Consider the following 122,084-nt stretch of genomic DNA (forward strand, 5'->3'; position numbering starts at 1 on the left):
TGGTGTTCTTCTTTTAGCAACACCTTCCCCTTTCCTTTGAAGAACTGCTTCCTCTTGCCGTATGTGGCTATATGACTCTATAGGGCTTTGGTGGAGCTGTCCTATCACAATGTCTTGCCTTCTTTGCCACAGGAGTGGGGCATGTGACTCACACTGGACTGGCCAGAATCCTTGTCTAGAATATAAAAAGGATGGAGGAATAGCCTCTCTCTCCTTTTGGGCTGCAAGCTATAAAGTTGTGATTGCAGAGCTATTTGAGGATTATTTCCCTGTCCATGAGGTCAGAGAGGTAGTTCAAGAGTTCTGACAACATTCTTTCCCTGGGTATAAATGTGCTGAAAGCTGTTTGTATTCCTGTTCTTTCCAATTACGTGAGCTAGTAAATCCCCTTCTTTAGTTTGAGTGGTCTTCTATTTATTATTTGTCAGTGAAAGCTCTGCCCTCTAGGCACATCTTTCACCATGACTGTGAGAAATAAATTTGTGAGAGCTGTATCCTTGAAGAGCTCTGTGAAAGCTCTTTCTGTGGGAGTGCTGCCACTGAATTGGGAAACCTAGTACTCATCCTGTGGGTGAAGAGTACCCACGATATTGGAAGCAAGGAAAAACTGGATCACATTTGTATTTTTGACAGGTCCCGCTGGAGCCAAAGTGTGTGGGATGAATTACGGGAGGCTAAAGGGGTTCACTCAAAGGGTCTTTCTGAGGCCTTGATTGGTGCCTTTTGTTCTTGTCCTCATTTCTTTTCACAGGCCTCAGGGGCTCAACCTATTTCTTTTTCCTTTGATACTTGCTACCATCTTCTCTGTCCACTGGGGTACATTTCTCCACAAAGCTCCCTAAAAAGTAGGACATATGTGCCCCAGCTCCCCATATTCTTATGCAAAGGAATTTTTATTTTAATAATTTTATTGCTATTACTGGAATTCACATAAGGGTTAATAAAAATGACTACAGCTATTTCAAGTAAGGTTCTTCGTTGCATTAGTAATGGCAACTGGAAGCTCTGATGGCCTTCAGCCATCAGATCCAATGGGAATGAATCTATGAACAGGGAAATGGACTTACATAAAGAGATGGTAAATGACACCCCCTTGCCATCATTACTTTTTTTGTTGTCGTTCAGAATGTTTTGATCAGGAGAGAAAATCCATTCCCTCAGATGTTTGAATTAGACCCAGATGTCCCCTTCCCTTCATAGATCATTTATTTTCTTCTCCTTCAGGCCTTATTCCCAAAGGTCCAGTTAAGGCGGAGCTCTGTATAAAGGGAGGTCAGGCACCCAAAGTGTGTATCTTAACTGGCGCATGGTTACAAAGAGTTCTTTGTTGTGTTGGGTTAGTGAGGTTCTTCAAGGCTGAGTTGGGAAAATACTGTCCTTCAAAGTTTCTTCTCTTTTTTGTCAAATTATTTTTTTATTTACTTTTTTTTTAACTTTTTTTTTTTTTTCTGAGTTGGGGACTTTCCAGTCTTTACTGAAAACTTTTAAAAATTTGTATTTAGACAAATTCTAAAAGACCTGTAACACTAGTTTCTTCTCAACTGATTCATAAATATCTTCCAAAATAGTTTGTTGAGTGGAGAGGATAAGACAAATTGATAGTCATTGTGGTGGAGTAGCAGGCAGAAGAGGAAAGCAAAGGGTTAAATAGATTATTATAGTTGGAGCATGAGAACTCTGGTAGTACTGCTGACATTTTCTTTGTGGCATTGACAGGTTTGCTGCCAGTGCACAAAGATGTTGCTTAAGCATTGGAACCATACCTTGGCTTCTAGGTAATACAACGGAGTTCTAACCAGAGCCTTAGATGAGGGTTCTGAAGCTAGATGTATATCCACAGTCTTTTGTTTCTTGAATTAAGAAATGTATTATTACCAAAAAGCTCACTGTTTTTTTTTTTTTTTTAAAACTTTGCTCTGGGTGATCTAGGGACCTGTTTAAGGGATTGAAATATCAAAAGGGCTTTTAGGTGAGAAATACTCTGCTTAGTTAAATGTGACATTTTTCAGCTTCTCTGAGGCAAGTGAAAAAAGGCACTTTTCCCCGTAAGAAAAACTGAAAGCCTTATGCTCACTTAATCATATAACCAGCCATAGAAGGTTAATTCCGCTAAGGAAATAGGACTTTTTTTCACTCATTCCAAAATAAATTTGATCTTTTACTTTGTGCTGTGGTCTAAAAGTGTTGGGTATGTAAAATCTAGTTCTAGCTTCAAGAAACTTACAGCCCAGTGGGAAAATACAGAAAATCATAAAATATCAAAGAATATTTCTTTACAGTGAGTAGCTCAAAGAGTAAGAGGTTAATGCATGTCTCCAAGTCTGTCTGGGGGGGATAAAAAAGGCTTTCCTGAAGAGGTAGCATCTAAACAGAGACGTGGTGGGGATTCTATGCAGAGTAACCAAAGTGTGCAAAAGATTTGAGAATCTTGGCCCAGTTGAGGAACTACCTGTTGAGCCTGTTGGGAGTGTATAGGGCTGGAAGGACGGCTAAGACCAGACACATGAACAGCAGTCAGCAGGCTAAGACCAGACACATGAACAGCAGTCAGCACTCCAGGAATTCTGTGTGCCATGTACGTTTTTAATACTACTCTACTCTAGAGCCATTATAGAGTTCTGATTACTCCACATTTGACTAAAGATACCATTTAAGGCTGTTTAAAGCAAATGCCCAGGTAATAAATTCTCAGAAACATCATCCCTCTCTAATCAAGTCTCTCTTGTCAGACATGGCGCATTAATTCATAGAATGAATCGTTCGTAAGTCAAACGCGCGGCTGTTAAAGCTAGGGAATTCCTAGCCGTCTCAGGTGGGTCATGGGAGGAGGTGGGCCAGCAGTTTCTTACGTCCAGGCTCATAGTCGGATAGTTGAGCCTTACATTCCTCCTCTACCCCTCCACAATAAACTGAGGGTTATGGAGGCAACGGATGCGGAGGGCTTTTAGGGGCCAAGCATATTACACAAGGAATTGAATTGCTTATTACCAGAGAGGCTGACCTTTGGGGCTTTACAGTCAAGAATTTTGTTATCTCTCTCCTCCCACCTCAACCTAATTCTTTGCAATTTTTTTCAGCCTTATGTCCCCCAGGATTCCCTTTTCATACTTCCTGCTTTTTTCCTCCTTTCCCCGCTTCGTGCAGTGCTGGCGCCTGGGGCCTGGGGCTGCACGGGGCGCGCACCCGGGCTATTGCTTTGCTAACAATTCCATCCTTCTCTTTCCGTCATTCCCTGCCAGGTGCTGAGTTTCTCCCTCCCTCTCGGCTCGGTCCCTCCCGCGGCTCGCCCCGGGGCGGGCGTATCCAGGAACTCCAGGCGGACGCGGCCACGAGCCACTGCCACGTCGCCGCCGCCAGCAGTCCAGCGCCTGCGTGGGCTCGGGGGGCGGGGCAGCGCTGGGAGGCGGGACTTGCGCGTGAGCGGCGCGTGAGCGGTTCAATGGGGCCTACCGGCGGCGGCGCGCTGCGCGCCGAGGGGCGGGGCCCGGCGGCGGTTGCTGGCGGAGCCCGGGAGGCGGAGAAGGCTGTTGTTACCTTGGCCGTCGCATCCCCGAGGGAGTCGTGTCGGCGCCACCCCGGCCCCCGAGCCCGCAGATTGCCCACCGAAGCTCGTGTGTGCACCCCCGATCCCGCCAGCCACTCGCCCCTGGCCTCGCGGGCCGTGTCTCCGGCATCATGTGTGGTAAGGGGGGCCGGGAGCGGGGGGCGTGTTGCCGGGCGGCGCTGGGGTGCGGTGCGGGTGCCGCTAAGGCCCAAGGCGACGGGCGGAAGCGGGAGTGTGGAGGGTGCGAAGTCTGGGTGATGGGCAAGGGGCGCCCAGTGGTGGCTGCGGGGGCGGGGGCCGGCATCCACGGGCGGGAGAGGGGGTGGCGGCCGGGAGAAAGGCACCTGAGAGGAAGGCGGGCCCCCTTTGCCGGGGGCCAGCGGGCGCCTTGGCGCGGAGAAGGAACCGAGAGGGGAGAGAAACGCCTTTATTGAAAAAGGAGGAGAGAGCTGGGGGAATTGAGGTGTGGAGGGGGTTGCCTTCAAAAGGGCCCACCAGGTGAGTGAGGCAACCTGTGGAACCTCGGGCGAGGTCTCTTGAACTTACCTTGCATTTTTCTAAAAATCTTTCAAAAAATATTTTACTTGTTTCTGGGGAGGCCCGGTAGAAAACAGACCCTAGCTAGAGCCACGGTAGTGCCATTAAACGTGATACTTCCTGCCATCCCTTGTCTCAACAGAAACCATTGCTAATCAATAACTTGGTTAATGGGCTTAGACCTGATCCTCTGGTGGAAGAGGCCTTCAAATGTCTGTGGCGATAGGTTATACATAATTTATCATTTGCGTGTGCACCCATTAAAAATGCCAGCTCTGAAAAATATCAGTTATACCTTGGATGTATACCCCTTTAGAATACCAACTATGAAAAATATCATTTACCCCTTGCATGTGCATCCATTAAAAATACAAGCTATGGAAAGTTGAACAAATATCTTTCCTAGAGCCTTAAAAAATTAAGGTTAGGCTCTTTTATTCCATGTTTTGAGAGTCGTTTATTATGACCTAAGTGTTAGTGAAAGAGACTTTGAGAATCGTGTCTGACATGACTGATATCTTCTAAAATTGGTGTTAACTTGGCTATTGCCAGTAAAAATAATTGTATTCTTACCTTTCTTATTGAAATTTACAGCCGACTTTATCCCTGGAAGAAAGTACACTTTTTTTTTTTTTTTTTTTTAAAGGGAAGTACCATTGTAAGAGAATTGAAAACTCTCTGGGAGACTTCTTATTTGCAGCCTTTTACACGAAGGAACTGAACAGGAGGTGGATTGTACTCGTTAGTGTATATATTTCCTGTATTTAACTTTATGCTCATTTCAGCTTCTGAAAATGAGGAGCAGGTTTAAATTTAGAGTAGATTAAAAAAAAACCCACATAAAAACAGAAACACCTATAAATAGCTTACTGAAATTATTAGAGTAGAGCTGACTTCAGAATCAGACTTTTGCAGTGTCTACTTAGTAGAATGGTTTTGCATTTAGTTTGGAGCTGTGAAGTAGTGAATTTGCAAACTGGTCAATCTCCAGTGTGCTTCATTTGGTAGTTAACTGTTCCTGAATGATGAGGGGTGTGCCTCATCAAGTACTCAACATTCTGGTTGCAGGTCATTTCATCATGTTCCAAGAAAAAAACGTAGTCAAAGTACTTACTGAAAAATAAATAAATAAATAAATAAATCAGCGCTGGGCGTGGCGGCTCCCGCCTATAATCCCAGCACTTTGGGAGGCCGAGGCAGGTGGATCACCTGAGCTCAGGAGTTCAAGACTAGCCTGGCCAACATGGTGAAACTCCATCTCTACTAAAAATACAAAATTAGCTGGGCGTGGTGGTACGCGGCTGTAATCCCAGCTACTCGGGAGGCTGAGGCAGGAGAATTGCTTGAACCCAGGAGGTGGAGGTTGCAGTGAGCCGGGATCGCGCCATTGTAATCCAGCCTGGGCAAAAAAGAGCAAAACTCCATCTCAAAAATGATAAATAAATATAAATAAATAAATCAGATATGGAAATCAGGTTCAGATAAGGGAGATACATTTAGGGTGGAGACTAAATGTTGGGAGTTTTCACATAGTTTGTGTCTCCATTCCATAGAGTTTTACTGCTGAGGAAACAGGTATTGAAGAAATAAAAAGTGAATATTTGAGGCATTTCTGAGGTCCTGCTTTTAAGTCATACCACGGTTTTGCCTGATTCTAGGGATAGGGTTCAGAATTTATTTTCTCTCTAATGTAAATTCTGAAAGATAAGAAGATGAGTGTCATTATTTTCCTCCCACATCTTAGTCATTGAACTAAAATTCCTGAGCAGAGAAATGGAGTGAAAATTAGATGGGAAAATCTGGAAGCTTACTTTCTGATTACTTGCTATCTAGTTAAGTTTTTCCCTTTCTTTCCTTTCTTTTCTTTTCTTTTTTCTTCCTTTTCTTTCTTTCTTTCTTTCTTTCTCTCTCTCTCTCTCTTTCTTTCTTTCTCTCTCTCTTTCTTTTCTTTGTTTTTTTTTTTTTTTTTTTTTTTGAGACGGGGTGTCTCTCTGTCGCCCAGGCTGGAGTGCAGCGGCATGATCTTGGCTCACTGCAGCCTCTGTCTCCGGGGTTCAACCTCCCAAGTAGCTGGGATTACAGGGGTGTACCACCACACCTGGCTAATTTTTGCATTTTTGGTAGAGGTGGGGTTTCACCATGTTGACCAGGCTGGTCTCCTGACCTCAGGTAATCCACCTACCTCAGCCTCCCAAAGTGCTGGGATTACAGGAGTGAGCCACCTTACCCGGCCCTAGTTAAATTTGCCTAAAAGATTATTTTATTTCAACGTTGTACAATGTTGAAGCAGAAGAATGAGGATTGAAGATTCTGATATGCTTTTTTTCAATCAGATATACTGATAAAATTGATATGTTTACCAGCTTGTATTGGGATGTTAATAAGTGTTAGGAAAAAAGATCCTATGGTCCAGTAAATTTGGGAAGCAACATATTAAATCGCGTGGTAATGTTTTGTTTTGTTTTTTGATTGGAGGATTTCTTGGAATCTTTAATGTATTAATAATAAGCATTGAGAATCTCCCAGAGAAGAATAGTGTGTCTATTTTCCAAATTTATTTTATCTTCCTTTTTCTTGGTAGTTTGGAATATACTTTTTCCTTTTTATTTGTATTATTTTTGGTTTTGCTGAGTGTCAAGTCACTTAAGCTATCCCTAGCTTTTAACAGATTTTGCTATTGTTTTTATAAATGTGAAGTTATACCCTTCTGATTCGACGGTGTATATAAAATGGAATTTTGGGGATGGGCGCGGTGGCTCACGCCTGCAATCCCAGCACTTTGGGAGGCTGAGGCGGGTGGATCACCTGAGGTCAGGAGTTTGAGACCAGCCTGACCAACATGGTGAAACCCCGTCTCTACTAAAAATCCAAAAAAATTAGCCGGGCGTAGTGGCACACGCCTGTAATCCTAGTTACTCGGGAGCCCGAGGCAGGAGAATCTCTTGAACCCAGGAGGTGGAGGTTGCAGTGAGCTGAGATAGTGCCATTCTACTCCAGCCTGGGCGACAAGAGTGAGAGACTGTCTCAAAATAAATAAATAAATAAGTAAATAAATAAATAAATAAATAAATGTAATGTTTGCAAATGAGATCCTTTTTAAAAGCAGTAAAGGAACTTGCAATTTTAAAGTATCCTAAAATGAATTTTTCAAAAGTTTTTTGTAATTATACTGTCTAATGGCTTTGGGGATAATTGAGGGATGCTGAGATTGGCTGCTAGGATTGGTTATAAAACCAGTACTATTAACATATCCTTACATATACTGGATATGAAGAAGTTGTGAGAGAAAATAATTGCTTAATAAGCATTTCTTCAATTGTCCCCTGGAAATGGAGATTAATAGGTTCTGGTAATGAGCAGTAGAAGGCGGGAAAGGGTTTTGTAACACAAGTTTGGGAAATTCTGCTCTTGGAGATTCACAATTAGCAAGATTAAAGGTTCCAGAAAGTTCTAAATATATACCTAACTTTAACCAGGTAGTTCTTAAACCTTTAATTATGAAATCTTTCTTTACTTCATTCCTTTTTAGCATCCAGTGAAATAGTGTTCTGTTTCTGTGGTTTGAGAATTTTTTGACCGTATATTTCAGGTGCCTAGAAAGTGTTAGAAGATACTTGCAGATATTTGAAATGATGGCTTTATACTTGGCACTCTGCCCTTTGCAGAGATGACTAAAATAAGAGAGTTGCCTTCAAGGAATTGCTGCCTGATCAGAGGAAAGAAAATGAATGCACGTGCAACAGCTTCAGGTGAAAATACACAGTCCTTGTTCATTGCCATGTCATAGACCACAAGTAGAATGAGTAGAAATTTAGAGACTGGAGAGCTCTGGGGTTTGGGTATCTGTGTTAGGTTCAGGAATGTTCTGGGTGTTGGGGCAGGACTTTTACTCAACTTGTAGAGAATTAGTATACTGTGAGAGGTAATCATTAATGGCATATGTTAACCGTCAGTGAATGGAGGCGGAAATAGTTTGAGAACTACTACCAGAGGGGTTGAAGGAGGAAATAGAAGTGCCAGGAAAACAGACCAAGGAACAGTGGTTAAAGGCAGAAGAGTTCCAAAGTAGTATATTGCCTTGAACAGAGTCTATAAAAGTAGAAAAAGGTCATTCATATGTAATACTGCAGAGGAGTTAATTGGATATGGTTATGAACAAATTATTAGAGAAATTGCATATGTCAAGGCAGAAGGGTCTCAGTTTGTGTTTAGGAGGAGGGCTGCAAGTAATATGAAAAAGAAGAGGATTTTGGGATTGAAGTCCCCTGGGAGTGTTGAGAAGTTGAATTCTAGAGCTGTGGTTCCTGACCTACAAGCCCTGAAGTTGTTACAGGGTGTTCATTGCTTATTCATATGCTTATAACTTTGTCTGTAAGTTGAATAAAGATTGTTCTAGATCATTGAATAATAAAAATTTAACCCATTGTTGTGAAGGAGCCTCAGAATATTTTGATGTTAACAAAAGGGTTCTGTATTTACAAAGTTGGAGAAACACTCATCAAGAGTTAGGAGTAAGGCCCAGCGCGGGGTTCCCTCTGGTAATACCAGCATTTTGGGAGGCTGAGGTGGGCGAATCACTTGAGGTCAGGAGTTTGAGACCAGCCTGGCCAACATAGCGAAGCCCCATCTCTACTAAAAATACAAAAATTAGCCAGTTGTCGTGGTACGCACCTGTAATCCCAGCTACTTGGGAGGCTAAGGGAGGAGAAGTGCTTGAACCTGGGAGGTGAAGGTTGCAGTGAGCTGAGAACACGCCACTGCACCCCAGCCTGGGTGACTGAGTGACACTCTGTCTCAATTAAAAAAAAAAAAAAAAAAGAGTTATAAGTAGCCAGTGTTTTGGCTTACACCTGTAATCCCAGCCACTCAGGAAGCTGAGGCAGGAGGATTGCTTGAGGCTAGGAGTTCAAGATCAGCCCAGGCAACATAGTGAGATCCCATCTCTATTAAAAAAAAAAAAAAATTAGCCAGGCGTGGTGGTGCGTACCTGTAGTCCAGTCTACTTAGAAGACTGAGGTGGGAGGATTGAGCCCAGGAGTTTGAGGCTGCAGTGAGCTATGATTGTGCTGCTGCACTCCAGCCTGGGTACTGGGTGACAGAGCAGGACTGTTAAAAAAAAAAAAAAAAGTTACAAGTAGGGGAGAGGCTAGCTTCAGAGAGTAGTATGTGTAATATGTCTCTCTTGAGATTACAAGGAAGGATGAGAAGTATTTATATGTTGTTAAACTGTTGAAAAGAAGATGGGTGAGGGGCAGTGACTCATGCTTGTAAACTCAGCATTTTGGGAGGCTGAGGCGGGAGGATCACTTGAGGCTTAGAGTTTGATACCAGCCCGGACAGCATATTGAGACCTTGTCTCTATATTTTAAAAACAAAAAAAGAAAATGAAAACTTTAATTCTGGCCAGGCGCAGTGGCTCACGCCTATAATCCCAGCACTTTGGGAGGCCGTGGTGGGCAGATCACCTGAGGTCAGGAGTTTGAGACCAGCCTGGCCAACATGGTGAAACCCCATCTCTGCTAAAAATACAAAAATTAGCCAGGTGTGGTAACACACGCCTGTAATCCCAGCTGCTGCTCAAGAGGCTGAGGCGGGAGAATCGCTTGAACTCAGGAGGTGGAGGTTGCAGTGAGCTGAGATAGCGCCACTGCCCTCCAGCCTGGGTGACAGAACGAGACTCTGTCTAAAAAAAAAAAAAAAGACTTTAATTCTATAAAGTAAGAATCTACCAAAAATGAAAAAGCTGGGAAGAGAAAATGAGGATTTGAGAGTAGTGTGTAGCTTAGACTCTAAAATAATATCTGGGAGAAGTTTGAAAGTTAAGCAAGTGATGAATTAATAGGATTGGTCAGCAGTTTGGAGGGCCCATCCGAAAGTGGACTGAAATGGATAGGATAGATGAGTTCTCCTTGGCTGTCATAGTTCAATGTAGAGATGCTCAGAGACTAGGAGTCAGAGCACAGTGGACCCAGAGGGTTTGACTTGGCAGAATGATGAAAAATTGTAGTCTGATGTGAATGGTCAGAAGAGAGAGAGATGGAATATTTGAAGATTGTGAGCAGGAAGTACATGCTTTTTTTTCTCAAGAAAGATGATGACATAGGTAGACTGTGAGGGAGTGTATAGAGATGTCATGACTTAACTAGTGATTTGAGCTCCAGAATGTTAAATGTGCAAGAGACGTGTCATGGAGCCCCTTCTAGTGGCAATAGTTACAGTAAAGTAGGGGAGACATGAACCAATTAAACACACAAATAATTGAAAGTCTTAATTGTTTCACTCCATATGTTATTTTTGTATGTGTGATTTATTTTATTTTACTTTTACATTTTTTATTTTTTTGAGACAGAGTCTCACTGTGTCGCCCAGCCTGGAGTGCAGTGGCGCAATCTTGGCCCACTTCACCCTCTGCCCCACCTTCTGGGCTCAAGTGATTCTCCTGCCTCAGCCTCCTGAGTAGCTGGGACAGGCACGCGTCACCATGCCTGGCTAGGAATTTTGTATTTTTAATGGAGATGGGGTTTCACCATGTTGGCCAGGCTGATCTCGAACTCCTGACCTCAAGCGATCCACCTTCCTCGGCCTCCCAAATTGCTGGGATTACAGGCGTGAGCCATGGCACCTGGCCTTTATATGTGCTTTTAGAATTGTAGAAGATGTATCTTGGCTGGATGCATTGGCTCATGCCTGTAATCCCAGCACTTTGGGAGGCCGAAACAAGAGGATCGCTTGAGTCCAGGAGTTCGAGACCAGCCTGGGCAATGTAGTGAGACCTCATTTCTACAAGAAATAAAAAAATAACTGGGCGTGGTAGCTTACGCCTGTAATCCCAGCTACTCCAGAGGCTGAGGCAGGAGAATTGCTTGAACCTGGGAGACAGGTTGCAGTGAGCCGAGATCGCATCACTGTACTCCAGCCTTGGCGACAAGAGCAAAACTCCATCTCAAAAATTAAAAATAAATAAGTAAATAAATAAATAAATTACAGGCACATTAGCATGTGCCTGTGGTCCCAGCTACTTGGGAGGCTGAGATGAGAGGATCACTTGAGTCCAGGAGGTGGTGGTTTTAATGAGCTGGGATTGTGCCACTGTACTCCAGCCTGGGCGACAGAGCAGACCCCTGGTGAAAAGAAAAAAGAAAATGTATCTCAAATAATACTAAATTTTAAAGAAATCTTAAATGTAGAATGTGATTCCATAATTATAATATTGACTAGTTCACTGCAACCTTCAACCCCTGGGCTCAAGTGATTCTCCCACCTCAGCCTTCCAAGTAGCTGGGACTACGGGCATGCACCACCATGCCTAATTTTTTATTTTTTGTAGAGGCAGGGTCTCCCTGTATTGCCCAGGCTGATCTCAAACTCCTGCCCTCAAGTGATCCTCCCGCCTTGGCCTATGAAAGTGCTGGGATTACAGGCATCTGCTACTGTGCCTGGCCTGTAGAAAAATTTATAGCTGAAGGACTGGGACTGTGTGTATGGGAATAACAGTAGTTATCTCTGAGAAAGGGGTTGGAACCTGTGTGGAGACAGAAAGGAGAGATTTTCACAATTCTGTAGCATCTGTATAGTTTTAATCTTTATCTATTTATTTCAAATTTTAATAGAGACAGGGTCTTGCTATGTTGCCCTGGCTGGTTTCGAACTCCTGAGCTCAAGTAATCCTCTGCCTCTCTTCCCACAGTGCTGGGATTACAGATGTGAGCCACTGCTCCTGGCCTACTTTGAATTTTTAATGATGATGATGAATTAATTTGTGACTAGCATTATAAGAAAAATAAAATTTAGAGTTTAAGTGACATTGTAGGTGGATTTTGATTCAGAAGTTTTAAGTTTAGAGAATGAATTTGAACACTTATCACTGATAAGTTACAATGTTTAGGGTCCCAAAATATTGTAGCTGTCAAATGATAAAATATATAAAAATAAAATTTAGTATTCATAAGGACATAAATGCAACCAGGCATAGGAATTTTAATAATTTGACTAGTCAGTTTTCTTTTCAGTAAGGTTTAACAGTCTGTATTTGCAGCTACATTGCTTTCAACCAGGTGTGTCTAGTCTGTGATCCAGATTGCTTCTGAAATTTTATTAGCAAGGTGCTCATAATTGCTTGTCATTGAATTTAAGTTGCCATTTTCTGAGAATGATGCCTGTAGGTTCAAGCATCTGCTTCAGTTAGGGAGTTATTTTATTCCAAGTATATTCCATTAGTAAGAAAGCTTACACTTGTGAAGTGCATGCTGATTTAGGGGTAGAGAATCTATGCTTATACAGCTACTGTGTGTGCTCTTATAGCAATTACTGAAGAGTGGCGGAAAGTTGATATTAGGCTTTTGTCATTACCTTACTTAAGAACTGTTTATTGGGAGTTTAGGCCGGGTGCAGTGGCTTATGCCTGTAATCCTAGCACTTTGGGAGGCTGAGGCGAGTGGATCACCTGAGGTCAGGAGTTCGAGACCAGCCTAGCCAACATGGCGAAACCCCATCTCTACTAAAAATACGAAAAATTAGCCGGGCATGGCGGCGGCCCCTGTAATCCCAGCTACTTGGGAGGCTGAGGCAGGAGAATTGCTGGAACCTGGGAGGTGGAGGTTGCAGTGAGCTGAGATGGCGCCAGCCTTGGCGACAAAGCGAGACTCTGTTTCAAAAAAAAAAAACAAAAAACTGTTTATTGGGAGTTTTGATAAGACAAGTCAAAGACCTGAAAATAGAGGTCAGACTAACGATTTCTGCTCTAACAAGCATCATTGTGAGTTGTGAATGCCTCCCTTGTGAACATGCCCTGTGTACCTGATGAATTGCTGCCAGTATTGGCTTGGGCACCCCAAGATTACAGTTAACCCGGTATCCCCGCAGGTGGAATGTCTTGGGCTAGTAGTGCTATCAAGGGACAGGGCTATGAAACTGACAGGTTCAACTTCTTAGCTCCCATTTTCCTCATCAGGTATGTCTGAGGCTAATCCCCTTAATTCTTCTAGCTCTGTTACTTTTTTATTTGTTTGTTTGTTTGTTTTTTTGAGACAGAGTCTTGCTCTGTTGCCCAGGCTGGAGTTCAGTGGTGCAGTCTAGGTTCACTGCAACCTCTGCCTCCCAGGTTCAAGCTATTCTCATGCCTCAGCCTCCCGAGTAGCTGAGACTACAGGCACGTGCCACCACACCTGGCTATTTTTTTTTTTTTTTGTATTTTTAGTAGAGACGGGGTTTCACCATGTTGGTTAGGCTGGTCTTGAACTCCTGACCTCGTGATCCGCCCGCCTCGGCCTCCCAAAGTGTCGGGATTACAGGTGTGAGCCACTGTGCCCAGCCAAAATGTTCTTAAGCTCTCAAGATTCATATAGTGAGCCATTATAAACCAAGGAGATTGGAGTTAGAAGTATTATTAAAGTTGAATGCTGTTGTTGAGTTACATTATTAAAAACAGTGAATTTAATATTGCATTACTTAATCTTTTTTTTTTTTTTTTTTTGAGACAGAGTCTTGCTCTGTTGCCCAGGCTAGAGTGCAGTGGCGCGATCTCAGCTCACTGCAACCTCTGCCTCCCAGGTTCAAGCAATTCTCCTGCCTCAGCCTCCTGAGTAGCTGCGATTACAGGCACCTGCCATCATGCCTGGCTAATTTTGGTATTTTTGTGGAGACGGAGTTTCAGCATGTTGCCCAGGCTGGTCTTGAACTCCTTACCTCATGTGATCCACTCGCCTTGGCCTCCAAGTTGCTGGGATTACAGGCGTGAGCCACCCAGCCCTGCCGCATTAATCTTTAAAAAAAAGTAGAGTCTATAAATTGTCTTAAAAACAATTTTATATCATTAGCATTTAAATAGTTTTAACAAATTCATATACATCTTTAATCTTTAAATCATTTACCATCCGGCTTACATTTTTACATTTTTACCAACTTTCATTTTTATCATCTGGCTTACATTTTTACTTTTACTATCAGACTTAGATTTCTTAAAAAAGAGAGAGTTTAGGAGTGAGTTTTTCTGGATGTGCTTAGAATTTGGCAGCTCTGGACAGACTGCAAACAATCCTCGACAGGCTTCTGTTTTCAAATAAGCTAGATTGTATCCTCCTTTAGTGGACTCTAGCTGATGCAGTCACAGTGGTGGGAACTAGTTCAGATTCAGTTTTTTTCACACTTTTTTTTTCTTTTGAGATGGAGTCTCGCTCTGTCTCCCAGGCTGGAGTGCAGCGGTGCGATCTCGGCTCACTGCAACCTCTGCCTCCTGGGTTCAAGTGATTCTCCCCGTCTCAGCCTACCAAGTAGCTGGAGTACAGGTGCACGCCACCATGCCCGGCCAATTTTTGTATTTTTAATAGTAACTATGGGTTTCGCCATGTTGGCCAGGCTGGTCTTGATTTCCTGGCTTCAGGTGATGCGCCTGCCTTAGCTTCCCAAAGTTGGGATTACAGGCGTGAGCCACTGCACCTGGCCCGCATTTGTATTAAAGTATTGTTTTAGAAAAGATTTGTGTGCTGTGTATTGTCTTTTAATGACCTGGTTAAAATACTTAACTGATAGTTATCTGTAGGTGTTTAATCTTTCTCAAAGGTCAGTGACCCATAGGTGAAGAGTGCAAAGTTTGATTTACACTTGGGTTATTGGTTTATTCATATTACAGATACTTTATGAAGGAACAGCAGTAACAACAAAAACCCCGGACTCATTCTTCTGAATTAAATGGGTGCAGATTGGTCTGGAGACTCTTCTACTGCCCTCTAGTGTTTATATCTTGAGTAGCCATTGAAAGTTGGAAGCTGCACATTGCTGTGCCGCTACCACTCTTACCTTAGCAATATCCTTAAGCAGCATGTTGTTTATCCTTATCTTAATTGCTGTGCTTTGAGGTTGGCAATGCTATTTGTGGGTATCTCTGGGATATCAGTTAACTCAATTTCTATTTTTGAATTATGTAAGATAGATGTTCTACCCTCCCTTACAGGGTGGTGGTGCTGTGAAAGTAAAATGACTGTACATTACAGGAAAGCTTAAAAAAATAAAAATGTAAGGTGTGTGTGTGTCTTTTTTTAATCTGAATGAAATATGGGATTTCTGTAAGTCTTTGGCCTGGAACTACTTCTTTGGGGAGAGTTGAAACCGTTGTTTCAGGTTATTTTGGATTTTAATGTGTGAGTTTCTCTTTTTTAGGGCATAATAATTTATTTGAGAAAATTGCAATGTATTGATCATGGTGATCAGCATATATGTTATGGCTTTCCTGTTGGGTATCAACAATGCGCCATTTTTGTATACTGAAATATTTCAGTAGGATCACACTCTATAGAAGTAAATGTCTCTTTTCAGATAGAAATGAAGACTAGTTTTTTGGGAGTTCTATCTCACAGAATTAATTTAAACTTCTTATGAATCAGAATTACAGTGAAATGTAGTTAAGAAAAAGGGAAGTTTTAAAATAAGCAGCTTGAACTTGTATTTTTGTATATTTTATATATTTTAGTCTTCAGTTTTGATACATTAAAGCTGTGTCCACTCTGGCCAAAGCACAGCCATGCAAAACCTCAGATAATGCCCATGCTGCCATTCCTAAAAGTGTGGATTTCCTTTACCTGTGTTTTGTTACTTCTTTGCTTATCCGGTTCAGTTCACATTGTATTACTGCTTTGATTTCTAGTTTTGTTTTTCCAAATGATTGCTCTTTTTCTGTGAATTTTCAAGGGTTGTTATGTGGTTGTCATTTGCTAATGTGATGAACAAGTAATTCAAGCAATTATCTTTTAAGATAGTTATATATTTGGTCAGTTTTTACTATTTTACGTAATTATTTAAGGGGTGAGTATTTTTCATATCATTTATTCCTAAATGTCACTGATAGCATGGTTATTGGAAGTAAGCAAAATTAATCTCATTGGTACAGATTTTAGGGCCTATATATGTTGCTTAAATTACTTTAGAAATTTTTTTCTTGAAACGAAATGCTCTGTATATAGGACATAAACCATGAATTTGTTAATTGGTTTTTAAAAAAATTAAATTTCACTTGACAAAAATGGCAGTCATGGAAAATAAGTAGCCATGGAAAAAAAGAAGCTTTGTAAGCTTCTTTGCCGGGTGCAGTGGCTCACACCTGTAATCCTAGCACTTTGGGAGGCCGAGGCGGGCAGATCACGAGGTCAGGAGATTGAGACCATCCTGGCTAACATAGTAAAACCCCGTTTCTACTAAATATACAAAAAATTAGCCGGGCGTGGTGGCAGGCGCCTGTAGTCCCAGCTACTCGGGAGGCTGAGGCAGGAGAATGGTGTGAACCCGGGAGGCGGAGCTTGCAGTTAGCCGAGATAGCGCTGCTGGACTCCATCCTGTGTGACAGGGCGAGACTCTGTCTCAAAAAAAAAAAAAGAAAAAATTGTAAACATGTATTTTGACATGTTTACTTTAGTTTTTTATACTTATGAGAAACTCCCCCTTGAAAAAGTTCCATTGCCTTTAAACGGTTTGAAATGTTTGAAAGACAGAATCTAACTTCACATTTTTTCACGTACTTGACATAATTATGCTAATTTTGATTTTTTAAATCAGAATTTTTCATTAAATATTTGTTTATTTGCAGGTATATTTGCTTACTTAAACTACCATGTTCCTCGAACGAGACGAGAAATCCTGGAGACCCTAATCAAAGGCCTTCAGAGACTGGAGTACAGAGGATATGATTCTGCTGGTACTTTAAAAAAAATACTATGGATTTTGCATGATTCTTTAAATACTATTTTTATTGTTATTAGGAGACTAGACTATTAAAGTCTGTTTTGTTTTGAGTAAGTGTAAATTGGAAGAATTTTTGTCTTTTATCATATTTGAAGGATTTATTTATGTAATCTCAACAGTGTTACCATTTATGTGGAGTATTGCTTATGATGATCTCTTAAGAATATTATTGTAGAAACATCATATGGGGGATTATTGTGGTAAAACAAAATTCGTGAAGGTCTTACTCTGTAAATTCTTTTTTCTTTCCTATAACTTTAATTTTTATCCATTGATTTCATGCTTTGGCACATAAACTTGCCTCAGATTCTTTTTTCTTATTTTTATTATTTATTTTTGAGATAGGGTCTCACTCTGTCACCCCAGCTGGAGTGTAGTGGTGCGGTCATAGCTCACTGCAGTCTCGAACTCTGGGCTCAGGCAATCCTCCCTCCGTAGCCTCCTGAGTAGCTAGGACTCTAGCTGTGTGCCACCATGCCCAGCTAATTTTTAAAAAGTTTTTGTAGACATGAGAGTCTCACTATGTTGCCTGGGCTGGTCTCAAACTCCTGGCCTCAAGTGATCCTCCTGCCTTGGCCTTTCAAAGTGCTGGGATTACAGGCAAGCACTGATTCCAGCCTCTTCTATCTTAAATAAATTACACATAAACATAACCTTCTGGCAACTTTATGTTCTACCCTAGCTCCTTCCCTCAACTATGTCAGAGGTTCCTAAGACCATCCTCAGATTTGACGATTCCCTAGGAGGACTCACAGAACTCAGCATTTGGTTGTACTCATGGCTACGTTTCATTATAACAAAAGAATACAAAGCACAATCAGCAAAGGGAGAAGGTGCAGAAATTGAAGTCTTGAGAAAGCTAGGCACAAGCTGCTCACCAGTGGATCAGTGCCTAAGGTTTTCATCGGGGGTTGGTCACGTAGGCACCCTCTGCCCAGCATGTACCAAAATTCTAGACTCCCAAAATAAGAGCAGATGTTCAGCATAAACCACTTTGTTTGCAGTTTGTGTAGTGAGACACTTTTGGTTAGGGTGGTAGGAATCCTTCCAAAAACCAAGTTTCTAGACACCAGTGAAGGGCCAACCTTGAAAACAGGCCTTTCTAAGGATAGCAGTTTCACACCTGCTGTGTTAACTCTTTTTTGTACACTTAACATTGCCACATGGAATGGGCATTTGTCTTCCTTGACTTTCCTTAGTAATGGAAAGTCAGTTCCTCAACTCCTTTGTTTTTAAAATTCTCTCCTTCCTTAGCTTCTTTGACAGCACATCTTATTCTCTTCCTAAGATGCTAAGATTACTTCTTTTCTGTTTGCTTTGGAGGCTCCTTTCTTCTACTTACAGCTCAAATATTAATGTTCTTCAAGATTCTTTTTTTTTTTGAGGTGACTCTTGCTCTGTCATCCAGGCTGGAGTGCAATGGTGCGATCTTGGCTGACTGTTGCAACCTCTGCCTTCCGGATTCAGCTGATTCTTCTGCCTTAGCCTCTCCAGTAGCTGGGATAACAGGTGTGCACCACCACGCCTGGCTAATTTTTGTATTTTTAGTAGAGATGGGGTTTCACCATGTTGCCTAGGCTGGTCTTGAACTCCTGACCTCAGGAGATCCACCCGCCCTGGCCTCCCAAAGTGCTGGGATTATAGGCGTGAGCCACTGCACCCAGCCAATATTCTTTTCTAGATCCACTTCTCTTATTTGGTGTCTTCATGGGTGAGCTCTGACTCATCAATCTTCTTTTTTTTTTTGAGACGGAGTCTCACTCTGTCACAAGGCTGGAGTGCAGTGGCGTGATCTTGGCTCACTGCAACCTCCGCCTCCCGAGTTCAAGCAATTCTCCTGCCTCACCCTCCTGAGTAGCTGGGATTACAGGTGCCTGCCACCACACCCAGCTAATTTTTGTATTTTTAGTAGAGACGGGGTTTCACCATGTTGGCCAGGATGGTCTCGATCTCCTGACCTCGTGATCTGCCCGCCGCGGCCTCCCAAAGTGCTGGGATTACAGGCGTGAGCTGCCGTGCCCGGCCCATCAGCCTTCTGTTAATATATGTTGGTAACTTCTTTGTTTTATTCTTTTTATTTTTTATTTATTTTTAATTTTTATTTTTTTGAGATGGAGTCTTGCTCTGTCGCCCAGCCTGGAGTGCAGTGGCATGATCTCAGCTCACTGCAAGCTCCACCTCCCGGGTTCACGCCATTCTCCTGCCTCAGCCTCCCTAGTAGCTGGGACAACAGGCACCTGCCACCACGCCCGGCTAATTTTTTGTATTTTTAGTAGAGACGGGGTTTCACCGTGTTAGCCAGGATGGTCTCGATCTCCTGACCTCGTGATCTGCCCGCCTCACCCTCCCAAAATGCTGGGATTACAGGCATGAGCCACTGCGCCCGGCCAATATTTTTTATTTTTAATTTTAATTTTTTTGTGTGAGAGTATGTTGGTGACTTCTAATCCAGATGTATTTCTTTTAATCCAGATTTATCTCCCAAGCTGTATTCTAGGCCTCCTACAAGTTTCTTCCTAGATAGACCATGATATTTTAAACTTTGCATGTTCAAAAATTGAATTGAGGCCGGGCGTGGTGACTCACGCCTGTAATCCCAGCACTTTGGGAGGCTGAGGTGGATGGATCACTTGAGGTAAGGAGTTCAAGACCAGCCTAACCAACATGGTGAAACCCCATCTCTACTTAAAAAAAAAAAAAAAATTAGCCATGCATTGTGGTGTGCACCTGTGATCCCAGCTGCTTGGGAGGCTGAGGCAGGAGAATTGCTGAACCTGGGAGGCAGAGGTTGCAGGGAGCTGAGATTGCGCCACTGCCCTCCATCCTGGGCGACAGAGCAAGAACCTGTCTCAAAAAAAAAAAAGAAAAGCTGAATACATTGCAGTCCTCACCCCACTCCCCACCCTGTTTTTTGTTTGTTTTTGAGATGAATCTCACTCTGTCGCCCAGGCTGGAATGCAGTGGCGTGATCTCAGCTCACTGCAACCTCCACCTCTCAGGTTCAAGCCATTCTCCTGCCTCAGCCTCCCAAGTAGCTGGGATTACAGGCATGCCCACTCTGTTTTTCTATGTCCCTTTTATTGAGAATCATTCAACAAGTCCTTCAAGCCATTCAACAAGTCCTTTGAGGTATTCCACACTTCTCCTGCTTTCTCACTTACATTCAGTCAGTTCCACTTTTCAATATCATTTATTTCTGTCTGCATTACCACTGTTTAGTTCAGGTCCTCTTCATTTTTGCTTTGCTGTAGCTGTAGCTTTTGACAGCTGGTTTCTTCCTTCCGTTTCTCTCCCTCCAGTTCTTTCCCTACACTTGTTTCTAGAAGGGCTTTGCTAAACATTTTTGCCGAATCACTTCTCTGCTTAAAGGACAGTGTTTTCCCAGTATCTTCAGGGTAGCTTTTTCAAATTCCTTAGCAACTTAAGGAGACTCTTAAGAGATGTATTCTGTGACCTTCTTTCCTTAGCTACCTTCAGAGGGGGGTGCCCAACTTTTGCATTTCTCCATTGTATCCCAATTGTAACCTGTAGTATTTTTATTATAATTCATAATCATGCTGAATTATTTTTTCCTTGTCTGTCTTCTCGATAGACTTAGAAATTTGAGGACAGGAATGGAGTTATTTTTGTTTTTGTGTCTAGCAGCTATCCTGGTTCTTGACACACAATAGGTTTTCAGTAGGTAATTGAATTAATACATTAGTGAATTAATTAGATGAGAATATATTTTTAATTAAAAATTTTGCCTCACATTAATAATTTTATCAGTAGCCAGTTTCTAAATTTTGCTTTTTTACCTCATGATGGTTTAGGTGTGGGATTTGATGGAGGCAATGATAAAGATTGGGAAGCCAATGCCTGCAAAATCCAGCTTATTAAGAAGAAAGGAAAAGTTAAGGCACTGGATGAAGAAGTTCACAGTAACGTACTTAATTTGATTTTTGTCCCCTTTCCCCTTCTCTTCCTTTTCCCCTCCCCATTCTCCACTAAGTTACTCCCTCCCCCCGTATTTTGGGACCCATTTTAATGATAATGGTCTGTAACATTGAAGGGAGGAAAGAAAAGTAGTTTTGTTACTGTCTGGACTAGTTTTAAAATGTACCTGAGCCAGAAAAATAATCATTGCAACTAGGGAAGGAAATTAGTTAGGTATATTACCTTCAGTGCAAGCTCTGGATATTAAATGAAGTATCTTCAGAGCCACCATTCCTGAGGAAGAGCTTTTCATAAGACAAAAGGTATTTTTAGTGATGCCCTTTTACACATGTCTTCACTTGCTAATTGTCTTCACTTTGGATTAAATGCCTAGCTTGGATGTAGTCAATTTTGACGTTGCACCTTTGAATAGGTCTGATATAATCTGGTAAGTATCATGTTTTCCCTCACAGTTTTCTTCTCTGGCACAAGGAGTTGTCAGAGATGTATGCCCCATCAAAGAGGATTTACTTCTCAGTATTTAGATCATAACATTATTATTACACATTTTATTTTTTTCACAAGAAACTTGAAAACAAAGCAAACTTTGAAGTAGATTGATTGAAAAAATATTTTTAAAATTCTCCACAAAACCCAGGAAACCGCAAGTATTTTATGTACCTACTCATATGAATGCCATCATAATCATTGTAAAAGAGTACAGGTAGAGGAAAATGATGGATTTTGTCTTTTTTTTTTCCCACATAAGCCATACGTTTAGCTTTGTAGTACTTGTTTAACTAATTAAATCAATACTTATTTTGCCTGTATTGTAGTGTAAGATTAGCTAGGGGTAAAGCAGACACCCAAATAACTATACTTCAAAAACAGTAGTATAAATATCTACTATGTGTTCTGCATCCTGTATACCAGGCTGATTATAGCGGGTTCTGTAGGAGAGAACAGACATTGCTGTGAGTCTCAGGGGAGAGTTCCCACAGGTTGACGAGACTGGGAATACATAGGGAATGGGTGCTGATTATATTTGGTCAGTGAAGATGTGAAGGGAGGACCTTCTGAGTAAATAGCATAGCAAGATAAGAATAGTAATGGCAGGCGTGTTGATGGAATGATAGTAGTCCTTTTTATTTACAGTATTGGTAGACAAGGGAGGCTAGAAAGGCAGATTGTGAACAGAATCACCATTTTTCAATGTCAGCATATTGAAACATGCCTCTTCGTGGTAAACTTTTTTTTTTTTTTTTCCCTTCCCAGATGGAGTCTCGCTGTAACGACCAGGCTGGAGTGCAATGGCGCAATCTTGGTTCACTGCAACTTCTGCCTCCCAGATTGAAGCGATTCTCCTGTTTCAGACTCCCGAGTGGCTGGGATTACCAGGCGTGTGCCATCATGCCCGGCTAATTTTTGTGTTTTTGGTAGAGATGGCGTTTCACCATATTGGCCAGGCTGGTCTTGAACTCCTGACCTCAAGTGATTCGCCTGCCTCGGCCTCTCAAAGTAGTGGGATTACGCATTAGCCACTGGGCCTGGCCAAATGGTTTGTTTTTGAAGTGTAGTTATTTGAGTGTCTACTTTACTCATAGCTAATTTTTTTTTAAGATGGACTCTTGGTCTGTTGCACAGGCTGGAGTGTAGTGACACAATCTCGGTTCACTGCAACCTCTGCTTCCTGGTTCACGCCATTCTCCTGCCTCAGCCTCCTGAGTAGCTGGGACCACAGGCGCCCGCCACCACGCCTGGCTAATTATTTCATATTTTTAGTAGAGATGGGGTTTCACCATGTTAGCCAGGATAGTCTCGATCTCCTGACCTCATGATCCGCCCGCCTTGGCCTCCCAAGTGCTGGGATTACAGGCGTGAGCCACCACACCTGGCTAATTTTTGTACTTTTAGTAGAGACGGGGTTTTGCCATGTTGGCCAGGCTGGTCTTGAACTCCTGACCTCAGGCGATCCACCCTCTTTGACTTCCCAAAGTGCTAGAATTACAGGCTTGAACCACTGCACCTGGCCAACCCCTAGCTAATCTTACCCTACAATACATGCAAAATAAGTATTGATTGAATTTATTATCTACAAGTGGAAACTTGCAGATATTGCTGGTGAATTTGTAACTGGTAAATCACTTTAAAGAGCAATCTGGCCATATCTACATGGGAAATGCCTATAACCTGAGACTAAACACTTCCACTCTTGGATATATACTTGAAGGAAACACAGTGAACAAGGTGGCATGAAAACAAGATTCACTGTTGCAAAATTTAGAAACAGCCTAAATGTCTATAAGTAAGGGAATGGGATGATATAATAAGTTGTGTGTGCCGGGCGTGGTGGCTCACGCTTGTAATCCTAGCACTTTGGGAGGCCGAGGTGGGCAGATTGCCTGAGCTCTGGAGTTTGAGACCAGCCTGGGCAACATGGTGAAACCCCATCTCTACTAAAATACAAAAAATTAGCCGGGTGTGGCGGTGTGCACCTGTAGTTCCAGCTATTCAGGAGGCTGAGGCGGGAGAATCACTTGAATCCAGGAGGCGGAGGTTGCAGTGAGCTGAGATCGTGCCACTGCACTCCAGCCTGGGTGACAGAGTGAGACTCCGTCTCCACAAAACAACAACAACAACAACAACAACAAAAAATAAGTTGTATATGATAGTGAATGACCATATGTAGCTTTTGAAAGAAGTGTACTGAATCTGGTTCTGCATATGGGAACATGGATAATTCCTGGTATGTAAAGTATAGGACATTTAAAAACACAAAACGGTACTATCATTTATGGTCTCATGTTAACATAATCATAGTTTAAAAGGCATGAATAGTAAGACTGTGTCAACTTGAGAATCTTCTGAGGAGGAAGTGAATGGGATGGGGATATAAAGGAGGTATCAACTGCATTTTTTACATTTATTTATTTCAAGTTTCCATATACCACACTAATTTTTTACATTTTAGATCTTAAAAAATACGTAAAGCACAGATGACTAGATGTTTTGTTAACTCTGAGTATGGGTAGTTGGGTGTTCATTATTCCCAGCAAATTTAAATATGTTTGAAGTATTTTTTTTAAAAAGGGAAGATGACATCTGAGAAAAGGCAGGCAGAGAGCAAGGAGCCATGGGAGTAGAGGTAGGGTAAGATAGAAGATGCAAATGAGGAAATTATTGAAGCACTATGGCCCAAGAAGATCAAGGCACAGGCAAGGAGTTAGCCTTAAAGGAAAAAGTGTACTTTAGGAATCAAAGATGAAAGACAAACTTAAAGCGGATAATTACCAGGTGAGAGGACAAAAGCTGAGTAAAGTGGAAATTGAGGGATTGCAGGTGGGATTGAGCTTTATGGAGAATAGAAAAGATATGATGAACTGTCAGGGAACTGGATTGAGCTATCACTTTAATGAATAAGGAACTTGGATACATGTTTCTTGAGTAGCAACAGTGAAATAGATATGTGAATTTGAAAGGGTCTTAATTTACAGAATTTTCTGACTTTCTTCAGTATTGCTTGGCAGTAGATGGGAGAAGAGAAACCGAGTGTGGGGGTTAGTCTAGACTTAAGATTCAACAAAGGGCTTTAAAACGGGTAACAGACAATAAGGAAGAGTCAAGGATTCAAAGTCATGATTAATTTATATGACAGGAAATATTTATTATGAGAAATGTGCTTATTGTCATAGCAATAATTTTTTCTTACTAGACATTCGGTAATGTTCCTGCGGCAACAGTGAGAGAAAGGTGTGGTAATTATCATGAATTTGAAATGGATTCAATATGTAGAATCTTGTGACTTTCTCCAGTATTGCCTGCCAGCATGTGCAAGGAGATACTGCTTTAATTATAGTTAGCTTAAAAAAGTAGTCAAAGAGGCCAGGCGTGGTGGCTCACGCCTGTAATCCCAGCACTTTGGGAGGTTGAGGTGGGCGGATCACCTGAGGTCAGGAGTTCGAGACCAGCCTGGCCAACATGGTGAAACGCTGTCTGTACTAAAAATACAAAAAATTAGCCAGGCGTGGTGGTGTGTGCCTGCAATCCCAGCTACTCAGGAGGCTGAGGCAGGAGAATCGCTTGAACCCGGGAGGGAGAGGTTGCAGTGAGCCAAGATTGCGCCATTGTACTTATTCCAGCTTGGGCACAAGAGCAAAACTCCGTTTCAAAAAAAAAATAAAAAAAGTAGTCAAAGATGTTTTCATTTCTTGCATTAGCCTGTTGAATAATGGTAAATGGTACTTTTCTTGAGGTCATTTATCAGGTTGCCTTAATTATTTAGAACACAGTTAAGCCAGGAAAGAATAGATGCCTGATTTTATTCATTGATAGATTGAGCCATCCAACAAAAAGGTATCTGCCATGTATACCTTTTAGTGCTTAGGATTCAAAAATAATAAGGTAGGCTGCTGTTTTTGTAGAACTCAAATTCTGGTGGAAGCTAGGTTGACAACATATCATAAATGTAATAGTACAATAGAATATACCATTGTGGTTTTATTTATTTATTTATTTATTTATTTTTGAGACGGAGTCTTGCTCTTTCGCCCAGGCTGGAGGGCAGTGGCCTGATCTCGGCTCACTGCAGCTTCCCCTTCTTGGGTTCAATTGATTCTCCTACCTCAGCCTCCTGAGTAGCTGGGATTACAGGCGTGTGCTACCACGCCCAGCTAATTTTTTCAGTAGAGACAGGGTTTCACCATGTTGGCCAGGCTGGTCTTGAACTCCTGACCTCTGGTGATCCACCTGCCTCAGCCTCCCAAAGTGCTGGGATTACAGGCATGAGCCGTGGTGCCCGGCCAGTTTGCTCTTAATTTAGACCTAACTCTGATAAACTTTGTTATCTGGGTTCTTAGCCAAATTAATTTTATATTTAGGAAATTAAGAGCATTACTAGTTAATAACTGGAGCTGTCCATTTTTTTTTTTTTTTTTTTTTGAGACGGAGTCTCGCTCTGTCGCCCAGGCTGGAGTGCAGTGGCGTGATCTCGGCTCACTGCAAGCTCCGCCTCCCGGGTTCACGCCATTCTCCTGCCTCAGCCTCCCGAGTAGCTGGGACTACAGGCGCCCGCTACCACGCCCGGCTAATTTTTTGTATTTTTAGTAGAGACGGGGTTTCACCGTGTTAGCCAGGATGGTCTCGATCTCCTGACCTCGTGATCCGCCCGCCTCGGCCTCCCAAAGTGCTGGGATTACAGGCGTGAGCCACCGCGCCCGGCCTGGAGCTGTCCATTTTTTTTAAGAAGCCCCAAGAAAAGATAGCTTATATGAAAAATAAGAATCAGCTACTTCTTTTTTTTTTTTTTTTTTTTTGAGAGGGAGTCTCACTCTGTCACCCAGGCTGGAGTGCAGTGATGTGATCTCAGCTCACTGTAACCTCTACCTCCTGGGTTCAAGCGATTCTCCTGCCTCAACCTCCCGAGTAGCTGGGATTACAGGCGCGCACCACCACACCCGGCTAATTTTTGTAGTTTTAGTAGAGACAGGGTTTCACCATGTTGGTAAGGCTGGTCTTGGACTCCTGACCTTGTGTCCCACCTGCCTCTGCCTCCCAAAGTGCTGGGATTAGGGGCATGAGCCACCACACCCGGACAAATCAGCTACTTTTCAAGATAAAGGAACATTGGCCTATGCCGATTTCCCAGTAGCCCCATACTTTCATAGCATTGCTCAGTTCTCAAATACCTATTTGATTTTGGAGGCACCCCATAGTTGCAGTTTATATTGTGAGACGTGTGTACACTCACCAGAGACCAAAGAAATTGCAGTCATAAGGTTGTGTGTCATTGGGAAAATGAATTTATTTTTACATGTTTAATTAAATTGATAATGACTTTTTAAGGCAAGAATTAAATATAGATTCAAAAGATTACATTAATTGTTTTTGTCCTTAACTCTTGAGTATTTGTATCTCCAGGAAACTTGAAAGAATAGTACATTATTACCTATATATACTTCACCTAACTTTATCTGTTATTAAAATTTTGTCATGTTTGCTTTAACTCTGTATTAGTTTTTTGGTTGTTATTGAAACCATTTGCCTTCAATATTTCAGTTGCATAAACTCCTAAATCTTTATTTTTAATTTTTGTGGGTATATAGTAGGTGTGTAAATTTACTGGGTACATGAGATGTCTTGATACAGACCTACAATGTGTTCCTAAGTCTTTTTTTTTTTTTTTTTTTTTGAGATGGAGTCTCGCTCTGTTGCCCAGGCTGGAGTGCAGTGGCATGATCTCAGCTCACTGCAACCTCTGCCTCCTGGGTTCAAGCGATTATCCTGCCTCTGCCTCTGGAGTAGCCAGGACTACAGGCGCATGCCACCATGCCTGGCCAATTTTTGTATTTTTAGTAGAGATGGGGTTTCCCCATGTTGGCCAGACTGGTCTTGAACTCCTGACCTCAGGTGATCCATCTGCCTCGGCCTCCCACAGTGCTGGGATTACGGGCGTGAGCCACTGCACCCTGCCTCCTAAGTCTTTTAATCACTATTTTGAATATGCCTGATCTTTAGTTTCAGTGATTGTATATTCCAAGACAGCAGCATTGTAATAATTGTATTTAAATATAGCTTATAGCATTATCTCTGCAGCATGATTTAATATTGAAATTTTTCTTTTCATATTCTTCAGAGCAACAAGATATGGATTTGGATATAGAATTTGATGTACACCTTGGAATAGCTCATACCCGTTGGGCAACACATGGAGAACCCAGTCCTGTCAATAGCCACCCCCAGCGCTCTGATAAAAATAATGGTATGGAAAGATTTTTTGTGCTTTGGAATGATTGTGGAAACCTAATAATGGGGGCAGAATGAAGGCTCTTAGATTTTCATTATTTTAATTATTTTTCATCTGGAAAATTTCAAACATTCAGAAGTAGTAGAGAGCATATGGAGCTGAGAGTGCTGGCTCATGCCTGTAATCCCAGCATTTTGGGAGCCTGAGTTGGGAGGATTGCTTGAGTCCAGGAGTTCACGATCAGCCGTGGCAACATAGTGAGACCCTGTCTCTGCAAAAAATAAAAAAATAAGTTAGGCATTGTGGTGCATGCTTGTAGTCTCAGCTACTCGGGATACTGAGGTGGGAGGATCGTTTAAGCCCAGGGGCAGAGGCTGCAGTGAGCCGTGGTCACACCTCATGCCATTGCCCTCCAACCTGGACAACAGAATGAGACCCTGTCTGTCCACCATGCCTGGCTAATTTTTGTATTTTTAGTAGAGACGGGGTTTCACTGTGTTGACCAGGCTGGTCTTGAACTCCTGACCTCAAGTGATCCTCCCGTCTTGGCCTCCCAAAGTGCTGGGATTATAGGCATGAACACTGCTCCTGGCTGAGAACTTTTGTTATCGGTTTTGTCCTTAGGGCATATCTCTCTAGAAATGTATAATCAAATTACTGTGTTTTAGAGTTACTTGGAATAGTCTTTCTCCATGCAGTTGTGCTACGTGTTACTTTAATATTAGTTTTAGAAAAATTTTTTTTATTTTTATTATTATTTTTTGAGACGAAGTCTCGCTGTGTCGCCCAGGCTGGAGTGCAGTGGTGCGATATTGGCTCACTGCAACCTCCACCTTCCAGGTTCAAGCAATTCTCCTGCCTCAGCCTCCCAAGTAGCTGGGACTACAGGTGTGTGCCACTACACCCGGGTAATTTTTTGTATTTTTAGTAGAGACGGCATTTCACTGTATTAGCCAGGATGGTCTTGATCTCCTGACCTTGTGATCTGCCCACCTCAGCCTCCTAAAGTGCTGGGATTACAGGAGTGAGCCACTGTACCTGGCCTATTTTTTATTTTTAAGGATTGATATTCTTTAAAAATAAATGTTATTTATAATTATTTAAAATATTTACATAATTCCGAAGTCACATCTTTAAAATAAGACACACTAAAAGAAGTCTACCCAGCACTTTGAAAGGCTGAGATGGAGGGATTGCCTGAGCCCAGGAGTTTGAGACCAGCATGAGCAACATGGCAAAACCCTGTGCCTACAGAAAATACAAAAATTAGCTTGATGGTGGCATGCGCCCATAGTCCCAGCTACTCAGGAGGCTGAGGCAGGAGGATCACCTGAACCTGGGGGTTGAGGCTGCAGTGAGCCATGATTGCCCCATTGCACTTCAGCCTGGGTGACAGAGTGAGACTGTCTCAACAAAACAAGTCTAGACTCTTGTTTCCTCTTATTCCCCTTGTAGGTAACATTCACCAATTATTGAGTCTGTTCTTTCATTTAAAAAAAATAAGCAAATACATACAAAAGTGTGTATGTGTGTATTTATCCCTCCCCATTTTTTTTCCTTTTATTTTAGAGACAGGGTCTCACTCCTCCACCCAGGCTGGGTACAGTGGTGGGATCATAGCTCACTGTAACCTCAAATTCTTGGGCACAAGTGATCTTCCTGCCTCAGCCTCCTGAGTAGCTAGGATCACAGGCTTGCACCACCACACCCAGCTAATTTATTTTATTTTTGTAGAGATAGGGGTCTTGCTTTGTTGCCCAGGCTGGTTACAAATTTCTGGACTTAAGTAATCTTCCCACCTCAGCCTCCCAAAGTGCTGAGATTACAGGCATGAACCACTGCACCCAGCCCTTGCTGATTTTTAGTTTAATTCAGAAGCTGCCTATTTAGGCTTCTTGTGCTTCAATACTTACTATTGAATTTGATCATAATGCTAGCAATAATTTAGACTTTTGACACTGACAAGGCCTTTATGAAAGATTCCCGAAAACTTACATCTAGATTATGTTTTGAGAATTTGGCTTTAAGTTAAGACCTTTAAATTAGCTATTTATTCATCTCTTTGTTCTAGCATGAAGTTTTTTTTTTTTTTTTTTTTTTTTTTTGAGAAGGAATCTCGCTCTTTCACCAAGGCTGGAGTGCAATGGCATGCTTTCCGCTCACTGCAACCTCTGCCTCCTGGATTCAACGATTCTTCTGCCTCAAGCCTCCCAATTAGCTGGGATTACAGGCGCCTGACACTACGCCTGGCAATTTTTTGTATTTTTAGTAGAGACAAGGTTTCACCATGTTGGCTAGGCTGGTCTCTGAGCTCAGGTGATCCGTCTATCTCAGCCCCCCAGAATGCTGGGATCACAGGCATGAGCCACCGCACCCGGCAAGTTTTTTTATAAATTTATTTTTGTGGTTGCTATCATCTCTAAAAAATCTAGTGAAAATGTTTATTATTTGGTTTCTAATTACTGTCAGCCAAAATATCAGATCTTTGTATATTAAGAACATTGTTGGGGGCTGGGTGTGGTGACTCATGCCTGTAATCCTAGCACTTTGGGAGGCCAGGGCAGGTGGATCACCTGAAATTAGGAGTTGGAGACCAGCCTGACCAATATGGCAAAACCCCGTCTCTATTAAAAATACAAAAATTAGCTGGGTATGGTGGCATGCACCTGTAATCCCAGCTACTTGAGAGGCTGAGCCAGGAGAATCGCTGGAACCCAAGAGGTGGAGGTTGCAGTGAGCCGAGATCGTGCCACTTCACTCCAGTCTGGGTGACAGAGCAAGACTTTGTCTCAGAAAAGAAAAAAGAACATTTTGGCCTGGCATAGTGGCTCATGTCTGTAATCTCAAGACACTGGAAGGATGAAGTGGGAGGATTGCTTCAGCTCAGGAGACTAGCCTGGGCAACATAGCGAGACTCTCTCTACAGAAAAATAAAAAAATTAGTTGAGTGTGGTGTAAGCAGCTGTAATCCCAGCTGCTTGGAAGGCTGATGTGGAAGAATCACCTGAGCCCAGGAGTTTAAGGCTGCAGTGAGTCATGATTGAGCCACTGTACTCCAGCTTGGTGACAGAGCAACATTGTGTCTCCAAATCATATAAAATTTAATTTAGCAGTAATTTTTCTCCTAACTGAAATGAACTCTGAATAATAAAACCAGGGTTGGTAGGATTTTTTTTTTTTTTTTTTTTTTGGAGACGGAATCTCACTCTGTTGCCCAGGCTGGAATGCAGTGGTGGGATCTCGGCTCACTGCAACCTCTGCCTCCCAGATTCAAGCGATTCTCCTGCCTCAGCCTCCCGAGTAGCTGGGTTTACAGGCACGTGCCACCACGCCTGGCTAATGTTTTGTATTTTTAGTAGAGACAGGGTTTCGCCATGTTGAACAGGATGGTCTCAAACTCCTGACCTCAGGTGGTCCGCCCATCTCGACCTCTTAAAGTGCTGGGATTACAGGCATGAGCCACCGTGCTCAGCCGGATTGGTAGTTTTTATGTACCAGCAGTCGCTACAAATAATGATATTGTGAACTCTTGATTATCTGTTCTTACAGTTTTCAAAGTTAGTTAAAAAAGATGAAAATTATCCCGAGATCATGTCTATCTTCTCTTGGAATGATATTTTAACATTTATTTTTCTGACATTCTATGACTTATTTGGACCTCAAACAAGTAAATTTAACTATAGAACTGATTGGTTTTTCTTAGCAAATTCCTTAGTTCTAGTTCTTAAATTCATTTAGTGTAAATCAGATTATTGTTTTAGTTTGAAAGGACTTCTCTTTAAACTTTTACTCAAGAATGAATGAACAGAGAAATAAGAAGAATATTTAGTTCAGCTCTCTCATTTTGCAAATGAGGCAACAGACCCAATAAACTTGCTCCTTTCACATGGTAACATATGATTACTAGTTTAGCCACAACTGAAATTGTTATCTCTAGACTTCTTGTTTATTTCCCCACTGTACCCACCTCCCCTGCACTGTTTGCTTCAGCTATGCCACATAAACAATGCTGCTGATCTACCTGATGATAATCTGGTAATGAGAAGTAGATGTAATTATGTTATAAATAACATAAATAGTATATAGCATGTTAAAAATTTTTGACTTGAGAAAAATCCAGTTAGAGTCATAGCTATTTTAGATTTATCAGACTTCTAACTTTTTTGTCTTCAACACTTTTACCTCTTTTAGAATTTATCGTTATTCACAATGGAATCATCACCAACTACAAAGACTTGAAAAAGTTTTTGGTAAGTAAGGTGACCTCAAAAGACCCCAGTCTTTGAGAATACTTCTAACGAGAGCATTGGGGTCGGTTGTTGGGATGTGCAACAAACACCATATGTGTGTCATCAAGTAATTTCTTGGACAATTCCAAGGGCATGGTGGTTTATTGGACTTTTCTTTGCTAACAGTGGAACAATTCTGTTTTTTAATATGAAAAGGAAATGATTAGCATTTGACTGTAATATACATGACAAAAGGCTCAAATAAAATTGGAATTTTGTGGAGACATTTTTTGCATTCTGCGAGATTGTCATGCTTTAAAGTTCCTAGGATATATTAATACGAGAAGAATCAGGACAAATTAAATGAAAGTTTTATGTCGTAAATAGCTATATACTGTATAGTAGTGGTCATAGTGCTGACCTGCATGAGTGCTTTCTTAGGGCTGTTCAATTGAACTTTCTCCAGTGTTGGAAGACAGTGTATCTGGGCTATTCAGTATAGTAGCCACTGTCCACATGTGGTTGTTGAGCTAGTATGACTGAGGAACTGAATTTTAAATTTTATTTAGTTTTAATTAAATTGAAATAGCCACATATAGCTAATGGCTATTTATTAGACAGTAAGTTAAGTGTGTGTTCAGTTAAACAGAGTACCACACTATTTTGGAGTCACTGATCAGCTGGTGACTTTAATTTTGAATAATGGGATATGGTGTTCAAAGAATATTAGAAATTAGTGGCATTTTGACAGAACAATTCTGTAGAAAAGGTTTTTTTTTATCATTAATATTTCTTTAATTGTATCTTTTTTTTCTTTCTACTTACAGGAAAGCAAAGGCTATGACTTCGAATCTGAAACAGACACAGAGACAATTGCCAAGCTCGTTAAGTATATGTATGACAATCGGGAAAGTCAAGATACCAGCTTTACTACCTTGGTGGAGAGAGTTATCCAACAATTGGTATTAAGCCATGCTTTTAAAGATAATTATGCCAACATTAATCCCGAGAAACTTTCTGGAAATTAAGTTTGATAAGCAGGAACTGTGCTATTTTTTTATTTTTGGCTTTTATTTCTCATACAACTATTCAAGTTGAATAATTTTGAGAAACTAATTGATTTATTGATTCCCCCCCACCCTCCACTTAAAATTCTACTTACTTCATTCTGGTTTAATGTCATGAAAATGAAAATTAATCCAAAATCAAAGTGTGTCTAAAAACTATGCGTATATGCACACATCCATACGCACCACACGTGGACATGTACACAGTACACACAATGGAGGATTAGTTATTCCCTTGCTTCTTGCTCATCCGAGTGTTCTTCTCAACCAATAACTTAGCACAATAGTAGCTTCACAGCTACCACAGTTTATTTTCTGGGATAATGCCTGCTTGTCTCTGAGCCAACAAAGTCAACTACTTATTTTTCCTTTTGGGGACTTTCCCTTGGCTCTGAACTTCTATAGAAAAGCATTTCCAAGCCCATGAGAAAATCAGTATTCTTTTTGATTCCATCCAACATTCCTAATTAAAGATTAAAGACATCAAAGATCTACAAATGTCCAAATCCATAGTGATACCTACATTTCCCTTCCCCACTCATAACTCTAGCTTTCCCACTTAAAAGTCCTTTACTTCCCAAATACGGTCCAGCCCTCACTTCTCTCCCACCTGCACCCAAATCTTACATCTGTAGCAAAAAGAGGAAGCAGGAAGATGGAGAATGTGGAGGCCTATTCCTTCCCTTTACCCAAGGCAGAGTGGAGTAGTGTGCCTTCCCAGCCTTTTCTCGTTTCTAATAGGCTTTGCCTTTTATTCATTGTATAATGCAGTTTGTGTTCCAAGGTGGTTCTTCCCTCTCCTACTTCATGTTCCTCTTTTATCTGTTCTTGATTCCTGTAAGCCCTGTCCCTGAGGATTTGGGTTGATGGAGTTGTATGGTGTGCATGTTAATAATTGTATATATTTATATCTCTAATATCAAGGTCAGAAAGAGTGGAAGTTAACGGTGGTGTACAATTACTAGGGCAGAGAATAGGTTTTGGATTTTGATCTTAGGATCTTTTCTAATTCTGTCGTTCCTCTGATAATTCATAGAATTATGATGATATAGATAGGTAGATGATGGAGATAGGATATATAGGTTCAGAAGTGTTCATAGCCTGTAGAAAGGATGACTTTTTAAATGATCTATTTTTGTAGTTGTTATCTATTGAGCATATTTTGGGTGTAGGCTTGGTTAAAAAAGTGGGTCTTGGCTGCGCGTGGTGGCTCACGCCTGTAATCCCAGCACTTTGGGAGGCCGAGGTGGGCAGATCACGAGGTCAAGAGATGGAGACCATCCTGGCCAACATGGTGAAACCCTGTCTCTATTAAAAATACAAAAATTAGCTGGGCGTGGGGGTGCGTGCCTGTAATCCCAGCTACTCGGGAGGCTGAGGCAGGAGAATCACTTGAACCAGGGAGTTGGGGGTTGCGGTGAGCTGAGATTGTGCCACTGCACCCCAGCCTGGTCACAGAGTGAGACTCCATCTCAAAAAAAAAAAAAAAATGTGGGTCTTGGATACACCAAAGCTTAGGAGTAAGTGTTTACTTAAACTTTAGACTTGTTTATAAACTGGTACAAAAGAGCATTTGTGTGAACAAAAAATTTCTGCGCTGAAGCCAGTATGTTCTAGGCATTTCTGACTTGATAATTGATTATAGTAAATAGTGCTAATGGATTTTTTTCCCTCCCTAGGAAGGTGCTTTTGCACTTGTGTTTAAAAGTGTTCATTTTCCTGGGCAAGCAGTTGGCACAAGGTACATATAACTCTAACAATGACTAATGTATTTCAACATATTTGAGTTACATGTTTATTCTTCGTAGACTATACATGACCCTTTATTATAAAGGCTCTGCCCTTTATTAGATATATTCATGTGAGCATATTTTCACATCTTCCTTCTTGTCTGTTGCTTACCACTCTTCCATTTAACAGAATCCCTGAAGAAAGCAAATACAGGCCGGGCGCTGTGGCTCACACCTGTAATCCTAGCATTTTGGGAGGTCGAGGCAGGCGGATCATCTGAGGTCAGGAGTTTGAGACCAGCCAGGCCAACATGGCGAAACCCCGTCTCTACTAAGTATACAAAAATTAGCCGGGTGTGGTAGCACATGCCTGTAATCCCAGCTACTCGGGAGGCTGAGGCAAGGAGAATCGCTTGAACCCAGGAGGCAAGAGGTTTCAGTGAGCCGAGATCGTGCCACTGCACTCCAGCCTGGCCTACAGAGTGAGACTCCGTCTGAAAAAAAAAAAAGAAAGCAAATATATTTTGGCATTTAATTGGCCTTTTGTCTTTGTTGGGCGCACCAAGGTTACTTTGTGAATTTGGATATTGAATATTATCTAATAAAGTTAAAATATTAGCTTTTTCTGTATTTTTTGAAACATATATTCTAGACAGATTCCTAGATAATTGTACCATCACTACTTCTTGCTAGGATATTTAGGCCTGATCATGAAGTCCTAAGTGAGGCGCCCTAAGATATTATGGTAAGAGAGATATTTTTAATCTGAAAACAGGGTGACTAAGGAGAAGGTGCTACACTTTCATATATTGGCATTCTGTGCACAATTGAATGGAAGGTTCCCTTTAACATTACAAAGGAAAAAAATTAAAATACATTGTTACAGAACAGGTGTTGGCAAGTTTTCTGGAGTGGGCCGGATAATAACTATTTTAGGCTTTCTGGACCATGTAGCCTCTGTAGCAACTACTCAACTTTGCAGTTGTAGTGTGAAAGCAGCTGCAGAAAATAAGTAAAAGAATGGGCATGAGTATGTTCCAAAATAACTGTATTTAATACAATTTTTATTTGTCAATTAAGAAAAGAAATAATTTAAAAAAAACCAAATACCTGTATTAGGCTGGGCATGGTGACTTATGCCTGTAATCCCAGCACTTTGGGAGGCTGAGGTGGGTGGATTGCTTGACCCCAGGAGTTCCAGATCAGCCTAGGCAACATGACAAAACCCCATCTCTATAAAAAATAAAAAATTTAGCTGGGTGTGGTGGTGCATGCCTGTAGTCCCAGCTACTCAGGAGGCTGAGGCAAGGGGATCACTTGAGGCCAGGAGGTCAAGGCTGCATGCAGTGAGCTGTGATTGCGCCACTGCACTCTAGCCTGGGAGACAGAGCAAGGCCGTTGTCAAAAAACAAACAAATAAACAAAAACCGTTTATTTATAAAAATAAACCCTGGGGCTGCAGGTCAGTTTGCTGACCCCTGATAGAGAATTTTTTGGATATAGGATCTTGTTCTGTCATCCAGGCTGGAGTGCAGTGGCGCGATCTTGGCTCACTGCAACCTTCACCTCCCAGGCTCAGGCAATCCTCCTAACTCAGCCTTCCGAGTAGCTGAGACTGTAGGCATGTGCCATCACACATGGCTAATTAGGAGACGGGGTTTTGCCATGTTTCCCAGAGTGGTCTTGAACTCCTGGGCTCAAGTGATCTGCCTGCCTAGGCCCCCTGAAGTGCTGGGATTACGGGTGTGAGCCATTGCACCTGGCCCAATACTGATTTTTTTAAAAAATTCTTTTTATCTAGTTCTTATATCTGAAGTTGAGCTTGGGGAGGATAATTTAAACATTTGAAGAGTATTGGCCCATTAAATTTTATGTCATTAGTCCATTATTTATAAAAATGGTTTAATTCTAACTGCTTTTGCAATTTACAGGCGAGGTAGCCCTCTGTTGATTGGTGTACGGAGTGAACATAAACTTTCTACTGATCACATTCCTATACTCTACAGAACAGGTAAAATTACCTCTACAAATGCAGTGCAGTAGATATGAAGAATTATTTTCCTTAAGTTGGAATAAATGGCTCTTTGGTCAGATGCACATGTATATATAGTTCTGTCTAGACATGAAAAAGATTTGTTTTTGTGAGTTCTCTGATGATTAGAATTTTTTTCTGTTGTGTATCCTTAGCTAGGACTCAGATTGGATCAAAATTCACACGGTGGGGATCACAGGGAGAAAGAGGTGGGAAATGCACTCTGCATGGATGGGGAGGATCTTATCCTCTTTTGTTTATTCTTTACTAATTCTTTTGTTCTTGGAGTGAATGAATGTGCTGGGCCTCTAAAAATGTGCTTATTTTGTGGGGAAGCATATTTTGACATTTTTCTAATTTGCAGAGTATATTTTGCGTGTCTGCTTTTGGCATTTAGAAAGTGCTTTTAATAATTTCATTAAAATTTCTGAAATTTGAGAAAATAGTTGAAATTGTAAATTATTTTTTCCTTTGTTTTAAAATCATGTAGGATATATGCTTAGATTAGGAAAAGAGCATTGTGTGCTAGGTTATTATAGATTGACTAAGTGGTAGTTATTTGAATCATTAGGCTAACTTTTAACTGAAATATGTTTAAGTGGTCTTTATTTTTTATACATGACATATTACTGTTGGATTTACATTTGCTATCTTGATTGGCTTTATTTGAATTTGTAGTGATTGTTCTTTTATATTGTTGATGTGTAAAGTTTATTTTTTGTTTTTCTTATTCATTTACTTTGATGTAACTTTCCATATTACTTTTTTTTATAGAGTGGCAGGGGGAGACAGGGTCTTGCTCTGTTGCCCAGGCTGGAGTGCAGTGCAGTGGTATTGTCATACCTCACTGCAATTTCGAACTCTTGGGCTCAGGTGGATCCTCTTGCCGCAGCCTCTCAAATAGCTAGTACTACAAGTGTGTGCCATCACGCCCAGCTAATTCTTATTTTTAGCCAGGGTTTTGCTCTCTCAGCCAGGCTGGAGTGCAGTGGCTTCGTCATGGCTCACTTCAGCCTTGGCTGCCTAGGCTCAAGTGATTCTCCCACCTCAGCCTCTTGAGTAGCTGGGACCACAGGCATGTGCCACCACCCCCAGCCAATTTTTTTATTTGTAAAAAGGAAGTCTTGCTGTGTTGGCCAGGCTGGTCTCAAACTCTTGGGCTCAAGGGATCCTCCCACCTCAACCTCCTAAATTACAGGGATTACAGGAATGAGCCACTGTGCCTGGCTCCCAGCTTACTTTAAATTTTTTGTACAAATGGAGTCTTGCTATATTGCCCAGGCTGTTCTTGAACTCCTGGAGTCAAGTGATCCACCTGCCTCAGCCTCCCAAAGTGCTGAGATCACAGGTGTGAGCCACTGTGCCCAGCCCAGAAGTGTTCTTTTCATTTAAACAGACTTGATATCTCAAATTTTTTTTACCTTATTTATTTATTTTTTGAAACAGTCTTGTTCTGTTGCCCAGGCTGGAGTGCAGTGACATGATCTTGGCTCACTGCAACCTCTGCCTCCCGGGTTCAAGCGAGTCTCATGCCTCAGCCTCCAGAGTAGCTGGGACTACCAGTGCACACCACCACACCTGGCTAACTTTTGTATTTTTAGTAGAGACGGGGTTTCGCCATTTTGGCCGGGCTAGTCTCGAACTCCTGACCTCAGGTGATCCGCCCACCTCGGCCTCCCAAAGTGCTGGGATTACAGGTGTGAGCCGCTGCACCCAGCCTCAAATTTTTTTTACATATTTTAACTAAATATACTTTGTTATTTGAAGAATGAAATTATCAATATTTGGAGAAAAAACACAGTGAAACTCAAGCCTATTAGGACATTTTATAAGCAAAGGTAGTTGGTTTTTTTTTTTTTTTTTTTTTTTGAGACGAAGTCTCGCTCTGTTGCTCAGGCTGTAGTGCAGTGGCGTGATCTCGGCTCACTGGAACCTCGGCCTCCCGGGTTCAAGCGAGTCTCTTGCCTCAGCCTCCTGAGTAGCTGGGATTACAGGCACGTGCCACCACGCCCAGCAAATTTTTCTATTTTTAGTAGAGACGGGGTTTCAGGCTGTTGCTCAGGCTGGTCTCAAACTCCTGACCTCATGATCCGCCCGCCTCGGCCTCCCAAAGTGCTGGGATTACAGGCCCGAGCCACCACACCTGGTCGCATTTATTTTTTTTAAATGCTGAGCTCTCTTTTTATGTGTTTTTAAATTCACTTTTTTGTTTTTGTTTTTGAGACAAAGTCGTGCTCTGTCACCCAGGCTGGAGTGCAATGGCACAATCTCACCTCACTGCAACCTCCACCTCCCAGGTTCAAGCGATTCTCCCACCTCAGCCTCCGGAATAGCTGAGACTACAGGCGTACTCTACCACTCTCAGCTAATTTTTTGTGTTTTTAAGTAGAGACGAGGTTTCACCATGTTGGCCAGCCTGGTCTTGAACTCCTGACTTCAAGTGATCTGCCCGCCTCGGCCTCCCAAAGTGCTGGGATTACAAGCATGAGCCACTGTGCCTGGTCTCTGTTTTTTAACATACAGTAATATTTACTCTTTTTCATGTAGTTTCACCAATTTTGTCAGATGCGAAATTGCATAACTACCACCACAATCAAGATACAGAACAATTTCATCACTCAGTAAGGTCCCTCAACCTGCCCTCTGTCATCAACCCTTGTCTCATTCCCAGCCCCTGGCAAACACTAATATGTTATTTTTCTATAATGTTACTTTTTCTTGGATGTCATCTTACATTTATTTTTCAGTTTGGCATCTTTGCTGTTAAATATGAATGGGAAAAGTTACTTTGTTTTCATCACTAAAACATCAAATAATCACAGATGGTGGAAAACTTTGAATATACTTTTTTTGGCTTTTATTTTTAATAGATATATAATTATATGTTTATGTGGTGTATATTTCAATACATGTGTACAATGTATAATGATCAGCTCAGGATAAATAGCACATTTGAATGTACATTTCTAATAATTATCAAGTCTGTCTTTATATGTGCATTTTAAGAGGATAGATAAAATAGCAGTTTTTATAAGTATACTTGTGATGTTCTCTGGCTATTGTGTCCATAGTTCTAAGTTCTATTATGTCCTGGCCTTGAAGAAAGGTGCATTTTTGTCTCTAGGACATTTATGTAGTCTTCAACTAATAGATTTTTTTCCTATATTAGGCCAATTTATAAAACCTTAGCATTCCAGTTTTGATGAAAAAGTTAATATTAATGTCTTGACAAATTAAGTAGAGGTGTCATAATTCTGAAATACAAGAATTAAAAGGATATTAGCTTTGCAAAAAGACCCTACTTTATCCTGACTTAAAGGAAGTGTAAGAAAACCCAAGTTGAAGAAAGGAGAGTTTCTTGGTTTATAAATTTTGTCTCTAACAGTGGGTGCCACATATGATATACCGTGATTAGAGAGTGATATGCATCTGTTTTGTTTTAAAATCAGAATTAGTGTAGACTACAACTTGATTTGTTATGCTGACTTGCTGCTAAAATCTAGTGAGGTTTTGTTATGATACAATAAAAATTAATTTGCCACTAGCCTTCATTTTCTTTTTCTTTTTTCTTTTTTTTTTTTTTTTTTTGAGACAGAGTTTTTGCTCTGTTGCCCAGGCTGGAGTACAATGGCGTGTGATTTCGGCTCACTGCAACCTCCACTTCCTGGGTTCAAGTGATTCTCCTGCCTAAGCCTCCCAAGTAGCTGGGATTATAGGCGTCTGCCACCACGTCTGGCCAATTTTTGTATTTTCAGTAGAGATGGGGTTTCACCATGTTGGCCAGGCTGGTCTTGAACTCCTGACCTCAAGTGATTCACCTGCCTCGGCCTTCCAAAGTGCTAGGATTACAGGCGTGAGCCACTGTGTTCATTTTAGTTTTCGTTGCACAATTTTGATATTTTAAATGTAATTTTGTTATAATTATAGGTACACAAACTTTTATGTGTTAAGATCATTGTTTTGTATAAAGTTAAAATTAATTTATACATACTTTTGATTAAAAAAACCGGTTAATATTAAGAAATTACTTGTCTTTTACCTGGAAAATAAATATTGTATTAAAAAAACATATAATGTAGCACTTTTACCTGCCACGCACTCTTTGATAGTTGCTACTTCACTGTACACTTTTTGTCTGTTCTTATTGGCTTATTGCATGGAAATAAGGTGATCTACTTGGCTTTTTAAATTTGCTAAAATTGTTTTGTGTTGCTATGATTTTTTCTTGATTTTGTAGAATATTATGCATATTTCTACATTGGACATGATTTTCTACGTGTTTGCCAATTCATGTTAACTATATGCTTTAGGCAAAGACAAGAAAGGAAGCTGCAATCTCTCTCGTGTGGACAGCACAACCTGCCTTTTCCCGGTGGAAGAAAAAGCAGTGGAGTATTACTTTGCTTCTGATGCAAGGTGAGCTTCCGTAGTTGATTCAAAGAGATTTTTAGTAAAACTTCTCATTCTGCAGGAAACCCAAGAAGTCATTGTGTATCAGTCTAGTTGTGCTCTGTGAGAGAACTTTTTTAATTAAAGAAATACAGGTGACCATTTTGGAGATGGGGCTATAAGGACACTTTTTCTGTCATTTCAAAGTATGTGGGTCAGTTTACTAAGAACACATATACTGCTTGAGACTTGTTCCATTGTATTTATTTTAGAGCTCTTACATTTTTTTCCTTCTTATTTCAGGAGCCTTATCCAGGTTTTGAAGGGAGGAGATTCTAGATTGAAGAGTAAAATGGCTTAGTTAGTATCCCAATAGTTATAGGATAGTTGCTAAACTATTGTAGTTTTAGTCTAATGTAGATACTCATCTTTTACATTTAGAATTAATTTGCAGCATAATCACTTTTATAAAGGGATAGTAGTAGACTAAGATATTTTGAGAGAAAATGCAGGGGGATGTTTACATGCATTTATAAATGAAATAGTAATGAGGATAAAATAAAATCACTGAAATTGCAAACAAGTATTTGAGTCATCCACTGTACCTGAAAATAAGAGAAAATAATAAAAATAAGAAAATAATGCCATTTAGGACATCAGGGAATATATTATCTCAGTGGGAAAACAAGCTTTACTCTTCAATGTTTTTACAGGTGTGTAAGGTGTGTAGTCAGGGCTAAGATGTGTAAGATTACACAGTTGACAGTTATGGCTTAAATACACTGGAATTACAGAAACATATCAGCCTTTTCTCATTCATTTATACATTCATATTGAACACTGGGTGAAGTCATATGCTAGTGTCAGGAGATAATGGTGAGTAAAAATAAAAATATTACTTTTCCTTAGGAGCTCTTCCATAGTGAGGAGGCAAATTTTAAACAATGATCACACAAGTGTAGAATTCCAACTGTGACAAGAGCTGCAGAATGCTAGTAACAGAGTGATTTACCCTTGGTGGGTAAATTTCTTTAAGGGAATGATGTTTGAACTGAGAGTTAAGGAGAGATTAGGAGTTAATTAGGTTAAGAGGCAGAGGGAGGAACATTCATTCTTTGCAAATGGCTCAGCCTGTGAGAGTTTAGGATGGCTATGAGTGTGGCCAGAATAGAGAGAGTGAGAGGAAGCTTGGGGGGAGATGAAGCTGGAGAAGGAGGTATAGGGATTACGGTAGGGCACTTTGTTGTCTCTCTAAGAGCCAAAGGGAAACTGTCAAATGGTTTGTTGAGTGAAGGAGAAATCTTTATTAGAGTTGTTGCCTTTTGATATCAATTTTGGCAGAAATGGAGGATGGACGGAGAGAGATCAGAGAGAAAGTGGGTGGACTAATTGGGAGATCGCTGCAGTAGTCCAGCCGAGGAGCTGATGGGAGCTTGAATTTGTCTGATGGTGGACATAGAAACTAAGAATATTTGGAAGTTAAAATTTCAGGACTTGGTAATGGATAGAATGAGGAGGAAACAACCATGCTTTCTGATCTAATCTGTTTGGTTTAGATTGCTATGCAGAGTTCCTTTTATTTTTTGTCCACAATGACCACCTTCCCCATACTTTCCTGTAGGGGTTGGCATTAGTAACCAGAAAATTCTCCGAGATACTGCAGAGTGATAGAGTTTATATTGAAATTTGGTTCTTGTATCCAAATGATAGTTTCATTTGTAATAATGATCCTTGGTTATCGATTGTAATATCTCCTTGAAAACTTTATAGTGCTGTCATAGAACACACCAATCGCGTCATCTTTCTGGAAGATGATGATGTTGCAGCGGTAGTGGATGGACGTCTTTCTATCCATCGAATTAAACGAACTGCAGGAGATCACCCCGGACGAGCTGTGCAAACACTCCAGATGGAACTCCAGCAGATCATGAAGGGTGAAAGTTTTTGTCATGTTATAGCTTGCTGTCCTTACTGGAAAGAATATATTCTACTTCCTTTCCTAGCATATTGAATCTAATAATGAATGATGAGTGGAATCTTCCACATGATTAGTGAAGGGACAACGCTAGGAAAAGGGATGATTCTTTAGAGAAATTATCTGCTGTTTTTACAATCGTCTTCAAACTAATTAATGATTTGTTATTTCTAACATAAAAAAGAGGTTATTAACACTTGATACTTTAAAGATACTTTATAAACATAAAAATAGTTAATGTTCTGTTCCTTTTTATTCTCTTTGTGCTTTAGTTTTCTTATATATAACATGAGGATAATATAGCCTGCCTCATTAAGGTTGTTTTGAGGATTAAGAAGCTACTATATGGCTGGGTGCGGTGGCTCACACCTGTAATCTTAGCACTTTGGGAGGCCGAGGCGGGCAGATCACCTAAGGTGGGGAGTTTGAGACCAGTCTGGCCTTGCCAACATGGAGAAACCCCGACTGTACTAAAAAATACAAAATTAGCTGGGTGTGGTGGCGCATGCCTGAAATCCCAGCTACTCGGGAGGCTGAGGCAGGAGAATGGCTTGAACCCGGGAGGCGGAGGTTTCAGTGAGCCGAGATTGCGCCATTGCACTCCAGCCTTGGCAACAAGAGCGAAACTCTGTCTCAAAAAAAAAGAAGCTTAAAACAGTGTCTGACACACTTAGTCGTATGTAATATTTGCTTCTGTTAACTATTATAATTATTATGATTTGGATTATTTTATTCCTTTCTGATGGGATTGTGGTAGGAATAAAAACTAACATTGGCCAGGCACGGTGGCTCATGCCTGTAATCTCAACACTTAGGGAGGCCAAGGTAGGAGGATCATTTGAGCTCAGGAGTTTGAGACCAGCCTGGGCAACATAGTGAGACCTTATCTCTACTACAAACTAAAAAAAAAAAAAGTCTGGGTGCACTGGCTCACACCTGTAATCCTAGCACTTTGGGAGGCTGAAGCAGGCAGATTGCCAGAGCTCAGGAGTTCAAGACCAGCCTCAGCAACATAGCAAAACCCTGTTTCTACTAAAAATACAAAGAAAATTATGGGCATGGTGGCACGTACCTGTAGTCTCAGTGACTGGGGAGGCTGAGGTGGGAGAATCGCTTGAACCCAGGAGGCAGAGGTTGCAGTGAGGTGAGATCGTGCCACTGCACTCCAGCCTGGGTGACAGAGCGAGACTCTGTCTCAAACAAAACAAAACAAAACAAAACTATGAGCCGGGCATGGTAGTGTGTGCCTGTAGTCTCAGCTACTCAGGTGGCTGAGGTGTGAGAATTGCTTGAGCCCAGGAGATCGAGGCTGCAGTGAGCGGTGATCTTGCGGTGATCACTTCAGTCTGGGTGACAAAGACCCTGTCTCAAAAAAAAAAGTAAAAATAAGAAATAACATTTATTGCATAACTCTCTCTATAGATATATGTCAGATTTTTTGCTTTATTAATCCATACTACAATCCATACTGTGAAGTAATTGGTCTCTTATTTTATAGATTAATAATTTCCCCAGCTTAGATAGTAAAGGATAGAACTACAGTTTGAATGTAGGTTGCACTCCAAAACTTACAGCTTGTCCCAGTTGACCGAGTGCGGTGGCTCACGCCTGTAATCCCAGCACTTTGGGAAGCTGAGGTGGTTGGATCATGAGGTCAGGAGTTCGAGACCAGCCTGGTCAGTATGGTGAAACCTTGTCTCTACTAAAAATACAAAAAATTAGCCGGGCGTGGTAGCACACGCCTGTAGTCGCAGCTACTCAGGAGGCTGAGGCAGGGGAATCCCTTGAATCCAGGAGGCCAAGATTGCAGTGAGCCTAGATCACGCCACTCCACTCCAGCCTGGGTGACAGAGCAAGACTCTGTCTCAAAAAAAAAAGCTTGTCTCATTCACTTGTTTTAACTGCACATTTCAAGTATGAAGTTAATTAAAAGTGACTTTTACTGTTATTGTTTTCCACATAGAGTAAAATATGTTCACCCAATCTTTTAGGCAGTCATGTCTATTGCATGACCTTTTGTTATATTTTATTTACCAAGATTATGTTAAAGGAGAGAGACTTTTAGTTGTGTACAAATTCTTTTATTTGATTTGTTTTCGTTTTAATTATGTGATTTCTATTACTATAGGCAACTTCAGTTCATTTATGCAGAAGGAAATATTTGAGCAGCCAGAGTCTGTCGTGAACACAATGAGAGGAAGAGTCAACTTTGATGACTATACTGGTAATTACATATGAATTATTTTATTATTTCAGTGTCTCTGACAGTAGGAGGTGCCATTAACAACCTGAAAGTTCATTGCCCTTAATAGCCTTGTAGAACAACTACAGCTGCCAGCCATCAGTGGAGCCCAGCCATCTTGGAAAAAGTTCTTTAGTGTGTGATTCTACCTATATAAGATATCTAGAATAGTCAGATTCACAGAAACAGAAAGTAGATTAATGGTTACCAGGGGCTGTGGGGAGGGGAAATGGGGAGTCACTGTTTAAAGGGTACAGAGTTTCAGTTGTGGGATGATGAAATTATAGAAATGGATTGTAGTGATGGTTGCACAATAATGTGAATGTGCTTAATGCCACTGAATTGTACATTTAAAAATAGTTAAAATGGTAAATTTTATGTGTAGGTCACCCACTGTGTACCAGGGACTGTCCTAGGTACTGTGAATTCTAAGAAGAATGAGACCTGGTCCCGTTGCTGGGCGGCTTATGTGTATCTGCCTGGGCTAGGTTTCCTTTCTGAGTGTATAAATAAGTAAAAGTGTGAACTTCCCCAGAGGTCTTTCAGGTATTTGCCTGATGCCTTTGGATAACCTGTTACCCTCCTGCATTTTTAAGGTAGAGGTGAGAGTACAACACTACTCTTTTTTTTTAGGATGGAGTTTTGCTATTGTTGCCCAGGCTGGGGTGCAGTGGTGCCATCTCGGCTCACCGCAACTGCTGCCTCCCGGGTTCAAGTGATTCTCCTGCCTCAGCCTCCCAAGTAGCTGGGATTACAGGCATGTACCACCAGAGGAATTGTATCTGCCTCTGTAGACAGAGGTGGTTGTTGAAGATGGTTGAGCTGGAAGAACTGGGAGAGTAGCAGTAAATTCTTTTATGGTATTTATGGAAATGAGGTCAGGAAAAAGATTTGTTTTATAAGGGAAGAAAATGAGACAAACTTTGGGAAGTTCACAGTTTTAAGAAGTACTTTTGGCTGGGTGCAGTGGCTCATGCCTGTAGTCCCAGTGCTTTGGGAACCCAAAGCGGGAGGATCGCTTGAGCTCAGGAATTCTAAAGCAGTCTGACCTCCTTTTTACTAAAAATTTTTAAAAAATTAGCTGGGTGTGGTGGTGGCTGCCTGTAGCCCTGGCTACTGAAGAGCCTGAGGTGGGAGGATTGCTTGAGCCCTGTAGATCGAGGCTGCAGTGAGCTCTGACTCTACCACTGCACTGCAGCCTGGTTGAAAGACCTGTCTCGAAAAAAAAAAAAAAAAAAGAGTACTTATATCTGTATTATGTACATAAAAGTTCTGTAATAAAACAGGATAGCTGTCATCTTTTTTGTTGTTAGGGTGAGGAGATTGAGGCTTTCAGTTTGCCAAAGGTCACATTGTTAGTCATTTATTGAACCAAACTAGTCCCCATGTATTCATTGTTCTAAGTGCTCTCCATCCCCTCGCCTGTCCATCAGGCATTCTTTCTTTTGCCTGTAGTGATGGCCTACCTCATCTCAAAAGGGATCAGGCTTCTCTCAAAAGCATCAAATTTAGAGCTTTGGGCAGCTTCTTTCAGAACTATCCCAACTATCCTCAGCCACCAGAAATTTCTAGGACTAATTTTAAGGAAACAACCGTGGCCAGCTAATCTCACTGTCTCACATCCATGTCATTCTTTGTCATCATCTGCAATACAGGTCTTTCTGGTAGTTGGTCTGCCCTTTTTTTTTTTTTTTTTTTTGCTTTGCTTTTATATTGAGTCTTTGCCTTTGCATGACCCTGATCCAGCCTTTTACTGTTGTTTCCTTTCTTCTCAGACATTTGTAATTAATGCCAAGGTCTGTGGAAAACACTGTAGGCAGAGGTACACAAACAGGCTTGGTCTAGTGCAGTAACAGCAAGAAGGCCAGTCTGGCTGGTGTGGCCTGAGTGAGAGGGGATGTGCTAGGATATTAGGTCAGAGTAAGCAGGAGACAGGTCTTATGGGACTTGAAGGCCAAAGTAAGTAGTTCGGATTTGATTATAAATTATTTGGGAAGCTAGTGACACTTTTTATTTTGTTTGGTTTTGTTTTCTACTTGCTAATTTTTTAAATAGAGAAACATACCTTCTTTCATTATTGAAATTCAAAACGGAGAACATATAATTATTCAAAAGATAAAAAGTAAAACACGTACCTTGGTTTTATAGTATAGCTAACTAAGATAAAAAAGAAGGTGGACTGGCTGGGCGCGGTGGCTGACACCTGTAATCCCAGCACTTTGGGAGGCCAAGGTGGGTGGATTACTTGAGGTCAGGAGTCCGAGACCAGCCTAGCCAACATGGTGAAACCCTCTCTACTAAAAATAGAAAAAAATTAGCTGGGCGTGGTGGCTCACGGCCTGTAATCCCAGCTACTAAGGAGGCCAAGGCTGGAGAATCGCTTGAACCTGGGAGGTGGAGGTTGCAGTGAGCCAAGATTGCACCACTGCACTCCAGCCTGGGCTACAGAGCAAGACTCTGTCTCAAAAAAAAGAAAAAAAAAAAAAAAGGTGAGGAGATGAAGAGAGCCAGGGGCAGAGTAGACAGACTGAAAATGGTTCAGAGAGAGCAGCAGGATGAGGCCCACGAGGAGGTACCTGTCATTCTCCTCAGCCAGATTTGGAATTATTTGAGTCCAGAAGCTCTCAGTGCCTTGACCACTATATTTACTTGGTGGGTGATTAGGGAATTTTAGTTGACCAGTTGAATGAATGTTGAACAGATACTACACTTGATCTTAGCCAAAAGGCCGAGAAGCGATAGAATGTTGAATGAGAATTTTTCACAGATAGAAAACTAGCCTGTGTGGAAGGATTTCTGGACAAGACACATGGAGAACAACATGTAAATAGCTATAGAAACTGAAAATGAAAAAGAGGACAGACTTCATTGGAGGGTCTTTATGTTTTTAAAGGATCACTGTAAGAGATCCTTCTGGTAGCATATGGAGAGCAGACTCAAGGAGGTGGAGAACAGAAGAGAGAACTGGAGAATGTTGCTGTCGTCCAGGCAGAGATGCTGGGTTTGAAGATAAATGTGGAGGGATCAGAACAATCAAGCATTTTGACTGAAGCATTAGGGGAATGGGGACAGCAAAGACTGAGAGGAGAGTGGGTTTATGTTACTCTACAGAGCACCTTTCTGGGCACCAGAGGGGAAATAAACGTAACTGAGATAATGTTTTTCCCAGACAGGTTTATTGAGACATAATTAGATATAATAAAATTCACCATTCCTAGTGTATAACTCTAAGTTTGACAAACCTCTACAACATAGTCATAATCATAACCTCTACAAAGTCAAGATGTAGAACAGTTCCATCCCTCCCAAAATTTCCTTGCACCCTATTGTTGTCAACCCCTCCTCCAGCTCCAGCCCTCTACATCTAATGATCTGTTTTCTGTGTCCCTCTACGTTTGCCTTTAAGATAACTTTCAAAGAGAAGAATGTAAAAATAACTAACTAAGGTAGAATGTAATAAATACTGTAATTGTGTGGGGATGTAGAGAGGTGAGTAAGGTCAGTTACAAGTTTGGGGGGGCCAGTTAAGTTGTGACTTATTTAATTTACTTTTCAAAATTACAGAGAACTGTGCTTTCCAAGAGGAATATTAATTCTTTAAAACAGCAGTATTCTTCCTCATATTGGCAGTGGATACTCACAAAATGCAATTGCCTAGTTCACATGGTTCTTTGCTAAATAATTATGTACACAAACTTTTATTTCAGTGAATTTGGGTGGTTTGAAGGATCACATAAAGGAGATCCAGAGATGCCGGCGTTTGATTCTTATTGCTTGTGGAACAAGTTACCATGCTGGTGTAGCAGTAAGTGCTTTTCAAAATTTTAATTATGTTGAATATTAGAGAATATCTGTAGACCAAGTAGTAGTCTAATAACATACTGTGTAAAACTATGTTTTGTTAATGTGTTATCTTTTCCCTTTTGTGATAAAGAAGGTAAGGGGAGAAATTTACCAGCTGCTTGGAATTATTTATCCATGGAAGATCTGTAGAAAAGGTCCCTAGATATACAGATAGACCTCCTGCAGCGGACTTCATGAAAGGCCAAGAGGGGGGAGAGTTTCTGTACTGTCCTAGACTTGTAGCCTAGGGAGCTTGCCTACATGTGTAAGAGCCATCATTGGGTTTTGCTTAGCATTGTTCACTTGCCCTAGACAGATGGCCTGCATCATGTGTGAACCTCAGTGCAATTTTACTTTGTGGGCACATTACTGCAAAGAAAGGTAGTCTGCTTTTTTTTTAAAATCAGATTTTATTCTTTAAATTGTTCTTTTAGAAGCTGAAATTCAGTATCAAAAATGTGTATTGTCAGTGCAGAAGCATAGGTGTATGAGGGTCTTTTATTCCAATAAAAGACCAATATTTGCCCATGTAGTTTCCTTAGAAAGAGACAGTTTATGTGCTGCTGATGTCAGCTGTTATGAACAGAAGACCTTTACATTCAATTTCTGCTTTTAGGATTGACTTCCAAAGTTCATGACATAATTTGTTTATTTGCTGAGGCATAAATATTTATTAGGAGCCATTTATTTAAGCAGTGAGTGAAACTATCTGGTCACCTCAACAAGCTTTGCTCTTTTCTAAGACTACATCAAATACCTCCTCCCCTCCTCCCCCAAAATTATATGGTCCTAAACAGAAAGTCTATGTAATGTTGAAGGGTAGAGGTCTAAAAAAGTGATTGTTTTGTCTGGGTGTTGTGGCTCACACCTGTAATCCCAGCACTTTGGGAGGGCAAAGTGGGAGGATCAGTTGACGCCAGGAGTTTGAGCCTGGGCAACATAGCGAGACCCCGTCTCTACCAAAAAAAAAATTATCGGGGTGTGGTGGCAACTCCCTGTAGTCCTAGCTACTTGGGAGGCTGAGGCAGGAGGATCGCTTGAGTCCAGAAGGTGAGGCTGCAGTGAGCCTAGATTGCACCGCTGAACTCCAACGTGGGCAACAAAACCAGGCCCTGTCTCAAAAAAAAAATATATTTTGAACACGGGAAGAAGAAAGACGTAAACACGTTAGTGGTGGCTTAGATCTATTACTGAATGAGCCCTCTATTCAGAAATAGAAAATTTGATTAAACACTTCATCTAATGCTAAGACAATTTTGGGGCAGAAATTATATACTCTGTTAGAATTCTCTAATGTAAGATTTTTTGTTGTTTTGTGGATGCCAAGACTACTGTAGTTAACAAACATTAGAAATCCCCCTGTGGTTTATCAGACAAAATAGTACCATTTATTTTATCCTGTTTTACATTTTTGTTGTTGTTTCATGACACATTTGCATTTTTTTTTTTAGTATCTATATCCTGAATAACTGACTTCACTCTAATCATTCTTAACTCATTGATGCCAGAGGTTGCAAAATTTTTTTGTGAAAAATCATCAGACCTTGGTGATGACCTTGAGCAGTAGGATATAAATAACTCCCACATGCTTAGCGTTCCAATGATGGAACACTAGGCATAAATGATTTAAGTATAGCCTACTTAATATGCTTTTCAAAATTTTAATTTTCTCTAGGTTTTGTAGTGGCATTCAGTGGAATTTATAGCATTAAGTTACTCTATTGTGATGGAAATATGTCATTTTGTGTATTTATAAAAAGTTGTTTGCAGCTGGGTGCAGTGGTGTGTGCCTATAGTTCCAGCTCCTTGGAAGCTGGGGCAGGAGGATCACTTGAGACCAAGAATTTGAGGCCACAGTGCCCTATAATCATGCCTCTGAATAGCTACTACACTCCAGCCTGGGCAACAAACCAAGACCCCATCTTTAACCAAAAAAAAAAAAAAAAAAAAAAAAAATTGCCCCAACTAAAATAATAAACTATTAATTAGCACAGATAAATCTTGAGATTACTTTTTTGGGGTTTATTACTTTTAAATATCTGGTAAGCCTCCAGATTTCCATCTTTCTCTCTTCTTTCCCCATCTTTTTATTTTGAAGAATATGATTCCAATGTAACATTTATATTATAAACTGGGTGAAAAGGTTTGGTTTACATTTATTTGTGGGAAAACATTTAGCATTTTAGTGTCGGTAACTTAATTATGTATAATAAAATATATTAATGGAAAAGAATAATAAAAAATAGGAGCATTTTATCTTCAATGATTTTCTTTACATGGTGTTGTAATATTGTTAAAAAATGCCAAATCAAAGTTATTTAACATTTTTGGGGGAACCAAGTAAAACGATTCTGTTCAAATTTGTGGGCAAGCAAAAGTTAAGGGCTATGAAATAAGGGCACCTTTAAGTTCTTTATTGCTGAGAAGGAGGAAAGCTGAGATGGATGAGAGATGGGGAGGGCCACTTGCCTGAAGAGGCTGGTGAAAGGCTGTCAGGTTAGGTGAGCTCCACAGTTAGAATTAAAGCAACACTAAATGTATACATTGGTTGAGCTTAAAGTTTTTGCTGCCTAAAAGATAATTTTTCTGTTTTTGATTTTCCGATGTTTAGTGTAAAAATAATTAGAATGGAAATTTACTGAAATGAAGGTTAAACTACGTTTTGCACAGAGGCATACTGCTCCCTACTTCATTCCCCCTGCCCCATGCCACAAAAGTTGAAAATAGTGAGCCCTCTTAAACAAGATTTCTAAAATATATTGACTTCTTTTGGGAAATGGTCATATTTATGAATACGTTGTACTTTTAAAGTGTTTAAGTTTTCTCTATATATTTGTACATCTGTTACCTGATTTGAAACCCCTCCCTGACTTGGGTATTACATGAATTTTCATTTTAAAGATTAGGAATTGGGAAGTTAGAGATAACACACAAGCTGACTCAGAACCATGCTCTTTCCACTTCTCAAAACGTTTTATATGTGTGGGTATGTTTCCTTATAAGAATGCATGTGGCCAGGCGCAGTGGCTCATGCCTGTAATCCCAGCACTTTGGGAGGCCAAGGCGAGCAGATCATGAGGTCAGGAGATCGAGACCATCCTGGCCAACATGGTGAAACCCCATCTCTACTAAGCTGGGCATGGTGGCGCATGCCTATAGTCCCAGCTACTCGGGAGGCTGAGGCAGGAGAATCGCTTGAACCCGGGAGGCGGAGGTTACGGTGAGCCGAGATGGCACCACTGCACTCCAGCCTGGCAACAGAGCGAGACTCCGTCTCAAAAAAAAAAAAAAAAAAAAGAAGGAATGTATACATAGATAGTTGTCTAAAGAGACTGATAGTAAAATGTTAGCCATGCTTATCTCAAGTGGTAGGATTTTGATTTTTTTTAAAAAAATATTTTAATCTGGGTTGTTTTTATTTTCTAACGTGTCATTTTTGTAATCAGAAAAAGCAAAAACTATACATTGAATCCAAAGAAGTCCGATGAAAGAGTATTTGAAGGAAAGTTCTGTGACCAAGTCATATTTTCTCTGCAGACACGTCAAGTTCTTGAGGAGCTGACTGAGTTGCCCGTGATGGTGGAACTAGCAAGTGACTTCCTGGACAGAAACACACCAGTCTTTCGAGATGATGTTTGCTTTTTCCTTAGTCAATCAGGTGTGTTAATTTTAAAGACTTAAAAGGAAGGAAAGTTATTCTTTCTAATAATTCTAGCATATCTTGGCAAAAGCTGATACTTAAAGATAAACTGGCATTGCAGATGACTTGACGAACACAGATTTATTTTAATGTTACATAATTCTTTATGAATTAGTAAAAATGAACACCTTTTATGTTCAAAGAGCTGGATTTTCAATGACAGAGAAGGAAGAGAGATCCTGACAAGCCATATTACTTAAAGTTTTATAAATTTATTAAGTGGATGTTTTGTATTTTATTTAAAACAAGTAATATTGTTGAAAGTGTGGTCAATTTGTTTTTGCTCCTAAGAAACAGCATATGTTAAAACTGTTCTGTGTGTTATGGTTGTCCTACTTTTTACACAGGTGAGACAGCAGATACTTTGATGGGTCTTCGGTACTGTAAGGAGAGAGGAGCTTTAACCGTGGGGATCACAAACACAGTTGGCAGTTCCATATCACGGGAGACAGATTGTGGAGTTCATATTAATGCTGGTCCTGAGATTGGTGTGGCCAGTACAAAGGTAAATTCTTGACTCATTTCTCTGATGATTATTTAATCATAGTGTCAGTGAAGCAGACTAGTCTGTAGACTAGTCTGTATCTTATTTTTGTTAGCAGTTATAGAACTCACACATTTTATTTTTGTTAGCAGTTATAGAACTCACACATTTTACTAGTCATTGTAATTATTGTAGGACTTTAGGGTCAGATAGATAAAAGACTTGTCATTCTCTCCCTCTTCCTAATAGAGTTTAAAAGGGACTTATGTATATAATGTAAGTCCATTTTGAAAAGGTCTCTGCTGGCTATCCTTGTCTATCGCTTACTGCCCTCCTGCTAGGCACAGTAGGATACATAACAAGTATATAACATCCCCTTCTTTTATGAAGTATAGTCTGGAATTTGAAAACTAACAAATTAGAAACATCCACTTTAACCATTTTTGGAATTTTTATTTACCTATTTATGGTTTCTGATAAATAATGTAAAAATATACATACTACCTCTGAAAGTTTGTAAGGAGGAATACACCTTTGGTATAAAATTTGGCAACTGCCAGGCATGGTGGCTCACGCCTGTAATCCCAGCACTTTGGGAGGCTGAGGCGGGCGGATCATTTGAGCTCAGGAATTCAAGACCAGCCTGGCCAACATGGTGAATCCCGTCTCTACTAAAAATACAAAAATTAGCCAGGTGTGGTAGCATGTGCCTGTAATCCCAGCATACCCAGGAGGCTGAGGCAAGAGAATCACTTGAACCTGGGAGGTGGAGGTTGCAGTGAGCCGAGATTGTGCCACTGCACTCCAGCCTGGGTGACAGAGCAAGAGTCTATCTTAAAAAAAAAAAAAAAAAAAAAAAAAAAATTTAAAATTTGGCAATTAAAAAAATTTTTTTAATGAGTATTGTATGACAATATCTTTCTCTTTAGATATTGCTCTGGGGAGGTTTAAAGGTACTGTCTTGTGTTTTGAAGGCCTGGTAAGACTACTTTGCTCTTTGGAATTGGAATATGCATAAATTTAGGTGGCTAATAAAAATAGGAAATCTTAGAAAGTTGTATAAATACAAGAGATTTTATCCCTCCACAAGTGTTTTTTTGGGGTTTTAGGTTTGTTTGTTTGTTATTTAGAGACAGGGTCTTGTTTTGTCACCCAGGCTGGGGCTGGAGTGCAGTGATAGGAATCATAGCTCCCTGCAGCCTCAGACTCATGGGCTCAAGTGATCTCTGCCTCAGCCTCCTGAGTGGCTGGGACTACAGATGCACCAGGCTAGTTTTTTGTTTTTTTTTTTTTAAGACGGGGTCTCACTATGTTGCCCAATGTGTTACTTTTTATGATTTCACATTTTTGTTTTCTCAATATTTTTCTGCCTAAGTTTGATATTTCTTGCTGATTATCTAATAAGATGTTGGGATATTGGTGGATTTGAGTTTAATTAAAGGATTGTGGAAGACAATGTTAATGTGTACATAACTGCATTTGAATTCTTTTCCCTCAAAGATTCTCATAGAGAATTTTTTGTAGAAAGTTTGTGATTCTTACATAAAAATTCTTCTTTTCTTTTTCTTTTTCTTTTTTTTGGAGACAGACTCTCACTCTGTTGGCCAGGCTGGAGTGCAGTGGCGTGATCTCAGCTCACTGCAACCCCCGCCTCCTGGATTCAAGCGATTCTCCTGCCTCAGCCTCCCAGGTAGCTGGGATTACAGGCACCTGCTACCATGCCTGGCTAATTTTTGTATTTTTGATAGCAATGGGGTTTCACCATGTTGGCCAGGCTTGTCCCTGACCTCAAGTGATCTGCCTGCCTCAACCTCCAAAAGTGCTGGAATTACAGGCATGAGCCACACTGTACCTGGCCCCCACCTTTTTTTTTTTTTTTTTTTTGGAGACAGGGTCTCTCCTCTTTGTCATCCAGAGTAGATAGAGTGCAGTGGTGCTCATGGCTTACTGCAGCCTGGACCTTCCCAGGCTCAGGTGATCCTCCCACCTTAGCCTCCTGAGTAGCTGGGACTACAGGTACAGGCCACTACCCATGCCTGGCTAATTTTTGTATTTTTTTGTAGAGACGGAGTTTTACCATGTTGCCCAGGCCAGTCTCGAACTCTTGGGCTCAAACGATCTGCCTGCTTTGGCCTCCCAAAGTGCTGGGGTTACAGGCATAAAAACTCTTGAGTGAGATTTTTATTTCTTGGGTATTTCAATATTGCTAACACTATAATTTACAGAGTGCTGAAACTTGAATTTTCTCCATATGGTAATTAAAACACGTTACATGTTTGTGCTTGGGTTTCCATCCTGTGGCTGAATAAATGACCAGCCACCTTTAGTAGCACTTAAGGATTTGATTGGGGGATTGGAATCCCAGAGCCTCTTTATTTATAACAGATTGTGAAACAAGGTCTACAGTGTGGTGTATGTGGGATATGGGATTGTTTGGATGGATGCCATTGACTTAATCTTTTCATAAAATGTTTCTGGAATTGTGAGCTGCCAAGGGAAATATATATTTTACATTTCTCATTCCTTTGTTTATGAGAACTTTAATTTGCCTCAACATTTTATGATGATGATTTTCAAATATACAGCAGAGTTTTAAAATTTTTACATACAGGCTGGGTGCAGTGGCTCACAACTGTTATCCTGGCACTTTGGGAGGCTGAAGTGGGAGGATCACTTGAGGCTAAGAGTTCAAGACCAGCCCAGGCATCAGAGTGAGACCTTATCTCTATAAAAAATACAAAAATTAGTGGGGCATGGTGGTGCGTGCGTGTAGTCCCAGCTACTCAGGAGGCTGAGGCATGAGGATCCCTTGAGCCCGAGAGTTTGAGGCTGCAGTGAGCCATGATCACACCACTACACTCTAGCTTGGATGATAGAGTGAGACCCTGTCTTAAAAAAAAAAATAAAAATTTTACATTAGCATTGGTATACCCACCATCTAGCTTCTACCATAGCATATTCACCAATTTTAAGTGTACAGTTTTAGTAAATTCATTTGGCTGTACAACTGTTATCACAATCCAGTTTTAGAAGATGATCACCTGAAATATTCCTTTGTGTTTCTTTATAGTCAATCCTCACTCCTACCCTCCAGCCTCATACTCAGGAACTACTGTTTTCTCTTGCTGTATTATGGCATTTTCCAGAAAATTCTTGTAAATGGAATTGTATAACACGTCTTGTGTGTCTAGCTTCTTTCACTTAGCCTGAAGTTTGTTTTTTAAATAAAGCCAGTTAAATTTAGCAGTGAGGTATTGTATACCAACTTTAGTAACACTAATGTTAATGAGTTCTAATGACCCACTATTGGACTACCCTAGCCTGAAGTTTTTGAGATTTGTTCATGTTGTTATTTGTATCATTAGTTCTTTCTTTCTGCAAATCTTTTTTTAAAATATTTTTATTTTGAAATAACTATATAGGAAGTTGCAAAGATAGTACAGAGAAGTCTTACATACTTTTTACCCATTACCCCAGTGGTTACCACCTGTATAAGAAAAATTAGCATCTTTTTAGTACGGACTTTAATTTTTTTCAAAAATAACTCTTAAAAAAATTGAGTAAGTATGGCAATTTAGTATTTCATTTTTCTTGGATTCTAAAGTAATTTTATTCAAATGTCTTAGACATTTTGGGCTTAGTTACTTACAATAAGTTTTGGGTTATTTAGTCACAGACCATTCCAGGTGGCAAATAAGAGTTTTTATGTTAATGGGTATTGAAAGAAGTCGATTATTATTACTATTATTATTATTATTATTTTGAGATGGAGTTTCGCTCTTGTTGCCCAGGCTGGAGTGCAGTGGTGTGATCTCTGCTCACTGTAACTTCCGCCCTCCGGTTTCAAGTTATTCTCCTGCCTCAGCCTCTCAAGTAGCTGGGATTACAGGTAACTGCCACCACGCCTGGCCAATTTTTGTATTTTTAGTAGAGACTGGGTGTCACCATGTTGGCCAGTCTGGTCTCGAACTCCTGACCTCGTGATCCACCCGTCTTGGCCTCCCAAAGTGTTGGGATTACAGGCGTAAGCCACCGCGCCCAGCCAAAAGTTGATTATTGATCCTAATCCCTGGGCCCAGTGATGGAGCACATAGAAGAATTCTGTGATCTTGCCTGTAAATTCTCAACTTTGCCTGAAAAACTGTCAGGATTAGAGGGATCTTACTGAGTTTCTCATAGTATCAGACCATAGACAAGTTGATACTGCTGGAGGAATTGATGGGTATAAATGGTAGGTTCAGCAATTTTTATATGTTATTGCAGGTGTTTAGAATTTCACCACAGTGCTGACTTTTGTTGATTTAAAAAAATAAAAATGTAACTTTGTTTTTGGCTGAACAAAAAGAAAAACCAAGTTTAAAATTTCAGAGTCAGCATTTTCCTGGTAAACTCTTTCAAACCTCAGTAGATTCTGAATGTAGGGTATAGCTTATTTTTCCTCATAATTGGTTTCCTGGTATGTATTGATGAAATTAAAAATATGAAATTCAAATTAGAAATTAAACTGTAATAGCAATGCAGTGGAAAAACATATGGATTAAAGTTGCTCCGTTTAATATTTGTACTTAAAAACTAGTGTTCAGATGGTTTCAGTTCAAACAAATAAACACTAGTTTGTAGAATAACATTTTTAGTTATGGGCTACAGGAACTGGAATACTCATTATCTGATCAGTTTGGATTGGAAACAGTTTAAGTATTCCAGGGGTCCAAGATACCTCTGGCCTGGTAGTATGTTTTGTGGTTAATTGATTAATTGAAAAGTAAACCACAGTAGGAAGAAGTAGACTGGAAGAGTCTGGAATTTAGAATATAGATGTGCTCATTAGTCTCGGAGGCAGAGGACTCCAAATTCACTTTAGTGTTATGAGAAAAGATTCCAGTCTGCTGGTGGAATATAATAGGTGTACAGGGAGGCAGTTGTGGAGGACCATGTGAGCAGCTGGAGGCTGGGAAGTCCAGCAGGAGGAAACAGGGAGTCTCATTTAACTATTGGGATGATAAGGAGTTACCAGACTGTGATTTTATTATAGAGGGAGTCTCATTATCCACATCATGCCAGGAAATCACTAATGGAGTAATCCCTTATCAAGAGAAGAGTAATAGAAATTCAGCATATAATCCGCGCGCGCACACACACACCCCTCAGAATAAATTTCCTAAAGCTAAAATTATATCTAACACCGTAACTGACAACAGCACAATAACCTACTGAAAGAGATGTAACTAAAAGCCTCAAATATCTGAAACATAAAAATGTTTTTCAAAATAACTATTGGATTAAAAAAAATCAGAACTACCATTAAGAAAGACTTACTAGAGGCCGGGCGTGGTGGCTTACGCTTGTAATCCCAGCACTTTGGGCAGATCACTTGAGGACAGGAGTTCAAGACCAGCCTGGCCAACATAGTGAAACCCCGTCTCCACTAAAAAAATACGAGAAAATTAGCCGGGCATGGTGGCGGGCGCCTGTAATCCCAGCTGCTTGGGGTGGCTGAAGCAGGAGAATCACGTGAACCCAGGAGGCTGAGGTTGCAGTGAGCCGAGATCACGCCATTGCAATCCAGCCTGGGCAACAAGAGCAAAACTGTGTCTCAAAAAAAAAAAAAAAAAAAAAAAAAAGACTAGAAAAAAGTAAACAATGAATAATAGGAGTAAAAATTTAGAGTGTGTGGCCAAAGTGATAAATAGAGGGAAATAGCATTAAATTCCTAGCACAAATTGATGAAAATGCCATATTTTTAAATGGAAAGATTGTTTTGTAAAGAAATGACATATCTTGGGTTAGAATTAGTGTTCCTTCAACTTGCACTGAAATTAATTTCAGACAGACTAAAAAGGAAAATGTTAAAAAAATAAAAAGGAACAGTGAAAACAACAGAAGTAAGAAAATTTAATAATACTTAGTTTATGTAGGATGTGGAAGAATTATCTGAGTCTAAAAGTACTACGTAAAAGTTAAAAAATTATGTCAGTCAGCACCAATATAAAAGGTCAGTCCACGATGAGAAAAAATATTTGAGACATAACAATAACTACCTTCTTTTTTTTTAATTTTAGAGAATAGTATTGTATTGAATACGTTTTATTCACAGAAAAATAAGCTTTAATCTACAATGAATGCCAGATTATACAGCAGAAAACAGTTTTCTTAGTTTTCCACATAGAAAGGTTCTTACTAAGTGAAAAAAGCCATAAAATTATATTCAGAAATATAGTACTCTGTCTCAAAACATTTCACATGATTATTCACAATACTAATACAATTAGATCAGTCATTCAGTCAGGTTAAAATATAACAATAATGAAAAAAATGCAAAATCGAACATAAATTACATTAAAACCCTTGTTACATCACACCAAAAATGCAAATTTCTTACTAAATCCAGAAAAATGGTAACATATATAGTAATTTAAAGTATTACATTAATGGTACAGAATAAGAAGTGGTAAACTCTAAAAATCTGTAGGCATATCTGCAAACTTCAGACTTCAAAGTAGAATCTGACCACCCAAACATTAATGTAGCATTTGTCTAATTTTTTTGTTTTGAACAATAACTACCTTCTTAAAACCAATTTGAATAAACAAACTCAAGTTGAAAAACAGGTGAGGAACAACAAAGTCAGTTGTCAAAAGAGAAAATATAAATGGTCAACAAACATGAAAAAAAGCTTAGCTTTAGGATTCAAGATATGTATGCTAAAATAGTAGTGAAGGTTCATTGTCCCGCAGTCAAAATGGTAAAAGTTTGCTAAAGAGATAATTCTCAGTATTTCACAGAACTTGACAAAACAGGCACATCTCACAGTCACATAAAGTTAGTAAGAATGAAAATAGTCTTGGCAGTAGGATTGTGAGTTTTAAAATACGTACAATTCTGTATCCTAAGAAACTAATTGTCTTTTAGTTCAAGCTGTCATCAATAAAATTTATAGTACGTTTTGAGCCTGTGTGTCAGGGATTATACAGAACTGAATGTGTTACATTTGTCTCATTTAATTGTCATTATAATCTTGTAAGTGTCATGTGCATTTAAGAGATGGGGTATCTGAGGCCTAAAGAGATGAAAACTGCTCAAGGTTATAATGTAACTTGACAGAGTTCAGTTTTAGGATTACACTTGTACTATTATTTAGGAGTGAAAGCAAGTTATAAAATTGTACCTGCTAATTAATTTTCTTAACTATGTAAAGAAAAGAAAAACAGTAAAAACTTTAAGGCAATATTCACAAGTGTTATTAATAGCATATTATTAATGTAATTATTTCTATTAACAGATGAGATTAAATATTATTTCTATTTACTTTTCTACAATTATAGTTTCTTTCCTTTTTTTTTTTTTAATGCAAACTTAAAACATAAAACTGGGATTGAGGAACAGGCAATAGGCAAAGGTGGAAATCAAAGAGCAATTAAAAAAAAAATCCAGCAATACCAGTGCAAGTACCCCAAGGAGAGTTTATCAAGCACTTGCCTTTTGACTTACACCAAAAACTAAATGTGGTTAGGCACATGCTGATTTGCTCATCTTTTCCTTCCTTTCTTAGGGATATTAGGAATTTTATAAGCATTCAATGGGTTATAGGGTGTTTGGCTTTTGTATCTAAGAAATAAAGGTTGAGTCATTTGTTCAAGATTCAGAAAAGGAGAATAGTGATAGATTTCCCAAGTACTGGTTCAGTTCACTGTTACTAAGGTAGTTTATTTTTGTTTTTTGGAGACAGGGTCTCACTCTGTCCCAGGCTGCAGTGCTGTGGTGCGATCCTGGTTCACTGCAACCTCTGCCTCCCGGGCTCAAGTGATCCTCCTGAGTAGCTGGGACCACAGGTGCACACCACCACACCCAGCTAATTTTTGTATTTTTTTTTAGAGACAGGGTTTCGCTATGTTGCCCAGGCTGGTCTCGAACTCCTTTGCTCAAGCGATCCCCCCGCCCTGGCCTTCCAAAGTGCTGAGATTACAGGCATGAGCCACCATGCTTGGCCCTAACGTAGTTTTTTTTTTTTTTTTTTTTTGAGACGGAGTCTCGCTCTGTCGCCCAGGCTGGAGTGCAGTGGCGCGATCTCGGCTCACTGCAAGCTCCGCCTCCCGGGTTCACGCCATTCTCCTGCCTCAGCCTCCCGAGTAGCTGGGACTACAGGCGCCCGCTACCACGCCCGGCTAATTTTTTGTATTTTTAGTAGAGACGGGGTTTCACCGTGTTAGCCAGGATGGTCTCGATCTCCTGACCTCGTGATCCGCCCGCCTCGGCCTCCCAAAGTGCTGGGATTACAGGCGTGAGCCACCGCGCCCGGCCCTTAACGTAGTTTTAAGAGATAGAGAATATATACTGTAAAACCAATGGGAATTTTATTTTCAGCTTTTTAAAATTAAAAGTTCTAAATTCTTAAGATGCAGCTGCAACTAATTGTCCTGCTTTTTTGTGATGTTTCAGGCTTATACCAGCCAGTTTGTATCCCTTGTGATGTTCGCCCTTATGATGTGTGATGATCGGATCTCCATGCAAGAAAGACGCAAAGAGATCATGCTTGGATTGAAACGGCTGCCTGGTACAAAGACACTCATATATTACACTTTTGTTGTCTAAGGGAGTGGGTAATAGGTAAAATTCTCTTATCCTTGAAGCTGTGGCTTGTAGCTATTTAGTCAATAAGATCTTTCTACGTTTGCTCCGATGTATTAAAAAAATACCCATACTGATTGATAGCACAGAGGAATAGAAACACTGGTCTTTTATTATTTGCTGCCAACATATTGTTATTTTATTTGTTTGGTTTATTGTCCTTTTTTGCTAATATTACGTCTTAGATTTGATTAAGGAAGTACTGAGCATGGATGACGAAATTCAGAAACTAGCAACAGAACTTTATCATCAGAAGTCAGTTCTGATAATGGGACGAGGCTATCATTATGCTACTTGTCTTGAAGGGGCACTGGTAAGTTTTCTTAGTTCTAATTAGTATCAGTCCATTGACCTGCAGACCTGACACGTAGTCATACTTTTACATTAAATGAATGAAATAGGTAGAACTTTTGAAAGTCCTTCTATATTTATGCATTGTGGTTTGTTTACTTTGAGAAAGTGCAACAGAGAACTCTGTTCAGAAGTGAAAATCAAAAAGAGTACATTTTAGCATGATAAACTTGGATTTAGCAAGTAACTTGGGTTAATTTGTTCAAATATGAATAAAGATTAAGTTCTCTAGATAAGAAATTTAATTGAGGTCAAGCTGGGCACAGCCGCTCGTGTCTATAATCCCAGCACTTTGGGAGGACATGGCAGGTAGATCAAACTTGAAGTCAGAAGTTCGAGACCAGCCTGCCCAACGTGGTGAAACCCCATCTCTACTAATAATACAAAAACATTAGCTGGATGTGGTAACGCATGACTATAATCCCAGTTACTTGGGAGGCTAAGGCGGGAAGATCACTTGAACCTAGGAGGTGGAGGTGGCAGTGAGCCGAGATCACACCACTGTACTCCAGCCTGGGCGATAGAAGAAGACTCTGTCTTAAAAAAAAAAAAAAAAAAAAAAAAAAGGGTTAACTAGAAATATGAATATGTTTGTGATAATCTAAAATCTTTAAAAAGTCCTTATGGAGCTTTAAAACTTCCAATTACATGTTGATAATATAGAAATAGTGATCTATTAACTTGTTAGATATATTTATAGATCAGTGGTCCTTTAATACTTTTGGATAGATAGACAGTGGCTTGACATATCACATGCTTTTTATAATATTTACTTAAACATGGATTTTTGAAAAGTGGATTGAAGACAAATCTGGTTCTTTCCTATTAGAAAATCAAAGAAATTACTTATATGCACTCTGAAGGCATCCTTGCTGGTGAATTGAAACATGGCCCTCTGGCTTTGGTGGATAAATTGATGCCTGTGATCATGATCATCATGAGAGATCACACTTATGCCAAGTGTCAGAATGCTCTTCAGCAAGTGGTTGCTCGGCAGGTAAGTCGGGGGACTGTGAGAACACCTTGGGGATCAAAGAGGGGAGTTATGCTAGCTTATTTGAATGACTTACAAAACATGTTTACACGTGTTAACTCATTTACTTTGGAATACAGCCTTTGAGGTTCACATGTGAGGAATCAGATACTTAAGAATTTTTTTTTTTTTTTTGGAGATGGAGTCTCTGTCACCCAGCCTGGAGTGCAGTGGCACAATCTTGGCTCACTGCAACCTCTGCCTCCTGGGTTCAGGCAATTTTCCTGCCTCAGCCTCCCAAGTAGCTGGGATTACAGGCACACTCCACCACGCCTGGCTAATTTTGTATTTTTGGTAGAGATGGGGTTTCATGTTGGTCAGGCTGGTGTCGAACTCCTGACCTGAAGTGATCCACCTGCCTCAACCCCCCAAAGTGCTGGGATTACAGGCATGAGCCACCCCGCCTGGCCCAGATACTTAGAGCTTTAAGAAGACCAAGGTCATAGATCTCATATTGGGCAGAACCAAGACCAGAACTGAGGTCTTGGTCTCCACATCCTGTCTTCTTTTAGTTAACATATGCTGTTCCTTTTTAATTTAATACTTCTAAAACATTTAAAAATGTATTTTAAAATATTTTTAAATATATATTTCAGCTGGTTGCAGTGGCACATGACTGTAGTCCCAGCTACTCTGGGGACTGAGGCAGGAGGATCACTTGAGTCCAGGAGTTTGAATACAGCCTGGGTAGCATAGTGAGACCCTGTCTCTAAAAAAGTAAATAAAATAAATTAAAAAAAAAATACACACACGCGATATATTTCAGGGGAAATCTAACATCTAGGTTTTATTTTAATATTATATAATTGAATTTTCTTCAGATCAGTTGGCTTTATATATAAATTCCAAAAGGTATTATTCCCTAAGCACAATGTGGTGGTAATGAACTTGAGCTTTGAAGTTAGGCAAACCTGCAGTCAAGTACTAAGCCTGGTATTTCTTAGTTGCATGAGTTTAAACAAATTACTGGATCCCATAACGCTTCTGTTTCCTCGACTATAAGTAATAACAATCAGATTTACTACACAGGAATTTAAAGAGGTCTGTCCGTGAGGCTTCATATGGATTATGCAGTTCAATTTTTGCACATTCATAAGCTATAGCCCTGCCTTTGCCCACCAGTGATGTTGTGTATGTGTGTGATTTTCTTTCCTAGGGGCGGCCTGTGGTAATTTGTGATAAGGAGGATACTGAGACCATTAAGAACACAAAAAGAACAATCAAGGTGCCCCACTCAGTGGACTGCTTGCAGGGCATTCTCAGCGTGATCCCTTTACAGTTGCTGGCTTTCCACCTTGCTGTGCTGAGAGGCTATGATGTAAGTCATCTACCACTGCAGAAATCTTGGGATGGTTTTTTACCTGGATACAATCTGATTTTTTTCTCCTAAATTTTTAACAATAGTGTTTGAGAAATCTATCAAATATATATCTGTCACCTGTTATATTTTCATGGCCCAATTTGTAGGTTACATCACAACATCTTCTTACCCATAGAACTTGAAGGAACCTTGGGGTTCACCTCCAAGATTGTGACTCACCTTGGGTAGTCTCCACCTGTTTTCTTAATACAACCTCTATCTCTTAACAGGGCAGCTATTGGCATTTGGCAGGACAATTCTTTTTTGTTTGGAACTGTCCCACACATTGAAGACTTTGTAGCATTCCTGGTTTCTCAGCCATTGTGGCAACCAAAACATAGTGCTTTTGTTTTTAGTGTCCCCTATGAGGGCTACTACTTCTGTAGAGGACCACAGTAGCTCTTTCTGTGTGAACTGGCACCTTTAGAATGCTTTTTCCTAACCAATTTCAGTTTTTTTCAGGACACATTATGTGATTATATTTTCTAATCTAATTCTTTGTAGTCTGTAATAAAGATGGTTAATGAATGTATTGTTTTCTGTTTTTATAAACAAAAATAATTTGCTTATAGTAACCACCCCCTTCCCCAGTCTATATAATCTCTCAAATCTTGCTTTTTTTTCTTTTCTTTTTGCAGGTTGATTTCCCACGGAATCTTGCCAAATCTGTGACTGTAGAGTGAAGAATATCTATACAAAATGTACGAAACTGTATGATTAAGCAACACAAGACACCTTTTGTATTTAAAACCTTGATTTAAAATATCACCCCTTGAAGCCTTTTTTTAGTAAATCCTTATTTATATATCAGTTATAATTATTCCACTCAATATGTGATTTTTGTGAAGTTACCTCTTACATTTTCCCAGTAATTTGTGGAGGACTTTGAATAATGGAATCTATATTGGAATCTGTATCAGAAAGATTCTAGCTATTATTTTCTTTAAAGAATGCTGGGTGTTGCATTTCTGGACCCTCCACTTCAATCTGAGAAGACAATATGTTTCTAAAAATTGGTACTTGTTTCACCATACTTCATTCAGACCAGTGAAAGAGTAGTGCATTTAATTGGAGTATCTAAAGCCAGTGGCAGTGTATGCTCATACTTGGACAGTTAGGGAAGGGTTTGCCAAGTTTTAAGAGAAGATGTGATTTATTTTGAAATTTGTTTCTGTTTTCTTTTTAAATCAAACTGTAAAACTTAAAACTGAAAAATTTTATTGGTAGGATTTATATCTAAGTTTGGTTAGCCTTAGTTTCTCAGACTTGTTGTCTATTATCTGTAGGTGGAAGAAATTTAGGAAGCGAAATATTACAGTAGTGCATTGGTGGGTCTCAATCCTTAACATATTTGCACAATTTTATAGCACAAACTTTAAATTCAAGCTGCTTTGGACAACTGACAATATGATTTTAAATTTGAAGATGGGATGTGTACATGTTGGATATCCTACTACTTTGTGTTTTCATCTCCTAAAAGTGGTTTTTATTTCCTTGTATCTGTAGTCTTTTATTTTTTAAATGACCGCTGAATGACATATTTTATCTTGTTCTTTAAAATCACAACACAGAGCTGCTATTTAATTAATATTGATATATTCAGTATTCTCTTCAACTTTGTCACGAGGAAGAATTTCCTGTAGTTAATTTTAACTTTCCTTCTTTACATTGTTGCATAAAACTAGTCCCTTAGTGCCAGTTTGGAAGTTACTTGCGATTGTTTGGAAGATTTGCAGGTCGCTGACCTCATCATTTCACTCTAAGTATATGTGGTAGGCTAAGCTCAGAAAAAGGTATGTATGCTTTACACTGATAGGCACCAAACTTAGTATTGTATCCTAAGTATTTTTCCTCTTTGTATTTTCTGTGCTCTACCCCTGAAATATATTTAGGAATAAAGAAGATATAAATAAAGTGATATTGGGGTATGTTCAGCTTGTAAGTGTCAGAAATGGAAGTTGACAATTTGGATTAAAATATTTAAAGTAGAATGTTATTATTTGATACCCCCAAAATTGTGAGTAATAATTTCTTAATGGAGCTTTTCTGGCCAGATCTTCAGGGCTATAGGAGAGTGTGTTTGTTTTTGGTGAAGTCCTTCTTTTTCAAAGGTTTTTACTTTTTAATTGTGAAGATAAGCTATTTAGCACAATTATTTAAGTAAGCTGTTTTTTCCTTTCTTTTCTTTCTTTTCTTGTTTTAACTTCTGGGTGAGGTTAAGATTTTCTAATAGTTATTGTTGTTGCCAGAGAAGCATAGAATTCTGCTTGTGTCTTAGGGTTAGAGAAAGATTTGTTATATTTTGAGGTAATTTGGAAGGACTTTCATACACGGTGACTAGAAACCTGATCTTTTTAAGAATAAAATAGGGTCACTATTTACATTATATATAATATATGGCTATTATAGCTATATTGATCTACTTTGTTTCTAAGATTATTTTGTGTAAGTCAGCTGGTGTGTGTATAGTGTCATTTCTTATGTTTTGTATATTAACATTTTACAAACACAATTTGTGTGGGTTTGTAGCATTTCTTATAGTTTAAAGTATGATTCAGCATTCTAAGTTAAAACTAATATGTGAAGTCAGTCATTAGTCTGCATAATCTCTGTCTCCCTCTGTGTGTGTCTTTCTATAAAGCACATGTGTACACACACACACAAATATACTGAAAGCTAGGGTAAGTTCTAAACTGAATATCAAAAACCAAAATCAAGAACAAAGAAGTGATATTTTCCAAACAAACATGGATTCTCTGCCGGGTGCAGTGGCTCAGCCTGTAATACCAGCCTCCACTTTGGGAGGCTGAGGTGGGAGTATTGCTTGAGCTCAAGAGTTGGAGAACAGCCTGGGCAACATGGTGAGACCTGGTCTCTACAAAAATTTTTTTGGCCAGACGCAGTGGCTCACACCTGTAATCCCAGCACTTTGGGAGGCTGAGGCGGGTTGATCACGAGGTCAAGAGATCGAGACCATCCTGGCCAACACGGTGAAACCCCGTCTTTACTAAAAATACAAAAATTAGCTGGGCGTGGTGGCGTGCGCCTGTAGTCCCAACTACTTGGGAGGCGGAGGCAGGAGAATCGCTTGAACCCAGGAGGCAGAGGTTGCAGTGAGGCGAGATCACGCCACTACACTCCAGCCTGGCGAGAGAGCAAGACTCTCTTAAAAAAAAAAAAAAATTTTTTTTTTTTTTAAATTGGCTGGGCATGATGGCTTGTGCCTGTAGTCTCAGCAACTTGGGAGGCTTAAGTAGTAGGATCACTTGAGCCTGGGAGGTTGAGGCTGCAGTGAGCTGTGATTGTGCCACTGTGCTTCAGCTTGAGTGACAGAGTGAGACCCTCCTGACTCAAAACAAAAAACATGGTTTCTCCTCTCTCTCCTGTCTTCTTACTCTCTATCCCATTTGATGTAGTGATTTTTAAATGCTTTTGTAAGTTAATTCTTAACACAAAAGAGACATTGTAATGAGGCACACCACTAAAGTGAGCATGCCCAATTAAAACCAGTGTAATATAGGATAAGAAAATCTGATTTTTCAAAAAAGATACTCTACATAAAGAATCCTTCATATAAAAAGTTCTTTCTTGTAGTACATTTAAAGTTTTAATTCACTCATGTATAACTGAGAGTTCCTTTGAGCCCTTTTTAGGCAGGGAGGCATGTCTGTCATCTAGTATGTGGCCCAGTAAGTGATTATTACACATTGGAATCAGTTTTTCAGTCTTTTAAAATAAATTCTATGCCATAAGAATAAAAGATAAAGAGAAAAATTAATGTTAACTATTTTTAGCTTATTATGTCAACAAGTGTTTATTAATACCTATTATGGGAAAGTCACTGTGGTTGGCATTGAAAATTACATCATCTTTAAAGCAGTATTTGTCCCCAGATGGACTCATCACTAGCAAAGACTAGGTTCATTGGAAGGCATAGGGTGAGAGAATGGGAAGATGGAGTGGAGGTGGGTTGTTAAAGTGCTGTCAGTGGGTGATTTTGTCTACTTGAATAATGGTCCATGTTTGGGGGCATATTGTGTTTCATAAGAAGTGAAAGGTATTTGCAAAGTAAGCTACAAATGACCCATAAATCTGTTAACAACAGTCCTTAATATGCAAAGATGAAAAACAAGCATTACTGCTACCCAAAGGGAACTGGCGCTTGGTGATGTGCAGATGGGGCTGTTGGTTAAGAGAGCTATTACAGGTTTTCTCTCTTAGGTTTCATAGGAGGTAGTTACGGAGATGAGATTGTTTTATCTTTTTGAATACAGATCTCTTGTCTTGAGTTAGTTCTGAGGATGGGAGTAAAGGAGTTTTTTGTTTTTTTGTTTGTTTGTTTTGGCTCCTTAGTAATACTCCTCTGACATTTATTTCCATTATTCTTCAAAGAAAGGAAACCAATTGAAATGTTTGCTTTAACAAACATTTTAATAAGTTCTTTGGGTTTTTTTTCCCCTTTTAAAAAAATTAGCATATACCATAGCAATAAAAGAACTAATGTTAACTATTGTATGCTACAACTTAAGTGATTTTTCTAAAGAAGCACAATGTCATTGAAAGTATTATTGAAAAGGATCATAGTCACATTGAATTTGTGAAGGCCAAAGAAATTGAAGGGAGTGATATTTTCATTTTATGATATTCACATATTTAGTAAATTTTGTGTACAAGAATACCAGGCAGAGTGTTTTACCCATGGAAACAGGTTTCAGATTACTTTGTTTTTACTGTTAGAGTCTCAAGTTTAGAAATGCTAACACTTAAATCAGTTTTTTTCTCACTATACTTGAAGATTGTTAATATTTTGATATCTTCCTAGCTTGATGAATTTAAACGTATCTTCAGATCTGTGACAGTGACAACCAATAGGACTGATAATATTAGCTTCAAACCAATAATATCCAGGGTTAAAATAAAAATCATAGTGAAAGCACTATTGTAAAATTATGCTATATTAACTTTTAAGTCTGTAATAGCTTGACATCAAAATGTTATGTAATTACCATAAATAATGGCTAGCGAGAACATCTTTGGAAATTCTCAAATTACCTTTCTTACTACACTGTTTTCAGAATGAATGTAGAAATGATCCTGTTAGCTTTTTGAATGTTTTGTGGTTGAATGTGATTTTGCTTAAATAAAGCTTTTGGTATTTGTTTAAATTACACTTCTTGAGAAGTGGAAATTTTAGGATCATCTTTGCTTTGTTTCAGTTTTGTGATTTTTGAAATGAATGTTTAGTTTACTGAGCCAGTTGGTCATTTCTTCCTCATGTCGTTAAGTCCAGTGAGTAAGCCTGAACTGTGAATAAATTACCAAAAACTTGCTTAGAATTTCATTTTGAAGCAATTTGCTAATATTTGAAGTGTATACACATTTGTAGTTATGTTAAAAATTGTATTGTACTAAGAATGTAATCAATGTCTACTTTAGTTGTAAACATTTCTGATGTCAAAACTTTATTCATTACTGTTGATTTTAAGAATAAGAAATCACTGCCTAAATATTACCAAAAGCCACTGTCTCTACCCGAACTTCCCAGTTTGGGAAAGAATCGTTAGATAAAACAAAGGCTCTGCCCTTTCTGATACCAAACTCCACAGATACTTTCTCACATCTTTTAAAACATTTTGCAATAACATATTGTTTATAGGAAGTTTACAGGGTATGCAATGATTAAAACTTTTAAGTGAATTGATAGTTGCAAAAGAAAGGATAATATTTAAGGTCAGTGAGTAGCAAGACAATCTAAAGTTTCTGTAATATCTGGCACTCTGTTAATTATAGAGCAAAGTTTCCCTTACAGAACCCTTTTATGAACAGCAAGCTAGAGTCTATCCCTAGTGGTTATAGCAGCTGCTGCGTTTTTCAGGAGACAGGCCAGGGTGATTTGAATGGATAGATGTGCTGTTTTGCCTGCTTGTAGAATTCAGCCCAGTCTTTGGTCTCTCTCTCTCTCTCTCTCTCTCTCCCTCCCTCTTCCACCTCTCCCTCTCTCTTCTTCTGCACCAGAGCCTAAGGCTGTGCCACCAAGATGCGTCATTTTTTCCAGAGGCTTCTTTTTTTTTTTTTTTTTTTGAGATGGAGTTTTGCTCTGTTGCCCAGGCTGGCATGCAGTGCTGCAATCTCGGCTCGCTGCAACTTCCGCCTCCCGTGTTCACACGGGTCTTTTGCCTCAGCCTCTGGATTAGCTGGGATTACAGGCGCGTGCCACCATGCCTAGCTAATTTTTGTGTTTTTAGTAGAGACGGGGTTTCACCATGTTGGCTAGGCTAGTCTCAAACTCCTGACCTTAAGTGATCTGCCCGCCTTGGCCTCCCAAAGTTCTGGGATTACAGGCGTGAGTCACCGTGTCCTGCCCAGACATATCAAATTTGACAGGTATTGTATACCCTTTGGATCTTTAGGAATTAATTTTTGCCTCTGTCACTCAGCTTTGTTTATTTTGAAATGGAGATAAGTATAGGGAGGTCTTGGAAGGAAAATTGCCAGAATTCCCAAACCATGTAACACTCATTGAGAATTCCAGATCCATTATATCTAAAGGGCAAGTGAAGGAAACAGTATTGTGAACTGGGTATAACTCCTTGGTTCTTAACTAGTACATTCTTAATTTGTGAGACCCAAAGGTTGATAAAACAATAATTTAAGATTGCACAGTACTCTAAACGTCTGCAAAGGTCTAGATGGTATCAGTATCACTAGTTTTTATTTCTGCCAGTAGCTCCCTTTTAGGTTACATTGTTGTCCTCTTTCCAGTGTGGCATCTGTCATTGGTTTTTCACTATGGCAAGTTCATTAAAAAGCTTGCTCCATTGTTATCTTCAAGTAATGCCCATAAGGAGATGGAAGATATCTGAGACAATTAAGGCTTTAGCTTCTAGGCAAGAGAAATAACGTTGCATTAAATTCCAAGTTTCTTTCTGCTAGACTTGAATGTGTCTAGCCAATCTAATTTATGGGGGCTTTTGGTTTTTTCCTATTGTACTTTGTATGTAGAATTGTTTTGAAATATCAAGCATATTTGCTTTGAATTTGAACTCTTTCTTAATTTTGTATTTATCCTTTGAATAAAATGTAAATCCAATATTTATTATTAATTTACTTTCATTGCTGCTATGTAGAAACCTAGGAAGTGTTGGGAATCTTTGTAGGATTTCTATCTTTTGTTCTTGGTTGTTAACTTGGACCCATGTGGCGTTACTAAAGTTTAGAGCATTTCTTTGTTTGAAAAAAACTAATGTAGAAACTTTTTCATATATGTAGTCTTTTTTTGGTGCTTGAAGTGGTAAAAATAAGCTGGCCTCTGAATACAGAATTGACTTTGCTGACATGACACTGGGAATTTAAATGATTTCTGTCTTCCCAGCAGGGACAAATTTGTATAAATTAGTTTATGCATTCCTAGTTCTATTAGAAGATAGGGCTGATTATTATTATTATTATTTTGAGAAAGGGTCTCTCCCAGTTTCCTAGGCTGGAAGGCAGTGGCATGATCATAGCTCAATGCAGCCTTGACCTCCTAGGCTCAAGCTATCCTCCCAACTCAGCCTTCCAAGTTGTTGGGACCATAGGTATGCTCTAGTACATGCAGCTAATTTTTTATTAGTACAGAATATTCAGCAGACATTGTCCAGCACAGTTCACCCTTTGCAACACACATCTAGACTCACCCTTGAACTCATGTTTAAAGTTCCAAAGAAAAACATGGTGAAACCCCATCTCTACTAAAAATACAAAAAATTAGCCGGGCGTGGTGGCACGCCCCTGTAGCCCCAGCTACTGGGGAGGCTGAGGCAGGAGAATGGCATGAATCTGGGAGGCGGAGCTTGCAGTGAGTGGAGATCGCGCCACTGCACTCCAGCCTGGGCGACAGTGAGACTCCGACTCAAAAAAAAGACTATCATGATTCTGCCTGCCATGGATCAGCTATCCCTTTTGAAATGAAGACACGCTCACCCTCTTCCCAAGAAGAGGAGATAAGAAGTTACACAAATTCCTTGGTCCATTTCTGTGTGATATTATTCCTCTTGCTTAATCACAACCTCCCTTGATATAAAAGTCTTATATACAGTCATCCCCTCTTGTCTACAAGGGATATATTCCAAGACCCCCAGTGGATACCTGAAACCACAGATAGTACCAATCCCTATTTATATTTATACTGTTTTTTTTTGTTTTTTTTTTTTTATCTGATAACCGGCATAGCTACTAAGTGATTAATAGACAGGTAGTGTATAAGGGTAAAGACACCAGACATAGGGGTGTTTCATGTCCTGGGTGGGACAGTTCAGAGTTTCATCATGCTATTCAGATGGCATGCAATTTAAAACTTATTAATTGAAGCCATGCTTGTAATCCCCTAGGACTTTGGGAGGCCAGGGCAGGAGAATTGCACTCCCATAAGTATTCCAAGACATAAAAGCTCAAAATCCAAAATGATACACCTGGGAGATAAGATACTACAAATGATAGAATCAAATTTGCCAAGACTGCAAACATTTTAGGCAGTCCTCCCGCCTCAGCCTCCTGAATAGCTGGGACTACAGGTGCATGCCACCACACCTGATTTTTTTCCTTTATGTACAGATGGGGTCTTGCTATGTTTGCCTAGGCTGGTTTCAAACTCCTGGCCTCATGCAATTCTCCCCCATTCAAAAGAAGAGAGACTCTCTAGAATCTCTTTATCTGACTAAGGAAACTGCTTTCCAAAAAAATGCAATTGTCTTAAGACCCCCTTTTCTAGGAATCTTATAACCAGGAAAGATAAACCACTGGAGAAGACAGAGATTAAAAGTTGTCATCATGCCCAGATAGACTTTTCATCTGTTCTTCTGAGAACAGCTTTGAGAGTTTACTTGAAAGACTATTTGCATAAGGCAACCTTTGTTCACAATGTAGTTCTACCCCTCACCTTCCTGTAATTTGCTGATCATATTCAGTTTTCTAAGATAATCATTTATAAGATAATGTCTGCCTCCCAGGTTGATTCATTTTCCCTAGAAATTATTTACTACCCTTCCAAAACAGCTCCCCACCCCATTTTCCTCTTCCTTATAAAGAGGGTGTTTGAATTTCAGCCATGTGTCCTTGCTTTGAGTCTCATATTTGTGGGATTCCCATGTCCATGTGCATATGAAATTTGTATGCCTTTTCTCCTGTTAATCTGTCATAGCTCATTTCAGCAAACCTTCAGAGAGGAAAGAAGGAAAGCTTTACTTCCATCTCTGCAATCTGTAGATTACTTATAATACCTAATACAGCCAGGCATAGTGGCTCACACCTGCAACCCCAGTGCTTTGGGAGGTTGAGGCAGGAGAATTGTTGGGAGTCCAGGAGCTTGAGACTAGCCTAGGCAATGTAATGAGACACCATCTCTAGAAAAATAAAAATAAAAAAATTAGCCAGGCATGGTGGCTTGTGCCTGTAGTCCTACCTACTCAGGAGGCTGGGATAGGAGAATTATTTGAGCCTAGGAGTTCAAGGTTGCAGTGAGCTATGATTGTGTCATTGCACTCCAGCCTGGACGACAGAACAAGACCCTGTCTCTAAACAAAACAGACCACCCAATATAATGTAAATGCTGTGTAAATAGTTGTACTGTATTTTAAAATTGGTATTTTTATTGTTGTAATTTTATATATCTTTTTAAACAAATATTTTGGATCCATGGTTGGTTGAGTCCATGGATGTAGAACCCATGGGTACAACGGGCTGACTGTATCAGAAGCAGTAAGAGGAATCAAATGTATGACAAAGGAATAAGACAATAAAGAAGGACAAGGCAGATTTCAGGAAGGACTGAAAATGAAATATAACAATTGAAATTAGAATGGATAAACAGATTAGGCCCAGCTGAAGAGAGAATTAGTGAACAAAAAGATAGGTCTGAAGAAATAATCCAGAATGCAGCATTTACTATAGAGAGTGATAGAAAATGAGAAAAGTCAAAGCTTCTTGACTTTTTAGAGAATTTTCTAGACCAGATTAAAGGCAAATCCTAGAATTTAGAGTGCTTCACACATCTTAAGCTGATAAAAGGAAATTGCATTCTTAAACACATTGTTTTGAAACTGAACACAAAAGATGAAGAGATCTAAAAAGCAGCCAGAGAGATAAGACTACCCACAAAAAGTCAATAATTAGACTGACAGCTTATTTCCCAACTGCACCAGTGGAAACAAGGACAATGGAACTATTTCAAAGTGCTGAAAAAAATAATTCATGAAACTGAATTTGAAGACTGATGGGAAAAATGTGCTATCTGATGAATAAAAACTGGGACTCTCCCTAAAATCTTCCAAAGATAAATGCTAAAGTGATGGAAAGTGATCCCACAAAGGCTTAAGATACAACATAATGAATGGTGGCTGGGTGTGGTGGCACATACCTGTAGTCCCAGTTACTCAGGAGGCTGAGGCAGCAGGATCACTTAAGCCAAGGAGTTCAAGGCTGTAGTGGACTATGATCATGCCTGTGAATAGCCACTGCACTCCAGCCTGAGCAACATAGCAAGATCCCATCTCTTTAAAAAATAAAAAAGAATGGTGAGCGAAACAAAACAAAACACTTTTAAATGAGGGTAAATCTAAAGCACTAACTGTCTAAAACAGTAATATTTTAGGAGCTATAAAACCATAATGAACTAAAATGCTAGACAATAATATTGTAACTTAGGAGTAGATGAGCAGGGTTAAAACATAAGGCTCTTTTTATGATGTGGCAAGAGGGTAAAGATAACTTCTGACTTTGTGAAGTTAAATATGGATATTTAAACTTCTATGAAAACTAAGATTAGAGAATATAGTTCCCAAAGTAACAGAAGAAAAAAATGGAATTTAGGAAATCCAAGTACATTGGTAATAATCACAACAAGTATAGAAGACATCTAAAACACAGGGACACAGAAAAGTTGAATGTGAAAGGCTGGAAAAAGGTACACCAGGCAAATCCCAACCCAAGGAAAGATGGCAAGCTACATGAATATGACAAGATAGACTGTAAGTGAAAATGACTTATTTGAAAATAGTGCGTCTTCCATGGAAAAGTTTGGTAGCTTCTCAAAAGTTAAACATGGAATTACCATACGAACCAGCAGTTCCACTCCTAGGTATATACCCAATAGAACTGAAAACAGAAACTCAGGTACTTGTACACCAATGTTTATATCAGGATTACTTATAACAGCCAAAAGGCGGAAACAACCCAAGTGTCCATCAACGAATGAATAAAGGAAATGCGATATATACACACAATGGAATACTACTGAGTCATAAAGAAGAATGAAGTCCTGATACACTCCAAATCATAGCTGAACCTTGAAAACGTAAGCAAAATAAGCCAGACATTAAAGAACAAATATTATATGATTCCATTTATGTAAAATATCTACAATAGGCAAATTCATAGAGACAGAAAGTAAATTAGAGATTACCAGAGGCTTGAAAGAGGAAAAAATGGGGAGTTATTGCTTAATAGATACAGAGTTTCCATTTTGGGTGATGAAAACTTTTGAAGATGGATAGTGGTGATCATTGCACAACATTGTGAATGTAATTAGTGCCACTGGATTGTACACTGAAGAATGGTTAAAATGGCAAATTTTATGTTATATGTATTTTACCACAATAAAAACAGTTTAAGACTGGATGTAGTGGCTCGTGCCTGTAATCCAAGCACTTTGGGATGCTGAGGCTGGAGGATCACTTGAGCTCAGGAGTTTATACCAGCCTGGGCCACATAGTGAGTTCCCGTGTCTACAAAACAAACAAAAAACCAAAACCCTTAACTGGGTGTGGTGGTGCATCTGTGGTCCCAGCTACTCAGGAGGCTGAGGTAGAAGGATCACTTGTGCCAGGAGCTTGAGTCTACAGTGAGCTATGATTGTACCACTGCACTCCAGCCTGGGTAACAGAGCAAGACCCTGTCCCCAAAAAAAGTTTAAAAAAGCATTACTAGAGACAAAAATTGTTACCATCAAATGATAAAAGTTTCAATTCAACAGGTATTGCATTTAAAACTTTTGCCAAATGGTGAATAAATCTTTGTCTCTCATTATGGTTTTAATTTATATTTCCTTTTTTTCTTTTTTTGGAGATGGAGTCTTGCTCTGTCACCCAGGCTGGAGTGCAGTGGCGCCATCTCGGCTCACTGCAACCTCCGCCTCCCGGGTTCAAGTGATTCTCCTGCCTCACCCTCCCGAGTAGCTGAGACTACAGGTGAGCGCCACCACGCCCAGCTGATAGTTTGTATTTTTAGTAGAGACGGGGTTTCACCATTTTAGCGAGGATGGTCTTGATCTCCTGACCTCATGATCTGCCCACCTCAGCCTCCCAAAGTGCTGGGATTACAGGCGTGAGCCACTGTGCCTGGCCTATATTTCCTTGATTATTAATGATTTGAGCATCTTTTCATATGTGTATTGACTGCTTTTTTGGTGATGAATCTGATCAAATCTTTTTAAAATCAGTTTTTAAAAATTGGATGATTTATTGTTTACTTTTTAACTTGGAGGGGTTTTTTTACATATTCTGAATTCTAGTTCTTTGTTGTGTATTGCAAATATGTTCTCCCCTTTGTGACCTGTCTTTTCATTCTCTTTTTGGTATTGTATAGAAATTCTTAACTTTAATGTAGTCAAATTGATTACTTATTTTCCCTGATTTGTGCTTTTATGTAACTTGTTCAAGGAATCCTTCCTAGGTCTTAAACATATCCTCCTGTATTGTTTTCTAAAACCCTTAAAGCTTTTCCTTTCATCCTTGGATTTTTAGTTCACCTGAAATGGATTTTAAGTTTGATATGATGTAGGAATTCATTTTAACTTCTTTTTTTTTTTGGCCGGGCATGGTGGCTCATGCCTGTAATCCCAGCACTTTAGGAGGCCGAGGTGGCTAGATCTCTTGACGTCAGGAGTTCGAGACCAGCCTGGCCAACATTACAAAACCCCGTCTGCATTAAAAATACAAAAATTAGCCAGGCATAGTGGCGGGCGCCTGTAATCCTGGCTACTCGGGAGGCTTAGGCATGAGAATCGCTTGAACCTGGGAGGCAGAGGTTGCACGCCATTGCACTCCAACCTGGGCGATAGAGCCAGTCAGTCTCAAAAAGAAAAAAAACAAAAACAAAAACAAAAAAAACCACTTTTTTTAAAAATGAAGATATCCTATTTCCCAGCATGTTTATCAAAAATCCCATCCTTTCCCAATTTCTCTGCAACGTCACCTCTCATATCAAGTATTCATATAAGTGGGTTTGTTTCCATGGGCTATTTGTCTCTGTACCAATTCAACACTGTCTGCATTATGTAGCTTTATTAGAAGTCTTGATATCTGGTAGGGCAACCCTCCTTTTCTCATTGTTTTTCTTCAAGAATATCTTGGCTATTCTTTTTCTTTTCAATTTATATAAGGATTTTAGAAGCAGCTTGTCAAGTTATACAACTGCTGAGGTTTTTATTGGAATTGCCTTAATATTATAGATGAATATGGGGAGAATTGGCAGTTTTACAATGTTGAGCCTTCCAGGCTATGCATATGGTTTGAGGACATCTCTGCTTATTTGTGTCTCATTAATGACTCTACATTTCTATAATTTTTATCCATAGAGTCTGTAGTAGACTGAATAATGACTTTCAAAGATATCAGATCCTAACCCTGGGACCTTGTAAATGTTACCTTATATGGAAAAGAGTATTTGCAGATGTGATTGAGTTAAGGATCTTGGGATGCAGAGGTTTTCCTGGATTATTTGGGTGGGGCCTATAGGTATCATTGTAAGAGGGAGGCAGAAGGAGATTTGACACAAAGAGGAGAAGGCACTTAACCACAGAGGTAGAAACTGGAGGGATGCAGCCACAAGCCAAGGAATGCCAGCAGCCACCAGAAGCTGGAAGGGACAAGAAAGATTTTTCCCATAGAGCTGCCATACCAGCATCCACTCAGTCATACTGACTTCGGACTTCTGGTCTCCAGAACAACTGTGAAAGGATAAATCTCTGTTGTTTTTAGGTCACCAAGTTAGTGGTAACTTGTTTCAGCAGCCACAGGAAACAATTCAGAGGCTTTGCACATCTTTCGTTATATTTATTCCTAGGTATTTGATATTTTCTGTTGTTCTTAAAATGATATATTTTTAAAAGCTGTTTGTTGCTGTTATGGAAAATCCAGTGAAATTTGCTGTGTTGATTTTTGTTTGCTGCAACTTTGCTAAACTTACTTGTTAATTCTAATGGATTTTTCTAGGTATATACTCATATTACCTGTGAATAACAGCACGTTTGTTTCTTTTCTTCTAATCTTTACGTATTTTTAAAAAATTGCTCTACAATGCTGCCTAGGGCATCCATTACAGTTTGAACTGAAATTGTGATGGAAACATCTTTGTTTTGTCCCTGATCTCAAAGGAAAGGTTTCAACATTTTATCATTATATTTACTGTAGACTTTTGTAGATACTCTTTATCAGGTTAAGAACTTTTTTCTTCTTCTTCTTGGTTTCTAAGAGGTAGGGGGTTTTTTGTTTGTTGCTTTTTTGCTTTTGTTTTTGAGCAGGGTCTTGCTCTGTCACTCAGGCTGGAGTGCAGTGGCGTGATCTTGGCTCACTGCAACCTCCACCTTCCTGGTTCAAGCGATTCTCATGCCTCAGCCTCCCAAGTACCTGTGATTTCAGGTGCCTGCCACCACGCCTGGCTAATTTTTTTGTATTTTTAGTAGAGACAGGGTTTCACCATGTTGGCCAGGCTGGTTTTGAACTCCTGAGCTCAGGCAGTCTACCCGCCTCGGCCTCCCAAAGTGCTAGGATTACAGGTGTGAGCCACCACGCCTGGCCGAAACATCATCTTTAGATCTCATAGTTTTATTGTGTCCATTGTACAACCTCAGGCAAGAGTGTGCGGGAGCCACGACTCTCTGTCTTCCTGGAGGGGGAAATGTTCATTGAAATTTGTTCAGGAACCATTTTCTCTTTATATATGTGGACAGAGCCACTGAAATCTATTGTTTGAACCTTGGTATGTTTGAACCTGTGTGCTCACGCAGACCTGGATCTCAGTGAAATAACAGGGGCAAAAGGACCTGGCATATAGTTGCTTATATATTTATAACACTTTGAAGAAAGTAATAATGTAAAAGTCCAGATTTATGCTAATATTTTGTTTAGCTTCTCTTTCCCTGCTCTGAGGATTGGTGCTAGAGCTAAAGAGAGAGACATCATTTTCTCAGTGTTATGTTTGGATTGAAACACCAGGATAAGCCAGTTCGCCCTTATCTGAAAGTCATTTTGATTCCCATCTACCCTGGGTTGAGTTAGAAATGTGTGAATTGAATCCTGAGTTGAGGTGTGAAAAAGCAAATGAAGATCTTACACACGTATTCATTGAAAGAATGTCTATAAAAGGGCTTTTAATGCTGCAATATAGGTAACGTGTAATACCTGTAACATGTGGAAGGTAAAACTCATCAGAAATGTGAATGGGAAGCAGAAAATCAAGAGACAGAGACAGCATTATTTATTCTCTATTAAATGAAGAACTTTAAAAACGTTGAAAAGTAAGCAAAACTATGGCCAGCCAAGTAAGAGAAGCAGAGAAATACCAAAACTGACCAAACTCAATAAATAACTTTAACTTGGCTTATTGCAACATCACAGTATCTCTGCAGGTCTGGTTCCATATCAGGCTGTTTCCCTAATGTATCTCTAGGAGAACATTTCAAGTCAAAGACGTGCTTTATGCTCAGCCATAAATCTCATGCTTTATATGCTTGAAAATAATAAAAGTTCTAGAGTCGAGTTAATTTCACTTCTTTCTTTTATATTATTAATGCTCCCATCCTTTTGGAGATTGGAATGTGGAATGCAATGTGGCAAATATTAAAAAGTGGGAAAAGATGTAGGAAAATAATCTGATGTCAATTTACTTTTCCCTTGGAGTGGAGCAATCCTTTCCCCCAGAGCTCGGGCCCAGCTTGGCTTCTCGGCAGCCTCAGGCGGCCACACGGAGAGGGTGGCTCTCCTGCCTGCCTTCTCAAATGGGCTCTCTCGGATGGAGAGGTTGGAGAAGGGACCCCACTTGGGGCTAAGTGGATACAGATGTGCTTGGACATGTCGGAATGGGGCGGCCTGGCCACCCAAAAGACTTCTTTGGAGGGAGGGCCTGAGGAGCTTCCTGCAGGGCAGAAATGATGAGTTTGCCCTCAGCCACAGGAGGAAGCTTAATGCGGAGAAGGGCCACCTGCCACCACTTGGACCGGCCCTGGGATCTGTGGCCGGGATCTTTGGCTGGCAGGGGCATGTGAGTAAACTCTAAGGTCATCTGCTGACAATGCCTGTGAGGCAGTGGGCACAGCGGCCTGGTTTGGGGCGTGTTTCTTGAGTGTAGCACAAAGGGAGGCGAGGGGCTCTCCTCGGAGCAGCCTCCTCACCCACCACCAAGTGCTTTGACTTCCAGGGACAGCACAGAGGTGATGCAGGTCCTATCGGGCCCTGTTGCGGAGACAAGCCGCCCTACGTCTGGCAGTGGATTTGTTCAGGGCCACATCCAGGCACACGACCCAGAGGACTCAGAGACCTCCTAGGAGGCAAGGCCCTTGCAAGCAAGTGGGAGAAACACCTGGAGCCAATGGGATCTGGGTTCCTGTGGGTCACATGTTAGTGTCATTTCATCGGCCCTGCAGGCTTGGGAGGCCCAAGGAAACTTGGGTTACATAAAAAAGGAAAAGCATACTGTAGTTTGGCAAACAAAATGCGTCTTTGTGTGTGAGAGTGTGTGTGAGAGAAATGAGCTTTCATTTAGAAGCATTGGCAGCGGTTCTAACTGGTTCCCAAGTCCTTTTAAAATGATATTTTCTGAGCCTGGAAACCAAGCAGGCAGATCATGGAATTTTGGCTGGAGATGTTTTTTTAAAAATGTAGGCTAGCAATGAAAAAGGAGGTGGTAATTTGGCTCTGAGGCCTTTACGGGCTGCAGAGCAAACCCAGCAGGGTTACCATGGCGGCGCTTCTACTGTTTATATAAACAAAGGTTTTTTTCCTGACAAACATACTTCATATTTAATAATCTTCAATCCACAGGGGCCTCTACCCTCTCTTTGTGTGTCGCTAGTTCAAGCCATTTGGAACTGGGGAGAGTTTTATTATTGCATGTGGTTGTTTTCAGGCACCCAATACACTTCAGAATTAAGTGTTAAGTGTATCTTGAGGTGCAGGGTGAGAGGTAGTCCGTGATTGTAAGAGAGATGAACCTGCATGAGAAAATGCAAAACAGGCTTTTCCTGGGTCCAGAGTCTCCTGGGCCAGCCACACCCAGCATTCAGAAGTAGACACTGCCACAGTAATTCAGTTCACACTCCCAATACAACCTGCACAGCACCTACCACACCTCTCTGAGTGGCACCGCAGCCTTCAGATTACCACTGCCTGAGATGTCCACTTCCTGTTAGCCCATATCTAATTATGTGTGGAGACTTAACAAATCCTGTATTGTGAGAGGACTCCTCTGGTTATGGGTAACAGAAACCCTACTCTATGGAACTGAAGCACAAAAGGGGACTTACGACTGGATCGTGTCACTGGAAATGCCGGGGTAACCTGGCTTCAGGAATCACCGACCCAGCTTGTGTGCCTGTATCCCAAATTCTGGCACATCTGACATAATCCCTGTGACCCTCCTCTCCATAGTTTCCCCATAGTCTCTAGGAAGACTCCGTCTTTTTAGACATGTTGGGTCTGACCTAAGGACTTTGAGTGTTCTCAGGCATTTCTCTAGGGACACAGAGTGACCAGAAATGCCAGCCAGCTTGGGCAAAGCCACTTGCCTTTTCCTCCCTCTGGAACATCCAGCCACCTCTTTAGACCTGCCCAGGAGCTCAGAGCAGCCTAGGAGGTCCTCTCAGTTGTTGCCCCCTCACTGCCCTCTGGGGTCTTCAGAGCCAGCAGGGAGTACTGAGGGTCCCTCCCAGCTGCAAGCTCCAGAATTCTCTACAGATGCCACTGCCAGGGTTACCCTGTGAATAAACTGGTTCTACTCCAAGGGTGTCACACGTGCATGATGTAGGTAGACATGGCATCGGGACTCCAATGATCCCAGACAGAATCTGCATGACCTCCTGTGAATATCGCCAGCAGCAGCCAATCTGTGGGTCCATATTTTGGCTTAATTCCCCCAGCTTTGGGGTCCTTCATAACGACAGGACATTGGTGTCCTCCTCCACCACTCCAAATGCCACAGGCATTTCTCAAAGTCCCCAGGAGTTTGCGTGTGTGTTTAGGAAGAAGCCCATTACATCTTCTGTGGGTCTGGGTTAGCAATCGTCTGCACCTGTTGTGCCCTCTCCTCAGGGCCCATGCCTTGCCCCGCAAGCTGGTCACCCCACAGAGGCTGCTCCTGAGGTATTACCAGGCTCAGTTCTTGCGCTGAGTGGGGCTGGGACCACATACCACAGGGTCACTCTCTCATTCACTGCTCCACCATCTCCTTTCCACTAAACTTTCTTCTGCACTAAAAGATCCTCATATCCCCTGCCATGAACACCACAGGCATCTATTTCAGCAGGTGACCCCCTGTTAAACAGAGCCACCGGAGAGACCCCCAGGAGCACAGCGCTGGTTGGAGAACACCTCAGCTGGGGTCTAGATGTCCTCATTCTCGGCCTTCTTCTTTTATACCCAAACGATGCTTTCTCTGTTAATAATATCTGAGAGAACTGTTGCTTAAAAATGTAAAACAAAACCACCGTGTAAATGGAGCGGGGTCTTCATTGGAAAGTCTAACCTTGGGGGCACCCAGTTGATGTAAATAAACCACTGGCTGTCAGAGGGGAAGGGGGATTTGAGGACAGCCGAGTCAGGGAGCGTGGAGCAGCCAGGCTTTGTGGCAGGGCCTTCCACAGGGGCATGCTGGAGCTCAGCACTGAGAGCACCAGGAAGAGAGGGACAGCAATGGGCACCTCAGCCCCTCAGCAGGAGAAGATGGCGACCGCCACAGTGGCCCAGACTCCTGGAACTTCTGAACTACTTGGTAATTGGTTGGAATTTTCGGGGGTCCGCAGAACCCACAGTTCTCCAGGTGGAGCCGAACCAGAAAAATGCTACTTTGTGGTGTTATTGTGACCCCCACCCCCGCGCCGTATCCACCCCAGGTGCATTGATTAGGAAGTTGGTTCTGGCTATTCAAAACAGTGCTGAAACAGGTGGGTGTGAGCGGGGGAGCGGAATCACACAAACCGCGCTGGTCACAGCAGAGGAGCGCCCCACACGACAGCCTTGCGGAGACGGGCAGCGGCCACACGGGGGCAGCGCCTTCCCAGCCTGAATGAGCACAGACGCGGCGAAGCCCCCGAGAGTCGAGAGGAAGCGCAGTAAGGGGCGGCCACGCGTCTCGGCCCTGTGCCCTTCCTTACATTTCTCGCTCTGCGGGGCGCGCCATGCCTGCAGACACAGGGCGTCAATGGTCTTGGGAGGCTGGAATGTGGGGTGTGCAGAATCCATCCAGCGCAGTCTAGGGCAGGACCCAAGGGACACCCTGTGGGGGTGCTCTGGGCTGGTCCCCTCCAAGCCCCTCTGCCCGCTCCCTGATCTCACTCAGATCGGTCCCCTCTCCCTCAGAGAGCGGCCCTTGAGCTTCAGGCACTTTTCTAGGCCCTGGGGGCACAGCCGTCCCGGGGCGCCGTCTGGAGGGCAGGGACAGTAGTGTCCCCGCAGCGCCTCCTACCTGCCACCACCTCCACCTGTGCCGGGAGCCCCAGACCCGCCGGCCGAGCCGGGTGCGGAAGAGGCTGCAGGCGCCCGGGACCCGGCCTTCGGAAGTAGGGGTCGCAGAGGGGCTCCGGCCTTGCGGTATCTTGTGTCGGCCGCACCCCAGGGTGTGGCTCTGGAACGGGTAGTGGGGAAGCTGCGGCGGCGCGCAGTGATCCCAGCGGGGCGTCTGGAGACAACAGAAGGGGCGGTGCTCACGGGACCGGCGTCTTTCCCGGGGGCCACAGTCGGGCCAGCGGGGCATCTCTCCGGACGGCCCCTCCCCGCTCTCTCTGCTCGGATGTTCACGCTTCCACCCTCAGCGCGGGGCCGCCCTGCCTCCCCCTCCGGAGCCCCCAAGCGGGTGTCAAGGGCAGCCGCACCCACGTGGAAAGCTCAGTTTCCCCTCCTGTCCTTTAGGTTTCTGTGGCTTCTTTCTGCCTCCGTAGCTGGAGCCAGGACGTGGCCGTGGTCCGGGAGAGCTGGGCCCAGAGTCCCGGCTTCCTGCGTGAGGGGGAGCGGCTGGGAAGCGGGTTCCTGGCGGCTGGACCACCGCCCCAGGTGGGCGTGCGAACTCAGGGCCTGGATTCGCACACAGAGAGCCCTCCTACAGCTGTGCACGCCCCGCGCCGGCTCCCCTTCCTGGTTTTTGGTGGATACAGCCGGTCCCAGGCCCACCAGTTTAAATGAGTTTAAATCCCCACGCAGCCGACTTTGAGGAGAGAATTCAGGAAGCTGGCACGGCTGCATCTCCAGCCAGAAGGTTTTGTGTCTGACATTTGATTGCAAATTGCAACGTTTCAAGGCATTATAGCTCAGGGGTTGAAGGCAGGAGAGGGAGCCTATCTGTAAATATCTTTCTCCTTAAAATGTGGTCTCTCCCGCCTCTCTTCCTTTTGGCTCCTTTCCCTTTTTTGGCACAGGAAGATGGCCGAGGTCAGCGAGGCAGGGTTGTTTCCCTGTCCACAGCGCATTAGGGACCAGAAAAGAATGTTGGTGTCTCTAAGGTGAGCTGCTGTCGCCTCAGGGTCCCGGGCTGGGGGTGACAAGGGCTAAGCTAAGACGAGGCCCCTAGGTGAGTGGATTTTGCATTGATTTGGAAGCTGGTTCAGGCTATTCAAAACAGTGCTGAATTCTTTGATGTTGAGGTCGCTTTGGACCTCGAGGTCCCACTTATGCCGGCTTCTTGCTCCAGGAGCGACGGCCCTGGTAGAGAAAGGGAAGTCGCGCAGCCTCTCAGGTGGCCAGGTCTCCCGCTAACCCCCACTGGCAGCTTGTCTGAGGTCTGACTGCAGAGCTGTCCGAAAGGAGCTGGGCTAGGAGATGCCAGTGGGGTGTCCCAGCCACACAAAACTGCAGGCAGAAATGGGTTGACCATGCCTCAGTCTTGACTGCCCCACCCATCGCCCACCCCAGTGCCTGACCAGCTTGCAATTACTTGACCAGTACGTGTGACCCTCAGCAGCCACCTGCTAATATAAGCTCCCATTTCAATCCACTTCACATGCCACCTGCCCATGCAGGACCCTCACCTCCAACGCCCCCCTCCCCCCGCCCCCGCTGCAGCATGCCTCAACTCCCCAGGCCTCGCTCAGCCTGCTGTCTTAGAAGAACTGGTCGTGTGTGGTCCAGGGCTCTGGGCTCTGGCCTCTGCATCGTGTCAGCACGTGGCTGCCCTGGGCTGGAAGAGGGACGCTGCTGTCCCTTCTGGTATTCTGGGCAAGGGGATGAGGAGGCTTTTCTCCAAGGCCCTGTAACGCAGCTGAGATCAGGCTGAAATTTTTAGCAGGACCGTCCTGGAGGCTTGGACAAGCACAGGGCAGTGAGGTGCAGTCCACCTCCCAGGGTGGTGGCTACTAGGGCCATAGGATCATCCTTGGGGAGATGGGGACCCCCCGCAGAGTTGTAGCTGCCATCATCTCTCCCCCAGAGAGAGGGCTCTACCTGCCTCTCTATATTCAGGAGAGAGGATGAGGACTTCCATTCACCTTTGGGACAGCCTTTACTTTGTCCCTGGGCCCAAAGAGAAGAGGAAATTCCTTTTTCCTGCAGCCCGGGACTCAGATCCTCTCATTTCTGTGCCTTGGTCTGTCTGTGCCTAGGACACTTGACAGTGGGGTTCATCCAGTTGCGGAGAGAGAGAGGGACAGTAGCCCCATCCTCAGCGACAGCAGCCCCACCCTCAGCGACAGCCCCACCCTCAGCGACAGCCCCACCCTGGGCCCTGCAGGCTGCGCTCCACAGAGCCACAGCTGCTATCAGCGCACTCGGGTATCAGCCGCGCACGGGGGGGATGTCGGGAGCTCAGTGCATTCCCTTCCCTCCACCCACCCTCGGATCAGGCAGCACTCATGTCTGCCTGGAACATCTGCGTTCAGATTCCTGGAGGCTTCGCAGTTACCTTCAGGGATAATGTGGGCATTTGCTTCACTCAAGATGGTTTTCCTAGAAAAGGGCAAATCTGACTCTGGGGTGAATTTAGGCATCAACTCATATGGACGTAAACTGCTGGATCCTTGAAGTACAGCTTATGCAGAGTTTAAAAATTCTCCAGGTTTGGGTCCAAGCTACAGCATCACTTTCCATGGCTTTCTCTCATCTCATCTGTCTCCTATTCTCCACCCTAGCTATTTGAAAGCTCCCCATTCCTCTCAATTCTCCTACCACCCCCTTCCCCAACTGCCTGCCCTCAATTCTGGGTGGCTGCCCTAATTTGGGGTGAAAACAGAAGCCAGCAATACACCATCCCTCAGCTTCCCATCGACTCACCTGCACAAAGAGGCATGGTGGCTCCTAGCCTCTCCTTTTCTCCTGTCACACTGGAGAAGGCTCACAACCCTGCCAAACCTGGCCCTCCTGCATCTGGGAGGAGGAGGCAGGCAGCAGGAGGCTCTGTAGGCAGCCTCTAAAAAGACCCTGGCTTCCATCTTGATTGCCCTGTCCTGCTCTTTGACTTGCTCACTCTGCTGGAAGCTGGGTAGTGTGTTGTGAGCTGCCCTGCGGAGAAACTTGTGAGGCAAGGAGCTGAGTTCTTTGGTTCAATAGCCTGTAAATAACTGTATTCTGCCAATAACCACATGAAGGGCTTGGAAGTGAGCCCTCCTCCCTCAGATGAGCCTTCAGATGAGACCACATCCCAGCTGACTGCAGCCTCATCAGAGACCCTGAGCCCAAGGACCCAGCTACACCAGTTCAGATTCTTGACTCACAGGAATTGTGAGAAAATAAATGTTTCTTATTTTCAACTGCAAAATTTGGGAATAATTTGTTACACAGCTATAGATAATGAATACAATGGTTCTCAGACTTGTTAATTTCTCAGCCCTGAAAATTTTGGAAAAAATTGGGGATTCATATAAATTTCCCAGCTTTTTATTTTACAAAATACGTCTTGAAAAATGATAACCACTCTTTTCTTTCCTTATTGTTGTTATAAATGAAGGATCAACATTTCATTTTAATTATTTTTTATGTAGATATTATTTTCACTTTGGGAGGCCAAAGTAGGAGGATCATTTGAGGCTAGGAGTTGGAGACCAGCCTGTGCAACATAGTGAAACCTCATCTCAATGAAAAAGGTATTATTTTCATACAGTACAATTTGTCTGTTTAAAATCTGAAGGTCAAAAGTAGTTGCTGCAATTTCCCAGCCAACAGGAAGGGAGAGGATGTGTCCATAGCAGATGTCTTCAAGGAAATAGCTTTGAAATTTCACACCTAACTTTTGCTGAGATATCATTGGCTCAAAATAAGTCACATGAGCAACCCAGCTGTATGGCAGGCTGGGAAATGTAGACTCTAGTTGGTTAATTAAATGCCCACTTAAAATCCAGGGGATTCTATTATTATGGAAGGAGAGAGTTCTGTGTTGTCTTCTAAATTGTCAGCCTCTGCCTCTCTTCTGGATTCTATCCATCAGCATGTCATGGGCTTCTCATTTAAAAAAACACCTCCTTTGACTGCACATGCTGCACGCTCCTTGTTAGCACCTGCCCTTCCTCTTCCTTAAACTCTTTTCCCTTTTTCCTCACTTCCATTCACTCCTTAACCCTAGGCAGTACAGCTATTCCCTGACACTCCTCTGAGACCAGTGGTCTTTTTTTGAATTCATTCTTTTCAGAGCCTCCCTTACTGGCTGTCTCTGTAGCTTCCAGCACGTTGATACTCTCTCCTGGAATACTCTGTGTCCTTCATTTATTTGCTTTTATAGCCTCATGTTTTCTACATTAATTGTAGTCACTCATAGACAGCCCCTGCTATGAATGACTCCTTTTCTGCTTTCTTCTTCCTTTTTTTTTGGAGATGGAGTTTTGTTCTTGTTATCCAGGCTGGAGTGCAATGGCACGATCTCAGCTCACCACAACCTCTGCCTCCTGGGTTCAAGCAATTCTCCTGCCTCAGCCTCCTGAGTAGCTGGGATTACAGGCATCCACCACCATGCCCAGCTAATTTTTTTTTTTTTTTGGTATGTTTAGTACAGACAGGGTTTCACCATATTGGCCAGGCTGGCCTTGAACTCCTGACCTCAGGTGATCCACCCACCTCAGCCTCCCAAAGTACTGGGATTACAGGTGTGAGCCACTGCGCCTGGCCCTTTTCTGCATTCTATTATCTCTCAGCATTTCCCAGGGCACTCTCATCTTATTTTCTCCTTCCACTCCATACACTTATTCTGAGCAGATCCACTTCTAGGATAAACCAGTTAGGATTGTGTTTAGCTGCATGTAACAGAAACCCAGCAAATAGTGGCCAGCACAAGCAGGGGGTTAATTTCTAATGAAGCAGGGAGTCTGGGGGCTGGCCAAGACCAGGGCTCATTAGGCCCCTTCTGTATTCTGCTTTGCCATCTTTAATGTGTGGCTATTTTCCCCATGGTGCAAGATGGCTGCCACATCCTCAGGCATCACGTCTACATTCCAGGCATGAAGAAGGAAAAGGGAAAAGGGCAGGAGGCAAAGGGAGGGTGCTGACTGAGTCTGTTACATTTTATAAAGGCTATCTCAGGAGGCCTCCCAGTGCCTTCCACCCCCATTTCACAACCAGGTCCTGTGGCCTGCCCTAGGTACTACAGTGTCATAGGAAATGAGTTATTTAGCTGGGCACAGTGCAGACCAAAACAAAACCAGGGGTCGTGGTGTTAATAAGAAAGAAAGAGAAGATAATAAGTGGGTGGGAAAGCAGCCATGGGTGCCACCCATGACTTTAATTGGCATCTATCTGCTGATAACTCAAAAAAATTCATATCTTTTATACAAATGGCCAGTAAGCACATGAAACAATACAAAACATCACTAATCACTAGGGAAATGTAAATAAAAACCATGATGAGATACCACTTCACAATCCTTAAGATGGCCATTGTTTTAAGTAAACTCAAAACAAGTGTACAGATGTGGAGAATTTGGAATTCTTGTGCATTGCTGGTGGGAATGTAAAATGGTGTAGCGTGTCCGAAAAACAGTCTGGCAATTCACCCAAAATTAAACATAGAATTACCATAGGATCTGGCAGTTCCACTTCTAGGTATATATCCCAAGTAATTGACAGCAGGGACTTGAATAAACATTTGTGCACCCATGTTCATAGAAGCATTATTCATAATAGCCAGAAGGTGGAAACAACCCAAATGTCCATTAACAGATGAATGGATAAACAAAAGGTGTGTATGCATGCAATGGAATATTATTTAGCCTTAAAAAGCAATAAAGGTTATTGATTTATTGATTTATTTACTTATTTTTTGAGATGGAGTTTTTGCTCTGTTGCCCAGGCTGGAGTGCAATGGCACCATCTTGGCTCACTGCAACCTCCGCCTTCTGGGTTCAAGCAATTCACCTGCCTCAGCTGGGACTACAGGTGCCCACCACCATGCCTGGCTAATTTTTGTATTTTTAGTAGAGACAGGGTTTCACCATATTGGCCAGTATGGTATCTAACTCTTGACCTCAGGTGATCCTCCTGCCTCGGCCTCCCAAAGTGCTGGGATTACAGGTGTGAGCCACTGAAAAAGCAATGAAGTTCTGACACGTGGTACAACATGGATGACCCTTGAAGACATTATACTAACTGAAACAAGTCAGACACAAAAGGACAAATATTGTATGATTCCACTTACACGAGGTACCTGGAATAGGCAAGTTCATAGAGAATAAAGTAGAAGGTAGAACAGAGGTTACCGGGGCTGGAGAGAGGGGGGAATGGGGAGTTATTGCTTAATGAGTACAGACAGAGTTTCGGTTTTGCACGATGAAGAGTTCTGGAGATGGATGGTAGTGATGGTTGCACAATAATGTGAATGTACTTAACACTACTGAACTATATGCTTAAAATGGTTAAAATGGTATTTTTTTTGAGACAGGGTCTCTGGAATCTCACTATATTGCCCAGGCTGGTCTCAAACTCCTGGGCTTAAGCAATCCTCCCGCCTCAGCCTCCTGAGTAGTTGGAACTACCTGCCACCCTGTCTGACTTAAAATGGTAAATTTTATGTTATATGTATGTTACCATAATTTAAAAAAAACTCCCTATCTTCAGTTTTGAACCCTCATACTTTCAAGGCTTGCTTATTCAAGCACTGGACATTTGGCTCGGATGTCACCTTAAACTCTATGCCCAGAACTGAACTCATGAAGTCCCACGCTAGGCTCTATGTGTTACCTCTCTGAGGTCACATTCACAAGCTTTGTCACTGGCCTGCAAAGCCTCACACCTTGCCAAGACGGGAGTGCCCAGAGCTCCACCTCCCTCTGGAATGGGAGGGTCTTGGAAGGTTCTGGTCTCAGCCCTAGGTCCAGGGGGCCCAGGCTTCCTTATCAAGTCCAGATCATCATCCCCCGCCCTTCCAAAAACAAACAAAACACCTCCCTTCTCTTTCCCTCCCAAATTCCTTTTCAGAGCCCTTGGTGTCTTTTCCTGCTTTGATCTTGGGGGAAGACCATCCTGTCCATGTTGCCAGATTTTGGACAAGAGGTTGGGCTCTGCCCTTGGGACAAGGGCACACTGCTCTACCCTTTTCCAGAACAATGCCTGTCAAGGAGTCTCAGGGTGGGGAAAGCCTTGTCAAGCACGCAGGGTTCTGTCACACCCTTCCTCAGGACCAGGAGCTTCCCTGGGGGAGGATGTATGAGCCAGCATCCTTCCTGGTCAGCTGTTGTTGACTATGACCCCAGCCTAGGGCTGTGAGTGCCTACCCTCTGCACGTTTGCAAACAGCTGGTCTGCTGGCTCCTGTGAGGAGGAAGATATACTCCAAAGGGACTTGTAGTGTCTGCCTACGTATGAAAAAGTCTGGTGTCCCGTAGACATTTCTGCTTCACCTGGCACTTCTACAAACAAAATGTAAAGCAATTCTTGGCCAGGCAAGGTGGCTCATGCCTGTAATTCCAGCATTTCAAGAGGCCAAAGCTGGAGCATCACTTGAGGCCAGGAATTCAAGACCATCCTGGGCAATATAGTGAGACCCTCTCTCTACAGAAAATATAAACATGAGCCAGGCATGGTAATGTGCGCTTGTGGTCCCAGCTACTCGGGAGGCTGAAGCGAGAGGATCACTTGAGCTCAGGGAGTCAAGGCTGCAGTGAGCCCTGATTGCACTACTGCACCTCAGCCTGGGAGACAGAGCAAGACCCTGTCTCAAATAAAAATAAAAATAAAAAGATAACTCACCAGGAGACATGCTAATTAACAATGAAGACGGGGAAGAGACTGAGATTTGGGGACATTTCTGATCCTATCAGCCATAAGCCATTAGCTCAGGCACACACACGATCTTGTTTATTAGACCCGAAAGCCTGATTGAAAGGTATTTGTTATCTCTTGCTGCATAACAGATTCCCCTGAAACTTAGTGGTTCAAAATAACATTTATTATCTCACAGTGTCTGTGGGTTAGGAATACAGAATGGCTTGACAGGGTTCTCTGGCTCAGGGTCTCACAATCTGCGATTGAAGCCTCAGCCGGGGCTGCAGTCATCTCAAGGCTCTCCAGGGTAGGATCCTCCTCCAAGTGCACTCGCTGAGTGTTGGTGAGAATCAGCTCATCGCTGGCTGTTGGCCAGAGGCCACCTCAGTTCCTTGCCGTGGGGGCCTCTCTGTAGGTTAGCTCACAGTAGCAGCCAGAGTGAGCACACTGGAGGGGCCAGAGAGAGTGTGAGCAGGAGGGTGGTCAGTCTTTTATACCCCAAGCACGATTTTGCTGTGTTCTCTTAATTAGAAGCAGCTCCGTAGGTCTAGCCCCCATGCAAGGGGAGGAGACTAACCAGGGCACAAATACCAGGAGCTGGGGGTTATTGGGAGTCATTTTAAAAGCGTCCCACCACACTTGCTAAATAGCCACTGAGTTCTCTTTTGGCTTTGGATATTTTGTCTTGCAGGGAACTTTGCTCAATCAGAGGTTAGGAGGTGGAGAAATAAGCAGACACAGGTCCATGCAGTTCCCCCTGCCTTTCCCGGTAGCTGTCTTTCCCACTTGTGTTGATTTCAGCATTTTCAGACACAGATGGTGAAGTTGCTCATGTATGTGAAGGGCCAGGGTTTCTCCTTGGCCTCTGAAGAAGAAAAGCGCAGTGGTTCTTAGGGCTGCCTTCCCTCTCCTTGCTCTGACTCGCCCTGGTGGTTTGGCCTTGCTCTGTGGTTTGTTTACACGGCTGGGCAAGGAAGATGACTTACCCTATCCAGGCTCCTAAGCCACATGCAGCCCTGGCAGGGCTGATTTCAAAGTGAATCATCAGTCAAAATAAGTCCTAACCAATGCCATGAGCAAGCGTCCATGTCCGTGGGGACAGTGTCTTTCCTGCCGACGCACATGACAAAATCACACTTCTGTGTCTTTGCATGTGCTGTTCCCCATCTGAAAACCCCATCCTACCAGCCCATCCATCCTTGCAGGTGCCCCTTCATGAACCTTCCTGGCTCTTCCCTTTCTCCTCTGAAGTTCACGAGCAGGCAATGTCTGTGGCACGCAATCTGGTTCCTGGTTCCGTCTTGCCTCGTAGGGATCTTCATTGCCCTCGTGTGGGCCTTACGCTCTGCCTGCAGTGAGACAGAAGCCTCACCAGGGAAAGCCTTGTTGTCTAATTCTTTCAGCTCCACTTTGCTGCCCAGTCCTGGGTAGAGCTCACAGATATTTGAGGGCAGAAGCCTGGTCAGGTCTTGTATTTGAAGCCTCCCTCTATCCCTCTCCCAATCCCCTTGCACAGTGTCAGGCCGCAACAGGCTTTCTCTAGGTAAATGTAAATTTGATGTTGGTGTTACAGCATTTGCATTGATGGGACCTGTTATAGAGAAGGCAGATGGAGAGGAGAGGCTGTGGCCTCTTCCTGCAGGCAGCAGTGATGACAGAGCCTGCTTTGACTCACGTCCACCTCTGCTCATGTCACCCTCTTTGCCCATTCACTCACGGGGCACTGTGATGCTGGCACCTACAGGGCATCTCGGTCAGACCCACCCTCTGTGGGGTGCCCAGGAGGTGCTGCCTGTGCGGCCGTGCTCAGTCTGGGGAAAGGGAGTCTAGATCTTTATTTCTAGGCAAGCAACCCCCGCCCTCACGCTACATTACTGCCTTTTGGAAAGGGCATTTGTTTTTTTGCTTTGAAGGAAGGAGAAGGAAAATGTGTGTGGGATCAGCAGGGAGGGGTTGGGCATCGCTCAGGAGCCTCCCGACACAGGCACGGCCGGAGCACTGAACAAGGGAGTTTTGGGTGGGGCATTCAAGGGCTGCTGCAGACAGAGGAGCCAGCATCTGGAGAGGACCACACCGTGTATTCTGTGCTTGGCGCCGCAGTTCCACACTCCCAGGACGAGGCCTAAAATGTCTGGGTGCTCGGTTTGCCATTGGGAACGGGACGCGATGAGGTCCTTCTGGTAGAACTCGTGTGTCTTGTGCGCGCTGGGGATCCTGGGGCTGCCTTGATTGGGTGGGTGCGAGGGCAGCACCTCTCATGCTCTGCTGTAACCAGCATTTAGCAACAGCGTTTCTGGAGCCCTGGCTGCGCTCTGGCCTTCGGGGTAGTGGACATTGAAACCACAAAATCAGATGTGGCAGGTCCTTGCCCTGGAGCAACCCTTGCAGTCTAAAGGGAGAAAGACAGGGTGACATCAGAGGTTTGTGTCCCCTGCTGTGGGTGCTCAGAGGAGGGGGTACCAGGCCGGAGATATAATGTGTATGGGGGTGTAGAATGGGTTTGGCCCAGCAGCAGTGTGAGAGTTTCAAGCAGGCATGAAACAGTCAGGGTTGTATTTTAGAAAGATCACTGTGGCTGGTGTGGAAAGAGGGTTGGGAGGGTACCAGGAGAGTGGTGGCTGTGCTGGGTGGAGGCTCTGCGGCCATCCAGGAGAGTAATTCCAGAGGGCAGGCAGCCGGGCAGGAGACACCAGGGGAAAGCAGCTAGAGTTCCTGCTGTTTTGTGTGTAGTGCATGTGCATGTGGTTTTGATTGTGTGCATGCATGTGTATGTGTGTGTTTGTGCTCATGTGTGTGCCTGTGTGCATGCATGTGTGTGTGTCCACACATGAGTGTAGGTGTGTGCATGTGTGTGAGCGTGTGTGTGGGTTGTGGGAGAGTATAAGAATGAACATTTACTGAACTTGGTATTGTAGTCTTCATTTTACATTTACATTACATAAACTGAAGCTCAGATATTTTATTTTTTTGAGATGGAGTCTTACTCTGTTGCTCAGGCTAGAGTGCAGTGGCACAGCCTCTGCTCATTGTAACCTCCACCTCCTGGCTAATTTTTGTATTTTTAGTAGAGACAGGGTTTCACTATGTTGGCCAGGCTGGTCTTGAATGCCTGACCTCAGGTGATCCACCTGCCTTGGCCTCCTAAAGTGCTGGGATTACAGGCGTGAGCCACCGCACCTGACCTCAGATATGTTAAATACCTTCCTTTTTTTATTCAATGAATATTTGAGCATTGTCCATTTGGAGGGCATATTTTACATATTTTGCCACATTTAATCCTTACACTTATAAAGGAGTTACTATCATCTCCCCATTTTGTAGATGAGGAAACTGACACTTGGACAGATACAAATCCTGACACGATTGAACAGGGTGATGTGTTTCTACATGGCAAATGTCATCTGAAACATTTTCAAATGATGGGCTTCTCATTTTGAATATTCAATGTAGTCTTTTACTTTTTTACACAAAAAGGGCAATCTAGATGCCTTTCATGATCCTCCAAGGATAAAGGAAAGAAGGAATGAGGGGATAGGTATGGATTTCATAAAACAATAAGAAGGCACAAAGTCAAGTCTACAAGCACAGCATCCTTAAAGCAGCATCCTCTGACAAAGTCCAAAGCAATAAATTGGGGTTATGGAGGATTCCACAAGGCCCCCATTCATGTAATTCTTTCTTTCTTTCTTTTTTTTGAGATGGAGTTTTGCTCTTGTTGCCCAGGCTGGAGTGCAATGGTGTGATCTCAGCTCACCACAACCTCTGCCTGCTGGGTTCAAGCGATTCTCCTGCCTCAGCCTCCCGAGTAGCTGGGATTAACAGGCATGCACCACCACGCCCGGCTAATTTTGTATTTTTAGTAGAGATGGGGTTTCTTCATGTTGGTCAGGCTAGTCTCAAACCCCTGACCTCAGGTGATCCGCCCGCCTCTGCGTACCAAAGTGTTGGGATTACAGGCGTGAGCCACTGCACCCAGCACTTCTTTCTGTTTTAATATTAAGCCTCTAACTTTGGCATGTGCTAACACAGTGTGAAAAGGAAAGGAGGAGTGGTTGTGAAAGGTCCTGTAAACTAGCACTTCCGGATTTTAACATGTGCAGAAGCCCCCTGGGTGTGGTATTAGAATGCAGATTCTGATCCAGTAGGTCTGGGTAGGACCGGAGAGTCCCCATTTCTAACAAGCTCCCAGGAGACATCTCTACTGCAAGGCTGTCAAGGATGTGAAGAAGTCACAGGTGCTTGCCGTTAGTGGAGAGTGGGAACGTGGGCGAGAGTCTGACGGGAGGAGATGAGTTTTATTTTGGATGTGTTGCATTTGAGGCACTCCGATTTTTCCAGAAGAGTCAGTATGACAAAAACTAAGCGAGAAGAGTCAGTGGGAAGAGTGGGGTGTGCTGCTTCCTCCTGTTTGCCTCGAGGTCCGCCACCCCCAGCTCTTCTCACTGTGCCAGGAGGAGCACCTTTAGGACTGTCAGCAATGGCTGTCTCACCTTCTGGACTGTGGTTGGGTTCAAGCCAATGGGGAGCCCTGCAGGAGGGTGCTGGAAGGAGATGAGTGGATTGGGGTGTGTGTTTCCCTGACCCTTACTCTCCAATGCAGGCCCCAGCTTGTTGGGGTGGGGGTTCTTCTCAACATACCTCACTCTCTCTGGTGCTGGTAGCTTTTCTCTGTTACTGGCCCTGGTATACTGCACCATTCCTTGTTAGTGAGGGGACTGTTTTTAGAGGTATGGGCTGGTTTGGGCAAAGCAACCAGCTTGTGTGTGCCATCTGTGTTCTGTTTGGCAATGACCAATAGAGAGGACATGGTCGACAATGCTAGATGTTGTAAGAGAAGGAATTGGAACCAGGACATCCACTTTTGCAATTGAGAGCTCTGTGTTCCAAGAGTAATTCTCAAAATATTCCCGATATGATGGGCATAGTGAATTGAGAGATGAATGAGGCTTGAGAAAGTGTTAGATGACTCCTCCAAAAAGTTGGACTATGAAGAGAATGAGGGAAGCCAGGCAGTAGCCAGAGTGAACACTGGGATTGAGGAAAGGGATTTAGGATTGGAGACCCTGGAGTACATTTGCAGGCAGAGAGGAAGGCCCTGTCAGAGATGGAGAGATTGAAGATGCAAAAGAGGGAGAGTGGGCGATGGATGAAGAATCCCAGAGGTCCAAGGCCTCAGGATCAACACAAGACATGGAAGACTCAGCTTTGTAAAGGAGGAGGCATGTTTTTATAGCAGATGAGAAGGAAAGGATAGTGAGTGATGAAACAAGGACTTGGCACAGGGAAGGGCACCAGCTGATCTCCTCTTGGGTGATCATCTTTTCACTGACAGAGGAGGCAGATCTCCACCTGAGAGTGAAGGGGCAAAGGGCAGGTGTGGTAAGTTTAGCTGTTATAAGGAGGAAAATCAGGAATATCTGGAGAAGGCCAGGCACGGTGATTCATGCCTGTAATCCAGCACTTTAGGAGGTCGAGGCGGGTGGATTGCTTGAGCCCAGGAGTTCAGCCTGGGCAACATGGTGAAACCCCATTTCTACTAAAAATGCAAAAAATTAGCTGGGCATGGTGCCGTGCGCCTGTAGTTTCAGCTACTTGGGAGGCTGAGGTAGGAGGACCACCTGAGCCTGGGAGGTCAGTGTTGCAAATGAGCTGTGATTGCACCACTGCACTCCAGCCTAGGTGACAGAATGAGAGACCCTATTTCAAAAATAAAATAAAAAAGAAGTATCTGGAGAAAAATGGAAAGTGAGGTGACAGCCAGGTGGCCTTTTGCATACGCTATGACCTGAATTTGATGTGCCTCTAAAAATCACGTGTCGGCAGCCACTCTCCAATGCGATCGTGTAACAGGTGGGCCTTTTGGAAAGTGATTAGATCATGAGGTCAGAGCCCTCACGAGTGGGGTTAGAGGCCTTATAAAAGAGGCTGAAGGGAGTTGCCTCGCCTGTTCCACCATGTGAGGACGCAGCAACAAGATGCCGTCTTTGACGTGGAGAGCCCTCACCAGAAACTGAGTCTGCTGGTGCCACAGTCTTGGACCTCTCAGCCTCCAGAACTGTGAGCAATACATTTTCTGTTGTTCATAAATAATTACCCCGCCTATGGTATTTTGTTATAGCAGCCCAAACAGACTAAGACACCATGTTACGTGGTTCCTAATTGCTCTCACCATGTGGCTACCCTTCATGCATTTGCTCATTCCCTCTGCCCTCACAACCACTTCTGTGGCAGCCGTCAACACCAAATGCATTGTAATTGTGAGGGCCTTTGCCTTTGTGGGGTAATTACTCGTCCTCCAGGATCTCTCTGTTTGCCCTCCTCTGTTCCTACCTGGTATCTGGTGCAGGATGAAGCATGTGAATCCTCATGTGGTTTGCCTGCTGGCTCTGGCTGACCTCAGGATGAGGTGCGGCCCGCCTTCCCAGGTGTATGGGCATCTGGCTGCACCTTGCATTTAGCTCAGTTCACCATGGCACTGGTATGACATGACTGGCTCTGGCATGACACGGAATTCCAGATCCAGTGCCTCACTCCATCTTATCCTCGGGGCCTCTCTTTTGAGAGGGAGAATCTAAGTGGCTCAGGCCAACCAGTGAATTTGTTTCTCCTGGGCCAGGTCTCCACTCAGGTTTCGGTCAGCTCTGGCCGGAGTGTGGGGTCATGCGTTACAAACATGGGCCCATAGACTCACCCATCAGCAGAAATTGTGGACGGGGTTCCAGCAACTTTATAGAAGCTCTTTGTGAGATTAACACACTCCTGAGAGTTTAGTACCTTGGGATTTGGACTGATGTGAATGAAACTGTTTGAGGAAAATTCCTTTGGTTGTTTCCCTGGGATGCTGAAAGGTCCCTAAGGGATAGCAAGGAATTCGCTAATGGTTCCCTAAAGACATTTTATCATGAAGTAGAAATCCCTTAGAGGAAAGAAGTAACTTGTGGGAGATGTGAATTCAGAGGCTGAGGTGGCAGAAATCGACCCTGGGCATGTTTATTATCACTGCTTGCTCAGAGCAGTCATACCCATAGTCTGAGAAAGCATGAGACTGCAGGCTTGGCCGGACCTCATAGCCCAGTGAAGAGGCTCCATCCCGTTCTTCCTAAGGAAAGAACTTGGGATTTGGAGTTGAAGGGTCTTGCTCTGCACCATATAATTTTAGGCAAATCTTTATCTCACTGAGATTATAATCTTCAAAAGACAACATCTTTGGACAAATAATACATTGGGTTAAATTCACACCAAGGTGTGGATGACAGACTACCCAAACTTTTCCTTGGCACAAGACCATGGAGGGAAGATGTCAGTAAATCTAAAGCCAGGAATTCTATTAAGGAGATTTGTGCACACTTAGCCTTGGGCTGATTAAGCTTAGGCCTGAGTGCATAGGGGTGATGTTCACTGGCCTTTAAACATTCACGTCTATGTGGAAGAAAGCCATTACTTAGAGAGTCTGTATGGTGTGGGTCTCCCTCGCGGACTTTAAAATCTGGGCTCTGTTTTCCATGACTGTCCTTTCCTGAGATACTTGCTGACTTTCCTCTTGACTTTGCACACCAATCCTGTTTGAAAGAAACAGTTTCAAACACTGCCAGAGTATTCAGCTGTGACTCTTCACCTGCACCCATGTAGATATGTGTTCCCTCCACAAAGGGCCAATCTCCCTGGCTTATTGCTACTTTTATTTAAAAGCAGAAACAAAAAACTGGGAAGCTTCCTACCCAAAAAAACAACAACAAAACCCCATTGGGTTTGTTTTTCAAGGAAAGGACCCATAGTTCTTTCAAATCTCACATGCCACATGCATTTCTTTTGCAAAAGATCCCTGACTTAATGTCTCTCCAAGGGCCTTGCAAAGATGATCTCATCCCCTGAAATTGGCAGGGAAGAAGCATTCTGGTTCTGTTCCAGCACAAGAACAGAAAGGTAGTTGTTAAGCAGAAATTGTCCAGTTAATAATCAAACAAGCTCAGTCTCTTCTTCCCAGAAAGATTTCAGCCAAATTCTGGAGATACTTTCTGCAGGCAGGGTTTACCCTAGACCCCACAGGCATCTGATTCTGGCTTCTATCAGAGGTTTTAAGGCCTGGTTGGTTTTGAGGGCCTCTGAGGAGGAAAATGGGGCTGGAGAGGAGCAGACTAATGTGGAACCCTCCTACTCCAAACACACAGAAATGCGGGATGAAGGGAAAGCAAATTAGTCCAATTGCTGGGACTGAAGAGGGAATGGAAAAACATAGCTGGAAGTGGTGAGCAGCTCCACAGCAGACCTGGGGTGTGGATGTGTCTGTGCTGTTATTAGGCTGGGGTAAGGTCCATGCAGAGATGAGAATCAGAGGCTTGGGCTAGTGCCATGCACGAGCCTAAACAAGAAAGCAAAACCTGGAGCAATTGCAGGACTGAACTCTTAGGGAAAGAGGGACTAGGATAAAAAATCCACCCATTGAATCGGGAAGATGCCAAGAAAGTTTGCTTGTGCTTAGGTTCTGGGTGAAAAAATAAAATCCTTTTGTGAGAAAGTAAAATCCCAAGTGTATGCTTTGAGAGGTTTGAAGACTGAATTTATACTGTCTGTGAGTTATGAACATCATAAATTAAGAGATGCACGTGAAGAGTGGGCCTGTGTATGTTACTGCTGAGGATACATGCTGACATAGATGGAAAATCACTCTGGTCATAAAAGATTTCCATTGAAAAATCAAGCTCAGTTGAAGATGAGCGTTTAGTAAAAAATTACAATGTATCTGATAGACCCACCATAAACAAGAGTTTTCAGACACTTGTAGGGAGGTCAGCAACCTCAAACCCTAGATCATAGAAAAACAATTTGAAAGAGACCATCAAAGATAGGGATGTTTAAATGATTAAAGAGATACAAAGGCTGGGTGTGGTGGCTCACACCTATAATCCCGGCACTTTGGGAGATTGAGGCAGGAGGCAGGAGGATCAATTGAGCCCAGAAGTTTGAGACCAGTCTGGGTGACATATGGAGGCCCTGCCTCTACAAAAAATAAAAAACTAGCTGGTGTGGTATACACCTGTAGTCCCAGCGACTCAGTAGGCTGACATGGGAGGGTTGCTTGAGCCCAGGAGGTCAAGGCTGCAAGAAGCTGTGATTGCCACTGCACTCCAGCCTGGACAAGAGAGCAAGACTCTGTTTCAACAAATAAATAAAAAACAAAAAAGCCACAATGAAAGAATAATACATTATGAAAAGGAATGGGAGTAACACTGACAATGAAACATATTTGTGTTTATGTTCAGATTTCAGAAATAAGTAGACTAAAACTGAGGATAACAGGTTGTCACCAAAATAAAACACAAACATACAACACCAACAATTCAACAACACCTCCACCAGTCCCTAAAAAAAGCAACTCAAAGTAAAAAATTCCAAAATACAGGTCTTGGAAAGAGAAAACAGAATGCTTACATCTTGTTCTTGTGTATGTCAGCCCACTGAACTTAGTACATTTTATATACCCTTATAAAATATGCCAGCTGGCATTAGGATTATCATGAAGGAAAAACAATGCAGACACCAAATTGGGTTACCTAGGATACAAAAATAACATTTTTATTATAACAATATGATAATGGAAGGAATTGAGAATACTGTACCAGTACGGTCCTTGGATGAGCAGCCCCATAAAACCACACAGTGGGAGACAGTGAGTGGAGAATTTGGGTGGAGTCATGGGATGGAAAAAGAACATTACAAGGAAATCATGTAGGGTGTACACTCAAGCATACATGTTCGAGAACTTTGGTACTAAACATGCCTGATGATCAGCCACCATCAACATAACAACTTAGAGTTAGCTTGCCTCCTCCACTCCAGTGTTGCTATAGAGACTGTAGAGTCCACTTTCTTGTTAGTCCCTGTGAGCTGAGTTGGGATTGTCATGGTTGTAGAAAAAAGAAAAAGCTGAAAAGAAAAAAAATTATCATTATTTGAGATTATTTGATGGCCAAAATAGAACATTTATGAGAACCTACAGGTAAAATATTAGAAATAACAAGACTGTTTAGTAAGGTTACTGGAAACGAGCAATATACAAAATAATCAGTAAAGGCTAGGGGTGGCTCACGTCTGTAATCCCATCACTTTGGGAGGCTGAGGAAAGTGGATTGCTTGAACCCAGGAGTTCAAGACCAGCCTGGACAACATGGTGAAACCCCGTTTCTACAAAAAAAACCCACAAAACAAAATTAGCCAGACATGGTAGCATGTGCCTGTGGTCCCAGCTACTCAGGGGGCTGGGGTGGGAGGGTGGCTTGAGCCCAGGAGATCAAGGCTGCAGTGAGCTGTGATTGCACTGCTGCACTCCAGCCTGGGTGACAGAGCGAGACATTGTCTCAAAGCAACAACGACAATAAAACCAAAATAATCAGTAGCAAAATTTAGAAAATTTACTTAAAATACATTTAAAACAACAATAGCAACAACAAAAACTGAATATGCACATCTATTATATATCAATAAAAAATAAAAACACTATGAACTTCTAGAAAGAAATATGAGGATAAGACCTTTAAAGAAAAGATGAAAACAATTTTTTGAAAGACATAAAACAAGACCAGGTAGTTGGGAGACAAAATATATTCATGGATAAAATGTCTTTGTACATAAAATGTCAATTTTTGTCCAAATCAAATTAAAGTTAATTCAATTCTAACAAAAATGTCCAAGAGAGTTTTTCACAGAACTTGACAAAATAGGTCCAAAAATTCATATAAAAGAGGAAATGGTAATAAATTTCAAAAATCTTAATCATAATAATGCTGATAATGAGAAATATGCCCTCTCAGATTTCAAAAAATTTTACAAGCTATAGAAACTTAAACAGTGTAATATTGGCATAGAAATAGAAAAAGCTACCAATGGGGCAGCCTGGAGAGTGTAGAAAAAGACTTATGTATATTAAGAATTTGGTTTATGACACAAGTAGCATTCAAAGCAGTATGAAGAAAGAATAATAAATTGGTCTTGAACAATAAACTATGAAAAAAGAAAAAATAGGATTCCCACCTCACTATACATAACACATGTGTGCACATGCGTATATACACAATTCCAGCTGGATTAAAATCTAAGTATAGAATGTAAAATTTTAAAATGTTAAGAAAACATGGACTAATTGTTACAACTTCAGGATATGGAAAAATGTTTTAAACTGGACAGCATAGGCAAAAAAGAAATTTGATAAATTTGACTTCATGAAAATGGGAAGATACTTACTCTGTAACACAACCTGGAGTGCAGTGGTGCAATCTCCGCTCACTGCAACCTCTGCCTCCTGGGTTCAAATGATTCTCTTGCCTCCATCTTAAAAAAAAAAAAAATCAGAATGTACCGCAAGTAGTTAAGAGTGTTATTTCATGAAAATTTTGTTTCAGATTACATATGCGCTCACATACACAGGTATATATGTCTACGTATATGCATGCACGTGTGTGTGTCTGCATGCATGTTTACAGGGTCAAAGTATAAAATGCTTTTCATGGATTGAGTGTGGTAAAAAGTGTGAAATCTATTGTTTTACTACATTGTCTTACAATATTCTCTGTTTATAGGTCCAAAAGTATGCATGGGAGAGATAAATAGTGTTAGGACAGTGGTTCCCTTCGGCGTGGGAGGGAATGGGAAGACTTGGGGTCAGGGTGTGAGGATTTGCTCCATCTATGTTGATATATTACAAAATATATCCAAAACAAATGCAAATGATGTTAACATCTGTTGTCTAGGATGTCCTCGGGTGTTCATTACATCTGTGCCTTTTCATATGCTTGAAATATATCATAATTAAAAATAAAAAATTAAACAAAATTTCACCAACAGCATGGCATTTGCCTGTAATCCTGGCTACTCGGGAGGCTGATGAGAGAGGATCACTTGAGCCCAGGAGTTTGAGACCAGCCTGGGCAACATAGCGAGACACTGTCTCTAAAACAAAACAAAACAAAACAAAACAAAAAATGTAACCAACCATAAAAAGTATGGAGATGTGGGTAGGGAGGGAACAGGGACTCAGATGTCTTCAAGAAGCTTGCAGCTTAGGAGCCGGTTGTGTTGACTTCTCTGTGGCCAGATGTCCCAGGAGCCTCTGCTCCTGTGGGCTGGTGGCTGGTGAGTGACTGCCACATATTGTTGTGGCCTTGTTGCTTCACTCCTGACTGGCATTGCCACTGATTTGATTCTTATCCAGTTAGATCACAAGCCATCTGAGGGCAGCAATGAGTCTGAACATTTTCATCACCCTCCAGCTCCTGGCACCTGGCAGGACCAATAGACTTGACACAGGAAAAAGTTGCTGCTTGCTGTTTATTGAACATTCTTTCCCCAGGAACCCTCTGTGCCTCTGGCCCTACAATTCTCATTAGAAAAGATTTTACGTTAATTATGAAAAATGTCAGACTTACTAAAAGTTTGGAGAATAATTTATTTTTTTTAATTTTAATTTTTTTTTGAGATGGAGTCTTGCTGTGTCGCCCAGGCTGGAGTGTGGTGGTGCGATCTTGGCTCACTGCAAGCTCTGCCTCCCAGGTTCATGCCATTCTCCTGCCTCAGCCTCCCGAGTAGCTGGGACCACAGATGCTTGCCACCACGCCCGGCTAATTTTTTTGTATTTTTTTTAGTAGAGATGGGGCTTCACTGTGTTAGCCAGGATGGTCTCGATCTCCTGACCTCGTGATCCACCCGCCTCAGCCTCCCAAAGTGCTGGGATTACAGGCGTGAGCCACTGCCCCTGGCCCTTTTTTTTTTTTTTTTTTTTGAGATGGAGTCTTGCTCTGTCGCCCAGGCTGGAGTACAGTGGCATAATCTTGGCTCACTGCAAGCTCCGCCTCCTGGGTTCAAAGGATTCTCCTGCCTCAGCCTCCCGAGCAGCTGGGTTTACAGGCGCATGCCACCACGCCTGGCTAATTTTTGTATTTTTAGTAGAGATGGAGTTTCACGATGTTTGCCAGGCTGATTTCAAACTCCTGACCCCAAGTGATCTGCTCGCCTCGGCCTCCCAAAGTGCTGGGATTGCAGGCATAAGCCACTGCATCCGGCCTAGAGAATAATTTAATGGATACCGATGCACCCACCATCTAGCTTAAGGAATTTAAAAAATGTATTTAAAACTCCCTGTATCCCCTCCCCATCCCATTACCTGCCCTCCTCTCTAGTTTGAGGTTGGTGTTACCATGTTTCCGTATATATTCGTAGATTGATTACATATCCTATTAGCTCTAAGCAATATGTAACATTGTTTTGTATCTTTGTAAACTTTATATACTGTAAATGATACAATAAATGCCATTTGCTTTTTTAAACTATTTATGAGATGTATCCATGCAGATACCACTATCTCTAGTTCATTTTTGTGAATATGCCACCAATTGTTTATCCATCTAGGTGTTTTTATTGCTCACTATTACAAATAATGCTGCAGGGAACATTCTGATTCATGTCTCCTGGAGGGTTAGGGTATGTACACCTAGGAGCAGATTGCTCAGTTGAAGGTGATATGGTTTGGCTCTGTGTCCTCACCCAAGTCTCATCTCTGATTGTAATCCCCATGTGTGGAAGGAGTGAAGTGATTGGATTATGGGGGTGGTTTCCTCCATGCTGTTCTCGTGATAGTGAGTGAATTTTCATGAGATCTGATGGTTTTATAAATGGTGGCTTTTCCTGTGCTCTCACACTATCTCTCTACCCTGCTGCCATGTAAGACACACCTGCTTCCCCTTTCGCCATGATTGTAAGTTTCCCGAGGCCTCCCCAGCCAAGTGGAACTGTGAGTCAATTAAAAACCTCTTTCCTTTATAAATTATGCAGTCTTGAGTAGTATCTTTATAGCAGTTTGAAAACGGACTAATACAGAAGCGTAGGCCATATTTCTTGAGAAACAGGATGTGAAATGCAAACCTTCCTGTGATCTTATGGTGGAGGCCTGAACATCTGGGCCCAGTTTTTCCTGGTGAGCAGTTTTTCTTATTTTTACTGACTTGTAGGAGCTTTAAAGATGTTTTTCTGGATACCACTTCCTTGTCGGTTATACTCACTGTGAATGCCAACTTCCAGGCTGCATTTGCCTAGGATGCCTTAGTTACAGTTTCCTCTGCTTAAAAATACTTAAAAAATTTGATTTGAGTCAAATTTGTTTATCTTTTTCGTATTGCTTGTGTCTTTGGGTCTTGTGTGTGAACTTTTGTTAGAATTTCATCAAGCCCTGTTTAATGGAGAGATTTTTCTCTGACTCAATTCGGTAGTTTATTTTTAGTGGCATAATGGGTTTTAGTTTATATCATTTGTTAGGGTCCTCTAGCCAGGCCTAGCTCTATTATAATCCATGTAAACTAGTACTTAGGCCTGCAGAGATCCAAGCAGCTTCAAGGCCTGCCAGACCCATTTCATCTCAGGGGTGGGGCCCTCTTCACCTGTCTCTCATCATAATCCTCCAAAAGAACCACCACAATCTAGCTCCTGAGCTTGGCTGGAATTTTTCCAACAAGGGCAGATTGAAATTCTTTTCTTGAATAGAGTTAGAAGCAGATTAATAAATAGAAAATAGGGGTCGTTTAGTTTGGATTTGGAACAAGACAGTTCTTTGGAGCAAGAACTTGCTTTGAAATCCCAGTCACGTCATTAATTCTGAGTCTTACTTTTTAAAAATCTATAATATAGGAATAATAGGACCTCAACTGAAGAATTTGTGATGAATATTAAATGTATAATTCTGGATACAGAACCACCACAACAAACAATAGTAGCTAAATTTGTTGAGTGCTTAATATGTGCTAGTCACAGAGCTAAATATTTGCATGAATTATCTCACTTGGTCTTTATGACAATCCTACTAAGTGAAGTACCACTACCATGTAATGTAAGGGTTAAGGTAAAGGTTTTGATCATGTTTAATTCTCAGCTCACCTACTTACTGTGTGACCTTAGTTCTTGCATTTTGTTTTTCTTATCTGTAAAATGGAAATGTAATAACACACATATACATACAGTCGTCCCTTAGTATTTATGGGGAAATTGGTTCCATGGATATCAAAGTCTATCAGTGCTTAAGTCTCTTATATAAAATGGCTTAGGCCAGGCACAGTAGCTCAAGCCTGTAATCCCAACACTTTGGGAGGCTGAGGCAGTTGGATCGATTGAGCCCCGGAATTCAAGACCAGTCTGGGTAACATGGCAAAACCTCATCTCTACTAAATGTACAAACATTAGCCAGGTGTGGTGGTGAGCACCTGTAATCCCAGGTACTTGGGAGCCTGAGGCAGGGAAGGTTGCCTGAGCCCAGCAGGTGGAGGTTGCAGTGAGTTGAGATTGTGCCACTACACTCCAGCCTGGGCAACAGAGGAGATTCTGTCTCATATTTAAAACAAAAGCTTAGTATTTGCTTAGAACCTATGCACATCCTCACTTATACTTTAAATCATTTCCAGATTACTTATAGTACCTAATACAATGTACATGCTACGTAAGTACTTGCTATACCGTATAGTTTTTCAAATTTGTATTTTTTATTGTTTTGTTTTTCTGAATATTTTTGATTTATAGTTAATTAAATCTGCAAATGTGGAACTGTGGAAAAGGAGGGCTGACTATATATATAGTCACAGGTTGCTTAATAAAGGGGATATGTTTTGAGAAACGTGTCATTAGGCGGTTTTGCCATTGCATGGACATCAAGGAGTGTACTTACACACACCTAGGTGGTATAGCCTACTACACGCCTAGGCTATTCGGTATAGTCTTATGCCTAGGCTACAAACCTATACAACATGTTCCTGTGCTGAATCCTGTAGGCAGTTACAGCACAGTGGTAAGTATTTATGTATCCAAACATATCTAAACATAGAAAAGGTACAGTAAAAATATGGTACTGTTTATCTATGGGACCATCGTTGAATATGTGATTTGCATTGATGGAAATGCTGTTATACCATGCATGACTGTACGTATTTGCTGGGGCTACCATAATAAAGTACCACAAACCAAGTGGCTTTACCAACAGGAATTTATTGTCTCAGCTCTGCAGGCTAGAAGTCCAAGATCAAGGTGTCAGCAGGGTTGTGCTCCCTCTGAAGGCACCAGGGAAAGACCTGTTCCTGGCCTTTCTCCTAGCTTCTGGGAGTTCTTGGCTTGTGGCAAAATAGTTTCAATCTTTACATGGCATTCTCCCTATGTGTGTGTCTCTGTGTCCAAATTTCCTTTTTTTTTTTTAAATTTTTTTTTTTTCTGAGACAGAGTCTTGCTGTGTCGCCCAGGCTGGAGTGCAGTGGCATGATCTCAGCTCACTGCAACCTCTGCCTCCCAGGTTCAAGAAATGCTCCTGCCTCAGCCTTCTGAGTAGCTGAGATCACAGGTGCACACCACTATGCCCAGCTAATTTTTGTGTTTTTAGTAGAGACAGGGTTTCACCATGTGGTCCAGGCTGGTCTCAAACTCCTGACCTCATGATCCGCCTGCCTCAGACTCCCAAAGTGCTGGGATTACAGGCGTGAGCCACTTCACCCAGCCTAAATTTCCTCTTTTTGTAAGAATACCTGTCATGTTGGATTAGGGGCTCATCCTACTCTAGTAAAATGTCATCTTAAATTACCTAATTACTTCCACAACCATCCTATATCCAAATAAGGCCACATTCTATGATACTGGGGGTTATGATTTCAACATGTAAATGTTTGGGAAATACCATTCAACCCATAACAATATACATGATGAGTTTGTCATGAGGTTGAAAAGAGTTGATCGATGTAGACGATTTACAACATTGGTACATAGAAAATGATCAGGAAAGTGTTAGCTGTCATTACTACTACCATGAATCAGATGGAGAAACTGAAGCTCAGAGAGGTGGCGTGACTTTCCTAAGGTCACACAGCCACTAAATGGCAGATTCAGGACTTTCAGCCAGATATGGCTGATTTCAAAACTTCTGCACCATGTATCTTCATTGCCTAAGAGGATAGAAGAGAGGGAGGCATTTATAATTCAAGGTGACATTCAGAAGAGGCTCACCTGGGTGTAATTATCTACAAAGAAGGTTCTGAAAATCATCCTCAGTACTTCACTTGCATATTTATATTCCATATAAATTTTCTTATTTCCAAGTAAAATGGCTGTCAATGAATGAAATGAAATAAAGAAAAACTGAGCTGTCAGTCATTGCATCATTTTCTTTTTTCTATTGGTTATTTACTGCATTGGATTACTTACATTCCATTTCCTTCTAGTTATTTCCTCCACTTAGTGTTGCCCAAAGCAGGGTCCCACGTTTCCTTATCAGGGCTGCCCTCCATGTAAGATCTCTTATTGGGTTTTCCTTTCCTCCCAGTCAAAATCTACCTCTCCTATGTCCCATTCTCATAACAGAGCTTTTACTCGGTTGTCCTGGTTAAAAAAATAATGCAGGTCAGGTGCAGTGGCTCATGCCTATAATCCTAGCACTTTGGGAGGCAGAGGTGGGAGGATTGCTTGAGCTCAGGAGTTGGCGACTGGAGTTTGAGACCAGCCTGGGCAACGTAGTGAGACCATATCTCTATAAAAAATTTAAAAATTAGTTAGGCATGACTTAAATGTTAGACCTAAAACTGTAAAAACCCTAGAAGAAAACCTAGGCAATACCATTCAGGACAGAGGCATGGGCAAAGACTTCATGACTAAAACACCAAAAGCAATGGCAACAAAAGCCGAAATAGACAAATGGGATCTAATTAAACTAAAGAGCTTCTGCACAGCAAAAGAAACTACCATCAGAGTGAAAAGGCAACCTACAGAATGGAAGAAAATGTTTGCAATCTACCCATCTCACAAAGGACTAATATCTAGAATCTACAAAGAACTTAAACAAATTTACAAGAAAAAATCAAACAACTCCATCAAAAAGTAGGCAAAGGATATGAACAGACGCTTCTCAAAAGAAGACTTTTATGCAGCCAACAGACACATGAAGAAATGCTCATCATCACAGGCCATCAGAGAAATGCAAATCAAAACCACAATGAGGTACCATCTCACATGAGTTAGAATGGTGACCATTAAAACGGAAACAACAGGTGCTGGAAAGGATATGGAGAAATAGGAACACTTTTACACTGTTGATGGGAGTGCAAACTAGTTCAACCATTGTGGAAGACAGTGTGGCAGTTCCTCAAGGATCTAGAACTAGGAATACCATTTGACCCAGCGATCCCATTACTGGGTATATACCCAAAGGATTATAAATCATGCTACTATAAAGACACATGCACACGTATGTTTATTGTGGCACTATTCACAATAGCAAAGACTTGGAACCAACCCAAATGTCCATCAATAATAGACTGGATTAAGAAAATGTGGCACATATATACCGTGGAATACTATGCAACCATAAAAAAGGATGAGTTCATGTCCTTTGCAGGGACATGGATGAAGCTGGAAACCATCATTCTCAGCAAACTATCGCAAGGACAGAAAACCAAACACCGCATATTCTCACTCATAGTTGGGAACTGAACAATGAGAACACATGGACACAGGAAGGGGATCATCACACACCAGGGCCTGTCAGGAGGTGGGGGGCTGGGGGAGGGATAGCATTAGGAGATATACCTAATGTAAATGACGAGTTGATGGGTGCAGCACGCCAACATGGCACATGTATACATATGTAACAAACTTGCACATTGTGCACATGTACCCTAGAACTGAAAGTATAATAAAAAATTAAAAGAATGAAAGATTGTTAGCCAAAAAGAAAAATTAGTTAGGCATGGTGATGCATGCCTGTATTCAGCTACTCAGGAGGCTGAGGTGGGAGGATTGAGCCCAGGAGGTGGAGGCTGCAGTGAGCCATGATTGTGCCACTGCACTCCAGCCTGGGTGACAGAGTGAGTCTCTGTCTCAAAAAACAAAAACAAAACAACAAAGAAACAAAAACAGACAAGCTTTGCTGGGGTGTATTTGTTATACCCCTGGTGGGTTCCTAAAGACTGTGCCTCTGACAGCCTGGGAACAGGTGGTGGTGGGGCTTACACCAGGGACAAGTGTGAGATGGTCATGACTGGGCAGGCCCTGTCAGGGTCCGAAGGTTGAGAACAGTCTTACCATTTCCAGCCCCAAGTCCAAGTCTTCAAATTCCTTATTCAGGTTCCAGGGTGGCTGGTCCCATCTCTCCATCAGGACTCCCCAGTGAGGGTCCTCACCTATGAGATTCATGTCTTCGGTCCCATTTGGGAAGCTCTCCCTCAACGTGGTAACCTTTTGTGGATCCACAAAGAGCGGTCCTGCTGTAAATCTGGGTGGGCATCAGGCACTGAGGGATTATGATCGCCTTTTCCGGTGTGGTTCATTGTGCAGCTAATTCTCACTGGTTATGCTGAGCGAGGATTCTTTGAGATTTTGGAAGGAAATTTCCTCATATTTTCCATTCCTTTCTTCCTAGAGACATTTTGCTGGCAGAGCAACAGCAACTTCTCTCAGCAGCCAGATGAGAAACAGAGCTTGGAGGCAGAGGCAAGAACAGTGCTGATGTGGCCGGTGCTGTTCCTTGGAATTAAAAAAAGGCAGTCCCACTTGGGGCCATTTTTCTGAAAAGTGAAGGGAAATGTAAAACATAAAACGGACCTAATCTCAAGAAAAGTGGACCCTGCTATGTGGGGAGAGATGGTTCTGGGTGAGATGATGCCACAGTTCTCTATTAATACTTAGGTCATTGACACTCACCTTTTCATGTCGCAAGCCTGGCCTTGGTCTCTGGTCATGGACATGCCACACTCGTGGGTCGTGAGGGTTGGCCCTCTGCCTTATCTTCCCCAAAGACAGACTCACTGGCTCCTGAGCCCCAGGGATGTCCAAAAAGGGGCCTTTGTTGTGGGGACAGCCCCATCATCCCAGCTGGTGGCTACCTTCCAGCAGGTGTTATGTGGCTATGCCCCAGTTCCCAAGTTGCTGACCTTGTGTGATCTCTTCCCCACCCCTGCTGTGATGCTGGAATGACAACAGTTCCTCAAATCTGCAGAGCACTTTCAACTTCCAAAGGTCTTTGGCGAACACTGCCACTAATTTAATCCCTGACTTTCCATTAAGTTTGTGTTTAAGGAATTGTTATAACTTTTAAAGAAAATTATAAAATCAAAACAGCACAAATAAATGGTTTTTAAAGAAGCAGAAAATATTACAGAAAGTCCAACAATGAAAACCTCCATTTCTCATGTCATCACCAACCACCCCATGTTCTCCTTCCTAGAGGAAACCACTCTTAATGGTTTCTTTATTTTAATTTAGTTTTTATTTTATTTTATTTTACCATGCCTTACAAGGCTTGTTATTAAAACAGCAGTATCAGGTTTCTTTTCGGGATGATGAAATGATCTAAAACTAGACTATGGTGATGGTTGCACAGCTCTGTGAATATACTAAAACCCATTGAGTTGTACCCTTTAAATGGGTGAACTTTACAGCATGTAAATTATATCTCAATACAGAGCTGGACATTTTTCAGCAATGTGAAACATGTGATGTGATTTCAGTCCTATTAGGCAAATAAAGCAATTTGCGAGGGCTTTGAGAAGACACATAATCCCTAAATGGATAGACATGTGGCGTTAATTATTGATCACAATAGTTACTAACCATATAGTCACTGCTCTTAGAATAACACAGATTACTGTCTTTGGTCTACAAAGTCACATATGCAGAAAAATTCTTGTTTCTTTAGATATTGTCTGTGTTGACATACACTCAAAAATGTTGATGTTCTTTCTTCTACTTTGCTGACATCATATTTTCATTAAATACATGCTGCAGTATACTAAAAAAAATTATATTTCAAGCTGTTAGAAAAGGAGGCGGAGGCTGGGCACGGTGGCTCATGCCTGTAATCCCAGGACTTTGGGAGGCCAAGGCGGGCGGATCACCTGAGGTCAGGGGTTTGAGACCAGCCTGGCCAACATGGTGAAATCCCGTCTCTACTAAAGATACAAAAATGAGCCAGGTGTGGTGGCACGTGCCTGTAATCCCAGCTACTTGCGAGGCTGAGGCAGGAGAATAGCTTAAACCTGGGAGACGGAGGTTACGGTGAGCCGAGATTGCACCACTGCACTCCAGCCTGGGAGACAGCGAGACTCTGTCTTAAAAAAAAAAAAAAAAATAGTCTCCTGACTCCCCCCTTCCAACTGCCACCACTGTCTTACTTCCTGAAGGCCATTACTTTCAAACAGTGTGATATTTTCTTCCATATTGCTAAATTATTTGTTTGCAATGTTATTTCTTCATTACTTAGTTTTAGGCATTTACTATTGACTTCCCATTAAAAAAAGATGAGGCTTTAACTATCTTCCCTCTAACTGCCTTGGCCCCCACCATACCAAATATGCACTTCCCACCCCTCATCCTTCTCACAGAGAGTTACAGATATCTTGGTTAACACAGTGTTTCTGTTTATATCAACATGATGACAAAAACACCACTGGCAGCTGTCCAGTTGTGTGGCGTGGAGGAGGGCATTCGAGGGTTTCACTGATTCTTAATTTGTCAACCTCCTATCTTCCCCTCTCTCTCACTTCTATTTCCCAAGGTCCCTGGATTCCAAATCTTTTGTTTCATCCAACGTGTAAATGATGCTTCATTGAGGCTTTCTCTACTGTGAGCGTGGAATTCAGTTTTTTTTGGGGGGGTCTCTGATTATTTATCACTCGTCCATCTGCCATTCAATTTCTGAAATTTTGTTGCTTTTTCTCATCTCACATTCTTGTCTTTTCTTGAGACAGATTTGTTGACATATCATTTATAGACCATACAATTTATTCATTTAAGGTGTACAACTCAGTAGCTTTTAGTATATTCAGAGAGTTGTGCATCCATCACCACAATCAATTTTGGAATATTTTTATCTTTTTATTTTTCTTTCTCCCACCCTTGATATCCTATCATCTCTTTTTCTGAGTTTATGCCTTTAAACATTCCTTTCAATTTTTTTGAATTCCTTAGAATTTCCTTTGAATTCACTTGAGCCCAGTAGTTCGAGACCAGCCTGGGCAACATAGTGAGACTCAGTCACTACAAAAATAAACTTGCTGGGTGTGGTGGTGTGCACCTGTAGTTCTAGCTACTCAGGAGGCTGAGGTGGGAGGATCCCTTGAGCCTCGGAGGTGGAGGTTGGAAGTTTAACCTCTTGCATTGGATCTATTGCTTTCTGGGTCCCGTGTCTTATCCTTTCTTTTTTAATTGTCTTATTTTGCTGGACTATATCATCAAGTATATTCATTAAAAGGTAGTAAATTTTTCGTTCCTTCCAGGTCTGAAAATGTCTTTGTCCTAATTTTATACTTGGCAAGGTATAGAATTCTAAGTTGAAAGTGATTTTTTTTTCTCAGGAGTTTGAAGCCTTTGTTCCACTGCTTTTTAGAATCTAAGATTTCTGTTGAGAGGTCTCATACCGATCTAGTTATTGTTCTCCTGTAGACAACTTTTTAAAACCTTTTGGGAAGCTTTTAGCATTTTCTCTTTATCCTTGGGGGGTCTTGAAATTTCATAATATGTCTGTCTATCTGTCTATCTGTCTAGCTATCAATCTTCCTCTATCTATTCTCTTGTGCAGTGTACTTTGTTGATCCTTCAGTCTAAAGACTTGTGTCTTTCAACTTGGGGATTCTGGGGTACTATTTTAAAAACAATTCTCCTCCTTCTGTTTCCTATATTCTCTCTTTTTCCTTTGGGACTTTTACCAGTCAGATGATGAACATTTCTCGGTTGGTTCTTTTTGATATATATATATATATATATATATACTTTTTTTTTTGAGATGGAGTCTTGCTTTGTCACCCAGGCTGGAGTGCAGTGGCATGATCTTGGCTCACTGCAACCTCTGCCTCCCAGGTTCAAGCGCTTCTCCTGCCTCAGCCTCCTGAGGAGCTGGGATTACAGGTGACTGCCACTATGCCCGGCTAATTTATTTTTGTATTTTTAGTAGAGATGGGGTTTCACCATATTGGCCAGGCTGGTCTCGAACTCCTGACCTTGTGATCTGCCCGCCTTGGCCTCCCAAAGTGCTGGGGTTACAGGCATGAGCCACCGCGCCCAGCCCTGTCTTATATATTTTTTTTAAAAATTAAGATTTCCTTTTGTTCTCCCTGATGGAAAATTTCCCAAACATTATTTTCCAATCATTCTGATGATTTTTTCTCTTTTCTTAGATTGCTCCTTAGATGAATAGTCTTTTGTTATTATTTTGTGTGACATTGTCTCAAATCTCTCTGAGTACATTAGTTAGAGATCTCCTTCTCTTCTGCCTTTTGAATTACCCATTTCTGGTTGTTTGCATCGGCCTTTTTATTTTATGGTATAGGCTTCCCTCAAGTGTATAATGAGGTTTTAGTTGTTTGGTTATATTTGAGAATGAGGCAATAAGAAAAGGTGATTGTGAATCTGTGTGTGGAAGCGGAGCTTGTCAACAGGTAGGCTTTCCTTTAAGGACAGTGGGCAGGAAGTTGAACCTTAGCAAGAAAACTTCAAATGCCCTACACCAGCTGCTGTAGCTTTTCCCAGTTTTACCCCTCCCAAAGAGAAGAACCTTGTGCTTTGTTTGTTTGGAGTAGGGAGGTGGTTATTACAGTACACCAGCCTGCTGGGAATTCTGTACATGGTGGAGGTAGGAGATGAGTTGAGGACGACTGCTCTACATATAGACTTTCACTGATCTCTTTGATTTCAGCCCTTCATCCCACTCCCACCCTAGCCCCTGGCATTTCTGAGTTGGGAGCTCTCTGGGGCTGTTCAGGACAGAGGTCTTCCTCTATAGCTGCCCCCTACCCCCACTCATCAGTCTTATAGGCTGCAGCATCCTCTATCTTGTTTCATCTTTTGTCAGCTCCTTAAGTATTGTTTTTTATTTTTCAGAAATTTATTGAAATCTATTGTCCCTTGGTGACTACTCCCACTTTCTTCATGGTGATGGACTTTTAGATATTTTTACTGTCATTTTAATGTGGTCTTGCAAGGCAGTGTGCTATCTTGAATTAGAAACTCTCTGTTAGTTTCAACAGGTATAGTGGAAAGATCTTGGTTGGGTTCCTTGACAGCTCTGCATTCTAGTTATATAGTTCAATGCATTTTTATGTCCTGTCATTCTTTCTAGCTGTGGCACTGCTATTATGTGGAAGCCTGGAAAAGTATTGAGAAAAGTTAGCTAATCAATTCATATTTTTGAGGCCCAGGTTCCCTACTTTAAAGTTATTCATGCTGTTAGCTACCATGATTCTACTATGTATATGGTTTTGTGCAAAATGCTGGAAAAACAAAGATGAATAAGTCATGGTTCCTTCCTGTCAGGAAGATGGGGGTTGGGTAGAGACTAAAGAATAAGATTTTACTGTGAGTGGTATGATACAGATATACCAGAATAGGAGAAATCAGGGAAGGTATCACAGAGAAAGTGATATTTAAGCTTTAAATTAGAGTTATCCAGGCTTACAAGGGGGAAGGCAGGCATTCCAGGCAAATGGGCCAGCAAGTACCTAAGCGTGCAGTCATGACAGAACTTGATGATTTTAGGGACAGAGCATAGGATACTTGAGGAACGGTGAGAAGTGAGACTGGAGAGTTAATAATGGCAGCCAACACATCATACATGTGCAATCACTGTTTCTATTTACAGATGGGGAAACTGAGGCACAGACTTACATGACCTTAAGATCCCTTAGTTAATAAGTCAGAGAGCTGGGATTTGATCCCTGGCAGTCTGGCTTAGAGTTCATTTTTTTTTGTCAGGGGTTAGGTGATATGGTCTTATTTTTATTTTTTTTTTAATTGACACATAATAGGTGCATGTATTTGGGGGTACATGCGATATTTTGACTGATTCATATAATGTTTAATTTTCAAATCAGGGTAATTGGGATATTCATTATCTTAAACATTTGTTTTATTTATGCAAGGAACATTTAAATTATTCTCTTCTAGCTGTTTTGAAAATAGTGTTCACACCAGGTCTTATTTCTTCTATCTAACTATCTTTTTGTACACATCAATCAACCTCTCTTCATACCTCTCCACTTCTCTACATTTCTAGGATTCTGGTAACCATCATTCTACTCTCCATCTTCATGAGATTCACTTTTTTAGCTTCCAAATATGAGTGAAAACATGTGATATTTGTCTTTCTGTACCTGGCTTATGTCATTTAACATAACAACCTCCAGTTCCATCCATGTTGCTGCAAACGTAGCATCTCATGTCCTGCTCATTTTTATGGATGAATAATACACATTTTCTTTATCCATTCATTTGCTGATGAGCGCTTAGGTTGATTCAGTATTTTGGCTATTGTGAGTAGTGCTGCAATAAACATGGGAGTCCAGGTATCTCTTCAATATATTGATTTCCTTTCTTTTGCATATATACCCAGTAGTGAGATTGCTGGATCACGTGGTAGTTCTATTTTTAGCTTTTTGAGGAACCGCCATACTGTTTTCCATAGAGATTGTACTAATTTACATTCCCACCAAGAGTGTATGAGGGTTCCCCTTTCTCCATATTCTTGCCAGCTTCTGTTATTCCTTGTCTTTTTTATGAAATCAATTTTAATTGGGGTGACATGCTACCTCATGGTGGTTTTGATTTGCATTTCTTTGGTGATGAGGGAAAGATAATAAGCATTTTAGTAAGGAGTTTGGGTTTTTTCCTGCACACAGACTTTAAGGTAGGTGAATAAAATGATCAATGCTGCGTTTTAGAGCCATAACTCTGGAGCCACCATTTGAGAGAGTGTTAGACCAGAGTCAGGGAGTGCAGAGAGCAAGTTAGGGAATGATTATTCTATGTACCAACAACAGATGATGGTTCTTGAATTTAGAAGTGGAAAGGGCTGCAATGGAAGAGGCCATCGAGTTATGTCAGAGGTCAAATCAACAGAACATGGTCACTGACTAGATGTAGGAGTTAGGAGAAAATTAGGGTCAGGATTGGGTGGCTGAGCCACTGGTAGTTTGCTAAATTTGAGAATGCAAGATGAACATGCCTGGAGAAGAGAAAGAGAATGACTCAGTGTTGAGCATGGTGCAATTGAGGTGACTGCACAATATCCAGGTAGTCATGTCCAGAACTGGTTGGGAGGATGTGTCTGGGATGCTGGGAGGACGTGTGTGTTGGAGGTACAGATTCAGAAGTCACTGGCTCATAAGGAAAATTGAAATCATAGGCATGGATATGACGAGAATATGTGTTATGGAGAGAGTCAAGCCCAGAGTCCCGGAAAGCATCAGAATGTATGAGCGCTGTGCCTGAGAACTTGGTTGATAGTATCCTTGAGGAGGGGTGGAGGGGTGTGGGTGGGGGAGGAGGTGGGAGGATTCCAGTAGTGCCTCTGGGGCTGTGGAACGCGAGGCTGAGGATTGGGAGGGAGGTCCCTGAAGGGCAGAAGGAGGAGGCCAGTGGTGAGGCGGTGATAGAGACAGGAATCTTCCCAGATATGAGGACTTTAGGGATGACAGAAGAAAGGGGTGGCAGGGAGGGTAGCATTCAGAAGTGCTGGAGTGAAGAGAAGATGCTTGATTGAGTTGAGTGACCAAAGGTGCTCTAGAAGGTGGATGAGGAAAAGGCAGGAAACATTCCCAACTGGCCTCTCTTCTCTCAGCAATTTCTGGTCCGCTTGGGCGGACTGCCTGTCCCTGCAGGTGGCGGTCAGCCCGTATAGATCTGCAGAGCGGAATCTGGCTTCCTGAAGTGCTGATGTGCTAGAACCACTGCAAACGTTTACATCCACATATTTTGCTCCCCCTGACCTGTGGACAGATGTGGAAATAGGAAGCCTAGCCAGCCAAAGTAAGCAGAGAGGCTTACAGATCCAAACCCTCCTTCTGTTTTAACTGGAACACCAGGACCCAGCTTCATTCCTCTAATCTGCTCCAGTCTCAAGGAAAATGAACCACCGCTGGCCTCATACTTTAGAGCAAAGCGTGCCAACTGCACACCTCATGTCCCATTGGCTGCTCTGCACCACCACATATCCCTCTGACCCGGCCGCACCAGAGAGCGCCCTCCAGTAGGCTGACTCCCTGAGGGTGTGTTGAGTGGTTTGTAGCTGTCTTCTGTGTGTGGCACAGTTCCTTTTCTGAACTTCTCATGACAGCCTGTCTAGTAGGTACTAGATTAGTCCTGTTTGCAACAAGAAAAAAAGGAAGCTCAATATCATACAAATACTAATGGGGAGAAGTGGAATTTGTTTTATTTAGCTTTTCTTTTGTCAGAAAAAAATTTTAAACAGAAACATTCAAAGAATAATGTAACTGGTGTTGGGCATGGTGGTGTCTGCCTGTAGTCCCAGCTACTCAGGAGGGTGAGGTGGGAGGATTGCTTGAGCCCATGAGTTCAAGACCAGCCTGGGCAACAGAGTGAGACCCTATCTCTAAAAGAAAAAAAAAGTAACTGATACCTCTGTACCTACCAATAGTTCTGTAAGACAATTGTAACAAGTAGACATCCCTGCATCTGATTTTTTAAAGAAAATGAAATATTAACATACACAGTTGAAGCTCTCTGTGTCTCCCTTCCTGATGCCTTCCCCCCCCGCCTTTAAAGCTCACCACTATTTGAAGTTGGCATTTATTACCATGCAAGTGTTTTTCTTTTTATTGAATATACTGTATTAAAAAACAATCTCTGGTATTGTTTTGCATAATAACATTTTCTAGACTGTGTTGCATGCTTTTAAATGTTGCATAAACGGTATCAAACTCTGCACTTTTTCAGAGTCTACTTGAGTTTATTTAGGATATCCATTGGAGATTGCAGACAGTGTTAACTTCACCTTGGCATTGAGCAATCAGCCTTGGTCAACTCCGACATGAAGGGATTACAGGCCCTGCAAGTTCAGTGTCTCACAGTTCCCTTCCAGTTTATAACTCAAAGCTCTAACTCCTTGAGTTCCTTATTTGGATGTTTAGGTCAATTTCCTCACTTCCTTGGATTCTATTACAGGCTTTATTATTAAAAGTTTGTCTTGGTCAAGACTTATTCTTGCCAAACCATTCTGTTTAATGAATGAAATATGAACAATATTTTCCACAGTGCAGAGATGGGATGGAGGGTGGTGAAAAATGCAGGTCAACCACGAAGTCAAAGTCAGAGGACAGAGGAATTTCAGGAGCTTCTCCACAATGTTTGCAACATTCTCTATGCTCTTTCTACTCCCGTTTTTTGAGGAATCTCTCCCAATTTGGCACAAGGCACTCTCCGGGTATTGAACCCAGCAGGAAGTGGAATGTCTGGGTTTTATTGAGGCTATTTCTCATGTTATGAGGCTATTTCTTGTGTTTTGCCTGATTTTTTCCCTATGAGTCAAAGACTACAAAATAAAAAATTCAACTGTCTTCATCAATAATGAGCTCTTCAGCTTCTATAGCAGTGATGTTCAATCTTTTCTGCAGAATTCTAGAATTTCCTGCAAAGATCAAAGTGCTCTATATCCATGCTGTGTAATACAGTAGTCATTAGCTATTAGCCACATGTGGCTACTGAGAACTCAAAATGTGGTTAGTGTGACTGGGAACCGAATTTTACATTTTATATAATTTCACTAGAGTAGTCACATGTGGCTAGTGATTATTGCATTGAACAGCACAGTTCTAGAGGATTTATACCACTATATGTTGGTAGAATTTTAACAAACCTTAATACATCAAATGAGCTCACATTAAATTGCAGCTGATTTATTTGCTCTTTCTTTTCCCAACTTGAAGTTAATATATGAAACCGGGCAGCTTGGACAGTTATGCTTGCTCAGGCCACTCTACTGTACAGAGTATTGTTTCTCCAAGAGCTTCTGTTAATCTACTGTTTGTAGTCAACATATCTTTGTGATTTTGATGACACTGATGAGCACCAGCTATTGGTGGGTGCATCTGCCTGCACCCCATCATTGGACATTGTCCCTCACATAACTCACTCAGTCCACAACATCATTCCCCAGCTTCATTGATTCTGCCTCCTTTAAATTCAGGCTGTCTTTCTCCTCCCTCTGCCTCAGCACAGTCTCACTTTGGGACATGAGCTGTCATGATGGCTCAAAGAGAAAGCTAATTAGAGGGGATAAATCAATGAATAGGAATATAGAGCTGAAGAAATTTTCCAGAATGCATGCAGAGAGGCAAAGAGTAGAAATATGAAAGGTTAAGAGACATGGATGATGGAGTATGAAGGTCTAACATATATCTGATTGGAGTTCTAGAAGGAAAAGAGAGGAGAGGATCAGCAATTTTTGAATTGATAATGACTGAGAATTTTTCTTAATTGGTGAAACATTGATGCATACTTCAGATTCAGGTAGCCCGATGAATTTATAACACTACAAACATATTCATCCTTCATAGTGAAACCGAAGAACACTAAAATCATGGAAAGGTCTAAAAATAACCAGAGAGTAAAGATGGATTAATACAAAGGAACTACAGTACCCACAGTTCACTTTTCCACAGCGAAAGGGTATTCAGTAGACAATGGAATAAAATCCTCAATATTATGAGAGAAAATAACTGTCAATCTAGAATTGTAGAAAGACTTTAGGAGAAAATATAGAAGAATTTCTTTGCAATGTTGGGGTAGAAAATGATTTTTAAAAAAGAAAACCCACAATTCATCTGGGAAAAGATTAATACACTTGATTACATTAAAATAAAGAGATTTCATTATCAGAAGTATCTTAAAGACAGTGGAAAGAGAAATTACAGAATAGGAGAAAATATTTGCAGCACTTGTAACAGTGAAAAGATTAGTATCCAGAATATGTAAGCTCCCTTAAAAATTGATATGAAAATGACGAACAACCCAACAGGAAAATGAGTGGAACAGTTGACAGGCATGGTGGCATAGAAGGGGTACACAGATAACCAATAATCACTCAGATATTGTACAACTCATGAGAAACCAGAGAAATGAAAATTTTAACTACAGCTACAATTAATTGTTAATATGTACCCACAGATTGGTAAAAATCAATGCGTCTGGCATGTTGACATGGGTATGGAATAACAGGAACTCTTTTTTTTTTTTTTTTTTGAGACGGAGTCTTGCTCTGTCGCCCAGGCTGGAGTGCAGTGGCGCTATCGGCTCACTGCAAGCTCCGCCTCCCGGGTTCACGCCATTCTCCTGACTCAGCCTCCCGAGTAGCTGG

The 122,084-nt window shown here is 41.7% G+C and overlaps 1 protein-coding gene and 1 pseudogene across 4 annotated transcripts; one reads left to right on the plus strand and one right to left on the minus strand.

The window, feature by feature from the left end:
- Positions 1 to 3,422: 3,422 nt before the first annotated feature.
- Positions 3,423 to 69,697, plus strand: GFPT1 (glutamine--fructose-6-phosphate transaminase 1). Of its 4 annotated transcripts, XM_063789763.1 has the most exons (21): positions 3,466 to 3,682; positions 7,671 to 7,830; positions 16,656 to 16,763; positions 20,623 to 20,730; positions 27,357 to 27,482; positions 31,659 to 31,717; positions 32,524 to 32,658; positions 34,443 to 34,504; positions 36,425 to 36,504; positions 36,681 to 36,734; positions 40,836 to 40,941; positions 42,685 to 42,848; positions 45,018 to 45,113; positions 48,839 to 48,936; positions 52,512 to 52,632; positions 53,022 to 53,179; positions 61,595 to 61,709; positions 61,969 to 62,096; positions 62,964 to 63,131; positions 64,324 to 64,485; positions 65,166 to 69,697. In XM_063789763.1, the coding sequence occupies exons 2-21, from the start codon at positions 7,749 to 7,751 to the stop codon at positions 65,208 to 65,210; spliced, it is 2,175 nt and encodes a 724-aa protein (XP_063645833.1). In that variant the 5' UTR covers positions 3,466 to 3,682; positions 7,671 to 7,748; the 3' UTR covers positions 65,211 to 69,697. The 4 variants fall into 4 exon arrangements, with proteins under 4 accessions (XP_063645834.1, XP_515528.3, XP_063645833.1 ...); XM_063789764.1 differs by lacking the exon at positions 36,681 to 36,734 and having other exon boundaries at positions 3,423 to 3,682; XM_003949806.5 differs by lacking the exon at positions 7,671 to 7,830 and having other exon boundaries at positions 3,472 to 3,682.
- On the minus strand, positions 47,783 to 47,871 carry LOC112208306 (U2 spliceosomal RNA; annotated as a pseudogene).
- Positions 69,698 to 122,084: the final 52,387 nt, after the last annotated feature.

Source organism: Pan troglodytes, chromosome 12, assembly GCF_028858775.2.
Source record: "Pan troglodytes isolate AG18354 chromosome 12, NHGRI_mPanTro3-v2.0_pri, whole genome shotgun sequence".
In the NCBI taxonomy this organism is placed as follows: domain Eukaryota; kingdom Metazoa; phylum Chordata; class Mammalia; order Primates; family Hominidae; genus Pan; species Pan troglodytes.

What these genes read in the sequence shown, in the direction of transcription:
- GFPT1 (XM_063789763.1), top strand. Translation starts at nt 7,749, where the DNA reads ATGACTAAAATAAGAGAGTTGCCTTCAAGGAATTGCTGCCTGATCAGA. An exon ending in ACTGGATGAAGAAGTTCACA is followed by an intron (nt 20,731 to 27,356) that starts GTAACGTACTTA and finishes CATATTCTTCAG; the next exon opens with AGCAACAAGATATGGATTTG. An exon ending in ACTCCAGCAGATCATGAAGG is followed by an intron (nt 42,849 to 45,017) that starts GTGAAAGTTTTT and finishes CTATTACTATAG; the next exon opens with GCAACTTCAGTTCATTTATG.